General features: G+C 43.5%; 2 protein-coding genes across 3 annotated transcripts; both read left to right on the top strand.

Annotated features, from left to right (window-relative positions):
- The first annotated feature begins 41536 nt into the window (after positions 1–41536).
- LOC146008971 (beta-microseminoprotein-like) lies at positions 41537–91889 on the top strand. 2 transcript variants are annotated; one of them, XM_083148851.1, is made up of 4 exons: positions 41537–41626; positions 69395–69494; positions 75451–75556; positions 91630–91889. In XM_083148851.1, the coding sequence occupies exons 1-4, from the start codon at positions 41594–41596 to the stop codon at positions 91757–91759; spliced, it is 369 nt and encodes a 122-aa protein (XP_083004977.1). In that variant the 5' UTR covers positions 41537–41593; the 3' UTR covers positions 91760–91889. The 2 variants fall into 2 exon arrangements, with proteins under 2 accessions (XP_083004977.1, XP_083004976.1); XM_083148850.1 differs by lacking the exon at positions 41537–41626 and adding an exon at positions 52879–52968.
- A 12641-nt stretch (positions 91890–104530) lies between these two features.
- Positions 104531–142436, top strand: LOC146008972 (beta-microseminoprotein-like). The gene is made up of 4 exons (XM_083148853.1): positions 104531–104667; positions 115700–115799; positions 120794–120899; positions 142177–142436. Exons 1-4 carry the CDS (start codon positions 104635–104637, stop codon positions 142304–142306), a joined length of 369 nt encoding a protein of 122 aa, XP_083004979.1. The 5' UTR covers positions 104531–104634; the 3' UTR covers positions 142307–142436.
- The last annotated feature ends 1743 nt before the right edge of the window (positions 142437–144179 follow it).

Here is a 144179-nt window from a genome sequence, read left to right as displayed (position 1 = left end):
CTGTCCTTATCTCTCTCTCTCTCTGCTGTCCTTATCTCTCTCTCTCTCTGCTGTCCTTATCTCTCTCTCTCTCTCTCTCTCTCTGCTGTCCTTATCTCTCTCTCTCTGCTGTCCTAATATCTCTATCTGCTTTCCTTATCTCTCTCTCTCTGCTGTCCTTATCTCTCTCTCTATCTGCTGTCTTTATCTCTCTCTGCTGTCTTTATCTCTCTCTGCTGTCTATCTCTATCTGCTGTCTTTATCTCTCTCTCTCTGTCTCTGCTGTCCTTATCTCTCTCTCTCTCTCTCTCTGGTGTCCGCTCTGCTGTCCTTATCTCTCTCTGCTGTCCTTATCTCTCTCTCTCTCTGCTATCTTTATCTCTCTCTTCTGTCTTTATCTCTCTCTCTGCTGTCTTTATCTATCTCTGCTGTCCTTATCTTTATCTCTCTCTGCCGTCCTTATCTCTCTCTCTCTGCCATCCTTATCTCTCTCTGCCGTCCTTATCTCTCTCTCTGCCGTCCTTATCTCTCTCTCTGCCATCCTTATCTCTCTCTGCTGTCTTTATCTCTCTCTGCTGTCTTTATCTCTCTCTCTCCTGTCCTTATCTCTCTCTGCTGTCTTTATCTCTCTCTCTGCTTTCTTTATCTATCTCTCTCTGCTGTTTTTTATCTCTCTCTGCTGTCTTTATCTCTCTCTCTGCTGTCCTTATCTCTCTCTGCCGTCCTTATCTCTCTCTCTCTGCTGTCCTTATCTCTCTCTCTCTCTGTTCTCCTTATCTCTCTCGCTCTGCTGTCCTTATATATCTATCTGTCCTTATCTCTCTCTCTCTGCTTTCCTTATCTCTCTCTCTGCTGTCTTTATCTCTCTCTGCTGTCTTTATCTCTCTCTGCTGTCTTTATCTCTCTCTGCTGTCTTTATCTCTCTCTCTGCTGTCCTTATCTCTCTATGCTGTCCTTATCTTTATCTCTCTCTGCCGTCCTTATCTCTCTCTCTGCCGTCCTTATCTCTCTCTCTCTGCCGTCCTTATCTCTCTCTCTCTCTCTGCCGTCCTTATCTCTCTCTCTGCCGTCCTTATCTCTCTCTGCTGTCTTTATCTCTCTCTCCTGTCCTTATCTCTCTCTCTCCTGTCCTTATCTCTCTCTCTGCTGTCTTTATCTCTCTGCTGTTTTTAGCTCTCTCTCTGCTGTTTTTATCTCTCTCCCTCTGCTGTCTTTATCACTCTCTCTGCTGTCCTTATCTCTCTCTCTGCTGTCCTTATTTCTCTCTGCTGTCTTTATCTCTCTCTCTCTGCTGTCTTTATCTCTTTCTCTCTCTTTGCTGTCTTTATCTCTCTCTCTGCTGTCTTTATCTCTCTCGGCTGTCTTTATCTCTCTCTCTCTGCTGTCCTCTCTGCTGTCCTTATCTCTCTCTCTGCTGTCCTTATCTCTCTCTCTCTGCTGTCTTTATCTCTCTGCTGTCTTTATCTCTCTCTGCTGTCTTTATATCTCTCTCTCTGCTGTCTATCTCTCTCTCTGCTGTCTTTATCTCTCTCTCTGCTGTCTTTATCTCTCTCTCTGCTGTCTTTATCTTTCTCTCTGCTGTCCTTATCTCTCTCGGCTGTCCTTATCTCTCTCTCTCTGCTGTCCTTATCTCTCTCTCTGCTGTCCTTATCTCTCTCTCTCTGCTGTCCTTATCTCTCTCTCTGCTGTCCTTATTCTCTCTCTCTCTGCTGTCCTTATCTCTCTCTTTATGCTGTCCTTATCTCTCTCTCTCTTCTCTCTCTGCTGTCCTCTCTGCTGTCTTTAGCTCTCTCTCTGCTGTCCTTATCTCTCTCTCTCTGCTGTCCTTATCTCTCTCTCTGCTGTCTTTATCTCTCTCTCTCTCTGCTGTCCTTATCTCTCTCTCTGCTGTCCTTATCTCTCTCTGCTGTCCTTATCTCTCTCTCTGCTGTCTTTATCTCTCTCTGCTGTCCTTATCTAGCTCTCTCTGCTGTCCTTATATCTCTCTCTGCTGTCCTAATCTCTCTCTGCTGTCTTTATCTCTGTCTCTGCTGTCCTTATCTCTCTCTCTCTGCTGTCCTTAACTCTCTCTCTCTGCTGTCCTTATCTCTCTCTCTATGCTGTCCTTATCTCTCTTTCTGCTGTCCTTATCTCTCTGCTGTCCTCTCTGCTGTCCTTATCTCTCTCTCTCTGCTGTCCTGATCTCTCTCTCTCTGTCTGCTGTCCTTATCTCTCTCTGCTGTCCTTATCTCTCTCTCTCTCTCTCTCTGCTGTCCTTATCTCTCTCTGCTGTCCTTATCTCTCTCTCTGCTGTCTTTATCTCTCTCTCGGCTGTCCTTATCTATCTCTCTCTGCTGTCCTTATCTCTCTCTCTCTGCTGTCTTTATATCTATCTCTCTCTGCTGTCCTTATCTCTCTCTGCTGTCCTTATCTCTCTCTCTGCTGTCTTTATCTCTCTCTCTCTGCTGTCCTTATCTCTCTCTGCTGTCCTTATCTCTCTCTCTCTGCTGTCCTTATCTCTCTCTGCTGTCCTCTCTGCTGTCCTTATCTCTCTCTCTCTCTGCTGTCCTTATCTCTCTCTCTCTCTGCTGTACTTATCTCTCTCTCTCTCTCTCTCTCTGCTGTCCTTATCTCTCTCTCTCTCTGCTGTCCTAATATCTCTCTCTGCTTTCCTTATCTCTCTCTCTCTGCTGTCCTTATCTCTCTCTCTCTGCTGTCTTTATCTCTCTCTGCTGTCTTTATCTCTCTCTCTGCTGTCTATCTCTCTCTGCTGTCTTTATCTCTCTCTCTCTCTCTCTCTCTGCTGTCCTTATCTCTCTCTCTGGTGTCCTCTCTGATGTCCTTATCTCTCTCTGCTGTCCTTATCTCTCTCTCTGCTATCTTTATCTCTCTTCTGTCTTTATCTCTCTCTCTGCTGTCTTTATCTCTCTCTGCTGTCATTATCTTTATCTCTCTCTGCCGTCCTTATCTTTCTATCTGCCGTCCTTATCTCTCTCTCTCTGCCGTCCTTATCTCTCTCTGCCGTCCTTATCTCTCTCTCTCTCTGCTGTCCTTATCTCTCTCTCTCTGCTGTACTTATCTCTCTCTCTCACTCTCTGCTGTCCTTATCTCTCTCTCTCTGCTGTCCTAATATCTCTCTCTGCTTTCCTTATCTCTCTCTCTGCTGTCCTTATCTCTCTCTCTGCTGTCTTTATCTCTCTGCTGTCTTTATATCTCTCTGCTGTCTATCTCTCTCTGCTGTCTTTATCTCTCTCTCTCTCTCTCTCTCTGCTGTCCTTATCTCTCTCTCTGGTGTCCTCTCTGCTGTCCTTATCTCTCTCTGCTGTCCTTATCTCTCTCTCTGCTATCTTTATCTCTCTTCTGTCTTTATCTCTCTCTCTCTGCTGTCTTTATCTCTCTCTGCTGTCCTTATCTTTATCTCTCTCTGCCGTCCTTATCTCTCTCTCTGCCGTCCTTATCTCTCTCTCTCTGCCATCCTTATCTCTCTCTGCCGTCCTTATCTCTCTCTCTGCCGTCCTTATCTCTCTCTCTGCCGTCCTTATCTCTCTCTGCTGTCTTTATCTCTCTCTGCTGTCTTTATCTCTCTCTTCTGTCTTTATATCTCTCTCCTGTCCTTATCTCTCTCTGCTGTCTTTATCTCTCTCTCTCTCTCTGCTGTCCTTATCTCTCTCTCTCTCTCTCTGCTGTCCTTATCTCTCTCTCTCTGCTCTCCTTATCTCTCTCTCTCTGCTGTTTTTATCTCTCTCTCTGCTGTCCTTATATCTCTATCTGCTGTCCTTATCTCTCTCTGCTTTCCTTATCTCTCTCTCTGCTGTCTTTATCTCTCTCTGCTGTCTATCTCTCTCTGCTGTCTTTATCTCTCTCTCTGCTGTCCTTATCTCTCTCTGGTGTCCTCTCTGCTGTCCTTATCTCTCTCTGCTGTCCTTATCTCTCTCTGCTGTCTTTATCTCTCTCTCTGCTGTCTTTATCTCTCTCTGCTGTCCTTATCTCTCTCTCTGCTGTCTTTATCTCTCTCTGCTGTCTTTATCTCTCTCTCTCTGCTGTCTTTATCTCTCTCTGCTGTCTTTATCTCTCTCTCTCTCTCTCTGCTGTCCTTATCTCTCTCTCTCTCTCTCTCTCTCTCTCTCTCTCTCTCTCTCTCTCTGCTGTCCTTATCTCTCTCTCCGCTGTCTTTATCTCTCTCTGCTGTCCTTATCTCTCTCTCTGCTGTCTTTATCTCTCTCTCTCTGCTGTCCTTATCTCTCTCTCTGCTGTCTTTATCTCTCTCTCTCTCTCTCTCTCTGCTGTTCTTATCTCTCTCTGCTGTCCTTATCTCTCTCTCGGCTGTCTTTATCTCTCTCTCTCTCTGCTTTCCTTATCTCTCTCTCTGCTGTCCTTATCTCTCTCTCTGCTGTCCTTATCTCTCTCTGCTGTCTTTATCTCTCTCTCTCTGCTGTCCTTATCTCTCTCTCTGCTGTCCTTATCTCTCTCTCTCTCTGCTGTCCTTATCTCTCTCTATGCTGTCCTTATCTCTCTCTCTGCTGTCCTTATCTCTCTGCTGTCCTCTCTACTGTCCTTATCTCTCTCTCTCTCTCTCTCTCTGCTGTCCTGATCTCTCTCTCTCTCTCTCTCTCTCTGCTGTCCTTATCTCTCTCTGCTGTCTTTATCTCTCTCTCTGCTGTCCTTATCTATCTCTCTCTGCTGTCCTTATCTCTCTCTCTCTCTGCTGTCCTTATCTCTCTCTCTCTTCTGTCCTTATCTCTCACTGCTGTCCTGATCTCTCTCTGATGTCTTTATCTCTCTCTCTCTCTCTCTGCTGTCCTTATCTCTCTCTCTGCTGTCCTTATCTCTCTCTCTCTGCTGTCCTTATCTCTCTCTGCTGTCCTTATCTCTCTCTGCTGTCCTCTCTGCTGTCCTTATCTCTCTCTCTCTCTGCTGTCCTTATCTCTCTCTCTCTCTCTGCTGTCCTTATCTCTCTCTCTCTCTCTCTCTCTCTGCTGTCCTTATCTCTCTCTCTCTGCTGTCCTAATATCTCTATCTGCTTTCCTTATCTCTCTCTCTCTGCTGTCCTTATCTCTCTCTCTATCTGCTGTCTTTATCTCTCTCTGCTGTCTTTATCTCTCTCTGCTGTCTATCTCTATCTGCTGTCTTTATCTCTCTCTCTCTGTCTCTGCTGTCCTTATCTCTCTCTCTCTCTCTCTCTGGTGTCCGCTCTGCTGTCCTTATCTCTCTCTGCTGTCCTTATCTCTCTCTCTCTCTCTGCTATCTTTATCTCTCTCTTCTGTCTTTATCTCTCTCTCTGCTGTCTTTATCTATCTCTGCTGTCCTTATCTTTATCTCTCTCTGCCGTCCTTATCTCTCTCTCTCTGCCATCCTTATCTCTCTCTGCCGTCCTTATCTCTCTCTCTGCCGTCCTTATCTCTCTCTCTGCCATCCTTATCTCTCTCTGCTGTCTTTATCTCTCTCTGCTGTCTTTATCTCTCTCTCTCCTGTCCTTATCTCTCTCTGCTGTCTTTATCTCTCTCTCTGCTTTCTTTATCTATCTCTCTCTGCTGTTTTTTATCTCTCTCTGCTGTCTTTATCTCTCTCTCTGCTGTCCTTATCTCTCTCTGCCGTCCTTATCTCTCTCTCTCTGCTGTCCTTATCTCTCTCTCTCTCTGTTCTCCTTATCTCTCTCGCTCTGCTGTCCTTATATATCTATCTGTCCTTATCTCTCTCTCTCTGCTTTCCTTATCTCTCTCTCTGCTGTCTTTATCTCTCTCTGCTGTCTTTATCTCTCTCTGCTGTCTTTATCTCTCTCTGCTGTCTTTATCTCTCTCTCTGCTGTCCTTATCTCTCTATGCTGTCCTTATCTTTATCTCTCTCTGCCGTCCTTATCTCTCTCTCTGCCGTCCTTATCTCTCTCTCTCTGCCGTCCTTATCTCTCTCTCTCTCTCTGCCGTCCTTATCTCTCTCTCTGCCGTCCTTATCTCTCTCTGCTGTCTTTATCTCTCTCTCCTGTCCTTATCTCTCTCTCTCCTGTCCTTATCTCTCTCTCTGCTGTCTTTATCTCTCTGCTGTTTTTAGCTCTCTCTCTGCTGTTTTTATCTCTCTCCCTCTGCTGTCTTTATCACTCTCTCTGCTGTCCTTATCTCTCTCTCTGCTGTCCTTATTTCTCTCTGCTGTCTTTATCTCTCTCTCTCTGCTGTCTTTATCTCTTTCTCTCTCTTTGCTGTCTTTATCTCTCTCTCTGCTGTCTTTATCTCTCTCGGCTGTCTTTATCTCTCTCTCTCTGCTGTCCTCTCTGCTGTCCTTATCTCTCTCTCTGCTGTCCTTATCTCTCTCTCTCTGCTGTCTTTATCTCTCTGCTGTCTTTATCTCTCTCTGCTGTCTTTATATCTCTCTCTCTGCTGTCTATCTCTCTCTCTGCTGTCTTTATCTCTCTCTCTGCTGTCTTTATCTCTCTCTCTGCTGTCTTTATCTTTCTCTCTGCTGTCCTTATCTCTCTCGGCTGTCCTTATCTCTCTCTCTCTGCTGTCCTTATCTCTCTCTCTGCTGTCCTTATCTCTCTCTCTCTGCTGTCCTTATCTCTCTCTCTGCTGTCCTTATTCTCTCTCTCTCTGCTGTCCTTATCTCTCTCTTTATGCTGTCCTTATCTCTCTCTCTCTTCTCTCTCTGCTGTCCTCTCTGCTGTCTTTAGCTCTCTTTCTGCTGTCCTTATCTCTCTCTTTCTGCTGTCCTTATCTCTCTCTTCTCTCTATGCTGTCCTCTCTGCTGTCTTTATCTCTCTCTCTGCTGTCTTTATCTCTCTCTATGCTGTCTTTATCTCTCTCTCTGCGGTCCTCTCTGCTGTCCTTATCTCTCTCTCTGCTGTCCTCTCTGCTGTCCTTATCTCTCTCTGCTGTCCTTATCTCTCTCTCTGCTGTCCTTATCTCTCTCTCTGCTGTCCTCTCTGCTGTCCTTATCTCTCTCTGCTGTCTTTATCTCTCTCTCTGCTGTCTTTATCTCTCTCTGCTGTCTTTATCTCTCTCTCTCTCTCTCTCTCTCTCTGCTGTCCTTATCTCTCTCTCTCTCTGCTGTCCTTATCTCTCTCTCTGCTGTCCTTATCTCTCTCTCTCTCTGCTGTCCTTATCTCTCTCTCTGCTGTCCTTATCTCTCTTTCTCTCTCTCTGCTGTCCTTATCTCTCTCTGCTGTCCTCTCTGCTGTCTTTATCTCTCTCTGCTGTCTTTATCTCTCTCTCTGCTGTCCTTATCTCTCTGTCTGCTGTCCTCTCTGCTGTCATTATCTCTCTCTGCTGTCCTTATCTCTCTGCTGTCCTCTCTGCTGTCCTTATCTCTCTCTGCTGTCTTTATCTCTCTCTGCTGTCTTTATCTCTCTCATCTGTCTTTATCTCTCTCTGCTGTCTTTATCTCTCTCTGCTGTCTTTATCTCTCTCTCTGCTGTCTTTATCTCTCTCTGCTGTCTTTATCTCTCTGCTGTCTTTATCTCTCTCTCTCTCTCTCTGCTGTCCTTATTTCTCTCTCTCTGCTGTCCTTATCTCTCTCTCTGCTGTCCTTATCTCTCTCTCTCTCTCTCTGCTGTCCTTATCTCTCTCTCTGCTCTCCTTATCTCTCTCTCTGCTGTCCTTATCTCTCTCTCTGCTGTCCTATCTGCTGTCCTCTCTGCTGTCCTTATCTCTCTCTGATGTCCTTATCTCTCTCTCTCTGCTGTCCTTATCTCTCTCTCTGCTGTCTTTATCTCTCTCTGCTGTCTTTATCTCTCTCTCTCTGCTGTCTTTATCTCTCTCTCTGCTGTCCTATCTGCTGTCCTCTCTGCTGTTCTTATCTCTCTCTGCTGTCCTTATCTCTCTCTGCTGTCTTTATCTCTCTCTTCTGTCTTTATCTCTCTCTCTGCTGCCTTTATATCTCTCTCTGCTGTCTTTATCTCTCTCTGCTGTCCTTATCTCTCTCTCTGCTGTCCTTATCTCTCTCTCTGCTGTCCTTATCTCTCTCTCTCTGCTGTCCTCTCTGCTGTCCTCTCTGCTGTCCTTATCTCTCTCTGCTGTCTTTATCTCTCTCTCTGCTGTCTTTATCTCTCTCTCTGCTGTCTTTATCTCTCTCTTCTGTCTTTATCTCTCTCTCTCTGCTGTCTTGACCGCAATGCCCCCACAGTGACTGCAATGCCCCCACAGTGACAGCAATGCTCCCACAGTTACTGCAATGCCCCACAGTGCCCGCAATGCTCCCACAGTGCCCACAATGCCCCCACAGTGCCCGCAATGCCCCACAGTGCCCAAAATTCCCCCACAGTGAGTGCAATGCCCCCACAGTGACCGCAATGCCCCCACAGTGCCCACAATTCCCACACAGTGAGTGCAATGCCCCCACAAGCTCTCTTGTGAAAGGATATGGAGCAAAGCTGCACTGTTCCTACCTCTAGGTTGCTAGACACTGCTCTGCGCGGTGTAGTGCTGGCATTGGGGCAGCTTCATAAAGAATCATACTCGCGGGTCTTCTGCACGTGGTGCCCGGGATGTGATGCTGATTTGCAGGGTGACTAGGGGCCTCTGTTGGTGGTTCAGCAAGTGGTTGGCTTCTGTGGGACTCCAGGCTCCAGGGGATCTACGCTTTTGTGCGCTGAGCGCACTTTTTAAGATAAAAACTTTCTTTGAGAGTGGTGGGTGGGCGGAGGCTCCGGGCGCACAGCAATCCCTGCAATGCCTGCGGTCCTCTGCCCATTCCCACTACACTGAGCTTTCACTAACACTGAGTTGAGTGCAGTGTGCGCGCAGCAGCCAGGAGTCTAGTAATAGCGGCGACCGCGGCACTGTGCAGTGAGCACTCCCGTGCCCTGAGGGAGTGCACCCTTGAGCTGAGCTGGCCCGGCCCTAAGCATTGAATGTACGCCCCCTAGGCATTCCAATAGGCTAGTCCACACGCTGCCGCGCTACCAGTTTACACTGTCAGCGGGAAGAGACTTCTAGCGCGGCAGCGGCTATTAACTATGCAGGGCGGAAATCAGCAGCTATTAAAGGGGCAGGGCGCAGCGCCCCGTGAAATAAGCCTAGCGGGAACTACATGTGTACGCTGCTGTCCCCCCCACAGTGCCCCCGTGCTGTTTGCTGCTGTCCCACCCACAGTGCCCCCATGTGTACACTGCTGTCCCCCCACAGTGCCCCCGTGAGTACGCTGCTGTGCGCCAGTGTGTACGCTGCGCCCCCCCATGTGTACGCTGTAGTGCCCCCGTGTGTACGCTGTGCCCCTCCATTTGTGTATGCTGTCCCCACCCCCCAGTGCCCCCCGTGTGTACGCTGTCCCCCTCCATGCCCCCGTGAGTACGCTGCCCCCCCAGTGCCCTCCATGTGTACGCTGTCCCCCCAGTGCCCCCCGTGTGTACGTTGTCCCCCCCCAGTGCCCCCCGTGTGTACGTTGTCCCCCCAGTGCCCCCCATGTGTACGCTGTGCCCCCCAGTGCCCCTCGTGTGTAAGCTGTGTTCCCCCTATGTGTACCCCGTGTGTACATTGTCCTCCTTCAATGTCCTACAGTAAAGCTTCTACACGCTGGATGTCATGCTCATTTGCCAGGGGTTTTATGGGATGGATGTCATTGCCAGGGATGTGTTATCATTAAACATTTAAAAAATCTAATTTTATTCTTACACTGAAATTTAAAATAAATAAAAATAAATTGAAAAAAGCTATGAAATTCCATTGACAAAAAATCTTATGGTTTCACATGTCCTATTAAGGCTTCTTACACATGATCTGGCATTTCTGAAACCTGTTGTAACTCTTCCACTCAAACGCCAAAAAGCAATGAAATTCCGATCATTAAGGCTGACGCCTTAATGGACGTGTTCCTTGCGCAATACAGATATGGTACGCCATCACAGCCTGTGGGTAAGTGCAGATTCAGCACTCTCACAAAGTGAGATTGCTGTCCCTCACACAATGGTGGAGCAGTCTATGCAACTGAAGGTCTGAGCAGTAAACAAAGCTGAGAGGATGGGGTAAAAGTGGTGTTGATTGGGGGAGGAGGCAGTGTGGTGCGCATGGGGAGGAATAGAAATGCATAGATAGTGGGAAGGCTAAGCAGCACTGATGGGGGACTAACGAAGCAGATGGGTGGAAAACAGTGGCACAGATTGGGGAAGGTACAGATGGGTCTGTTCCCATCCTTGCTGGCGGGTCGCCAGAACGTACGCGCTGGCGACCCGCCAGCAGCCTCGCCAGCGAGGAGACTGAGACGCGCGTGCATCTCACGCGCACGCGCGTCTCAGTCTCCATCGCTAGCACGGCGGAAACCCTGTCCGTCTCCGCCTCAGGGAGACGGACGGGGTTAGGGGGGGGTTAGGGGGGATGCGGGCAGGCGGCGGGGACCCCGGGTTACCGCCGGCAAGCCGGCGGGGACCCGGGGAAACGTATGGAAGCGCCGTCGGAAGGGGACGCGCGCGCCTCTCGTGCGCGCGCGTCCCCTTCTCACGATCGCCATGGCGCTGGCGGGGGATGGCGGCTGGCGACGCCAGCGCCATCCCCTGCCAAGATGGGAACAGACCCATCTGTAAGACAGAGTGATGCGATTGGGTGGGAAACAGAGGAGCAGTTGGAGGAAAGACAGCACTGAAGGAGGAGGGGGTTCAGATCAAAGGGGATAAAGGGAAAACAGAGCAGCACAGAGGAGAGGGGAGACAGCAGTACAGATGGAAGGAAACTGTGTCATGGATGAGGCGGGCAGAGCAGCATGGATGGAGGGGGAGACAGAGTATCACTAATAGAGGGGAAGCCAGTGGCACAGGTAGAAGGAAATGGTGGCATCTGTGTGGAAAAACAGGGCAGCGCAGATGGGGAAAGACACATTGATGCAGATGAGGGAATACACACAGCAGTAGGTATCAGGGAAGACAGAGCAGCATGAAGGCGTATAGGAGAAGAAAGTGTAGATGCATAGTAGTTGGGAGTATTATAGTTTTTGCAATTATGAAAGATGTTTCTGGTAACTGCATGTGAATACCAAATGAAATGGATATATGTAGTGCGTGTGAAAGATGTTGGACCCTCAGTGGGATAGTTCTAGTAATAGTGTTTATTCTAGCACCCGTCATCTTTGAAAACCCATGCAGATCCTCTACCCTGTCTGGGGTTTTGCTGTCTGCTGTAGTGCTTCTAGCATAGGTCTGGTTTGCAGTGTTGATATACAGACCACACTGTGCTAGAAGCACTACAACAGACAGCTACACCCCAGGCAGGGAAGAGGAATTGCATGGGTTTTCAAAGATGGCGGGTGCTAGAATGAACACTATAGCAACTCAGAGGTATAGACCGTTTTAGATGATTGCAGGTACTTATTAGGATGAGTGCGCCACATAACTGCTCAGACCTTCAGTTGCATAGACTGCATGTGTGTATTCCAATGAGCACACAAATCTGTGAATTAGCAGCTCCACCATTGTGTGAGTGACAGCAATCTCACTCTGTGAGAGTGCTGAATCTGCACTTACCCACAGGCTGTGATGGCGTACCATATCTGTATTGCGCAAGGAACACGTCCATTAAGGCGTCAGCCTTAATGATCGGAATTTCATTGCTTTTTGGCGTTTGAGTGGAAGAGTTACAACAGGTTTCAGAAATGCCAGATCATGTGTAAGAAGCCTTAATGGGACATGTGGAACCGTAAGGTTTTTTGTCAATGGAATATATATCTACAACAGATATGTGGGATACCGGACACCCTCTTTGGGTTGAGGACGGAGCAGCCGGTTTTCTAAGGAACTGAGTGCATTCTAACAAACGGACAAAATTGTTTATCAGTATCCGTTTCCCTCTGAAATTTGGAAGTGACCCGGAGTGGAAACTTGTGTGATAAAGCTCTCACTGTCAGAGACTTTTTATAATCTATTGACCATTTGCGCACTGTTATTTGTTTCTATTTCATATATATATATATATATATATATATATATATATATATATATATATATATATATATATAATTTTTATATAGCGCTAGTATTTCGTTTTACACTCACTGTCCATGAGTGAATATCATTACCCGCATCCGGGTTTTTGTTATTAAACTGAAAGCACAATTCCTGTGCAAACTGGGGATATCCAGCCCACAACCTGATGTCAGTGTAGGGGTTAATGTGCGCTGACCGGTGAACACAATTCAAGTTATCCAGCATGTCGGATACAGTAACAATGAGGTATATTACCCGTCCTGAAGGTGCAGCTGATCAACCCGACCAATATCTTTTGGGGAGGTCTTTGGGTGTCCCGTATTCCCCAGAGGGTTGCGCCATTGTAGTGGGAAGCGGTGCGGCTGTGGTGGAAAGCGCACCTGGCGTGGTGCACCTCTCAGGTGTTACCGCTGGAGGAAGCCTGGCCCCAGTTGTTCCCGGCAGCAATTGCCGTTTGTTCACCGGACTCACGTGGCGCAGTCACACTTGGGGAAACTGTGCCACAGTTCCAAGTGTGCTGCAAGATGTTGTGTCCACGGAGTCACTGTGTGCTGTCCATGAACCGGGCGGCCAACTTCCAAAAGAGACTCCTGTGGAAAACGCGTTTCTCCGCTCACAGGGCGGCTTTTTCAATTCCAGAGTGGGAGTCTGATAATCAGCAGGCTTTAAATACCTGCCTTCTCCTTTAGATCAGGTGTTTTAGGTTTCAATTAGCACATCATGGTTTCCTTTTGTCAGAACCAGTGCATAATTCAATTTGTAATCCATTGGTATTGTGCATTATGATTAGAACACTCACCATAAGAGTAAATCAGCCAAATATAAATTTCGAAATAAGCAGTTATGACAAAAACAATAATAATAATAATAATAATAATAATAATAAAAATAAATAAATAAATCAATAAAGATGTACTGATTATAGGAATAGAGTTAGCAGTCACATCAGGGAATAGCGATATAGATCACCTCTATTATGAAGGATCTGGATGTGTACAGTTTATGATCTATCAGCAAGCCATCTTGCCAATCTAATATTTTTTATTTATTTAATTCTAATCCGTTGTTGTGTTCTAATGCAGGGGAGACATGTGTACATGTGTACATACATGTATACACACTTTTTTTATATATTTATTTTATTTATTATAATAATTATTATGTCACATATGAGTAGGGCATATTCAGAATCATTAGCCCAACTGGTGTACTACCGTCCTCTTTAGATATATAGAGAACTATCTTATCATAAAAAAATAAAACTTTTTATGTATCAGGAGCTTATGTTTAATTATGCGCCAAGATTATTCTTTTATTTTCAAACACCGCAAATGACGCTTCAGATTGTTAAATCCATAGTAATATATGTATAATTATAATGCTGCAATACAGTAAATCCATCATAAATATATATACATTTTATACTTTTTATATGCTACTAGACACAAAGTCGTATCTCTCATACACATCTGCAGAGGGGTTCAGCCCAGCAGAACCCTTTTTCAATGGATTCTGCCGGAATAAGTATCCATAATCTAATAACCCGTAATGGGTAAGCTAACAATAAAAGGATTTCATATCCAAAGCAAGCAAATGTTACATATATTCAGATTCTACATACATAAAAAGACTGAAGAAATTAAAGAAAGATTTGTGAGTATATTTACGCAGGAAAGGAGCAGGACTAAACAAGACTAAGTTAGACTAGTGGGTTGGACTAACCCCATAGGGGTTTAAATGGATTCAAGGTCAATGTTTTCATTCAGACCTTGTGGTTTTAAGTATTGCAGCTTCAGGATCCATGCAGCCTCCTGTCTGCATAGCCTCCTGAATCTGTCTCCCCCACGTCTGGTAGCTGGAAAATGTTCTACACCCACCACTGTCATCACCTTGGGGTCACCACTGTGTACCTCCAGATATTGCTTTGGGACACTGTGGTTGGTGCAGTGATTTAAAATGTTTCTTATATGTTCCAGCACCCTACTTTTAAGGGTTCTTGTAGTGCGTCCAACATAGTACTTTTGACACGGGCATATCAGCAGGTATATAACATACTTTGTGTTGCAGTTAATGAAAGATTCTATGCCATATGGTTTACTGGAAGCTGACGCTTCCACTATACGTCTCTTATTGCTCAGATAGGTAGTAGTAGTAGTACGTTTATTTATAAGGCGCCGCAAAGTGTCCGCAGCACCGTACATAGCAAACAAAAAAACTAATTACAAGGTAACGTACAGGGTGTGTTGAAAGATACAGTAAAAATAGGGGTATAGCTGGTAGAACTAAAATCAGCATCAGTTCAGAAGTAGATGTCAAAATTGTCAAGGAGAGTGAAGATGAAGTAGAGGAAGGGAAGAACAGGACAGGAGCACAGGTGAGGTAATGAGGTAGGGTGAGTACGTGAGGAAGGAGGGCCCTGCTCATAAGAGTTAACATACTAAAAAAAGGTGGGTGGACGAACGAAATACAATAGGATAAGTAGGAACGGAGGGGAACGGAGGCAGGATAGGAGGATCAAAAGAGGTTAGGAGGAGGGATAGGCTAGTCAAAAAAAGTGGGTTTTGAGGGAGCGCTTGAAGGAGGTAAGGGAATCAGATAGCCTGATGGGTGGCGGGAGGTTGTTCCAGTGCAGGGGGGCAGCGCGAGAGAAATCTTGGACACGGGAGTGGGAGGAGGTGATTAGGTGAGAGGTCAGTCGGCGGTCAGCGATGGAGCGAAGAGGACGGGAGGGAGTGTGGATAGAGATCAGTGAAGAGAGGTAGGGAGCTGTGGAGGAGGAGAGAGCCTTGTAGGTGGTGGTGAGGAGTTTAAAGAGAACTCGGAAAGGAATGGGGAGCCAGTGAAGAGATAGACAGAGGGGAGAGGCGGAGGTAGAGCGGCGGGAGAGGAAGATGAGCCTAGCAGCAGCGTTAAGAATGGATTGGAGAGGTGCAAGGCGGGTGAGAGGTAGCCCAGAGAGAAGGATGTTGCAGTAGTCAAGGCAGGAGATTACAAGAGAGTGAATGAGAATTTTGGTCGCGTCAGTGGAGAGGAATGGTCTGATGCGTGAGATGTTGCATAGGTGAAAGCGGCAAGACTGTGAGAGAGCACGAATGTGGGGGGTGAAAGAGAGGGAGGAGTCAATGATGACACCGAGGCAGCGTGTTTGGTCGGTGGACGTGATCTCGGTTTCACCAATGCTGATGGAGATAGTGGGAGAAGAGGGGATGTTCGGGGGATGGAAGATTAGAAGTTCAGTTTTAGCCATGTTTAGTTTCAGGAAGCATTGGGTCATCCAGGCTGAGATGGCCGTGAGGCATTCGGAGACCTTGGACAGGAGTGATGGGGATAAGTCGGGGGAGGAGAGATAGATTAGGGTATCATCAGCATAAAGGTGGTAATGAAAACCATAGGAGCTGATGAGGGTGCCCAGAGAGGTGGTGTAGAGGGAGAAGAGGAGAGGGCCAAGGACTGACCCTTGGGGAACACCGACTGGCTGTGGGGTAGTAGGAGAGGAGGAGCTCGGAGTGGAGACGGAGAAGGAGCGATCGGAGAGGTATGAGGTGAACCAGGAGAAGACCATGCCAGTGATGCCAAAGGAGCGGAGGGTGTTGAGCAGGAGAGGGTGGTCAACAGTGTCAAAGGCAGCCGACAGATCAAGCTGGATGAGGATAGAGAAGAGGCCTTTGTATTTAGCCGATAGTAGATCGTTAGTGACTTTGGTCAGGGCAGTTTCAGTGGAATGTAAAGGGCGGAACCCGGATTGGAGGGGGTCTAGAATGGAGTTAGCAGTAAGGTGGCTTAGGAGACGATTATAGGTCACACGTTCTAGGAGTTTGAAGGCAAAAGGGAGGAGGGAGATGGGCCTGTAGTTGGATGGAGAGTTGGGGCCCAGATTTGTTTTTTTGAGAATTGGGGAGACAAGAGCGTGTTTGAAGGAGGAAGGGAAGATCCCAGAGGATAGGGAAAGATTAAAGAGGTGAGCCAGGTGAGAGCAGACTGACGGACTTAGACGACGGATAATATTGGAGGGGATAGGATCGAGCGGGCAGGTGGAGGGAGAAGCGGATTGAAGGATAGAGTGGACTTCAGCAGCAGTGGTGGGGTAAAATGAGGACAGGGGTTGGAAGGAGGGGAGTGGAGATGTGGGAGGGGAGGAGGGAGAGGGTGAGGTCATGGCAGCAGTGATGGCAGTCCTGAGAGAGGAGATTTTGGTTGAAAAGTAGGTAGCAAAATCAGCGGCTACGAAGGAGGACGGAAGAGCTGGAGGAGGGGGGGAGAGTAAGGAGTTGAAGGTGGCGAAGAGCCTGCGGGGATTGGATGATTGGGAAAGGATAAGGGACTTAAAGTAGGATTCCTTGGCCAGAGCAAGGGTAGAGCTGAAGGAGGAAAGAATGAATTTGAAATGGAGATAATCTGCAAGGGAGCGTGATTTCTTCCAGAAGCGCTCAGCAGTGCGAGAGCACTTTTTAAGGAATCGGGTGATAGGCGAGTGCCACGGTTGGGGGTTGGAGCATCGAAGGGGGATAGAGGAGGGAGGGCAGGCAGAGTCCAATGCCGAAGATAGGGTGTCATTATAGAGGGAGGCAGCGAGGTTCGGGCAGGACATGAGGGCGATTGGGGCGAGAAGGGGACACAGTGTGTTTGAGAAGGCAGCAAGATCAAGTGTGTTGACGTTATGCCGTGAGACAATGTGCTTGGGAGGGGGGGTGGGAGAGGGGGAAGAAGTGAGGGAGAAGGAGATGAGGTGATGGTCAGAAAGAGGAAAAGCCGAGATTGTGTAGTCAGTAAGGGAACAAGAGCGAGAGAAGACGAGATCAAGGGAGTGTCCTTGGATGTGGGTGGGAGAGGTAGTCCACTGAGATAGGCCAAGAGAGGAGCAGAGAGAGAGGAGTTTGGAGGTGCCAGGATCAGCGGGGTTATCCAAGGGGATGTTAAAGTCACCAAGAATGACAGATGGCAGGTCAGAGGAGAGGAAGTGTGGAAGCCAGGCGGCGAAGTTGTCAAGAAATTGGGAGATAGGGCCAGGGGGGTGGTAGATTACAGCGACACGAAGGTGGTAGGGGTAGTATAGACGGATAGAGTGAGACTCAAAGGAGGAGAAAAGGAGAGAGGGTTCAGGGTGAATGACACTGTGGGTGCATGAGGCTGAGAGGAGAAAACCCACACCGCCACCTTGGCGACCGTCAGGCCTGGGAGTGTGAGAGAAAGAGAGGCCACCGTGGGAGAGAGCAGCTGGAGAGACAGAATCAGAGGTGGAGAGCCAGGTCTCGGTGATAGCAAGGAGGTGGAATGCTCTAGAGATGAATAGGTCATGGATGGCAGGGAGTTTGTTGCAGATGGATCTGGCGTTCCATAGTGCACAGGAAAGAGGGGGGTGGGTTGTGTATTTATGTGGATAAGGTTTTTGGGAGTGCAGAAGCGAGGGGGGGTCATTGGGAGGGTGGGGGTGCGGGGGCGAGTGGTCAGGATAGGTATGGGATGGGAGGGGGGAGGAGCAGTTGGAGAAAGCAGACAGAGGGATTTGGGAGGACAGACAGCGTCTGCAGTAGATTTGCGAGGATGTGGTAGAAAACAGAGTGAGAGAGAAGGTAACAGGCAAGGAACTACTGTCAGAGAGGAGACAAGTGGGTAAAAACAGGTTGATTGAGTAATCCAATTAAGTATGAAACAACAACAAGTGAGAGGATGAAGGGAACAGTGAAGGTCAGAAGTGAGGCAAGTGTTATACATTTTGAATGATTACATCTAAAGAAACCATGTACTACAGGTCCTATCATGGTTCTTTGTGTTATCTTTGCGTCTTTACCTGACTGATCCCCCTTATAAAAGCTAGGTGCTATCATGCTTTTCAGATTTCTGGCCTTTCTAAAAATGATGGAAGGTTTTGGTTCCAAATTATTCCTAAGGACTGGATCAGTGCTGAGGAGTTTGAGATTTTTCTTTATTATACCTGTTATTTTTCCAGCTGCCACATTAAAGGTTGAAATAAAGAAAGGATTGGTACCTTTGGCCCTTCTACCCTTTTGATTAGATTCTTTATTTGTGTTCATGTGGTTTGTTTCTTTATTTTTACACAGCATCTCTTTCCTATCCAGGCCATTGGAATATTCCTCTGCCTCATCCAGAACATTTTGGGGGTATCCTCGAGTTCTGAACTCATCAAGTAGTTGTCCTGCTTGTGTTTTGAATTGTTCGTTTGAAGTACAGTTTCTTCTAATTCTGTGTAACTGACTTTTTGGTACGTTATTTAGCCATCTTTCCTTTGCCATTCAAATGTGCACTTATCTCACCCATTCTTAAAAAATCCAACCTTGACCCTTCCTCACCCTCTAGCTACCGCCCAATCTCTCTTCTCCCATTCGCCTACAAACTACTTGAGTGTTTTTTATAAAGCTTTGATAAAGCTGCAGGACGCAGTGAAACGCGTTAGTTGATCCACCCCAGCCTCTGGACATCGCTGTGAATTACCTCCATTCCCTGTGGACACTATTTCATCACTATTTCCCACTGTGGATATTTTTCAATGGCGGACACCGTGCTGAGGAACTCCTGGTAAATAAGATCTACACCAGTGAGAGCCACTCCTGGGCATGGAAGCCACACTCCACATCATTGCAGAAAAACATTCTCTCACCTCCAAATAGAGGACTGAACAACACTAAGCGAGCCAATTTCCTCCAGTGGCAATCCATTCAGCCACAGACATCGCGAGGACTCCCAGTTCTGCTACTTCCAAAGGATATCCAAATCCTCAACTGGTAATGTGCACTTACCTGTTCCCCAAAAAGTGACCACCATTATTCACACAGACGTGTCCACTTGAGGCGGGGACTTATTTAATTATTAATATTATTTCTATTCATTCCAATTTACGTTTACTTCCCCACCTGATCCATTATACTGGTTTTATTTGTGTAAATTATGTATTATATTATCTGTATGCATTTTTAACAGTAAAATTTGCTATTTTTCTTACCATCTGGTATTATTCATTGATTTAAGCGCTGCTTGACTCGCCTAGTGCGTGCCTTTTTTTCCCTCTTTTTTATAAAGCTGTCTCATTAGTTTCCTCTCTGATATTTTAATCCTTGATTTTTATTCAGTCTGGCTTTTGCCCACACCACTCCACTTACTACTGCCCTGGTCAAAGTCACCACCGACCAGCTCTCCCCCAAGGTATGGGGTCACCTTGCTCAACTCTTTAACCTTTCACTCTCTACTGGCATCTTTCCTTTGCCATTCAAATGTGCACTTATCTCACCCATTCTTAAAAAATCCAACCTTGACCCTTCCTCACCCTCTAGCTACCGCCCAATCTCTCTTCTCCCATTCGCCTACAAACTACTTGAGTGTTTTTATAAATCTGTCTCATTAGTTTCCTCTCTGATATTTTCATCCTTGATTTTTATTCAGTCTGGCTTTTGCCCACACCACTCCACTTACTACTGCCCTGGTCAAAGTCACCACCGACCGGCTCTCCACCAAGGCCAGGGGTCACTCCTCATTACTTATTCTACTGGATATTTCTGCTGCTTTTGACACTGTGGATCATTCTCTACTGATCCACACCCTCCAGACTATTGGCCTCTCTAGCAATGTTCTGGCCTGGTTCACCTCTGACATCACTAACTGCTCCTTCTCCATGTCTGCTTCTGGCTCCACCTCACCTCCTTGCATCCTCCCCCAGGGTTCTGTCCTATGCCCCCTTTTATTTTTCCCTGTACACCTCTTCTCTGGGTGAGCTCATAAGCTCATTTGGCTTTCAAGACCATATCTATGCCTATGACACTCAAATATACCTCTCCTGACCTTTCCCCTCAGTCCTCTCTCGGGTATCCAGTTGCCTCTCTGTGATTTCCTCCTGGATGTCGGAGTGCTCTCTGAAGCTCAACATGGACAAAAACAAACTTATCATCTTTCCTCCATCCAGATTCTCCACCCCCCCCCCCCAAGTCACCATCACTGAGGACAACGCCAACATCTCCCCCTTTTCCCAACTCTGCTGCCTGATTGTCACTCTTGCTTGCTCCCTCCAGTCTGCTTTCAACTCTGCAGCTAAACTTATATGCACTGGCTCCCATTCCTCTACAGAGTCCTCTTCAAACTCCTCGCCCTCACATACAAGGCCCTCTAGAACTCCACTGCTCCCTACATCTCCAACCGCATTTCCCTACACACTACCTCCCACCCTCTCTGGTCAGCCAATGACCGTTGCCTCTCCTTTACCCTGGTCACTGCATCCAGTGGGGATATTTAAGATTTTGCCCATGCTGCCTCCTTTCACTGGAATGAGCTCCCTCACTTTATTAGACTCCCCCCATCCTTGCAATGCATCAAACGTTCACTGAAAAACCAAACTGTTCTTTAAAGCGTACCATCCCGCATAACCTAGTACCAAGGTCGCTCTCCCAACCTACTGTTTTATGTTCTGGCCATCCCTGAAATGCTCACTTCTTGCCTTGAGGCCTACTTATCTGCACCTCATGTTGCCTGTCTACCCCTCCCTCTAGACTGTAAGCTCCTTGGAGCAGGACCCTTTTCCCCCCTGTTCTCACAGTCCTCTTCTCTCGCACATCAATTACAGCTCTCTTTCCAACCTACCATCTATACCCGCATCTCTTACTCACTTGTGTTCATTCATTTCTATGACTGACAACTTGCCTCAGGTAACATGCAGACTACTCCTCTGCTTCCTCTCATCTCAGCTGTATAGTTTAGAAATGATTGTGCTGTTCAACCACTTATGGCACCTTATTAAATAACATGTAATAATAATAATAATAATAATAATATTGATAATAATAATAATGGTAATAATAATAATGATAATTGCAAAGGGTTTGTGTGGTAGACAGGAGGCCTCCCAGGTGCATTGACAACTTACAGGTGGCCTCCCAGGTTCATTGACCTACCATAAAGTTTCCATGTAAGGTCTATGGTCAATTCGTCCATGACCTTAGTCATAGCTCACTACTAATCTTTTTATACCTGTTTATTTAAAACCCAATCAGATCAGTTAAGATGTCAGAGTTTGATGAGGAGTGGAAACATCTGGTTTCCTGCACACAATGTGGTGTGTAGGATTACATTGCATGCAGTTCTTTATATAACAATTTACTACTTTAATCTACTCATCATAATCAGATCTGATGATAGAATCAGATGATCACTTAGCACAATAGGCTTCTTTATATTAAATAACAGTCTGGCCTATATTTATTCTTATTAACAATTACATTTTACACAGTGTAACCAAACAAACTACATATTCCAAATATAACATATAAATATAACTATACAATAATACAATACAATATTGACCAGCATATAACTAATAACATATTGTCAATTATTGGAGGAATACCCATGAGTAAGACCAGGGCTAGGAAGGTAACTCCATGTGTTTTACAGTTTGCAACATGGGGTGCCGGCTGTGCCGTCACACACATAAAGGACTCACGAGTCAACATTTTCTGATTTTGGAAAGAGCCACCATGTACTGTAGAAGCTTTGCATGAACATTTCCAGGATAAGGAAATTTGTTTCTGGACAAATATAAGTATTAATCATCATCATCATCATCATCCTCTTTCAACTGTCACTTTTTGGACTTTCAACTTAATTACAACATTTACATTTAATAATTTTTGATTGTTCCAGCTTCTCAAGTGCTAGATTGGAGAGTCACATTGGAAGAGAGGCAAATTCTCAATAATAAACTTAATTTAACCCACAAAAGAAAATGCCAGATTTGATTCTGTGAGATGAGACACAAGTGGAACAGTTCCAGGCCTAAAAGTCCGGATAAGAAAGCTATAGAGTATCCTGGCTTTGAAGTTGCCAGGAATAAGACTTCCAGATGTCTAGTACTTGTTTTCCCCCATTTCCATACTAAATGGAAGCATATAACATATATAGAAACTTCAAATACAACAAGATGGGATTTCCAAGTCCTTGGCGCAACACTTGAATACGATAAGTCTGGAGTTCTTTTTTCCAGGAATTTTTCTTATTTTTCAAGGATATTTTCAGTAATACATGAAAGAAGAGGGGAATCACTGATTAGAAAAGTCTATACCCCAAAATTATGGAGACGGCAGTAAAGGGGATATAAGTATAGGCGTACCCCTACTCACAGTAAGTAAGGTGATGTAAAGGCCCGTAGCGGTTTCTTTGTGATTTTCCTCTGTTTTCTTTGTCTTGGTTCTTTTTGTGTTCTCCGTACCAGATGTCGAAGTAAAAAATAAAAAGGAGGGATTAGTGGATAGTTCTTATCGTGTGATAAACACCCCGTGCAGATTCTGATGTGATGAAAATGTGACTATCGTACCTTACTCACCCCAAGATAGAGTAAGATACACATATAAAGGTATCTTTGTGACGCAATACAACAAATGGCTACAATAGAAGACAGGTATGCGTACCGCACTCACGTCAGTAGGTGCGGGATATATACCCGTAGCGTTTTCTTTATTCGAAACTTGTGTTGATCCGTAAGGAGTGGTGTTTTCTCCCAGATGGATAGTTAGGGGTAAATGTGAAAAAGGGAAAGGAATGGTAAAATAAATCAGTACATGAATCTTATCATGTGGTGAACACCCTGTGCAGATCCGGATGTGGGCCAGATGTGACTATCGTACCTTACTCACCCCAAGACAGAGTAAGATACACATATAAAGGTATCTTTGTGAAGGAGATATTAACCAAAAGCTACAATGGAAGGCAAATATGCGTACCGCACTCACATCTGTAGGTGCGGGGTATATACCCGTAGCGTGTTCTTTGTGTGGATTTCTGTTGGTCCGTGAAGGAAGATGTTTTTCTCCCAAATTGGTAATTAGGAAATAAATGTGAAAAATAAAGATGAATAAAATTGCGTTTTGATAAGAGCTGTCTATGCTCCTATATATAAATATAGGTGGGTATAGGGAAAAATTTAGTGTCTTGATTTTTTTATATAAACCAAGGTAGAGGTAACACAAGCGTACCGTGACTCACAGTGGAGTGTGTAGATAAACACCCAAAAAGGTTTCTTTTCATAGAAGGGGATACAGCTTTTCACCACGTGATGTATATAGATATATAGCAGTATGTACCCAAAGATAAATTGATCAGAGATCTGCGTACCCAAACTTACAGTAATGCAAGTTTTTTCACCACCTATAATGGTTTCTTTTATCCTCAGAGTGGAAAGTAATCCGTGAGGATGATTCTTTCTCCCAAATATGGCCGAAAAGATGTTTAAAAATTTGTAAGTTCTTTATTCCATAATAAAAAAGTAAAAAATACAAAAATCCTCCATCCCAACAATGGTCAGATTTATACAAGAATCCAAGAGTTGTCCATAAGTAATCACAATATGTCCAGCATGACAATAGAAAAAATACAAAAATAAAAATAAAAAATGAAAAAAATACCAATAAAAATTTCAAGATGTCTTGAAAAAGGTGCTTGGACACCGAAACGCGTTGACCAGTTCTGTGGAGAGTGAGCAGCCATCATCCTTTTCCATTTCGTATGTATTTTTAACCTTGTATTTTTATTGGTATTTTTTTCATTTTTTATTTTTATTTTTATTTTTGTATTTTTTCTATTGTCATGCTGGACATATTGTGATTACTTATGGACAACTCTTGGATTCTTGTATAAATCTGACCATTGTTGGGATGGAGGATTTTTGTATTTTTTACTTTTTTATTATGGAATAAAGAACTTACAAATTTTTAAACATCTTTTCGGCCATATTTGGGAGAAAGAATCATCCTCACGGATTACTTTCCACTCTGAGGATAAAAGAAACCATTATAGGTGGTGAAAAAACTTGCATTACTGTAAGTTTGGGTACGCAGATCTCTGATCAATTTATCTTTGGGTACATACTGCTATATATCTATATACATCACGTGGTGAAAAGCTGTATCCCCTTCTATGAAAAGAAACCTTTTTGGGTGTTTATCTACACACTCCACTGTGAGTCACGGTACGCTTGTGTTACCTCTACCTTGGTTTATATAAAAAAATCAAGACACTAAATTTTTCCCTATACCCACCTATATTTATATATAGGAGCATAGACAGCTCTTATCAAAACGCAATTTTATTCATCTTTATTTTTCACATTTATTTCCTAATTACCAATTTGGGAGAAAAACATCTTCCTTCACGGACCAACAGAAATCCACACAAAGAACACGCTACGGGTATATACCCCGCACCTACAGATGTGAGTGCGGTACGCATATTTGCCTTCCATTGTAGCTTTTGGTTAATATCTCCTTCACAAAGATACCTTTATATGTGTATCTTACTCTGTCTTGGGGTGAGTAAGGTACGATAGTCACATCTGGCCCACATCCGGATCTGCACAGGGTGTTCACCACATGATAAGATTCATGTACTGATTTATTTTACCATTCCTTTCCCTTTTTCACATTTACCCCTAACTATCCATCTGGGAGAAAACACCGCTCCTTACGGATCAACACAAGTTTCGAATAAAGAAAACGCTACGGGTATATATCCCGCACCTACTGACGTGAGTGCGGTACGCATACCTGTCTTCTATTGTAGCCATTTGTTGTATTGCGTCACAAAGATACCTTTATATGTGTATCTTACTCTATCTTGGGGTGAGTAAGGTACGATAGTCACATTTTCATCACATCAGAATCTGCACGGGGTGTTTATCACACGATAAGAACTATCCACTAATCCCTCCTTTTTATTTTTTACTTCGACATCTGGTACGGAGAACACAAAAAGAACCAAGACAAAGAAAACAGAGGAAAATCACAAAGAAACCGCTACGGGCCTTTACATCACCTTACTTACCGTGAGTAGGGGTACGCCTATACTTATATCCCCTTTACTGCCGTCTCCATAATTTTGGGGTATAGACTTTTCTAATCAGTGATTCCCCTCTTCTTTCATGTATTACTGAAAATATCCTTGAAAAATAAGAAAAATTCCTGGAAAAAAGAACTCCAGACTTATCGTATTCAAGTGTTGCGCCAAGGACTTGGAAATCCCATCTTGTTGTATTTGTGGTAACCTATGGTTATTGGGTGATAACCAGGGAAAGTACATCTCGCAGGCAGCAGCGCGCCACCACAGGTCATATCCTAGAACTCCATTTTTGTATTATATATAGAAACTTAGCAGGCTTATATAAGCCAAATCAAATAGAAAAATAGACCAAAACAAGCCGTGTGTATGGGGCATTACACAGATTTAATGTTACATGAACACAATTAAAATAATAGTGAATATCTAACACGCGTGCTGCCCTGTTACGAGGTCAGGCAAATGAATTAATCAGAATTATATAGAAAGTGAATTGAACACAAAGTGTAAATATGTATTCCTCCAGCAGGAATATAATGCACAGAGTCGGGATGAAGAGGGCACAGCTCCTTATTTACATCAACATGAAATCAGACAATCACTGAATCTGTGTCAGTCTGACAGATACTAAATATAAAGCATTAAATAATCTGTCAGTAACTGCTCTGTTACTGTGTATGGATTATCAATCTGATCAAATAATTTACATTCGATATAAGAGAAGAGTTGACCCAATATCCCCGTTTACCTCTAAATTATAAAGAAAAGCCGCCAGGATTGTAACAGGTAGTAGTAGATCAAAGACAATTATTCATGGTTAGATCAGAAAGGTTTACTTAGACCATGGTACTGTATTTTACCTTTTTTTGTTAAATGGTCAAAACCCGACAGCAGGCACTCCGCTAGAAATGACTTTGCCAAGCCTATAATACAGGAGCTTTACTTACAAACCTTCCAGTTGAAAATGTTAACAGTGAGAGTAAAGCACAGGTGTTATTTTATTTCTTTTCTAATTATATTAAATTATACAGAATGAAACCTACTCAATTCTATCATAATCCACTGCTCATCAAGATACAGAAGTGTCATCTACCAGTGATAGAGTGTCATGTCAAGAACTATGGCCCTTATTCAGATCTGCTTGCAGTACAAATTTGTTTGGAAAATGGGCAAAACCATGTGCACTGCAGGTGGGGCAGATGTAACATGTGCAGAGAGAGTTAAATTTGGGTGGGGTGTGTTGAAACTGAAATCTTAATTGCAGTGTAAAAATAATGCAGCCAGTCTTTACCCTGCACAGAAACAAAATAAAGGTGCATACACACGGGGGAGATATATATAACCAGCAGATGAGCAGCTTTCCCGGCGATGTTGCTGGAGCGTGCAGCAGCGTTCACGGCTCATCGGGGGAGATATATTGCTCAGTGTCCCCTTTTCATCAGCGACCAGAGATGGTCGCTGATGAAAGGGAACCTCTGCCGGCGGTGCCGCTGAGGTAATCAGCTAGTCGCAGGAGCAAGCTCCTGCAACCAGCGATTAGAACGGGGCTGAAAACAGGAGCGCGCACCCGGCGATCGCCGGGGCACACTCCCATCAGCCTCAATCCCAGCGATTTCGGCCCCTATTGCAGCCGTGTGTATAGAGCTTAACTCAAAGAAATCTAACTCTCTCTGCACATGTTACATCTGACCCACTTGCAGTGCACGTGGTTTTGCCCATTTTCAAAACAAATTTGTACTGTGCTCAGATCTGAATAAAGGACTATTTCCAAGGAGAAACTGGATTTGGAAAAACTGAATGATAGCCTTGGGGGGGGGGGGGTTTTCACTTGCGCTAAAAAAATGTGTAAAAGCTGCTCAATAAATATAATCTTTTACAAACTGTATGATAGCCTACTGTACAAATGCTCCTCTTTATGATATATATCCTTTGCAGCTTTGGTAAAAAACAAGTGGTTATGGTGATTAATGACGATGGTCATTTTTCGCAGTATCCAATTAGCATCATGGGCAAACATGTACAAATACATGGGATCATCTATAAGTCCCTGATCCCATGTGTTATCGCAAGTCTCGATGGCAGACTCAGTCATGCGATTCATAATACCTAATAACAACAGATATTGGTCATGTATTGTTATTATTACTATTTCTGTATTTTATTTACATATAGGGGTGTATTCAATGCGGTCAGCGAGGGGGTTAAACTGCTGGGATCGCTGAAAACAAGAGATCCTCACCGTTTAACCCTCCGGGCTGGCCACTCACCCTTTTCAACATTCCGGGGGAATGAGGACAGAGGACAGCGAGGATTTCCCCAAACAGCGAGGCTCGTGGCTAATTTAGGGTGCCTGCTGCATTTAGCTGCGAGTCTCACTGTTTTGGTAGCCGCTCTGTTTCCCCCTCTCTCCAAAAAGCTAGCGAGGGGTACACGGTGTGTGCAGGGGGTCAGTTGAATACTGACCGTGCAAGCTGTCACAGCTCGCACAAATCATTGAATACTGCCCATAGCAGTAAGTAGGGAAGACAATCAAAGAGTTTAAACAAAAGGAAATGGAACACATGCAGGTTGAATCACCACTGCTGCAGGAGGCGACTGCTTGTGATGGATTACTGATGATGTCCAACTTTATTTGAGGATTCACATCATCATTTTGCAGGACGCTATGGAAAGCTGTCCACCCCTTTGCTCATCTGCTGGTTATACCATTGTTGGCATGTACACACTGGGTGGCTTTGGAGCTGAAAGCAGCTCAAACGACTTCAACGGAATGTTTCTCAGAAGTACAAAACAAAACAGTACGTACCTATATCCCATCACCTACATCACGTGCACATCAATCAAGGTTCCAGCTGGAGCCTGCAGCTCGCCTCTCAGCGCTGGGATGTACTGTTTTGCTTGTTTTGTCCTCCTAACAAAATTCTGTTTAATGAATTAAAACATTAAGTTACAACTTGTCCTGTGATCTTTGAAAACTGCTCTTCTTTACAGCCCTCTCTGACTTTCAAATATCTGAATAAACACCCAACACAGGTATGTTCTTTTTTTTTTTTTTTTTTTTTTTTTTAATTTTCAATATTAACAAACATACAAGAACAACATATAAAATACAGATCACATACATGCATACAACAACAATTAAAAGTTGAGAGAGAATAAACCAGTTGCCATAGTGACATATCACCCTAGACATGTTATAGATATAAACAACACTTTCATCATTAGGACTTTCCCTCCTCCTTGTATATCAAATATTTATGTACCCAGGTACTACTATTCCGGAGATATCAACCAACTATTTTCTTCCCAGAGTGTGTCTATACCTTTCTAACTCCCAAACCTTTTTATCTATAGAAAAGGAAGAAGAGAAACTTAAAAGGTAGCGGAGGTATAAAGATTTGGAGTAGGAAAAGGTATAAATTTAGAATTGTGTATAAATTAGATATAGAATCCCATTTACATATTATTACACCCTTCTTACCCCTTCTGAAGCAAACAAATCTTATTCGCCAATATATCCCTTTCCGAAACTACTGTGTTAGAACCAGTGTACACTCAAGGTGTTCCTTATTCATACCATATTCCCAATGTGCATATCTGTGTTTCACAAAAAAAAAAGTTTTAGAAGATAAAAAACTTTACCAATAGAAAAATAGAGGGAGAATAATTCCTCTTCAGTGAATATATAATATTTACGTCGCTTATACTGTTACTAAATCTGGTGTTGGCTACGTGCACCTTTATGGGTGATTTCAAAAACTTTTGTGTCGACATTTAATTACCAGTGCAGTATAATTTAAAAAAAAAAAAAAATATATAATTTAAAAAGAAAAAAAGATTATATAATAATAAGAAAAAAGATTAAGAGTAGTATAACACCCTCATACGTTATTACCCATAGTCAGAATAACCTCGATCGTCAATAATACATCCCTTCTAGATGCAAAGTGATCTGGCAATTCGTTTTTGCATATCATTGGTCCATTTCCTCTCTTAAATTAATTTACATTATTACCACACTCACCAAAAACAAACAATTAAATACGTACTAACAATACTACATAGACTACAAGTGCCTGTTTTTTCTTTTTGTTAACAGAACAATTGCTAATACCCTGGTCAACTGATCAATCGAGATATCACATACGATGTATCTACTAAGTCAAAATGGTGCATTGAAAATGTAACCATTTCCCCCATATCGAATAGTATTTCTCAACTGCCTTGTCTGTAATATATACATATTTCTCATACTCAGCCGTTTTATTAGCTAGGGAATACCATGCCGCTATGTCAGGGCCTTTTTGCGACATCCATGATCTTGCAATTACTACCTTTGCCAACGCACTCAAGTTAATAACTAGTCGTCTGTCGTCTTTGTTCATACCATTTACCGGCCATATCCCCATCACAAGACAGCTAGGTTGCATACATAGGTCTGGGATCCCCATCCTGAGCATAGCCCTCATCACCCCCAACCAGAAGCGCTGTAGTGCTCGACACTCCCACATCAAATGCCAGAAGTTCCCACCTATGATCTTACATTTAGGACACCTATTTCCTGTACCTTCAGAAAATTTACTGATTCTTTCTGGAGTCATATATGTCCGATGCAGAATGTTCAGCTGAATTTGTTGGGTTCTGATTGATTTGGTAGCCAAGGTTATTGTTTTTAAGGCCTCTTCCCAATTATCCTTGTCTACCGCAGGGATATCTCTGGTCCATTTCACCCGTAATTTCTCCAAGTCACCCACTGGAGTCCGCTCCATCAGGGATTTATAGCACCTCGACAGCCGTTTACCCCTAGGGATCTTGGATAACATCTTTTTTACTGGGGATTCTTTTATTTCCCATTCCCTAGAACGAGATTCAGATTGAATGGCACTTCTCATCTGCAAGAATCTAAAAAACATTCCCTGTGGGAGCCCAAATTCCATACGCATCTGGGAGAAGGTTTTCAAATTATTTCCAACAAAAATCTGGTTCAAACTGGTGATCCCATATTGAGCCCATATTCTATTTCCCTGCTGGACTTTCAATTTCTGAAATTGCGGGAGCTGAAAAATACAGTATTCTGGGTCCACTCCCTCATACTGTAAACTTTTCTCCACCCGTTTCCAGATAGTTCTAGCTTGTTTCAGAAGAGGTGGATTATGTTTAGGGGCTATTTTCCCCAGAAGAATCTGTAGGGGAGATAACCCAGGGGCGGCCTTAGCTACAAATGCTAACAGATCTTCCGTGTTTTCATCTTTGTTAACCCACCCAGCCAAGTGATTCATCTGGGCTGCATGGTAATAATATCTAAAATTGGGTAACGCTATACCACCACTGTCTTTTGCATTACATAGCGTATTTAATTTGATTCTGGGGAGCTTATTACGCCAGAGAAACATGGAGATCATAGAATCCAATCGTTTAAAAAACTTATCACCAATATATATAGGGGAATGCACCAAGATATAAAGTATCTTAGGCAAAATTGACATTTTAACCAGGTTGGATCGACCCATCAATGTAAGTGGGAGTCTCAACCAACTTTTAAACTTCTTTTTTATTTCCTCGAACAAGGGGAGAATATTGTCTTCTATGTAATCAGCAGGTCTCCCTGACACAATAATCCCCAGATATTTAATTTTTTGCACGACTGGAATACCCATACTATCTGAGGCCCTGACCGAACCCAATGCCAATAATTGTGATTTACTATAGTTGATTTCCAATCCAGAGTAACAGCCAAATTCAGTTATAATAGACATTATCTCCGGAAATCTATCGGCACCGTCCATCAATCCAACAAGGAGGTCATCAGCATAGAGAGAGATTATATTATAACCTATACCAACCCTCCCAATCCCGTTCCTCAACCTACACGCCAGAGGCTCCATTGCCACCGCAAATAATAGGGGCGACAATGGACACCCCTGACGCGTACCCCGGAATAGTGGGAAGGGCTCAGAAACATAACCATTCGCTAGGATACGGGCCGAGGGATGACTATATAGTAAAAATATCCTATCGATAAATTTATTGCTCAGACCGAAGGCCATTAAGGTCTGTTTCAGATATGGCCATTCCACACAGTCGAAGGCCTTATTAGCATCAAAAGATGCCACCCCAACCTCGTGTTTGACCATATCTGCCATCTGTAAATACATATGAACCCGGCTTAAGTTATTGGCTGTGGACTTCCCCTTCATAAAACCATTTTGATCCGGGTGGACTATACCGCCAATAACACTGTCGAGCCTATTTGCCAAGATTTTAGCATAAATCTTGGCATCCACCGTCATCAGCGATATTGGACGGTATGAGTCCACCCGGAGTGGGTCTTTCCCATTTTTTGGAATCAGAGTTATAATAGCTTCGGACATGGAATTTGGTAGTATACCTCCTTGTTCCATGTCCTGAAAAAGTGTTAATAATTTGGGAGCGAGGTTCACAGCCAATACTTTGTATAGTTCCCCCGGGAGACCATCGATTCCTGACGCCTTATTGGCTGGTATAGATTTAATCGCGTCCAATATCTCCTCTAATGTAAAGGGGGAGTCCAGTACAGACCTTTCTTCATCCGATAAGGTGGGAAGTCTACTTTCCCTTAAATATTCCACTAACGTAGCCTCTTCCACATCGATTCTGGATTGATAGATATGCCGATAGAATTCCCTGAAGGCCTCTGCAATGTCACCAGAGGTGAAACATACTTGACCGTCTTCAGTAATTATCTTAGGGATAATATTAGAGGGCTTGTTAACTCTGGCCAAATGTGCCATATATCGACCGGATCTATCACAATTTTGATAAAAGGAATAAGATTGTTTTATTAAATTCTGATTAACCATTACTTGCAGGTGCTCCACCCATTTTTGTTTAGTAGTTAGCCAATCATGGCGTGCCTCATCTGACTTATCCTGAATATATTTTTTTTCCATTTCTGACATTGATTTTTCAAGGTCTAGAGCTATTTCTTGATTTTTCTTTTTAATCCCAGCTACTTTTTTAATCAGATTGCCCCTCAGATAGGCTTTGAGAGTATCCCACACAACATTAAACTGGGCAGTGTCTACATTAGTTTGGAAAAACTCCTCAATCAACTCACTCGTCTCTGCTAACCCACCAAGATACGGGATCCATGAGGGATGGAATTTCCAGTATGTAAATCCCCTTTTTTGTCTAGTATCCAACTGCATTAAGATCGGTGTATGGTCAGAGATACCCTGCGGTTTATACTCGATTAAGTCTACCGATTTTATCACATTATCAGAAACTAAAATCATATCTATTCTAGAAAAAGTATGGTAGGTGGCAGAGTAGCAAGAGTATTGGTTAATATGCGGGTGCCTTTCCCTCCAAATGTCCCTCCACCCTATTTCTCCAATGAAGTTAGCAACATTACTGTTACTATCAGCATAATCTTGGTTGCGCTTCCACCTATCCATGCTTGGGTTCATAACCGCATTAAAGTCGCCAAGACAGATTACGGAGCTATTTGGTCTTTCGGTGACGAACTCCACCGCATGTCTCAGTACCTCAAAGGAGAAAGGGGGTGGGATATATATAGCAAGAATACAATATCTGACCATATCTATACACCCTTCAATGAACACATACCTTCCTAGCTTATCAATTTTGGAGGAGAGTATTTCAATTTTAACATTTTTTTTAATCAAAACTGAAACTCCTCTAGCATATGGGGAGAAACAAGAGTGAAATGACATTCCTATCCATGTCTTTTCAACTGCAGCCACCTTATCTCCAAATAGATGGGTCTCTTGCATGCAGATTATGTCAGCCTGCATGGATTTACAATGGCTAAGTACCAAGGAGCGCTTTATTCTATCACCCAACCCCCTAACATTCCAAGTCAGTACAGATATCATTGACACTTTAGAGTCAAATTAACCACAGGATCCGCAATTATCCCATAAGTATACAACCTAGCATCAAGGAGAATACTATCAAAACAGGCACTTGTAGCATAACAAACAACATTGAACATTAACCCCGATCCCTCCCCCTCCCTGTATAACCTACCCATCTAGGTATACCTATCCCGGTACAATACCCTAACTTCAATCAAACAACATAAAAACCATCACACGCCCATTCATTAGAGGCTATTCACTGACAGTCACGAAACGCTAGGCGTGCCTACCCTCCAGTAACCCCACAGGAGTACCCCCCAGCCCTCCTCCAAATCAACGCCACCATTTTCACCTAAACAATTTTTATACATATTCCCAATACTGGGAGCAAGAATTTATGCATGCAGCTGGAATAGCAGATATAGAGGGGGAAAACAACACTAGCAGCTTTTTACTATGTATGCAGATCTTATTTCCCAACGGATACCGACAATCTTATTTATTACCACTACTGGGAATACTGCTATTTAACCACTGAGGATTTCCTAGGATTCCTCATTGCTGCTACCCCCTCCAATCTACCATTCCAATCCAATATTATGGCCCCGACAATTCCAAATTACATTTAATATTAGACATTATTAAAAACATTTAAAGTAGAGAATAGAGAACAGAAAATGGAAAACATAAGAAAAGCATACCATAAAGCCATAACATACTCAATTATTTCAGCACATCTTAATATAATTCCCCAACTACCACAAGATAAGGCTGCCCTCAGGCCTTCAGGTCCCCAAACATAATAAAGTCCAGACCATCATAGTCAAATTATAGACTTTAAGGGATAAGCTGCCGATCCGCAGGGTAGTATTTATTTAACCACTCCGCAACAGCTCCAGGACTAGTAAAGAACATTGCCTCGTCATTCACAATGACTTTCAACCTTGTCGGGTAGAGCATCGCATATTTAACGTTGAGCTCTCTCAGCCTTAACTTGATATCTCGAAACCGAGCTCTTTCCCGTTGCACGTCGAGTGGGAGATCCGGGAAGATGGAAACTTTATTCCCATTATGCAACAATTCCCCCTTGCTTCTAGCAGCTCTCAGGATATTGTCCCGGTCACGATAGTGAAGCAACTTGGCGATTATCGTGCGTGGATATGCGCCAGGCACTGGGGGCCTAGAGGGAACGCGATGCGCCCGTTCTACAGTGAAGAAGGGTGATAGAATCTCCAACCCAAGGGTCTGCTTTATCCATTCCTCAACAAATTTCTCAGGCAAGGTCCCCTCAGCTCTTTCCTCCAGACCAACAATTCTTATGTTGCTACGGCGCATCCGCCCCTCCATATCAACATTCTTATATTGCAGGTCTTTTACCACTTTCTCAAGTATCCCAACACGGGCCTGCAGGGGGGATAAAGTGTCCTCAATATTGGAGACCCTGGTCTCCACCTCTGTTACCCTAGATCGAATTTTCTGAGCGTCCTCTCTTAACAGGGTTATATCCGACTGGACCTTACCGAGTTGTACCGATAACCGGCTCTCGCTGGCATTAACGGCGTCCAGGACCTGCTGTAAGGTCACTTCTTTAAGGGCCTCCGCCCCATTACTCTCCTTTGTGGGGGTACTAAGAAGAGTAGTCTCTCTGGAGTTACTGGTATTACGTGGTTGTGTTCGCGCGAACTTTTCCAGTTTAGCTGCCGTAGTGGTCTGGCTTGCTTTCCCCATATTGAGGAGATATTAATATACAAGTATATTCTAAAAAAAGACTAAACTTGTTTTAGCCCTGCGGATCTTCACCACACACACACTGAGACACAAACGGCAATCCTGGCCTTAGACAATGCAACAGGCAACAGGGCAACAGTTACCCCACCAAAACGAATAGCATCCAATTGCAGCGATGATCAAAGATTTGAACAAACTTATGCTGCGGCTTAGTTCGATGTGCGGCAGGACTTAAGTGTCACTCTATACCTGCTAAACGGCTATTCAGGGTTTTTTATTTTCCCCTTTACTGCCCAGTCTCTTAAGCAACCTCAAAACCACATAGACTGCACGGGTTTTTTTTTTTTGTTTTTTTTTTTTTTTTTTTTTTTAAGGCATTAGCTTTGGACCTTGGTTCCGAGTCTAGGCGCCCCTTACGAGGGTAATGATTGCCCGTGCACACCCCACTGATAATGTCTATGTGTGTGGACTTTTATCCCGCTTCTCACGGCTTTTACCTGCTTCAGCCGTAGGGCGACTTAAACTCAGTTCACTGGTATTCGGACATCACCAACAGGCTTTACTGATGACTCGGATAGCAGTTCCCACGCGGCGTCTGGTTTCGTCTAGCAGCCTTTCTCCTTACTGCCTCTCTCCGTCCAGCCTCACACTGTCCTGTAGATACATCTCACGTGGTGGCTGGCGGCGTCTGACGGCATCAAATGGCACCCGCTCCACGGCTGGATCACGACTGCGCCACACCCCCTCCGGAGCTCTCACCCCCGGTGTACTGGGGAGTAGCACTCTCAGACCGTGCGGCTTTGGTAGATATCAGTCAGTCTGCCAGACATCGTAGTCAACTTTTGCTCCAAACAGCGGGGGGACTTTTCTTTGCTAGCCGGCACCTTACTCCCATTCCAGGTAGCGTTTCATCAGGAGGGTCGGACCGAGGATCAGCTCTCCCGCATGGAGTCACCGGAAGGCAAGATCCTCCCTCACGTCACGCACGCCGTCATGACCGCGCCCCCCCGACATCCCAACACAGGTATGTTCAGTTCAATGTTTCAACCCGTAGATTTTTATCAAGGTCATCCATATATATACAGTATATGAAATGCTTAGAGAAAGTGGCTTGTGAGACCCCCAACAACCATGAGGTCACAGACTGAGTGGAGCCTGTGGCCAAGAAGTAGAGGGTACACATTAATTCCCCCACATGCATGCGATTTATAACATGCAAAACTTGGCACATGAAGTGTCTATAATGTGTGAGCCCTCCCGGGGAACTGCCGGGACAATCAGGTCCGACTTGTCCTTAGGACAAGTCTGACTAATGTAGGGGGCCTTTAAACCACTTTGAAGCTGCCAGTAATCAGACTTCCAGATATCTAGTCCCCACACCCTATTTTCATACTATTTTATAATGACAGCATATATCATAAATACAAACTTAGCAGGCACATAATATTGAAGTGTCTCTGATCAGGAACAGTAGTTAACAGTAATCGTAAACCATAGCACTACATGGTCTTCACTGTCTGTTTGTCTGTGATCAGGAAATACATCGACTTTTGTCATGAAAGAGTTACCAGTAACGGTAAATCATAGGACTAAATTGTCTCCTTGCCAAGTGTGATGCAGTGGTCAACATCTACTTTTGAATTTCTAGAGAAACGACCTTGCCTAATATTGACCATCGTGGGTTCCACAGAGCTTAATAACACATTCTAGGGTCATTCTGTTCAGTCCCTGCAGAGAACATTGAATGTACATTGAAATACCTTCCTTGAACCGTTTATCTACTATAAAAAGAGACTTTTAATAAAAATCTTTATTATGGACTTTGGTTGTGAACATTATTACAGACTTCAAATTGAGGTTCATAGAGTACAAATAGAAAGTTCACAAGTATACAAGGTGCTACCCTGCAAATGTGTGTATATTTGCTGTCTACTTCCCTTGCCAACAGGGAGGTTTATGGGTAAGGCAGCCTCATCCAATATCTGATAGATTTCACTTATGTGAACTAAAGCCCCGTACACACGGGGGAGAGATATTGCTCAGCAATATATTGCTAGCAATATATTGCTGAGCAATATACTGTATTGCTCAGTGTCTCCTTTTCATCTGCGACCAGAGATGGTCGCTGATAAAAGGGAACCTCTGCCAGCGGTGCTGCAGAGGTAATCAGTTGGTCGCAGGAGTTTGCTCCAGCGACCAATGATTAGAACGTGGCTAAAAACGGGAGCGCGCACCCGGAGATTTATCACCGGGGCACAATCCCATTACTGGCAATATGGTCGCCAGCGACCATATTTCCGTGATTTCAGCCCCTATCGCCCCCGTGTGTACACAGCTTAAGCGTGACTCAAGGGTTTGTTTTGAAATATATGTATATGTGTGTGTGTGTTAGCAGTAATGAGTGCATAGTGCACCTGCAAATCCCCTTTGTTTTGCATGTAACTATAAAGCCCAGCAAGGTAGCAACTCTCATTACAGGGTGTACTGTCTACCCCCCCCCCCCCTTCTTGTGCTCTAGATAGGCCAAGGCTGTTTTTTTCCCAGGAGGGAGGGAACATTTTCTGTGGGGGGAAGGGGGGTTCAATAGATTGGGTGTGGGGAAGGGGGGTTCAATAGATTGGGGCTAGATTCTGTTATGGCAAGGGGACACCATGCTGTATGTCGGGGGTGCATACATTTTGTTTAAAAATGTATCTATGTTACTGCTGCTACTAACAGCATCTAAATTATCGGCTTTGGAGAAGGGCGTTGGAAGTATATTTTCTACTAAGCTTTTAATTTTGAATAATGAAAAACAAATCTGTAGGGTTCTATTCAGTAGTTTAACAGAATCCTGTCTGTCACTGCTGGACCTCCATGTTTCATAGATGTGCTATATCCTTATAATGCTGCTGCCATGTGTTTGCACCGCTGCTCTGTCATTTATTTTAGCCACCAGCATGCTGCAGTCTTTGGCGATATTGGTTATATTGTTATTGCTGATAATATTATTGTGAGTTCTGCGGTGGTTGTAATTAACTGCAAAGGAATTTTTCTGATAATAATGTAAAATTTACTGTTAATAGTATTATAGAAACAAAAATGATTCAACCTCCATGGATTTAGCTGTTTTTATCAATTCTTTTTTATGAAATCCAGATCCAAACACAAGATGAGGATTTAAGCTGTGCACACACGGTGCGATTTGGTCGCTGATCGATTTTGGCTTAAAATCACTCAGCAATATATTGCTCAGTGTACTTGCAATATCTCTCAGCAATATATTGCTCAGTGTGCTGTTTTCATCAGTGACCAGCAATTTTGGCTGAAAATTGCAAGCTATTCTGTCTCATTAGCCCCGTACACACGGGGGAGATATATTGCTCAGCCATATATTGCTGAGCAATATATGGCTGAGCAATATATTGGTCAGTTTCTCCTTTTCATCAGCGACCAGAGATGGTCGCTGATGAAAAAGAAACTGCCGGGGGAGCCCGGCAGTGGTAATCAGCTGGTCGCAGGAGCATGTTCCTGCGACCAGCGATCACTACAGCAGGGGTAAAAATATATCGCCGGTGCACACTCCCATCGAGGGCAATATGGTCACTTAGCGAACATATTTCCAGCGATATTATAAAAAATCGCCCCAGTGTGTACGCACCTATTCTGTCTCATTTTGACTACAAATCGCTGGTGCACAGTGCATTGTGCAGCAGTGACCAGCAATTTTTAGCCATAATCGGAGGACCTTGCTCCTGCGACCAGCGACCATGAAGGGCTGGTAGCGGGAACACGCTCCTGGCGATTTATCTCCAACAGCACATGAATCACTGGCAATATGGCCATATTGTCAGCGATATTTGCTGAAATCGCCCCCTTGTGTACACAGCTTTAGAACTAAATCCAGACCATTACAAGGCACATGCCTCTATTTTTAATTGACACCTGGGGTGAAATTGAATAGGATGAGAGATTCCGAAAGTGAGAGATTTGGTAAGAAATCCCATTTTTTTAAGGCAACAATCATTAACTTTGCAAAACCAGTTTGATTTTGAAGTGTAAATGATTAATCTCTCACTTTCTGATTCTCTCATCCTATTAAATTTCACCCCTATAGTGAACAAAAGTGTTTAAATGAAGTGTAAATGGTGGAACTGTGCAGGTATGCCTAGTTTGGCGAGTCCCATCCCCAATAATAAACCTAATTTATCCCATGAAAGAAAAAGCAAGATTTGAGTCTGTGAGATGAGGCACCCCCAACAGGTAAAGCAGTTTCCGACTTCAAAGTCAGGATAATTTATGCCTGGTACACACCAGGACGACTAGGGCCCGATCCCCTCAATCTAGATCCAATTCCGACCAATTGGATGTAGATTGTGTGGTGATTGGGCCCTTTTCTGTCCTGGTGTGGACCGATCCGATGCGCGGTCCCGCGGGTCGGTCGTTATTCAGATCCTACCTGCAGCAGGTAGTATCTGAAGAACGAATATACAGCCGGGTGCGGGTCGCCATCGGATCGGACCTGCTCACGGTGCACATCGAGATATCTAGTCCCCAGATGTCTAGTTTTCATAATATTTTGAAATGACAGCATATATCATGAATACATATCTCCCAACTATCCCGTTTACCGCGGGAACGTCCAGTTTTTTGGGGACGTTCCTGCGGCCCGACCAGAGCCAGCAGTGTCCCGCGGCGTGGGTGGCAGTTGGGAGTCTTCGCTACCAGCCGCTGGTCAGCGGGGAATAGATAATCTATTCCCCACAGGCAGAGGGGCTGCAGCGACAAAACAGGGGCGCATTGGTACGCTGTGCACGAATGTCCCGCTGGTCAACCAACCAATGAAAGTTGGGAGGTATTAGCAGGCACATAATATTGAAGTGTCTCTAATCAGGAAATACAGGGTGATATTATTGAGATGCGAAAACAATTTTGGGCGATTTTTCGTCAAAAACGGCCAAAATTGCACATTTTTCCGAAATCGCATATTCGATGATGCGAAAAGCAAAAAAAAACGGTGCATTTTGCCGCAAATTTGCACATTCTGAAGGTAAGATTTTTAGTAATGCCAGAAAACTCACATCCATATGTCCCATTATAAGGTATACATATCGCATATTTAAATCGCCACACATGCAGACCAGATTCTGACATGCGAATTTGCCAGAACCATGCACAGATCATTGAGATCTGTGCATGGTCCAGGATACGGTCATTAGGTCTACAACAACTAGGTCGACAAGCATTTGGTCGACACCACTAGGTCAACATGCAGCATGGTTGACATGGGTTAAGGTCAACAGGGATCTAGGTCGACCTGGGTCTAGGCTGACGTGACATTAGGTTGACACAAGCATTAGGTCGACATGGGCTAGGTCGACAGTCAAAAGGTCCACATTGGGTTATTCACTGTTTTTCGACCTGACATGTGCCGACAGGTGGTATTTCATGCCCTACCATTCACTAGCGCGTGGTGGGAGAATAAAAGAATGTGCCCGAAGCATTGCGAGCAAAGTGAGCAATGCGAGGGGATCCAGTGCACTTCAAATTGTGTCCATGTCGACTGTGTTGATATTCGGGTAAAAAAAGTGAAAAAACCCATGTCAACCTTTTGACTAGCCCATGTCGACCTAATGCTTGTGTTGACTTAACGTCATGTCGACCTAGATCCATGTTGACCTAGACCCCTGTCGACCTTGACCCATGTCGACCTTAACCCATGTCGACCTTGTGGTGTCGACCCAATGCTTGTCGACCTAGTTATGGTCGACCCAACAATCCCAACCCGCATGGTCCTGTCTTAAAAAATGTGTAAAAGTTCAAATTTAAAAAAAATGGCGTGAGGTCCCCCCTCCTGAGCATAACCAGCCCCTGGCTCATTGAGCCAGACCTGGTAAAAAAAATATGGGGGACAAAAAAGCGTTGGGGTCCCCCATATGACTGAAACCAGCCCCGGACTATTTGGACCGGTCCTGGTTCCAAAAATACAGGGGACAAGAAATCTGGGGATCCCCCATATTTTGAAACCAGCTCCGGGCTCCAACAGCCTTCGGTGTCATGCCACAACCAGGGGACACTTTTACATAAGGTCCCCCGGCCGAACCATGAGCACTATGGCTGGTCAGCCTGGGGGAGTAAATAAATAAAGGGGTCCCCCCCCCAGGCTTAACCGTCCAGGGCTGAAGCCCGGGGCTATCACCGGCTTCCCTGGCCATTGGATGCCGGCCTGATAGTGTTAAATCATTCATACATAACATTGCTTTATACAGGTGAACTACAAGGGCCAGAAAGCCTCCCCTGCATGCTGGGACATGGCGAACCACAAGGACCAGCATGCGGGGCATTAATGGGGCCGCTGGGACTTGTAGTCCACCTGTAAAAAGAATGTTAAAATGACAGTTTTAAATAAAACACACACAGAAAAGAAGAATTTTATTACACACACACACCTCAATTTTGCACCAATACACTCACCGAACCAGGGTCCTGCACTGCCCTCCCTCTTTCAGAGCCAGCACACCCAGCACTGACAGCGGGGTGAGCCGGCTTTCTCCGGCGCTGCTAACAGCTTCTATAGCGCTGTCCCAGCACTATAGAGGCTGATAGCGTCTTTGTCTATAGAGGCTACTAGCGTCTTTGGCTCTATGCATCTCCATGGAGACGCATCAAGCCAACCACACTAATATGTAAAAAAGTGTCGCCCGGCTGTGGCATGACACCGCGAGCTGTTGGAGCCCGGTGCTAGTTTCAAAATACAGGGGACCCCCAGATTTTTTTGTCCCCCGTATTTTTGGAACCAGGACCGGTCCAAGAGTCCGGGGCTGGTTTCAAAAATACAGGGGACCCCAACACTTTTTGTGACCTGTATTTTTTGAACCAGGTCCGGATCAATGAGCCCGGGGCTGGTTATGCTCAGGAGGGGGGACCTCACGCCATTTTTTTTTTTTAACACAATATCACACATTTCCTCAAATTCGCACATTTTCATGACTAAAAATAGCATTTTCATGACTAAAAATCGCACATTATTGCACCTTTTTTGCCCAGATTTTGCATTCCATTAAATATACGTATATACGTATTATTTTTGAAAAGTGCGATATGGTGCGATTTTGGAACGTGACTAAAATTTGCATCCTATTAAATGTCACCCACAGTGTCTGTTGTCATGAAGGAGTTAACAACAATAGTAAACCATAGCACTAAATGGTCTATTGCCAAATGTGATGCAGTGGTCAACATTTGCTTTTAAATTTCTAGAGAAATGGCAATCAATAGAGATTGAGAATGATCAATATTGACCAATCGTGGGCTCCACCGAGCTTAAATAGCACATTACAGGGCCATTATGTTCAGTACCTGCAGAGAACATTTCACGATGGTAAGTTCATTCTGCTTGGTAATAGTAATACTATCTAAGACTGAACAGACACATTTCAGTTGACTTTAATGGATGTTTTCAGGGAGTTTATGGCTACAGTATTATAGTATTTAAAAAAAAAATCAACAGTCAATATCACACAAAAGAATTTCATCATTATACATTTTAATGAGTGATGTGATAATATCCTATGTGATAAATCATACAAAAATTGTCGTTTCTAACTATGAAGTACAATAAGCAGGAAAATATAATTACTGTATCATTATTAATATATCTCTATATAGTTTATTTATTATTTCTTTACAGTTTCTTATATAGAGCAGCAGTTACCATTGCGCTTTACAATTGTATACACAGATAAAACAAACTGGGTAATAACAGACAGACTTGGAGGTAGGAGGGCCCTGCTGCAAGCTTACAATCTATAGGGATATAGGAGGGAAACACAAGGACAGGCACCAGTAATAGCATAGCAGTCCCACCAAGTTACAGAAGGGAAGCTATATAATACATAAGTGCCTCAGAGGGTTATGCATATGGAACTTAAATATGGTAGGCTTGCCTGAAGAGGTGTGTTTTCAGGGAATGCTTGAAAGTTTGGAGGCTAGTGGAGAGTCTTATTGTGCGTGGAAGTTTATGTACTGTACTATTGTTATTATTACTACTACTAATGTTATGTAAAGTTATTTATGTAAGTAGTAAGTAGGGAAATCAATCATCAAGGTTTTAACACAAGGAAACAGAAAACACAGGTGGGATGCAGAGAGATGGAGCTGGATGTTGGCATTACGTTACAGTATATTCATTGGCATCAATTCTTGTCCCTACAAATGGTCCACATATTACATTTAAAAACCTACACAGATTTAGACTTACATAAACAAAATTAAAATAATAGTGAATATCTAACACCTGTGCTGCCTGGTTACCAGATCAGGCAAAATAATTCATCAGAGTCCGGATGAAGAGGGCACAGCTACTTATTTACATCAACATGATATCAGACAATCAATAATACCCCTTTTACACCGCCGGAAAAAACTAGGTTATTCCCTTGTGGACCCGCGTCAGTGGCGGTGTAAATGGGGTTAACCCGTCATCCTTTACAAGGGACTTCTACCCAGGTCCTGACCAAGGTAGGACATAGACCTGAGTAGAGGACAGTGTAAACAGGTACGCCGGGTCATCTGAAGCCCAACCTCCGGACCGCAGCGTCCGCAGGTTGAACAGGAGGCAAACAGAGGCTCCGCTGCTGTCTGTTGTACGGTGCCGATAGCAGCGGAGGCAGGGAGTAGGTGAATGGATGCCTGTGTGCAGCATCCATTCACCTCACGGACGGGGGCTGGGGGCAGCCCAGCAGCTTACCTTGGTGTTGGGCTTGCCCCCAGAGTGACAATCGGTGGCCCTAGCGGGGGGATCGCCGGTCCCGGTGCTTGTAGATGATGTCATCTCCAAGCGCCGCCTCCGTTTACACTGCGAGTAGGCACCGCAGTGTAAACAGTGCAAATCCCGGATCCGACCTGGCTTGGATCTGTGTTCCAAATGCCGGGTCGGATCTGGGATTTGGGTATAAAAGGGGTATTAATCTGCGTCAGTCTGACAGATACTAAATATAAGGCATTACATAATTTGTCAGTAACTGCTCTGATACTGTGTATGGATTACATTCAGACAGGGGCGTAGGGAGAGTGGAGCCTGCGGAGCGCAACCTCCGGGCGCCGAAGAGTAGCAGGGTGCCCGCTGATCTGCCCTCTTGATGCCAACCGACCGTCCGCTGTGGCCCTTTCCCCTGCCAGATGCTGACCGCCCATCTGCTGCGGAAGTGCAGTGTCTCTAACAGTATTACAGAGACCCTGCACCCCGTCCGCTGCCACAGAGAAGACAAGCTAGAGGTACTCCCTTAGTTCTAGCATCTGTCATACTGACAGACGCTAGAGGTGCAGGAGGACCTCTAGCGGCTGTCTCCTTTGTGGGGGCGGCCATCTTTGGAGGGGCACAGGGTCTCTAATGCTGTCAGAGACTCTGTGCCTCCGCAGCAGATGGGCGGTCAGCATCTGGCAGGGGGTAAGGCGGGCAATAAACAAATTTATTTCCTCCGGGGCAACTCACATTTAGCTCCCTTTGGGCAATGAGCATGTAATCTCCCCTGGCTACGAGCATGGAACCCCTGGCCACAAGCATGGAACCCCTATGGCAACGAAAATGTAATCCCCCTTAGCAACAAGCATGTAATCCCCCTGGCTATGAACATGGATACCCTTGGCAACAAGCATGTAATCCCTTATGGCAACTACCATATAATCCCCCTTGACAACAAGTATGGAATCACAGGCAACAAGCATGTTACCCCTGGCAACCAGCATGTGTAGGTAAGCCAAAGAGGGCAAATAGGAGCACTGGTTCTATGTAATTAAAATATCTAAATCGCTGCGCACTATTGCTGCCCCTTGTCAGAGGTTGTGTACCTCGAAACAAGACAAGGAAAGGAAAAAGGACATCCAATTTACACTGACATGTACTTTCAAGGGGCGCAGTCGTGCTCAGCACAATAATTAGCAATGTGTTAAAATGATAAAATTTATCAAAAGATAAATATAAGTATCACATATATAAACAATGAGAAGTGCACTTCATAAACAATTAATCACATACCACACAACAAGACATCAACACATAACATAAAGAGGGATATCAATTAGTCTCGCAACATCTGGTATGAGGCTAGAATGGTTTTAAATTAAGGCATCAATTGGTTTTAACTGATCTGCAAGGCATTTTATGTTTACCAGTCCTGCACAGAATTGATGAAAAGTCTCTTTGGTGGTGGTTATATCCAGCTCAAGCAATGTCCAATTTCATATGAACAATTTACCTTCTGATTGAATGGAGGTACTCTCCTGATGTTTGTGGAGAGAGCTATTCGCCAACCAAATACAGATAATGTCCGCTCCTATAGATGTATCAGCGGCAATGAGATTGCGGTCACTGGGACAGGCTGTTTATGATCAGCAACAACAATGCACCTTTCTCCGCCTGTGTATAACTTCAGTGGCTTCCTCACAACTGAGTGGTGCAAATAGATACTGTGTGTGTATATATATAATATATATTGGGTGTCATTTTGCATGGCTTTTTAATACACATGTTTTTTTATATATATATATATATATATATATATATATATATATATATATATATATATATATATAGTAGATTTGCGGTGGGGCACTCGTGGCTATTCTCCATAAACTAGACAAGCCAGCTAGTATGCAGCAACGTTTCAATTTATTTATCAAATTTTCGTCAGGTTACAAAGAATAGAGAAAAAAGACATACCTTTATAGCAGCATAGACCAAGGAAGTGAGGCTGAGACACAGAGAGACAAGGGAGCAGCCCACAGGGCGCAGCATGATGATGTCACATGCTGAACAAGTGTGCAGCATGTGGGGAGCTTGGTTGCCATGGATACCGCAATCCAGCTTTCTCAGACACTGTGAGGAAAATTGCACCAAAAATAATTAAAAAGTGACAAGAAAGAACTGCGACTAGAACCAAGAGGCAACAGTATTAAAAAATAGAAATAGAAAAAATGTATGCACCTGCGTCTCAATCTCACTTCATAGGTGATAAAAACAGCAATTAGCCTGAGACAAATAAATGACTAATCAATTAGAAATAGCATATTAAACAGGACAATACATGATACAATACAAATACACACCAATAAAGCATAATTGCACATAATACAGCGCAATGTGGCAAAAGATATAGTAAAGACACAATCGCAATATTATGAGCTCAGCGGAATACAGCAAAGGAAATTTGCTCGTTTAGACCTTTAGGGGCAATAGTGCCCAAGCGGTGTATCCACCGGGCTTCACATTGTAATAGACGGGTACCACGGTCACCGCCGCGAATATTGGGGGGCACCCAATCAATCATCCGATATCTTAGGCTGTTAAGAGGATGATGATTGTCAACAAAATGCCTGGCGACAGGATGCTCACTACTGCCGGATGCCAATGCCTGACGGATGGTACTCCTGTGCATTGTCATCCTTTCCTTAAATTTCCTAATAGTTTTACCTATGTAGGATAAACTGCATGGACATATAAGTTGGTAAACAACGTATGAAGAGTTACAAGTAAGGTTGTGACGGATTTTAAATGTGTGGCCGGTATGGGGGTGACTAAAAGAATCACCTGGTAAAAGGAATTGACAGGTGGTGCATGCGCACCTAAAACAACCTTTTTTCTTTTGGACACCCAACCATGTCACAGTGGGTGGTTCTGGATTGATGGATGTATTGGTTTTAACCAAAATATCCTTGAGACTACGTCCCTTGGAGTAGCACGGCATAACCCGGTGCTCACCGAGGGGTAAAGTCGTGTCGCTTTTAATTAGAGACCAGTTATTTTTAACCAAAGCAGTGGTTCCATTAGAGACAACATTATATCTGTTAACCCACGGCATAATCTTGGCCATGCTGGTATCTTTACTTTTGTGTCTGAGGAGTGACTCGCGGTCTAATTGTAACACCTTACGTTTGCAGGCGACAAGCTCATGATGTTTAAAGCCACGTTTCAAAAAATTTTTAATGAGTGCATCAAGTTGCTGCTCACAATCAGCTCTATCGCTATTGATGCGGTAGTAGCGTAACATTTGGGAGTAAGGCAAAGATGAAACAAGACTGCGGGGATGACAACTGGATGGGGACAGCAGAGTGTTACGGTCCGTGCTTTTGGTATAAACACTGGTGGTGATGATACCCGCTTTGAGGGAAACTTTGACGTCCAGAAAGTGGACCTCACTACTGGATGTTTCAAATGTAAATTTGATGGCATTATTAGTGTCATTGTGTTTAACAATGACATCATGAAGCAGGTTAACATCACCGTGCCAGATGGCAAACAGGTCATCTATATATCTCTTAAAAATAATAAAATGATCAACAATGCATGGGTCAGAAAGAAAAATGTCAAACTCAACAGAAAACATGAAAATATTAGCATATGAAGGAGCCACAGAACTGCCCATAGCGCAGCCCCGTAGCTGTAAATAAAAAGTATTATTGTAAATAAAAAAATTATTATACAAAATCAAATCCATGAGCTCAATAAGAAAATCAATTTTAATGGAATCAAAATCACTGTGGGTATTGAGGAATCGTCTCAAAGCAGCCAGACCCAGGGCGTGGGGAATCATGGTGTAGAGATTTACCACATCGATGGTGGCCAAATGACAATTGTCTACTAGTCTGGGAAGCTGATGAAGATTTTGTAAAAAAGTGGTGGTGTCCAACAAGAAGGTAGGTTGAGATTTAATAAGCGGTTGTAGTAGATCATCCAAATAAGTTGCAGTAGGTTGCAGCAGCGACCCGCATGCCGACACAATAGGGCGACCCGGAGGAGGGGACAAGCCCTTGTGAATTTTCGGAAGTGTGTATAAACAAGGAGTGATTGGAAAATCTGGAACCAGGACAGCTTGAATATCTTGAGTAATAATTTTAGCATCTACTCCCATTTGTAAGATGTTGGTCAATTTCTGTCGACATTGAGCAGTGGGGTTGACTGTCAACTGGCGATAGGTGTCAACATCAGAAAGTTGTTTCATTATTTCGGCATGATAGTCAGAGAGATCTTGCAGGACTATCGCCCCGCCTTTATCGGCTTGTCGAATAACAAGATTTTTATTTTCACTCAGATTTTTTAAGGCCAAACGCTCCGCTGGCATAAGATTAGGGTGGACAGACGAGGAGTGCTCGACAATGGCAGGAAGTCCTGTATCGAGCATCCTAGCAAAGGATTTAATGCTGGCATTATTTGAATATGGCTCGAAAGAGGAGGCAGGAGCAAACTGTTTCAAAACTGTAGGTAGGGGTGGTTTGACAGTTTTATTGGACGGGGGTTGATTGGCAAAGAACTCTTGTAATTTGATTTTTCTAATGAGTTCATGTTTCTCAATTTGCCACTGTAAATCACTGAAAGGCACAGAGGGCACGAAGGAGAGTCCATGATTCAAGAGTTTCAACTCACTTTTAGATAAGTCATGGGACGACAGATTGAAGATTATATTCTCGTGTTCGTTGGTGGGCGACCCGGACGGCCACCCCCTCTTCCACTGTTGCCCTCTTCGAGTGTAGCGCCTCTTACGTGGGACTTGGGGCCGCCTCGACCCCTCTGGGGGAGTCCACCTAAAGGGCCTGCTTTGGCACCTCTGGGTTTGCGTTGGTCAGCCTCGCTGTTAGAGCTGGTATTATCGGCCGATGTTTCTGTATCGAATTGATCGATAGTTCTTTGTGGGCGCCGTTTATTGCGGCGAAAGAAAGGTTTTTTAGAATCTTCTCCCGAATTGCCTGCCAACCATCTGTAGACAGTGTGTCTGTCGTAGTCAGTTTGCACCTTTAATAATTTTTCTTTTTTAAAGAGGATAAGCTCTCTTTTGTATGATGACAATTGGCTCTTGAGCCGTTCCATCCAATCCGTCTCTTTTTCTGCCACTAAAGTGGCCAAGTGCACGGTTTCAAATTTGGAGATTTTATCTTTGATCACAGCAAGTTCCTTGGATGATTGCTCCACCACAAGGACCATAAGATCAAAGGAGCACTTGTTAAGGGTCCCAATCCAGCGCTTACAGAACTGGGGATCGTAGCGCCCGATGGTCGGGCAGTTCCTGACGCGGAAACCACGGGGGATCATTTTTGACTTATAATAGTCACTTAAAGAGAGGGCATGACGATGGAAATCGATCTCCTTCTTTTTTAAACGTAAGAGGTCTCTGTAGATAATGTCAGTTGCCAGGGATTCCTCTTCATCATTAATGCCACCTTTGAGAATAATAGCTTGAATCTCAACCTCAGAGAGGGAGTGGATGTCACCAATGGGAAAATTAAATTGTCCAATACTATCTTCATCTGCCATATTGGATGGTCTGTATGGTACAATGAGCCAGATTGGTGCAATGTGTGACACAGCACACAGTTGTAAGTTGCAATATAGGTTCTGAGATAGACAGTCCTGGTGAACAAAAGCACCACAAAGGGAAAAGGGCAAAGCACAGGGGGATCCCAAACAAACGGTGTACAGGTACCTCGCTGATCCACAGCAGCAACAGATAAATGAAGGGTGCCTCAACTTGCAGACTCCTTGTGGCTGGGGAGAGATGCAAAGTATATCCAACTCGGGTTTGGCACTCACTATAACCAAATGCAGCAGCGCCGGTGCCAGCACATAGAAAAATATAGTAGATTTGCGGTGGGGCACTCGTGGCTATTCTCCATAAACTAGACAAGCCAGCTAGTATGCAGCAACGTTTCAATTTATTTATCAAATTTTCGTCAGGTTACAAAGAATAGAGAAAAAAGACATACCTTTATAGCAGCATAGACCAAGGAAGTGAGGCTGAGACACAGAGAGACAAGGGAGCAGCCCACAGGGCGCAGCATGATGATGTCACATGCTGAACAAGTGTGCAGCATGTGGGGAGCTTGGTTGCCATGGATACCGCAATCCAGCTTTCTCAGACACTGTGAGGAAAATTGCACCAAAAATAATTAAAAAGTGACAAGAAAGAACTGCGACTAGAACCAAGAGGCAACAGTATTAAAAAATAGAAATAGAAAAAATGTATGCACCTGCGTCTCAATCTCACTTCATAGGTGATAAAAACAGCAATTAGCCTGAGACAAATAAATGACTAATCAATTAGAAATAGCATATTAAACAGGACAATACATGATACAATACAAATACACACCAATAAAGCATAATTGCACATAATACAGCGCAATGTGGCAAAAGATATAGTAAAGACACAATCGCAATATTATGAGCTCAGCGGAATACAGCAAAGGAAATTTGCTCGTTTAGACCTTTAGGGGCAATAGTGCCCAAGCGGTGTATCCACCGGGCTTCACATTGTAATAGACGGGTACCACGGTCACCGCCGCGAATATTGGGGGGCACCCAATCAATCATCCGATATCTTAGGCTGTTAAGAGGATGATGATTGTCAACAAAATGCCTGGCGACAGGATGCTCACTACTGCCGGATGCCAATGCCTGACGGATGGTACTCCTGTGCATTGTCATCCTTTCCTTAAATTTCCTAATAGTTTTACCTATGTAGGATAAACTGCATGGACATATAAGTTGGTAAACAACGTATGAAGAGTTACAAGTAAGGTTGTGACGGATTTTAAATGTGTGGCCGGTATGGGGGTGACTAAAAGAATCACCTGGTAAAAGGAATTGACAGGTGGTGCATGCGCACCTAAAACAACCTTTTTTCTTTTGGACACCCAACCATGTCACAGTGGGTGGTTCTGGATTGATGGATGTATTGGTTTTAACCAAAATATCCTTGAGACTACGTCCCTTGGAGTAGCACGGCATAACCCGGTGCTCACCGAGGGGTAAAGTCGTGTCGCTTTTAATTAGAGACCAGTTATTTTTAACCAAAGCAGTGGTTTCATTAGAGACAACATTATATCTGTTAACCCACGGCATAATCTTGGCCATGCTGGTATCTTTACTTTTGTGTCTGAGGAGTGACTCGCGGTCTAATTGTAACACCTTACGTTTGCAGGCGACAAGCTCATGATGTTTAAAGCCACGTTTCAAAAAATTTTTAATGAGTGCATCAAGTTGCTGCTCACAATCAGCTCTATCGCTATTGATGCGGTAGTAGCGCATCAATTTACAGTGGCAAATTGAGAAACATGAACTCATTAGAAAAATCAAATTACAAGAGTTCTTTGCCAATCAACCCCCGTCCAATAAAACTGTCAAACCACCCCTACCTACAGTTTTGAAACAGTTTGCTCCTGCCTCCTCTTTCGAGCCATATTCAAATAATGCCAGCATTAAATCCTTTGCTAGGATGCTCGATACAGGACTTCCTGCCATTGTCGAGCACTCCTCGTCTGTCCACCCTAATCTTATGCCAGCGGAGCGTTTGGCCTTAAAAAATCTGAGTGAAAATAAAAATCTTGTTATTCGACAAGCCGATAAAGGCGGGGCGATAGTCCTGCAAGATCTCTCTGACTATCATGCCGAAATAATGAAACAACTTTCTGATGTTGACACCTATCGCCAGTTGACAGTCAACCCCACTGCTCAATGTCGACAGAAATTGACCAACATCTTACAAATGGGAGTAGATGCTAAAATTATTACTCAAGATATTCAAGCTGTCCTGGTTCCAGATTTTCCAATCACTCCTTGTTTATACACACTTCCGAAAATTCACAAGGGCTTGTCCCCTCCTCCGGGTCGCCCTATTGTGTCGGCATGCGGGTCGCTGCTGCAACCTACTGCAACTTATTTGGATGATCTACTACAACCGCTTATTAAATCTCAACCTACCTTCTTGTTGGACACCACCACTTTTTTACAAAATCTTCATCAGCTTCCCAGACTAGTAGACAATTGTCATTTGGCCACCATCGATGTGGTAAATCTCTACACCATGATTCCCCACGCCCTGGGTCTGGCTGCTTTGAGACGATTCCTCAATACCCACAGTGATTTTGATTCCATTAAAATTGATTTTCTTATTGAGCTCATGGATTTGATTTTGTATAATAATTTTTTTATTTACAATAATACTTTTTATTTACAGCTACGGGGCTGCGCTATGGGCAGTTCTGTGGCTCCTTCATATGCTAATATTTTCATGTTTTCTGTTGAGTTTGACATTTTTCTTTCTGACCCATGCATTGTTGATCATTTTATTATTTTTAAGAGATATATAGATGACCTGTTTGCCATCTGGCACGGTGATGTTAACCTGCTTCATGATGTCATTGTTAAACACAATGACACTAATAATGCCATCAAATTTACATTTGAAACATCCAGTAGTGAGGTCCACTTTCTGGACGTCAAAGTTTCCCTCAAAGCGGGTATCATCACCACCAGTGTTTATACCAAAAGCACGGACCGTAACACTCTGCTGTCCCCATCCAGTTGTCATCCCCGCAGTCTTGTTTCATCTTTGCCTTACTCCCAAATGTTACGCTACTACCGCATCAATAGCGATAGAGCTGATTGTGAGCAGCAACTTGATGCACTCATTAAAAAAATTTTGAAACGTGGCTTTAAACATCATGAGCTTGTCGCCTGCAAACGTAAGGTGTTACAATTAGACCGCGAGTCACTCCTCAGACACAAAAGTAAAGATACCAGCATGGCCAAGATTATGCCGTGGGTTAACAGATATAATGTTGTCTCTAATGAAACCACTGCTTTGGTTAAAAATAACTGGTCTCTAATTAAAAGCGACACGACTTTACCCCTCGGTGAGCACCGGGTTATGCCGTGCTACTCCAAGGGACGTAGTCTCAAGGATATTTTGGTTAAAACCAATACATCCATCAATCCAGAACCACCCACTGTGACATGGTTGGGTGTCCAAAAGAAAAAAGGTTGTTTTAGGTGCGCATGCACCACCTGTCAATTCCTTTTACCAGGTGATTCTTTTAGTCACCCCCATACCGGCCACACATTTAAAATCCGTCACAACCTTACTTGTAACTCTTCATACGTTGTTTACCAACTTATATGTCCATGCAGTTTATCCTACATAGGTAAAACTATTAGGAAATTTAAGGAAAGGATGACAATGCACAGGAGTACCATCCGTCAGGCATTGGCATCCGGCAGTAGTGAGCATCCTGTCGCCAGGCATTTTGTTGACAATCATCATCCTCTTAACAGCCTAAGATATCGGATGATTGATTGGGTGCCCCCCAATATTCGCGGCGGTGACCGTGGTACCCGTCTATTACAATGTGAAGCCCGGTGGATACACCGCTTGGGCACTATTGCCCCTAAAGGTCTAAACGAGCAAATTTCCTTTGCTGTATTCCGCTGAGCTCATAATATTGCGATTGTGTCTTTACTATATCTTTTGCCACATTGCGCTGTATTATGTGCAATTATGCTTTATTGGTGTGTATTTGTATTGTATCATGTATTGTCCTGTTTAATATGCTATTTCTAATTGATTAGTCATTTATTTGTCTCAGGCTAATTGCTGTTTTTATCACCTATGAAGTGAGATTGAGACGCAGGTGCATACATTTTTTCTATTTCTATTTTTTAATACTGTTGCCTCTTGGTTCTAGTCGCAGTTCTTTCTTGTCACTTTTTAATTATTTTTGGTGCAATTTTCCTCACAGTGTCTGAGAAAGCTGGATTGCGGTATCCATGGCAACCAAGCTCCTCACATGCTGCACACTTGTTCAGCATGTGACATCATCATGCTGCGCCCTGTGGGCTGCTCCCTTGTCTCTCTGTGTCTCAGCCTCACTTCCTTGGTCTATGCTGCTATAAAGGTATGTCTTTTTTCTCTATTCTTTGTAACCTGACGAAAATTTGATAAATAAATTGAAACGTTGCTGCATACTAGCTGGCTTGTCTAGTTTATGGAGAATAGCCACGAGTGCCCCACCGCAAATCTACTATATTTTTCTATGTGCTGGCACCGGCGCTGCTGCATTTGGTTATAGTGAGTGCCAAACCCGAGTTGGATATATATATATATATATATATATATATACACACATATATATATATATATACACATATATATATATATATCCAGGCAATGGACCGGCACTTTCCATGAAAATCACAACCAGCGCTGCGTGCCTTTGTAATATAAATATACAGCAAGGTTCCCAGACATCCAAACAGGTCCCCAGGAACAACACGTCACTGCAGCATCTCCAACATGAAAAATCTTTAATGCATAGCCTCAACGGCTTGTTTCGGGGAATTTACCCCTTTATCAAATTCTCCGAAACGAGCCGTTGAGGCTATGCATTAAAGATTCTTCATGTTGGAGATGCTGCAGTGACGTGTTGTTCCTGGGGACCTGTTTGGATGTCTGGGAACCTTGCTGTGTGTGTATATATATATATATATATACACACACACACACACACACACACACACACACACATATATATATATATATATATATATATAATTATTATTATTATTTATTCTGCCTGCGCTCCCGCTGAGTACCCAGAAATCTCCCCAGGAGTCTAAGGGTCGTAGGCTGAAAGCTGAGGGTCCCCTCTTTCCATGGGTACAAGAATTGTAAAAATCGGCCCTTGGGAACCAGAGATATCTGACTTCAAAGCAGTGGTCCCCATCCAAGCTTGTTAATTGCTCTTCCCAGTCAGATATTTCAGGTTCTGTCTAATTTAGAGTTTTTTCTGACGATATATTCCAAAAGCTGGGACTCTTTCCCTTTGAGGAACACTAGTAGCTTGTCTCTACTGTTCCCAGAACCAGAGATATCAGCCTTCCAGCAGCTGGTTACTGCTCCAGCTCCACACACCTGGTATGTAGTTTTATATACTTGTTTGCAGATTGCTCTGCCTCCTGAACTCCGATCCCCTAGTTTCCAATTCCATTTGGTAGGTGGGATTCTCTAGTTTTTAATTCCATTATAATCTAAGAAATCTATTTCCGGAAACTGGAGATATCTGCAGTCACGCAAGCTGTCCTCCCACCAGAAAATTATGAATAATAAGCCCACTCCACTATACACCCCTCCTCTGCATATTAAACATCCTCTACCATCCTGGAAGTTATGTATCAGGGCCCCTTCATTCAGCCCAATGCCCCCTTCTCCCACCCCATCTCCCACCATCTGTGCAGTAAAGGGGTACTTAGTGGAAATTACTGATCCAGGCCCTACATGCTGAGCGGTTGATATAATACCCCCTACTACCCGCAGGACATCAAAGCTTCCCCCACCCCTACCGCTGGAGGATCGGTAGGGGCCCCAATACATTGCTATGCCCAGGGGTCTACACTGCTGTTGACACCCCTGTATGTATGTATGTATGTATATGTATGTATATATATATATAGCAGAGTCCAATAGACCGGCACCCTCCTCAACACAGCAACTGCCGCGGTGCTTCCAGCAATTATAACTTACAGCAACTCCAGATGCGAGCACCCACGGACTTGAAAAAACGGCAACCACAGACAAGTTATCTGCAAGCTTTCGGGCCTTTATTAGCCCTTCGTCAGGCAACACAGGATAAAACATACAAAACAGTGCTCACCTTAAATACATGTGTAGCTTACACCTGGCGTCTCGTCGCCCGGCCCCCGGCGCGTGTGTCAGGAGGAAGTTCCGGGTGTTACCTCACAGAACCTCCCCTCCACACAGCCACCCGGCGGTAACCATGGAGACAAAGACGCTCACAGTTCTGTGAACCAGTCTCACCTCCATTGCAATGTATGGAGGAGTTCGTGTCGACAGATCTGTGTTGATTACATACAAAAAACAAATATGTACAAATATATACACAAGTGTCGCATAAATGTAGTAATAATATCTACAAACAAGAGCATATATAAAGTGCAGTCGCATATACTTTAAATAAATAAAGGTATAGCAAGCAATACAGCGGGATTTTGTGATAGGGTAATTGTAGCATATAAAGTCTAAAATGACACTGTTAATTGGAAAAAATATTCATATTTAGTTGGTCATTCAGCCCTTTAGGTTTGACGGTCTCCAATAAAAAAATCCATTTAGACTCTAGACGCAGGAGGCTTTTATGCCTATCACCCCGTCTTTTGTCTTCAGGGACATGATCTATAATTACATGCTTGAAACTTGCCAGATTGTGTTTCAACTCAAAGAAATGTCTGGCAAGGGGCTGGTCAGAAGTTTTGCCACCCAAAGCTGCCCTGATTGTAGTGCGGTGCATTGCCATTCGCTCCTTAAAGGGGCGAATGGTTTTGCCTATGTAACATAAGCCACACGGGCATTTCACCCTATATACAACGTAAGCTGTACTACAGGTCACAGGATGTCTGATCGTGTAACGTTTCCCTGAATGGGGATGGTAAAAGTATTTGGTTGCTATCATGTGTTGACATGTCGTACAGCCGACACATTTGAAGCATCCTGGTTCGCGTCTGCGAATCCTCTTGTCAGTCTGTAGATGTTCACTGATGTCACTGTGTACTAACCAATCCCTAATACTTTTACCTTTCTTGTAACAGGGCATGATTCTAGAATGTTTCAATTGTCTGAGCTCAGTGTCATTCTGTACGACTGGCCACAATTTCTTACTCCAATAATTAATATCACTACTGGCTGTTGTAAAGCCTTGTACCCAGTGTATCCGCTCACTACCACCTTGGGCAGCACTATGACTAGGGTTATTAAGGGCTTGTTCCCTAGTTATACCCTCAACCTTTTTGCGGGCTCCCTCTAGAATGTTATCAGGGTACCCACGATCTTTAAATTTATTCGTCATCATTTCTAAGGTTGTGTCTACTGCTGCAGTCTCGCTGGTAATCCGCTTTGCTCTCAGATACTGCGAGTATGGGAGACTACGTATGGTGGCAGGAGGATGGTAGCTGTCTGCCCTCAGTATCATGTTTCTATCAGTTTTTTTTTAAAACAAAGACGTGGAAATCTTGCCTTCAGATACAGTAATCATGACATCAAGAAATGCTATCTGCTCAAGGCTCATCTGATAAGTAAATTTAATTGAACAATCCCTCTGATTGATGTCAAATACCATTTTTTCAAAATCTTCAGGACGCCCCCTCCAAAAGAGGAGTACGTCATCAATATAACGTTTGTAAAAAATTACACTGTCTCTAACTTCACGGGAAAAGAAAAAATCCTTTTCTAAATCAACCATGTACGTATTGGCGTAAGCGGGGGCCACGGGAGATCCCATGGCACACCCGCTTACCTGCAAGTAGTACCGGTTGTTAAACAAAAAATAGTTCTTAGTAAGTACCACTTTAAGAAGAGACAGAAAAAAATCCAAATTCGGACCTTCATAGAGAGGATTGTTCAATAGCAATTTTTCAACAGCCAACAGACCCCCATCATGGGGGATGTTGGTGTAGAGACTGGTGATGTCCAGGGTGCATAACCACGTACCCTCTGGAACATCACCAATCTCACCCAATTTGAGCAGCAAATCTGTAGTGTCTTTTAAATAGGTGTCCCCACTCTGCACACACGGCTGGAGGAACGCATCCAAATATTGGGAAATATTGTTAAATAATCCACCCCGGGCAGATATAATGGGGCGCCCCGGGGGGTTCTCCAAGCGTTTATGAATTTTTGGCAGTGCGTACAGAATGGGGACCCTAGGCTGAGACACTTTGAGAAAATTGCCAACTTGTTCTGAAATCAACATAGTAAAAATTGCACCATCAATAATTTTAAATACTTCAGTTTTATATTGATCAGTTGGGTCATTTCTCAATTCACAATACTACATTTATGCGACACTTGTGTATATATTTGTACATATTTGTTTTTTGTATGTAATCAACACAGATCTGTCGACACGAACTCCTCCATACATTGCAATGGAGGTGAGACTGGTTCACAGAACTGTGAGCGTCTTTGTCTCCATGGTTACCGCCGGGTGGCTGTGTGGAGGGGAGGTTCTGTGAGGTAACACCCGGAACTTCCTCCTGACACACGCGCCGGGGGCCGGGCGACGAGACGCCAGGTGTAAGCTACACATGTATTTAAGGTGAGCACTGTTTTGTATGTTTTATCCTGTGTTGCCTGACGAAGGGCTAATAAAGGCCCGAAAGCTTGCAGATAACTTGTCTGTGGTTGCCGTTTTTTCAAGTCCGTGGGTGCTCGCATCTGGAGTTGCTGTAAGTTATAATTGCTGGAAGCACCGCGGCAGTTGCTGTGTTGAGGAGGGTGCCGGTCTATTGGACTCTGCTATATTGGCATAGCTGATATGTGGACAGTTGTTCACGGCTATGCTTAGACGGATAGCACCTCCACAGAATTGAATACAGTGTACATGTTTGTACTGAAGGAACTGTTATACCATTGAACATTTCCCCTGCTGGAATTTGTGCTTTGGTGTTTTGTGTTCGCATTAAAGCATATATCCTGTGCTGATATGGATGAAGCTGGTGGCTTTGATTGGACGCAGGTGCCGCACTGTGAGACTCTAAGTCTGTCTGAAAGTGATACAGACGCTATATTATTCACTGAGAAATTTGTGGACTCTCTCGGAGATGTCACTCCAGATGATGTATATTTCCAACTATTGCGTTTAAAGAAAAAAGAGGTGGACTATTTGTTGCACGGCATTACTTTGTCTGACTATGTGAGAGAGAGAAAAATTCCCCGGGGATTCCGGGTTAATAATGCACCGACTATTGGCAGACATAACGGTGAATTTTGCCGTAAATGGATTGCGGTGTTAAATAAGTGTTCCCTCGACCTAATGACTATTGTTGTTGAGGAAGCTGGACGAGAATTAAAATTGGTACGTGAGAAAATTAAAGAATATGAGGGTAAAAACAAAAGCATCCTGATACAAGATAAAAGTCAGGATTGGCTGGATAAAATTCAAACTCAGGTGGCTGATTATAAAACTGAACTGGTAGCCTTCAAGAAAAGGAAATTGGACACTGTTAACAGAGATTACTCTGACCATCAAGTGTACAGGTGGCTATCTGGCAAGCCTGATTCCAGAACCAATTATAGGCCCTACAATCAACGGAGGGGCCGTCAGTATCCTAACAACTATTCTAGTGATGCACCCTCATCATCAGGCGACGACACCGCCCGTTATAATCAAGCTGGTGTTAAACTCCCTTTAGGAGTGACAACAAGACGTGGCAGAGGTCGTGCCCAAAGCGTACAAGGCGAGGTGGCAAACGATACCGCCAAATCAAAGAAAAACAAATCTCGCAACAAATAAATCAGGTGTTCAACCTTTCTGACAGGATTCTTACAGAGCCAGAGTTGAGGGTGTTGAATATGGGTTTGAGTTTTGTGCCAACCAACCCCTTCAACAGTCTCAATTGGAAAATTGATTTACACCATCTTAATCGTCAATAAAAACTGAGAGACTTTTTTTCCAAAAGAACTGAGTCTTTACCTGTCAGAACTGTGGACACTGATTCAACCATCTCTAAACGTTTTTGTAACAAATCTAGTTTTGACCCTGTGACACACAATGTATCTATACAGGGCTACATCAAAGCACTGGATGCTCAAGTGATGGAGTCACAATCTCATTCAGTTAAACGTAAAAATAATCTTACAAAAGATGAGTGGCAGGCCCTCAAGGACCTTAATGGCTACAGAGATGTGGTCATTAGGTCTGCGGACAAGGGGGGTGGGGTTGTCGTGCAGAATGTCAATCAGTATTGTAATGAGATCTATCAGCAGCTGGCTGACAAGAATGTTTATTGTGAATTGAGAAATGACCCAACTGATCAATATAAAACTGAAGTATTTAAAATTATTGATGGTGCAATTTTTACTATGTTGATTTCAGAACAAGTTGGCAATTTTCTCAAAGTGTCTCAGCCTAGGGTCCCCATTCTGTACACACTGCCAAAAATTCATAAACGCTTGGAGAACCCCCCGGGGCGCCCCATTATATCTGCCCGGGGTGGATTATTTAACAATATTTCCCAATATTTGGATGCGTTCCTCCAGCCGTGTGTGCAGAGTGGGGACACCTATTTAAAAGACACTACAGATTTGCTGCTCAAATTGGGTGAGATTGGTGATGTTCCAGAGGGTACGTGGTTATGCACCCTGGACATCACCAGTCTCTACACCAACATCCCCCATGATGGGGGTCTGTTGGCTGTTGAAAAATTGCTATTGAACAATCCTCTCTATGAAGGTCCGAATTTGGATTTTTTTCTGTCTCTTCTTAAAGTGGTACTTACTAAGAACTATTTTTTGTTTAACAACCGGTACTACTTGCAGGTAAGCGGGTGTGCCATGGGATCTCCCGTGGCCCCCGCTTACGCCAATACGTACATGGTTGATTTAGAAAAGGATTTTTTCTTTTCCCGTGAAGTTAGAGACAGTGTAATTTTTTACAAACGTTATATTGATGACGTACTCCTCTTTTGGAGGGGGCGTCCTGAAGATTTTGAAAAAATGGTATTTGACATCAATCAGAGGGATTGTTCAATTAAATTTACTTATCAGATGAGCCTTGAGCAGATAGCATTTCTTGATGTCATGATTACTGTATCTGAAGGCAAGATTTCCACGTCTTTGTTTTAAAAAAAAACTGATAGAAACATGATACTGAGGGCAGACAGCTACCATCCTCCTGCCACCATACGTAGTCTCCCATACTCGCAGTATCTGAGAGCAAAGCGGATTACCAGCGAGACTGCAGCAGTAGACACAACCTTAGAAATGATGACGAATAAATTTAAAGATCGTGGGTACCCTGATAACATTCTAGAGGGAGCCCGCAAAAAGGTTGAGGGTATAACTAGGGAACAAGCCCTTAATAACCCTAGTCATAGTGCTGCCCAAGGTGGTAGTGAGCGGATACACTGGGTACAAGGCTTTACAACAGCCAGTAGTGATATTAATTATTGGAGTAAGAAATTGTGGCCAGTCGTACAGAATGACACTGAGCTTAGACAATTGAAACATTCTAGAATCATGCCCTGTTACAAGAAAGGTAAAAGTATTAGGGATTGGTTAGTACACAGTGACATCAGTGAACATCTACAGACTGACAAGAGGATTCGCAGACGCGAACCAGGATGCTACAAATGTGTCGGCTGTACGACATGTCAACACATGATAGCAACCAAATACTTTTACCATCCCCATTCAGGGAAACGTTACACGATCAGACATCCTGTGACCTGTAGTACAGCTTACGTTGTATATAGGGTGAAATGCCCGTGTGGCTTATGTTACATAGGCAAAACCATTCGCCCCTTTAAGGAGCGAATGGCAATGCACCGCACTACAATCAGGGCAGCTTTGGGTGGCAAAACTTCTGACCAGCCCCTTGCCAGACATTTCTTTGAGTTGAAACACAATCTGGCAAGTTTCAAGCATGTAATTATAGATCATGTCCCTGAAGACAAAAGACGGGGTGATAGGCATAAAAGCCTCCTGCGTCTAGAGTCTAAATGGATTTTTTTATTGGAGACCGTCAAACCTAAAGGGCTGAATGACCAACTAAATATGAATATTTTTTCCAATTAACAGTGTCATTTTAGACTTTATATGCTACAATTACCCTATCACAAAATCCCGCTGTATTGCTTGCTATACCTTTATTTATTTAAAGTATATGCGACTGCACTTTATATATGCTCTTGTTTGTAGATATTATTACTACATTTATGTGACACTTGTGTATATATTTGTACATATTTGTTTTTTGTATGTAATCAACACAGATCTGTCGACACGAACTCCTCCATACATTGCAATGGAGGTGAGACTGGTTCACAGAACTGTGAGCGTCTTTGTCTCCATGGTTACCGCCGGGTGGCTGTGTGGAGGGGAGGTTCTGTGAGGTAACACCCGGAACTTCCTCCTGACACACGCGCCGGGGGCCGGGCGACGAGACGCCAGGTGTAAGCTACACATGTATTTAAGGTGAGCACTGTTTTGTATGTTTTATCCTGTGTTGCCTGACGAAGGGCTAATAAAGGCCCGAAAGCTTGCAGATAACTTGTCTGTGGTTGCCGTTTTTTCAAGTCCGTGGGTGCTCGCATCTGGAGTTGCTATATATATATATATATTTTTTTTTTTTATTATTATTATTATTTATATACATTTGGTCTATCTATAATACTTTAACTGACCCGGCATATACTGGGTCACCTAAGTGTCCATCTCCGTGCTTTGCTCCACCCCTCTGGAAACCCCCTTCTGAAAATCCTGCGTTTGCCACTGGGGGTGATGGAGCTGCTTGCGAGCAGGTGAGCTGTGGCAGTGTTCGGAAGGTGGTGGAGGGGGTGGAACAGCAGCAGACGTACAGGCAGGAGGGGGCTGTGGACGTACAGGCAGAAGGAAAGGAGGGAGAGTGGACGGACTGATGGGAGGCTGAGCGGGTGTTCAAGTGTGGCGTGAGTAAGGAGCAGGGGGAGGGAGAAGGGGAGGGAGAAGGGGATGCTTGGGGCGGTCCACGGGCTGAAAGTGTATAATCTTTCAGACCGCGTTGCGTACACACACAGCGATAATGGATGAAAAACCATCCATCATCGCTGGCATGCTGGTAAAACCAGCAGATGGTGGACTTTGCTAGCGATGATGCGGGAGCACGCATCATCGATAGTCTGCCAACGGTGGCTCATACACACTAGGTGATTTTCAGCTGAAAATAGCTCAAAACGGCCAAAATGATCGATTTTCAGCTCAAAATCATCAAGTGTGTATGGGCCTTTTGTGTCACTAAAGTGCCATGGGAGGGGTTGCAAAATGTATAATTACACCATTGCGTGTAAAGAGTTAACCTGAAGCATTATGGTGTGTGGCATAAAAATTAATTAAGGATTATGGTGTGTGGTATGTGCAATGGGCATTATGGTGTGTGGCATAAAGTTACTTAAGCATAACGGTTTGTGGCATAAAGTCTAAAGGCATTACGGTGTGGGTCATAATGTGTAACGGCATTACAGATTGTGTGGCATATTCTGTAATGGCCATTACAATTTGTGTGGCATAGTGTCACCACCTGGAAAAAGATTACTGTATATCCGAATGAGAATCCATGGATGATTAGGGAGGTTCGGCTTCTGCTAAGGGCCCGTAACACTGCCTTTAGGGAAGGGGATGCAGTAGCCTATGGTACAGCTAGGGCGAATCTGAAGAAAGGTATTATCGGGGCTAAACACTGCTATAAGCTAAGGATAGAGGAGCATTTGGCAAGATCTGATCCCCGCCGTTTATGGCAGGGTATCCGGGTTATCAGCAACTATAAGGCAGATAAAACTAGCTCAGCACTTGCTATGGATGTCTCCTCTCTAAATGAGTTGAACCATTTCTATGCACGGTTCGATAGAGACAACAGTGAAAGGGTGACTAGACTGTCTTCCTCTGGCCAATCTCTTGTATTAACATCTGCAGAGGTCCTAGCTGGTCTAAGCCAAATCAATGCAATTAAGTCGGCTGGACCAGATGGTAAACCGGGATGGGTGCTGAGGGCATGTGCTGAGCAGTTGACGGGGGTATTTACGGACATTTTCAATCTGTCCCTATCTGCGTCGATAGTTCCTGCTTGCTGTAAAAGCACTACTATAATATCAGTGCCAAAAAATTCTGGGGCGATAAATTTGAATGATTATCGTCCTGTTGCTCTCACACCGATAGTCATGAAGTATTTTGAACAGTTGGTGTTAATACATCTGAAGGCTGGTCTTTCACCATCTTTGGATCCATTTCAGTTTGCTTATCGCAGCATTGATGATGCAGTCTTTTTGCTGATGCATTCTGTATTATCACATCTGGATAAAAATAACACGTATGTCCGACTGTTGTTTGTCGATTTTAGTTTGGCGTTCAATACGGTGATACCAGCTAGACTAGTCTCTGGACTTGGGGATTGACAGTTCCATGTATAATTGGATAGGGGACTTTTTACGTGATAGGCCACAGGTGGTTAGAGCAGGGACAGACAGTTCAGGCTCAGTTACGCTGTATAATTGGGTACCAAAAGGTTGTGTATTAAGCCCATTCCTTTATTCTATTCTTACATCCGACTGCAAGCCGGTTTACAATTCTAATATTATTGTTAAATTTGCCGATGATACAACATTAATAGGCCTTATTGACAACAACAACTAAACGGCAAATAGAGATGAGATTCAGCATTTGGCTGAGTGGTGTTGTGCCAATAATCTCTTTCTTAACGCCAGTAAAACTAAAGAGATTGCGGTGGATTTTCGCAGGAAAAAATCTAACCCTTTTATGCCGGTACAGATTAGTGGGAGTAATGTTGACCGTGTCTCTAGTTTTAAATCTTTGGGTACTCATATCTCTGAGGACCTAACATGGTCAACTAATATTAAGTGTCTGGTAAAAAAAGGCCCATCAACGCCTTTTTTTTCTTAGGATGCTGAAAAAACAACAATTGCCACTAGGCATATTGGTAAATTTCTATCGCTGTGCAGTGGTAAGTATTCTGACCAGTTGTTTCTCCGTCTGGTATGGAAATTGTACCGCTGCAGAATGGAAGCTAATACAGAGGTCAATTAAACTGGCCCAACGGATAATGGGTACTACTCTCCCTGCTGATGATGATATTCAGAGAAAGCGCTGTCTGTGTAGGGCGCTCAATATCTTAAAAGATAGAACCCACCTGGCTAATGGGTTGTTTGTCTTTTTACCTTCAGGCAGATACTAGTTGTATGAGGAGTAGGACCAGTAGGATGAGGAATAGTTTCTTTCCTAGGGCTATTTTAGAACGAAATGCTAATTTGGGTCATGGGGGGAGGGTTATGGGACTTAAGTTTTATTGTTATTTGTACGTGGATCATTCAGATTTTATTGTACCGTATGTACGTATGCGGATGGATGGTAAACTGAGTTTTGCCGCCCTAATTTAGGGTGATGACAATAAAGCTGTATCTAATCTAATCTAATAATGTGTAAGGAACATTACTATAAGAAGGAAAGATGACTGGGTGGGTTGGGGGTGCCAAAACATACCATTGCTCCAGGCACCATGTCACCTAGCTACTCCTCTGCATTCAGATAATCAAAATATTTAACATTAGAGATGATGGGGGGAATTTACTAAAGGAAATTTGTAAAAAATAGGTGTATTGGTATACAGAAATACACTTATTTTTTACATTTACTATCCCGAAAATACGGCAATTCGTATTCGTATTGATGTGCTATGAATTGCCGTATTTTCGGGATAGTAAATGTCAAAAATAAGTGTATTTCTGGATACAAATACACCTATTTTTTTTACAAATTTCCTTTAGTAAATTTACCCCGATATGTTTGTTAATTAATTTTACAAAAACTGAACCATTGATCTAATATTCACATTTACCCGTTATAAAGAAAAGCTGTCATGATTGTAATATGTTGTAGTAGGTCAAAGACAATTATTCATGGTTGGATCAGAAAGGTTTACTGTATGTAGACCACTACAAAGTAACATTATGCTCTGGAAATTAAACACCCCGGTCATCCCCAATCTTTGCTGGTTGTATGTCTTTTTCTTGTTTAATGATCAAACGACTACAGCAAACACTCAGCTAATAATTACCTTGCCGAGCCAATAGTACAGGAGCTTTTTTTACAAAGAGTTGAAAATATATTTGGTCAGTGTAAAGCACACTGTCAGAAAAAAAGCTACCGGTTTTATTATTTGTCTTTTTTTTTACATAAAATGATACTTTATCACAAATTACTAAATTACAGCTATAAAGAATCTTAAGATAACTGTTAACTATGCATTACAGTGCAATGGATAAACACAATGGCCAGGAATCGGGATGTAGTTGGAGACATTTTTGGTCCAATTTTGTGAAATATACAATTATTCTGCAGTCACCAATTGTAAATAGTGTCCAGCTGCATTCCAAATTACTGTATGTTACACTGCTTGGCTAGGATACACTTTAGCAGAACATGTTTTATGCAGATACAGTCACAATTACATAGATGCTGCTTGTACATCCATATTGCACAGCGATGCGCATAAGATGCATTTGTACAGTACATGACCTATTTTGACAGGTCAAAGTATATTTTGCAATTGAAAGTTACAAATAATTTGAAAAATGTTTGTTTGTTACAAATGTACCTAATTGTGTACTTGTAAGTGAACGTAAACATTGTTGAATAGAATTTATGACATCCCCCCCCCCCAAAAAAAAAAATCCATCTCTATATTTGTCTGACTTTCTAACTCGGCCGCCATTACGTCCCTGTCTGCAACTGTTACATTACAGGTTGAACAGCGATTACTCGGCATAGTCTGTTCCAGCACTGGGCTGGATTACCAAAATTTGACGGATTATCGGTGGTACCTTCAGAAAGCAGAGAGTCCCCATCAGTGTGACCTCCGTAGTACCAATCCGCAGCTTGTCTTGTGCGTGCAGATAATCCAAGCTCCCACAGACTCCCATAGTCCCTTCTACATCTAACAACCTATCAATACTAATTTCCCGCTGGCACCTGATGTGTCCGGATTAAAGGAGATTCCGGACCACCGGTTGCTGGAAAATCAGCGGTGTACCTGCATATGGTGCATTCCGGTTGTCTTAAAAAATTCAGATGCTTCCTACTCTAAAAATACCATCAGAAGTCAGAGCCGATTTGCATTTGGAGTGTTACATTGGCCGAGTTCTGGTAAACAGTTGACATTCTAACGTTGACTTTGAGCAACTTTTACCTGTCGACTAAAATTAGCTTCCATTACATCCCGGACAATATCATAAAACCCATAACATCACAAGTCAAATAAATAAGATAATGAACAATTAAATAAAGTAAAACAAGATGGGGTCAATAAAACTGTGCAAGGCAGTTGCCTACCAGTTCTGATACAATACATTCATAATCAACAATGAATACAAATAAAATAAATAATCCTAAAATCAGTATAATAATATCACCACCCTTAGTAAGGGATTCAGTATTGAATCCCAGCGGTCGGGATCCCGGCGTTCAGAATCCCGACGCCGGAATCCCGACAGCCGAAATGCCGACAAGGGGGGGACGTGGATCGCCCCCCCTTGCGGGCTCGCTGCGCTCGCCACGCAGCGGGCCCGGTGCCTCGCTACGCTCGGCACACTAGTTTATTCTCCCTCCAGGGGTGTCGTGGACACCCCAGGAGGGAGAATGTGTCGGCATTTCGGCGGTCGGGATTCCGGCGTCGGGATTCTGAACGCCGGGATCCCGACTGCTGGGATTTTAACTGCATCCCTCAGTAAGCCCAGCAGATAACTTACTTGGTTTCACAGACCCTTCAGGACAGTGCCGATCTGTTTCTCCCAGCTGCTGTTGCTCACAACCTGTGGCGCAGCTTTCTCTAGAGATCACAAATGGGGATGGGTGTGTCTGCTTAAATCAGTGTCAATATCCCAGCTCTTAGGTGCTTCTAAATAGGTCTTTAATGCATTTCCCCTCCTGCAGTAAGCGTCAGCGGCTTCTTCAGAGAGAGTGTCTATACACACTCTCTCTAAAGAAGCAGTCAGTCCTCACTCTACCTTCCCAAAGTCTCCCTGCAATGGGAGGGAGGGGTGTAGCGGGACCCAGGCCCACTCCGGGACCCAACATGCCCGGGCCTGGGTAAAGAGGACCCATGCCCCCTCTCGGCGCCACTTTAGATATTTTGACCTTATTCACAGACATACAGTACTGGGTGTACACATACAGTGACGAGCTCATGATATTTTGGCCATTTGAGCAAAATGCCAATATATGTATTACTTAGCATGTACCAGACTGATACCACTTTCACTTCGCTAAGCCGGGTTTTGACAATTAACCTGGGCCACCCATTATACACAAGGTAACCCTGGTTTAACCCTTCTTATAACCCGGGTTGAGATGCTGGGTTGGTTGACCCAGGATATTCAGTTTGGTCCTTTCACACCGCACAACAACAAAGGTCGACCCCGACCCGGATTATAGGTGCAGTGTGAAAGAGGTAAAGCAATAAGATGTTTATTGCCCTACCTCTTTACTTTCACAGTCACACCTCCCAGCACCCATGTACTGCATACAGTACATGGATGAATTACAGCCAATAAATGATACACACACACACGCTGCTCAAAGATTGACGGTATACAGCGATTAATCGGCAAACTTCATTATGCCGGTATACCTGTTCAAGCACTGCACTTATTTCTTTTTTTATGTAGCTGCGGCTCTGAATCCCAATCACTGTGGCCAGCAGTGATCGTACGACCCACAGCATCCACACTCCCCACCTGGTGGCTGCTTGCTGGACAAAATTTTCCATCATGTGATCTCTGTAGCAATGCTGCTGGACTGGCAGGTGGCTCTGTGGTATATGTACAATGATACACCATTCTTAAACAGTCATTACTGTATTAAGGGATCAATAGCACCCAGTAAATTTTGGGCATGTACTATATGTTTACCAGTCCCTTGGTCTGGCTGTTTCATAACGGTTATGTGTCTGTCTATTTTCAACTAAGTATATCCTGCTGTTTCCACTACACCTCTAACCTAAAGGTTACTCAGATGTCTGATGATCAAACAGTCGATTGGTTGAAGCAGCAGCTCAAAGAAGCCTGCAATGGGTATTTTTTGTTACTCACGGGAGTCCTGTGGCATTTGCATATTTTCACACTGCCGCTACTTACAAAGATGAAGAGTTGGATTGGAGTGCTCAATAGATCTAAGATCTGCTTTGTAATGATAGCAGGGCCACCAAGAGCGGGAAGCAGCGACAGCCTAGCACACCCTGCTGTATGCGGTCTGGTGGGGAGGGTAGCAAGTGAACACCCCTGGTTGAGCGTTTACGTGCCCCCAATTCTAAACACAGCACTGCAAATACTTTTTTGTATTTTTTTCGAAGGGAGTTTGGTGAAATAGTCACTAGAATGCCCCCTTGTTTCAATGGAAAAGGGGATGATTCAACACCGTTCGGTAAGCAGCGATCATTCGCTGCTTACCGAGCGGTTTAATGCCGCCGAGCCAAACACCCACCACTGAATCCCCTCGGTACCATGCGAGAGGATGTGTTGGCAAATATGCGTCCGCTAGCAGGAGAAATCATTCGATGGTCGCCGACCATCAAATGCTTTCTCCTGCCTTCAGAGGAATAAAAGTCAGTAGAAATGGACGTTTATTTCCTCTGCAAATCCAGGAAGGCGGGCTCGGAGCTGACATCCAATGGGAATGCATTTTCATGGGGATGCCCTTAAATGCTGGACGTTCCCGAGGTCCAGCGCCATCACCGGTCTCTTCCCTCTCCCATTCTGTGTCGCAGGATCTGTTTGCACATGATAATCTGTACTTTGTGGCACAGGGTGCAGCTCCAACCACATCTGAATTAGGCCTGATGCTTTTAAATTTCAAGTTTAAAGAAAATATACCCTAAGGGGGTGATTCATGTTGGCTCAGTAAACAGAGAAAATCGCTGCTTATTGAGTGTTGAGACCATCGCCAAATCCCCTTGGTACCATGCGAGGGGATGTATTCACTAACATATCCCCTCATATGTGGTCGCTAGCAGGAGAAATAATTCAATGGGCGTCCACATAAGAACGCTGGGCGTTCCCATGGGAATACAGTCGAGCCGATGTCTGCCCCGTCTTATGCGATTTGCGAAGGAAATAAAAGTCAGTTCAGAATGACTTCACTTTCCAAACGCTGGGGAAATCATTCGATGGTCGCCTAATTCTCCTGCCTTTGGAAATAGAAGCCAAAAAACACTGGGTCCTGTGGTCCAGCCCCATTTCTGCCTTTGTCCGCCTCCTGCCCTCCCTCCCCGCAACGAACGGCCTGGCGAGTGTGTAAATCGCCACAGCAGTTTGGTGCTGGGGTTTGCGCATGCGCAGAAATGCACCATCATAATGGGCTAAATTTGGCCTCTTCTGATCGTTCAGGAATAAGTGTGAAAGCAGGAACAATTGCTTTATCTAGCAGCATGAGAACATTAACTAGAATCATTGGTCCTGAGCAGAGGAGGCTCCTACCTCGCCATAGGAGGGAGTCACTGGGAGTCAAAGTGAAGCCAGGTCAGACTCACATCCAGCATCTAGCTTCACTAAGACTGAGCAATGTTGCGGATTATCCTTGGGGGGGTAGCTACAGTCCTACAGACCATGGGTAAACAAAAAGGCACTGGTACTGTGTATTATTACATTTGTATCGGATTCCCTACACAGTGATTGTACAAAACATTTTTTTCTAAAACTCCAGTCTGACAATGTGAAGTCATTAAAATTACTTTTGTTTTTATTAGTATTTTTCTTTCATTTGAATTCTAGAAATATATTGCGGGTCTTGTGTTGAGTGCCGGAGTCCTTTTCACTGTGTGCAATGCCGCTTGCAAGACAGAACTTCCTAAAGAGGGTCAGGAAACAGAGGGTAAGTTTATACTGACAAATGAATGAGAATAATATTAAAGTGTACATAAATTACAGTACAATGCAATTTCAGACAAGTGCATGGTAGGGCCAGGGCCGGATTATAATGGAGGCACAAGGGGTCAGTGCCCCTGGGCCCCCCACTAGCTAGGGGCCCCCTGTGGTTGGCATGTATTTTTCAAAAAAATATATTTTTTTTTTCATTTATTTTTTAGCTTAAGGTTTTGTGCATGGGAGTGGGGTAGTGCTGCAGCTTCACCTACAGATGGGGCAGGTCCTATCTTGGCTGGGGATGGCGATGGTGATGCCAGCCGCCATCCCCCGCCAGCGCCATCTACATATCGAGAAGGGGATGCGCGCGCACGAGAGGCGCGCGCGTCCCCTTCCGACGGCGCTTCCAGACGCTCCCCCGGGTCACCGCCTGCTTGTCGGCGGTAACCTGGGGTCCCCGCACCCCCCCCCCTAACCCTGTCCGTCTCCCTGAGGCGGAGACATACAGGGTTCCCCACCGACGGAGATTGAGACGCGCACACGCGTCTCAGTCAGATGGTGAGGCAGGCCGCTGGCGGATCGCCAGCGTTGACGTTCTGGTGATTCGCCAGCAAGGAAGAGGCCTGCCCCATCTGTATCTGCCAATGTGACAATGATTAATGGTGCTGAGCATCGGGAGCCAAGGCACACTGATTGCACAAGTGTGCAGTGCATTACTGGGAGTTGACTAAGTCCCATGACACTTTAAACCAGAGGGCAGAGGCTGAGAGGTTTGTGCTAAGCTCTAATTGGTGGAGCTCATTACATGCCCATGGAGAACAGCAGCAGCAGCTTAGTCATGGGAGGGTTTTTAATCAAAGGCAGCACTAGGACTGTGAGGTCTCCTACAGAGTAAGGTGCAGAGGGACAAACTCAGGCTTTTCATATGGTATGTATTTATGTGTGTGTGTATGTATGTGTATATATATATATATATATATATATATATATATGTATATATGTATGTGCAGTTACCCATTGACCAAGTTTATACTGTACTGCCTTTACTCTGTGTTTTGACAGTATAATATTCTCCCATGCAGTGTGCGGCCAGTAATGACAAGTGCAAGGGGGCCCCCTGGCTAAAGTACCCCGGGCCCCCCGAAGGCTTAATCTGGCACTGGGTAGGGCAGTGGGCAGGGCTGAGCACTGGGCTGTAAAAGCCCATTAAAAAAAGCTATATAAGTGGCACCTATAGAAGTGCCTCAGTGACTGGGACATGCTTTTTGCCTATATCAAAGCATGCCCCTGTCACTGAAGCAGATGTGATTGGGCAATCACATCTGCCTCAGTGACAGGGGTGTGCTTTCATATAGGCAGAGAGCATGTCTCAGTCACTGAGGAATTTCCAGTGCCATTTCTACAAACAGATGTCCACTGACTTCTCCAGTGCTCCTGCCGCTGGGCCGCCAGTTCTGCTGCAACCTGCTGGCTCCTCTCCGCCTGCTTTCTCATCGATGATGACTGTTGCTGTTGCCTTCTGCTGTCACAGTATATAATAGGCAGTGGCGCCGGCAGCTGGGGTCAACGGCCTTAACACTCCCACAGTTTACTCCTTCTGGCAGTAAAGCAGATCTCAGTGCAGTATGGGACATGGGAAGCAGCATGTAAACTGCTCTTGCCTCAGCTCTGCCTCCAAGGAGATCTGGAGCACCACCAAACCCCACTCTGAGGCATAGCCCAACGCTCCTCCTGGAGAAAGAGTCCATGTTTGCCTCTTGCATCCAGGGCACGGTGTACACACTGTCCAACTCACCGGACACCCTGAAAGACAGCTGCCCAGGATCGACAACCTGCATGGCTCAATGGAGTGTATGAGCTTCATAGCCAGCAAGGCCCAGGTCCTGGTCATCAATATTGGGGGCACCATCGGATTGCCTGAATGAAGGTGAAGTTGCAATGTGTGCTTGGGTAGGTAAGTTATTGCCTGTCCTGTGCATCTACCTTGACCCATACACTGTATTCTATGGAGTGGGGCTGTCCGGTGCCCACTGATTTTTTTTTTTTGTAAGGGGGGAGGGGGGGGGTCACTGTCACCCAATTCTAATACTATTGTATTAATAACTGTTGATGAAATTATGTAATGTTTTTTTCATATGATGCCAGCATATGTAATTTTGGTCTGTAATGGTCATTTATTTATTTATTAACAGTTTCTTATATAGCACACACATATTCCGCAGCGCTGTACAGAGAATATTCAAACATTCACATCAGTCCCTGCCCCAGTGGAGCTTACAATCTATATTCCCTACCAAATGTACATGCAAAACACAGACATTCTATGGTTCATTTGTTGGAAGCCAATTACCCTACCAGTATATTTTTGGATTGTGGGAGGAAACTGGAGTACCCGAAGTAAACCCACACAAACACGGGGAGAATATACAAACTCCGCACAGTAAGGGCTAATGTGGGAATAGAACCCATGACCTCAGCGCTGTGAGGCAGTAATGCTAACCATTACACCGTCTGTAATGCCCATTTAGGGCAACATTTTAAACAAAATAAAATTCAGTATAGTTAAAATTAACTTGCCACCTCACATTTCTCATATGCAGATACCAGAAAAAGCCAATATGGGCAGAAGGCAATTATATAATGAAAATTCACTACTGTTATTAATAAATGTACTGTTACTTCCACATTTGATTGTTCAGCACATCATACCTACCATCATTGCAAGTGACGCTGAGCGATATGTTGGTCTGATCCATCTAACCAGACAGCATAATGCCCAGTGTGTACCTCATTTTAGAATGGGAAACTTTTAACTGCTCACCTCCTGCACAAATGTTTAATTAATGTATTTATGTTTTTTTTTTTTTTTAATAACTGAACATTTGAGATAGTTTTACTAAGATGTGAAATACACTTCACAGGTCATGTTGCTATGGGCAACCAATCACATCCTGTCTACCTTCTATCTATCTTCTAGAGGGTGGTAAATAAATAAGTAGTTTCTGATTGGTTGCCCATAGCAACATGACCCGTGAAGTGTATTTCACATCTTAGCAAATTTAACCCATTGTATTTGTTGATTGACATGGGTAGACTTTGTTAAGGAATTGTGTGTCTGTGCCCACTATTGTGGCATTTTGTACAAGGGGTACTAATGTATGATGTAACATGTATAAGGGGAACTACAATATGGTGCAATATGAATTATAGTGGTGTAATCTGAATAAGCTTCTGCTACTGTGCAGCATACTTTGAATTGGAGGCAATATTCTGTGTCCACACACTTTCCTTGTAAGAGCACATCCCTTTTTGCGGCTGTTACGTGTATTTATGAATTATTGGTGGGTGCCGAACACCCTAGCACCTTGATGTGTACATAGTTACTGAGGACTTCTGCAATGGAAATTTGGTAGCTTAAAAATAATAGGTACCGTATATGTGTACAGACATGAGTTAGACCCGTAGTGCAGAACTGGCATTTTACTGTGTCATTCTGTCTGTTTCATAAAACCGTAGGGAGCAACATTTAAAAATTTAGGAGTGCCAGAATGAGAGATTATTTTGCCCCCCAACCTATAAAAATGTTCCGACGTCCATGATAGTAACCAATGTGCTGTCCCTGTTGCAGCTGCTGAGGTGAGTGCCTCCACTCATATATATATCATACCCCTGGTGCAGCGACGGAGCCCGCACAACAGCCTGCAGAGACCACATCATGCCTGTTGAGTACAGTGGCACTGACAGCCCAAGCTGTCAGCCACCACCAGTGTAGCGCTGCTGATTGTGCATGTAATAATGGCCTGTGTACAGGAGAGGATTCCTCTCTTTAACAGATGTTTCAGGCACTGCAGGGAGTCAGGCACAGTCTATTTAGTGTTCACAACCCGGCGCTGGCTCCACCAAGCCAGAGCCTCACCAACCACTACATGTCACTGGCTCTAATAGAGCTTCTGCTTTAGTCCTGTTTGATAAAACTTGCCCTGTCTGTACCTGCTCATAGTAAGCTTCTGTTTGTCTTGTGTATAAACTGCTGTATTATTGTGTCCTTTATGTAACTGCTCTTATTGAGCTTCTATGTGGAATCGGATATACCTGTGCTTACGTGTCAATAAATCTGCTACTCTGCTACTGGCACTCTTCCCCAGTCTGGTCCATGTACCTATATGTTTGTGTCGCTATTAGCGGCTATTCCACTTCCAGAGCCTGTCTGTCTGCCGCAGTGGTCCTGTACCAGTCGCACATGGTAGTGTGCTAAAGTTATTGTGTGTCTGGTCCTTCCTACTGTGTCCCAGTCTAACTCCAGTCCTTTATTTGCCTTGCCCAGCCTCCTGTAGCAGCTTTGTCCAACTTAAGACCTGGTGTTACCCCAACACCTGGTGGTTACGTTATGTTGTACCATGGAGCAGAACAATTAACACAAATCAATAGTTACATTGCTTTAATCACTTTGGGAAATGATAAGTAAGTAATTTTAATTTATATAGCGCACTTTCTCCAACAGGACTCAAGGCACTTTACAGACATTAAACAACAATGCACATAATACAGAGGATGTTGGTGGTACAGTAACAGACAAATCACAGACAAACGAAAGCCTTGAGCACACAGTAAGCATAATGCAGGATTGGTGCAGCATTTTGGATAATCATTTCCATGGGTTGTGTACTCCACCCTGACAAGGTACCAAGTGCGGCAGCCATTTTAGGCACTCTGCGTAGGATTACCCTGGGTGGAATAGATTACCCATAAAAGAAATTACCCAAAATGGGTGATTTCAATGTATACTCAGGTCCATGTATTTTTCATCCCATCCACAAGTGCACTACATGAGGCAGCCATGGTGGGCACACTACGAAGGTTACAATGTAAGATGGCCAAGCCATACAAGGAAGACAATGGAAAAAGGGGATTGGTGGTATCTGTGTGCACAATTTTAGCTGTAATGTTATTAGCAGCCCTCTGTTGACCGGAAAAAGAGCAAAAACTCCCAATGTTTGGTGTAGCAAATCTAAGAAGAAATGGTCAGCAGAGATGGCGCATATAACAGTGCAGTGGATATGCTATAAATGATCTGGACCCAGTTCAGGGCACTATGATCTCCAGAATAACAATTTTATTTCACATAACAATAAAAACAAGAAAAACGTTTTCATACAAAAGTGCAAATGCAGTTTTATAATGCAATTGAATGCATACAAACATCTGAACGGGGGCAATCAATGTCTTTATCTCACCGTTCTGAGGTGGTGCGGTGGGCTGTGGTGCTATATGATGGTAAGTCCCGGGATAGCAAAGGGTGCGCACCACCGCACAGGCTTGAATAGAGACAAAGGTAGATGGTCACAAAGTCCTCCCGTCAGCGTGATGGCATCCTGATAACATGTTTCGGAAAATATTCCTTCTTCAGATGTGTGAGTTGAGGCCACATGATGTTCCTGAGTTTTGTGGTTTTAATGCATTCCTTCAGAAGTAATATTGGTTTGTTGTTTACCTTCTGGTTTCCTTTGGTAGAACGCCGGTATAACGCTGCTAATAATTTAAAGCTGACCCTTTATAACTAGACCCTTCTTATACTAGATCCCTAGCGTCCTGAAGGACTGGCGTCCCAAGCTATACTGAATATATCAGCCAAAAGAAACATATGTGCATCCTGATTTAACTGCCCTTCCCAATACACCTCCCCCACCAGCAAAAGGTGCTGATCAGACATAAGAGATGTAAGATCAGTGACACTATCCCACTATTTCTAAGTTCTCGACATAGCACAGATATAAAATCACAATAGCAGCTTTATACAGTTTTAAATCAATAGTCTGCAGTAGATTTCTGACATTTGATTAATTACCCAATATGTCAGCAACAAAGGTAATATAAGATTATATTAACTTTCCCACACATTTTACAATGATCATGATTTTGTATACATGAATGGTTTCTAAAGTTTTGTTAATATATTTTGTTTCCAGGATGTTTCAAGGGTGGTGAATACCATGTAGTTGGCAGCTCATGGAGGACAGAAAGTTGTCTGGATTGTAGCTGCTCTCTAGGTGGAGAAATAAGATGTTGCACAGCGTAAGATGAATCTTTTCAAATATATATATATTTTTTTATATTGATATTGATTCAAATGCCCCAATTACAACCATGGCTTAAGAATGACCGAATGCAGCATCCAAAAAAAACCCAACAAAATAGAAAAATAATTGTAACACATTGACTCAGATCAAATACAGGATATAAATCTGGGGTAGAGAAAAGGGGGCATGGCGGGTGGTGAGAGATGATCAACATGTTTGAGTGGAACAGCCTAGGTATTAGGTACTGTAGATCACAAATATAAAAGGAGGTTGGTTTATTGGTCAGTAGGCGAAAGGTCAGTGTTTTTCCTTCTCCCTAACTCCTTCTCGCTAACTTAAACTAAAGACACCAAATTTTCTACCATCCTGATAATTTTTCCAGTGTTATCTGCAGCTTTGAGTAATTTTTATCCATGTTGCTATTAAAAAAAATAGGAAAACAAGTACAAAGTCAGTAAAGCGCTCCCCAAACACACCATGTGAAGAATACAATAAAAAATACTGTCCCTTTTTAGGAGATTTTCAGCTCTCAAAGCGGCGTATAAATACTGTAAAAAAAGCCTTGGCTTTATGCAGACCATCCAGCAAGCATATTGCCAAGGGGAGATACACCACAATTTAGTGCAGATGGTTATGGCAATTGGAGTATTATATAGATTTCAGGAACACTCACAAGCTAGCTGTGTATATAATAGCATTCAGAGATATCCCACTGGCAAAACAGCAATTTCCTCAATGCAGGATGTCATCACATGTAAAAATTAAGAGAGAGTGATGGTGCAGATCAGTTAGACAAAACACCTTTTAATTTCACAATTACACTCACATATAGAAGACAAGATAAAAAGCGTATGTGGTATCCCAAAGGCAAACACTGGAACTGGGTGTCACCGATCCGTCCCTGGAGAGAAAAGATGTTGATTTCACTGACCCTCCGGAAAGGTCAGACTCCGGAAACAGGGGGAACGTCCAGTCAGTCAGGCTTAGGGTCCACAAAGTCCTGGTAAGCGCCAAACGCGTTTTGGATAAACCTTTCTCAATGGCGTATCCCAGGAAGTCCAGAGGCCGCTATTTATGTGCCTGTTGATTGCTGTCCATAAGCGGCACCTGCCGCTGTATAATTGTGCACCTTACGTTTCCAAGATGGCGGTGCGTTCCAAATACCCGGAAGCCCCGGGTTTTTGCGTTCCACCGCTTTGCATGTGCTTTATTGTAACGCACATAACAATCTAGGTAGGAAATACAATATGTAAGTATCCATTCTCTGTAAATACATACATAATAAGGTGCTAGGTGCAGGTTATGATTCTTTTAGCAGCAATTAAGGATCGATTGGTATAAAATATATATCATCTTAAAATATATATTAACCCCTTACCGACGCAGCCTGTTTTTGCCTTACTGACAGAGCCCTTTTTTTCAAATCTGACATGTATCACTTAAGTGGGGATAACTTTTTTTTGCTTTTACTTATCCCAGTGATTTTGAGATTGTTTTCTCGTGACACATTGTACTTCAAGTTAGTGGTAAATTTTGGTCGATACAGTCTGTGTTTTTTTGTGAAAAATACCAAAATGTCGTAAAAAAATAGAAAATTTAGCAATTTTCAAAATGTTAAATTTTCTGCTTGTGAGACAAATAATCATAGCACTCAAAATAGTTAATAACTAACATAGACCATATGTCTACTTTATGTTTCCATCATTATTTCAACCTCCTTTTAATTTTTTTGGACACTAGGAGGCTTAAAATATGAATAGCAAATTCTCAAATTTTCAAGAAAATTTCAAACACTGATTTTTTTAGGGACCAGTTCAGTTCTGATGTGACTTTGAGGGACTTGTATGTGAGACACCCCCATAAATGATGTCATTTCAAAAACTGCACCCCTCACAGTATTCAAAACAGCATTTTGGAAGTTTGTTAACCCTTTAGGTGTTTCCCAGGAATTAAAACAAAGTGTAGGTGAAATTTCAAAATTTAATTTTTTTTGCAGATTTTCAATTTTAATACATTTTTCTAAGGAACACAGTAGATTTTACTAGAGAAATGTGACTAAAAATTGATTCCCCCAATTCTTTTGTTTTCATAAATATCCTATATGTGGCCCTAGTGTGCACGTTGACCAAACCACAGGCTTCATAATAGAAGGAGCACCTACTTGATTTTGGAGCCTCCTTTTTATGAGATTATTTTTTAGGCACCATGTAGGTTTCTAGGCACCATAAGATGCTAAAAGTTAGGAACCCCCCCACAAGTGACCCCATTTTGCAAACTACACCCCTCATGGAATTCATCTAGGGGTATAGTGTACATTTCAAACCCCCAGGGGTTTCACCAATTGTGGTACAACTGGGCTGTGAAAATGAAAAATTACATTTTTTACACAAAAATGCAGTTCTGGCTCAAAATTTTTCATTTTCAGAAGGTATGAAGGAGAAAAAGCACCCCAAAATCTGTGCCCCAATTTCTCCCGAGTACGGCAATGCCTCACATGTGACCAAAAAATACCATTTGGGTGCATGGCAGGACTCAGAAGGGAAGGAGTGATTTTTGGATTTTGCAGCACAGATTCTGGTGGAATGAATGGTGGGTGCTATGTTGCATTAGCAAGACCCCCGAAGCACCAATACAGTGGAACCCCCCCACAAGTGACCCCATTTTGCAAACTAAACCCCTCAGGGAATTCATCTAGGGGTATAGTGTACATTTCAAACCCCCAGGGGTTTCACCAATTGTGGTACAACTGGGCTGTGAAAATGAAAAATTACATTTTTTTACACAAAAATGCAGTTCTGGCTCAAAATTTTTCATTTTCACAAGGAATGAAGGAGACAAAGCACCCCAAAATCTGTGCCCCAATTTCTCCCGAGTACGGCAATGCCTCATATGTGACCAAAAAATACCATTTGGGTGCATGGCAGGACTCAGAAGGGAAGGAGTGATTTTTGGATTTTGCAGCACAGATTCTGGTGGAATGAATGGTGGGTGCTATGTCGCATTAGCAAGACCCCCGAAGCACCAATACAGTGGAACCCCCCCCCACAAGTGACCCCATTTTGCAAACTACACCCCTCAGGGAATTCATCTAGGGGTATAGTGTACATTTCAAACCCCCAGGGGTTTCACCAATTGTGGTACAACTGGGCTGTGAAAATGAAAAATTACATTTTTTTACACAAAAATGCAGTTCTGGCTCAAAATTTTTTATTTTCACAAGGAATGAAGGAGACAAAGCACCCCAAAATCTGTGCCCCAATTTCTCCCGAGTACGGCAATGCCTCATATGTGACCAAAAAATACCATTTGTGTGCATGGCAGGACTCAGAAGGGAAGGAGTGATTTTTGGATTTTGCAGCACAGATTCTGGTGGAATGAATGGTGGGTGCTATGTCGCATTAGCAAGACCCCCGAAGCACCAATACAGTGGAACCCCCCCACAAGTGACCCCATTTTGCAAACTACACCCCTCAGGGAATTCATCTAGGGGTATAGTGTACATTTCAAACCCCCAGGGGTTTCACCAATTGTGGTACAACTGGGCTGTGAAAATGAAAAATTACATTTTTTACACAAAAATGCAGTTCTGGCTCAAAATTTTTCATTTTCACAAGGAATGAAGGAGACAAAGCACCCCAAAATCTGTGCCCCAATTTCTCCCGAGTACGGCAATGCCTCATATGTGACCAAAAAATACCATTTGGGTGCATGGCAGGACTCAGAAGGGAAGGAGTGATTTTTGGATTTTGCAGCACAGATTCTGGTGGAATGAATGGTGGGTGCTATGTCGCATTAGCAAGACCCCCGAAGCACCAATACAGTGGAACCCCCCCACAAGTGACCCCATTTTGCAAACTACACCCCTCAGGGAATTCATCTAGGGGTATAGTGTACATTTCAAACCCCCAGGGGTTTCACCAATTGAGGTACAACTGGGCTGTGAAAATGAAAAATTACATTTTTTTTTACACAAAAATGCAGTTCTGGCTCAAAATTTTTCATTTTCACAAGGAATGAAGGAGACAAAGCACCCCAATATCTGTGCCCCAATTTCTCCCGAGTATGGCAATGCCTCATATGTGACCAAAAATGGCAGGACTCAGAAGGGAAGGAGTGATATTTGGATTTTGCAGCACACATTCTGGTGGAATGAATGGTGGGTGCTATGTTGCATTAGCAAGACCCCCGAAGCACCAATACAGTGGAACCCCCCCACAAGTGACCCCATTTTGCAAACTAAACCCCTCAGGGAATTCATCTAGGGGTATAGTGTACATTTCAAACCCCCAGGGGTTTCACCAATTGTGGTACAACTGGGCTGTGAAAATGAAAAATTACATTTTTTTACACAAAAATGCAGTTCTGGCTCAAAATTTTTCATTTTCACAAGGAATGAAGGAGACAAAGCACCCCAAAATCTGTGCCCCAATTTCTCCCGAGTACAGCAATGCCTCATATGTGACCAAAAATGGCAGGACTCAGAAGGGAAGGAGTGATATTTGGATTTTGCAGCACACATTCTGGTGGAATGAATGGTGGGTGCTATGTTGCATTAGCAAGACCCCCGAAGCACCAATACAGTGGAACCCCCCCACAAGTGACCCCATTTTGCAAACTACACCCCTCAGGGAATTCATCTAGGGGTATAGTGTACATTTCAAACCCCCAGGGGTTTCACCAATTGTGGTACAACTGGGCTGTGAAAATGAAAAATTACATTTTTTTACACAAAAATGCAGTTCTGGCTCAAAATTTTTCATTTTCACAAGGAATGAAGGAGACAAAGCACCCCAAAATCTGTGCCCCAATTTCTCCCGAGTATGGCAATGCCTCATATGTGACCAAAAATGGCAAGACTCAGAAGGGAAGGAGTGATATTTGGATTTTGCAGCACACATTCTGGTGGAATGAATGGTGGGTGCTATGTTGCATTAGCAAGACCCCCGAAGCACCAATACAGTGGAACCCCCCCACAAGTGACCCCATTTTGCAAACTACACCCCTCAGGGAATTCATCTAGGGGTATAGTGTACATTTCAAACCCCCAGGGGTTTCACCAATTGTGGTACAACTGGGCTGTGAAAATGAAAAATTACATTTTTTTACACAAAAATGCAGTTCTGGCTCAAAATTTTTCATTTTCACAAGGAATGAAGGAGACAAAGCACCCCAAAATCTGTGCCCCAATTTCTCCCGAGTACAGCAATGCCTCATATGTGACCAAAAATGGCAGGACTCAGAAGGGAAGGAGTGATATTTGGATTTTGCAGCACACATTCTGGTGGAATGAATGGTGGGTGCTATGTTGCATTAGCAAGACCCCCGAAGCACCAATACAGTGGAAACCCCCCACAAGTGACCCCATTTTGCAAACTACACCCCTCAGGGAATTCATCTAGGGGTATAGTGTACATTTCAAACCCCCAGGGGTTTCACCAATTGTGGTACAACTGGGCTGTGAAAATGAAAAATTACATTTTTTTACACAAAAATGCAGTTCTGGCTCAACATTTTTCATTTTCACAAGGAATGAAGGAGACAAAGCACCCCAAAATCTGTGCCCCAATTTCTCCCGAGTACGGCAATGCCTCATATGTGACCAAAAAATACCATTTGGGTGCATGGCAGGACTCAGAAGGGAAGGAGTGATATTTGGATTTTGCAGCACAGATTCTGGTGGAATGAATGGTGGGTGCTATGTCGCATTAGCAAGACCCCCGAAGCACGGTGAAATGATGAACCTAATAATCCATATATGTGTGGTATATTTTAAAGCACTCCTTCATACATAGGCCGGGTTTGTCGGGGCAAGTTTCACAGTGGAAAATAGTTTGCTTTCGTATTCCCTTTTTATAGCAAACTTTGCACCTTTTTTGTGTCCTGCCCTTTTTTCCAGTGGAGGGGATTTCGTTTGGAAAATGCTGCCCTGATACAATACGGGGGCCAGTACTAGAAGTACTGGGGCCCTCTGCCTGCTGGTTCCCAAATATTAGGCCCTTTATGACTTCCTCTTGAAAGTGCATAAATGTCCCCGTCTGGCTGGTAGAACGGAATAGTACGTAAGCGTTATACAGTGCCATCTGGATGATATACACGGCCAGCTTCTTGTACCATATTTTTGTTTTCCGCAGGGCACTGTACTGCTTCAGTACCTGATCTGAAAGATCCACTCCGCCCATGTACTTATTGTAATCTAGGATACAAATAGGTTTTGAGGTGTGGGTACTGGTACCTCGTACAGGGACGGAGGTGGTACTGTCTCCGTGAATTGTTGTCAGTATAAGGACATCCCTCTTGTCCTTATATTTGACCAACAACATATTTTCGGTGCATATTCCCCTGCTTTCACCCTTTCTCAGTAATTGGGCAACGTGCGTTTTTGGGAGGCCTCTTTGGTTCTTGCGCACAGTACCGCAAGCTGCTGTACCTCTTGAACCAAGGGCCTTAAACAGGGGGATGCTGGTGTAAAAGTTATCCACATAGAGGTGATAACCTTTATCCAGGAAGGGGTGCACTAAATCCCAGACAATCTTTCCACTAACACCTACGAGGGAGGGGGGGCATTCTGGCGGTTCAATTCTTGTGTCCTTCCCTTCATATACCCTAAACCTGTGGGTGTACCCTGAGGTACTTTCGCACAGCTTATACATTTTTATGCCATACCTTGCCCTCTTATTGGGAAGGTACTGGCGGAATTTAACCCTTCCTTTAAAATGTATAAGTGACTCGTCCACACAAATGAATTTTTGGGGGATGTACATCTCAGCAAATTTGGCGCTGAAATGATCAATGACCGGCCTGACTTTGAATAGCCGGTCAAAGGTGGGATCATCTCTGGGTGGGCACTGTGCATTATCGTTGTAATGCAAAAATTTAAGGATTGTCTCAAAACGAGTCCGGGTCATGGCCATACGATGAAGTGGCGTGCTGTACAGAACATCTGTACTCCAATATTGCCTAATTTCTGGCTTTTTAACTATGCCCATATGTAACACCAGACCCCAAAACGTCATCATCTCTACTGCATCTACAGGGGTCCACCTAGCAAATGATGACGTGGGGTTTTGGGCAATAAACTGCTGGGCATATAAATTACTTTGGTCCACCATTAAATGTATAAAATCATCAGAGAAAAAGACTTTGAAAAAGTCAATTTCTTTGAGGCCTGTACTATCAAATTGGATTCCTGGGTTGGCCAAAAACTCAGGAACCTGGGGCTCAAAATTGTCTGGTGGTGGGGTCCATACGAGATCAATCATTGGGGGGGGGGTCTCAGCTGCTCTACGGGGGCGTCTTTGAGGGGGTCCCTCATCACTAGAGGAGGAAGAGGAGCTTAAGACAAATGCCAATCCATCGCTTACTTCACTGGCTGTGTCAGTGTCAGAGGCAAGAAGGGCATATGCCTCCTCCGCTGAAAACAGTCTTTGCGATGATTGGGACATTTTTATTATTTTTAAGTGTAGTGTATAGTGTAGGGGGGGTACAAACTTTATTTCAACACGGGGGGTATGTAGTGTGTATGTAGTGCTTTAACACGTGTAAGTTTAAAAGAAAAAAAAAAAAAAGCTCCTGCGCCAAAAATTGAGCACAGATGTTGGTCAGTAACGTCCGTCACTGATCAGCGCTCAGCGGGCACAGGACACCCACAAAAGCACCGTGGGTGTAAAAACAATAAAATAAAAAAAAAACCACAGCACTCTCCAAAAAAAAAACAATTTAAAAAAACTGCTGAAAAAAAATTATATCAACCCTGTGCCAAAAATGCTGTTCAGTGATGTACGTCACTGATCAGCGCTCAGCGGCCACAGGACGCTGTGGGTGTAAAAGCACCGTGGGTGTAAAAACAATAAAAAAAAAAACCCACAGCACTCTCCAAAAAAAAAACAATTAAAAAAAACTGCAGAAAAAAAATTATATCAACCCTGTGCCAAAAATGCTGTTCAGTGATGTACGTCACTGATCAGCGCTCAGCGGCCACAGAACACCCACAAAAGCAACGTGGGTGTAAAAACAATTTAAAAAAAATAAACCACAGCACTCTCCAAAAAAAAACAATTTAAAAAAACTGCAGAAAAAAAATTATATCAACCCTGTGCCAAAAATGCTGTTCAGTGATGTATGTCACTGATCAGCGCTCAGCGGCCACAGGACACCCACAAAAGCAACGTGGGTGTAAAAACAAAACCCCACTGCACTTTTCAAAAAAAAAAAACCTGCAGATCAGTGATGCAGTGATGCAACACTGATTAGCAGTGAGGGGCAGCAGGCACACAACTGTGGGTGCAACCTGACAGGGTATATATAAAAAAAAAACCCTGCACCCCCAAAAAGTTGCTGATCAGTTAATTTATACTGATCAGCACAAAAGGGGGGGCAGCAGGGGGGGCAGCAGTCAGTTGCACAGGCAGCACAACCTTTGGTGCAACTGACAGGTATATATATATAAAAAAAAAAAACCTGCACCCCCAAAAAGTTGCTGATCAGCACAGATATACTGATCAGCACAAAAGGGGGGGGCAGCAGACACAAAATATAGCACTCTCTATCACTCTCTGTCACTATCTCTCACTATCTCTCACTATCTCTCACTATCTCTCACTATCTGTCACTCTATGACACTGCAGCAGCAGCACACAGGAAGTCACAAGATCCAGGAAGCATCCAGCTGCTGGCAGCACGCTACCAGCGGTGATCAGGTAAGTATCAGGCAAGGATCAGGTCAGTATATCACGACAGATTGGCACGGTGACCGCTCTGCACGCAATTCCAGACCGGAATGGCGTCTGCAGCGCAGTCACCGTTAGTTTAAATCACGCGCCATGGCTGTGATTGGTCCGTCGGTCCGACGGACCAATCACAGCCTTGGGGGCAGGTGGGGTGAGGTGTGGTCATCACCGGTGACCCCCTCACGCCCCCTCACACCCGGCGGTGATTGATCTCTGTGTTACCGAGCATCTGATTCGCCGGTAACACAGGAAAACGCTGCGATTGGCTGTTCACATTGAACAGCCAATCGCAGCGATCGCCGACGGGGGGGAGGCATCGCCGCCCCCCCTGGGCATGCTGGGACATGTCTGCTGTCAGGGCAGACGCGGGGACAGTTTAAAGTCATGACGTACATGTACACCATGTGTCGGGAAGTACATCCCGGCCATGACGTACATGTACGTCAAATGTCGGGAAGGGGTTAAAAATATGTATAAAAAATGGAGTTTTAAAAAAATATTATAAATAAGAATTTATCCGAAATAAGGTTTATCCGAAACGCATTTGGCGCTTACCAGGACTTTGTGGACCCTAAGCCTGACTGACTGGACGTTCCCCCTGTTTCCGGAGTCTGACCTTTCCGGAGGGTCAGTGAAATCAACATCTTTTCTCTCCAGGGACGGATCGGTGACACCCAGTTCCAGTGTTTGCCTTTGGGATACCACATACGCTTTTTATCTTGTCTTCTATATGTGAGTGTAATTGTGAAATTAAAAGGTGTTTTGTCTAACTGATCTGCACCATCACTCTCTCTTAATTTTTACATGTGATGACATCCTGCATTGAGGAAATTGCTGTTTTGCCAGTGGGATATCTCTGAATGCTATTATATACACAGCTAGCTTGTGAGTGTTCCTGAAATCTATATAATACTCCAATTGCCATAACCATCTGCACTAAATTGTGGTGTATCTCCCCTTGGCAATATGCTTGCTGGATGGTCTGCATAAAGCCAAGGCTTTTTTTACAGTATTTACACGCCGCTTTGAGAGCTGAAAATCTCCTAAAAAGGGACAGTATTTTTTATTGTATTCTTCACATGGTGTGTTTGGGGAGAGCTTTACTGACTTTGTACTTGTTTTCCTTGACTCTATGTATTTTTGAAGTGGTTGGATGTCACTTTATGTACTGAGTCTTAAGCTGCACTCCAATCACTTGTGCGCACTCAATACTATTCTCTTTAATTCTACCATTATTACAAAAAATAGACAACATTTCAATTTCGCCTGGAAGGTGTCAAAAACACATGGATCACCGATTCACATGTTTCTTGCCATTTCATCCTAAAAAAAATGAAGAAAAGTGCTGATTTTTCATCTAGGCAATAGTGATTACTAATTGAATCCTATGGAACATGTAAGGAAATAAGGAACCTAACTTTGGGGGTTATTCTGGTTTAGTCCTTCTGTCAAATTCCTTCGTAGATGGACAAAACCATGTGCACTGCAGGTGGGTAGATGCTACTTTTGCAGAGAGAGTTAGATTTGGGTGGGGTTTTAATTCAAAGTGAGATCTATATTGCAGTGTAAATATAAAGCAGTAAGTATTTTCTCTGCACAGAAAATGACTCACCCAAATCTAATTCTCTCTGCACATTTTACATCTGCCCCCCTGCAGTGCACATGGTTTTGTCCATCTAAGAAGGAATTTGCCAGAAGGAATAAACCAGAATAACCCCCTTTATCCTGGAAAAAGTAGATTTTTGGTCACGTCTACCAGATGTGTAAAAACTTAATTTCTATAGCATAAGGGGAATCAGAAGTATACATTTTGGTCTCTGTCATTTTGAGGTACCATTGATAGTAAAAAAAAAGAGATGCAAAAGAGAGCAGCGCCTTTTCACTACAATGATTGACACAATTTATATTGAAAGTGAAAAATATTTATGTAAAAACAAATAATACAATAATACATACAATATATTAAAAACTGATTGGGAATTGGGTTGCAAATATTGTGACTGGTATGGTAAATGGTAGAAAAATATATCTGATCTCCACAGCGCAAACAAACAACTCTGCCCAGGGTGACACCAAGAAAGCTTCCACCAAAAAAAGCTTTAAAGCATATACAGAAATAACAAAGTTTTTGGTGAAACACCCACTGGGAGATGAAAATGAACTTACACAAAGTAGGTATTGTATAAGTCCAGGCGGATGGATAAATAATCTAAAGACTCAAAAGACAAGAGCAACAAAAAAAGACCATAGTGTGGTAATGTCATACAATTTCTGGATGATTTTGAATTAAGTAGCACACATTCACAAAAGTGGGTCATATATGTGCATATCACCAGTCTTTGGGCCACATCTGAATTGTGTTCTCCTCCTCAGGTTTTTTACCTATAGGACTAACGGAAGAACTCGATAGTGCAATACTGTTTGTTATGAAAGAATAACAAAGTTTAATGGTGCATTCACATAAGATAAAACAAATAAAAACATATCACCCAATCCTGGGTAGAACGGTGTCCGGCCGGTCCAGCCACAAATGTACAAATGGTTCCCCACAGAGATGATGCGTCTCCCACAGGTCCGGTCCGTTAGGTGATGACAATAAGCTTGAGCGCGCTTTCGGGCTAATGGAGCACTTCCTCAGAAGCGTGTTGTCATCATCGACCGGGGCGGCTCTTTTATCCCCGTACATGATTTAGAAATCCCCAACAGCTGTTCTTTCCGGCTACGTCTTCCGGATATGACGTATCGCAATGTCCGTGAAGGCCGGAAGTGGTCATATTCATTCTGCCGCTTGTGCGTTTCACATCTACTTCCTTATTTGCGTTTCAAAACTCCGTGCATACTTTTTCCTGTATCTTGAGCCGCACGGCCATGTTTGGGAGAATGTCCATAATTTCAAATGTTCATAATACCCAAAAAAAGCGATAAGGAATAGAAAAACAGCGTATCAGGTTTATAAATATAGAAAATTCTTTATATAAAAAATTAATTAATTAATTATACAGAAATTCATATAAATTTTAAGAGATTAAAAGGTTACACCAGACCACACTTGCATTCGATAGCATACACTACATTTCTCGTATTGCATGTTAGGATGTCTTTTATAGGATATTTAATTCCTTTTACTTGGAATTCCTTAATTTTGCTTGTGCCTTTAGTTGACCTGCACATTTGGCATAAGCCACAACGGTGAAAGCCTCGGCTACGAATGCTACTCCTTTTAGGAACATCCAGGGCACTTCTGACCACAGTATCTGTGATGGTTCTTGAACGTCTATATATGAAACGAGGGGCAGGGGAGTTGTGGACCTATAATAGGGTCCTTTAACAGAATTTTCCAATTTTTTCTAAAAACATTTTCCACCTCCCTGTATTGACAATGGTATTGGCTAATGAACGACCATTGTGTTCCCTCATCAGTGGTCCTGGATTTTTTGTCCTGATATATCAGGGATTCTCTAGTTGTGTTATCAACCCTTTCTTTTGCTTTTTCAATTAGGTTTTGTGGATAACCCTTTTCCAGGAATCATGTTCCCATTTCAAGGGATTGTTCCTGATAAACGTTTTGTTCCGTACAGTTCCTCCTGACCCTGAGGAACTGTCCATATGGGATTCCATCGAGCCAGTTCCCATGGTGTTGGCTTGTTTTTTCAATGAAGCTATTTGAATCAGTAGCTTTTCGAAAAACTTTAGTATTTAGAGTCCCCTCTTTGATGTATAGACATAAATCAAGAAAATGGAGTTCCTCTTCACTTTTTGAAAAAGTTGTAAGCCCGCACAATAGTATCAAAGGCGGAAATAGAGGTGGAACTCATTTGCGTTCCACCGGAGTTGATAGCACACATCGAGTGGAACTTCCCACGCAAGCATCCACAATTACTACTGGTAAAAATACCTTCTTTCTAATATACTTATATATGAATTGGTCAGCCTATTCCTTCTGCCATATATGTTGTATATCTTATACAGATGGGGCCGGGCTCTTCTTTGCTGGCGAATCGCCAGAATGTCACCGCTGGCGATCCGCCAGCAGCCTGGCTCACCATCTGACTGAGACGCGCGTGCGTCTCATGCGCACGCGCGTCTCAGTGTCCATGCGCTGGGGGGGACGGAAACCTGTCCGTCTCCGCTTCAGGGAGACGGACAGGTTTAGGGGGGTGCGGGGAGGCGGTGGGGACCCCGGGTAACCCCGAGTGACCGCCAACATGCCGGCGGTCACCTGGGGGAAGCCGTCAGAAGGGGACGTGCGCGCATCTCGTGCGCGCGTGCCCCCTTTCGCAAAAACAGATGGCGCGTGGCGGGGGATTGCGTCGCCATTGCTATCCCCTGCAAAGAAAAGCCCGGATCCATCTGTGCATTAGTATAAAACCTCCGGCAGATCATGTGACTGTGATTGATCATTTGATCCTAACCTGGAAGTAAATAGATTGCTTATACAACTTTTGTACTATATTTTTCTCTTTTTCCTTCCTATAAACTGCAAATTAATTTTATGCTAATTATAGTTATCATATGTTTGTCTCCTAACCGTTTTAATTATGCTGTTTTTTACAAATACAGTATTGCTTGTTTGGGTACTTGTTTCCTAGCACGGCACCCTCGATTTTGATTGCATTGATCGCGGCAGAAAAAATTGCGTCGATCACATCGCATGCAACCAAATCACATGCGATGCGATCTACGTAATCGACACGATTTTTACATTGGAATCAATGTAAAATGGTCCCTGAGACCCAATTTTACATTGACTCCAATGTAAAAAGCCCCAAAACCCCCAATTTTAATTGCACCCCCCCTCATGGTTGAAATGCCCCCCATTGTTAACGCCACCCCACTATTGACGCCAACCCGAAGCGTGGCAAGTGCAGCGAGCCCGCGAGGGGCGGCGGTACGCGTCGTCTGACCTTTTCATACCCCCACTATCCAAGTCGGCGTGGAGTTGACTTTATAAAGTGTGGCGAGCGCAGCGAGCCACCGAGCCCGAAGCGTGGCGAGCGGACGCGCATAACTTTACAGGTATACGCGTCCGCTCGCCATGAAACGCGTCAGTTGTTTCTCACTCCTGGACAGGATTACTTGCTTCATTTAGACTACCCTACCGTTTGGGTACTTTTACCATTGCCTCCAGTGTGGGTTTATACTGCGACCTTGTGGTGCTTCCTGATTTACCCCCCACCAATTGGATACCCCCTGATTATTTCCCATCCACACCATTGGGATACCCCCACCTGGTCACCCACCTTCATTGCATGTCCCATTGTGCATCCTCCAGCGGCCTGAGGGGGGCACCGTACCACCCTGGTAATATTTCCATCCATTTACCATACCAGTCACAATATTTGCAACCCAATCCCCAGGAGTGAGCAATTCAATCAGTTTTTAATATATTGTATTTATTCTTGTATTATTTGTTTTTACATAAATATTTTTCACTTTCAATATAAATTGTGTCAATCGTTGTAGTGAAAAGGCGCTGCTCTCTTTTGCATCTCTTTTTTTCCTATGGTAGAACTATTAGGGATGGACTACCCCTAAACAGAGCAGCTGCCTTTCTTTGAAGATCAGCTCATACTCCCAGGCGCCCTTGTCTTTGTCTCTAACGGGACTAGACCTTGTGTTACCATTGATAGTAAACCTTATAAGAATTTTCTTTAATCAATGTGTAGATTTAGCTACAGTAGACCCAACTGCATTTCTGACAACTTTTAGTACTCTTCATCTAGTTGAAGACCCAAGTGCTTCTTTCGCTGACTCTCATGTCTGTTCCCAGATTTGAGAGTGCTACTTAGGAGAATAGAGTGTTTTCATTACTTTATGGATGTTTTCATTCATTTTTGGACTCTGTATAGTACATGCTATGAACAAGGTAGCCCTTATAAAGAAATAAATAACTATTTAACCCTTTGAATGCCAAGTGAATTTGTCAAAATAGGTGTAAAAAATTGGCAAGCAAACCTTTTTATTCATCATAATGACCTGTAATGTTTACCTTATATTGGAAATATAATCGCTTTTTCACAACATTTTTTATTTGAATTTATATAACAAATGTGAGTGATGCTGGCATTTTTAGCAGATATTCTGAAAATCTCTCACAGACATGTTGGCACTCAAGGGGTTAATAGGCTTTAACCTTTTGTATCTAAAGGTCCAGTATAATGCAATAGCATCAAGCATGAATGAACATTCTAAAGATTTAATACAAATATCATAACTTCCAATATTCATACTGAAAACACATTATACAGTAGATCACACTCCTGCTCTATACATGCCCCAACCATTACTCAATAAAGCACACTGCCAATTCCACTTGTGAACCCACATGTAAATAACCTCTTCCCCTATTCGCAAAGGAAATTTAAAATAAGAACATCCAGTATTAGAGATATGCATGTTGAATACTGAAAAGCTGAGATGGGCATGTTGGTGTAAATGTAATAGGGTCTGGGATTTCATCAGAGAATGTCCATCTTTTTAAAGTGGCAATACCTGTCTGGTTTTTGGTTTTGCCTTGTAATTGATTGCCACTATACGCCCATTCTTGGATGAAATCCTGGACCTCCGGCAATTTAGAGGCGGACATTCCACAATGCAACCTATTAGCCTACATAGGGCCCAGCAGGTCCCAAGGGATAAAGAGATACTGGCCATTCAAAAGGTTCCCAGAAGAGCATTGCGTGACTACCACATGATGTCATGACATCACATGGATCTGTCCACACTCCCAAAGTCCCTTTGATGTAATTTGATAAGATAAAAAAACTTTTGGACACACAAAATGGTTTCATCCATTGTATGTGGGGAGTCAGTTTACTTTAAATGTGACACAGGTATTAAGCCTACTTCCAAAAGACCTAGAGCCTTATTCAGATTTGTACCCAATGCCGATGTTCTTGTTAGACTGTGCACATGCCAATGGGCTTTATTAATGCTGCCTGCAATCAGAAAAAAAAACTATAGATTTTTTGAGGAAGGTCCCAAACCGGTATCTTGCCTAGGGCCTCATGTCAGACACTATTACATTTACCCCTCTGAATTTAGTAATTGTATTTTTTCCTCTTTTAACAGAGGTTTCTTGGAACATACACGTACTACTTTTGCCCTATATGCCTACATACTGTATGTCCACACTTATTTGGATGTTTATGCTATTGGTGTACTGACAAGCACCTGATCACATAACACATTTAATTGTGGAGGTAAAATGGTACAGTATTTCACCTTTGTGACATTTGCAGTAATGGAACAGAGGAAGAATGTATGTACTGTATACTTAAAGTCCCTACAGGAATAACATTTTATGTTTCTCTAATTTTATTGGTTTATTTATTTTATTTAGTTATCTTACACCAAAAAACTATGACAAGATGAAGTGTAAGTTCGCCTTTAACAAAACGACCTGTCAATATGATCTGATACCCAGTAAGGATCGAAGAAAGAAGTGTGAACATTTTGAAATGGTGGGATAAACATATTGTCTACAAAAGACACCTCCAGACTAATCTAACTTGTGAAGACACCAGATGTGGTTTATCTTGTACCAAATTGTCTACAATATAAACAATATAAATAAAAAACAGTATTTGCAAGCATTAAAAACTGTCATAAAGTCTCATTCTTATAAATAGCTCCATTAACTGTAAGAAGTTACATGTGATTATTTAACTGCTGAACAGTTTCTACTAGGGATGAGGAAATAGACACCCCTAATTGTCCTCTTAATATGGATCTCTGTTCCTATATTGGACTTATATCATGGAACAGACGATTAATTGAAATGGGCTAAGACGGTTTCGTATACCACTCATGATTCATGGGATAAGTCCTGCATCCTTGATATTGCAGAATGATGATATCCTATGGAGTGGTGACAGTTGCTAGTAGTCCTTTGCTGGTAATTGCTGACCCACGGTATATTCTGCACAAGTCCTGGTTCTGGTTCAGGTTTGTAATCCACAATGGGTGGTGAAAGAGGATGGGGTGTCTGGTGCCTGATGTGTTTCGCTGAGGGGTCCCCAGACACCTTTTTCAAAGGTGTCTTTCGCTTAGTCAGATCACTGTATTTATACTTACAGCCAAATATGTCCGCTGATTGCTACAGCTGTTCATTATTAGCATCATATTTGTGTGAATATACATGACTTTCCTTTTAAAAACAAAGCAGTTGATAAAACGTTTTATACTCATAATTGGATTCGTTCCTGGTATTGTTTTTGTCCTGTCTACATGCTGACTTGGTGCAATTCACCTTTCGACATTTAAAAAATCCAGATATTGGTGTCAACCGTGTATTGTTTTTGTTTAGAAACTGGTTTAAAAAAAAATTGGAGACAAGATATTTGCTTATCTTTGATTTACAACGTTACATCCAAGAAGTTCATCAGTGTGCAGTGATAGGAAGAAGTAAATTTGAAACTAAACGTATTATTATTAAGTGATGTGACAAATGTGGTGGCAGATAATTCATCCCCATCCCAAAAAAAAAAAATTGTCGATGTAACGGCCATAGAGGACCAGGCACACCCCGAGTCCACTTCCCAGCACATGTTGGTCATCAAATTGATGCATGTATTGGTTAGCGTAACTTGGGGCAAACCTGGTCCCCATCCACTGCAAATGAGCTGTTGTTAATAAATGCTTATATTTTTAATTACAAGTTGTGTGAAAATGTATCTTTACTCAAAAACGCAGTTCTTTTCTTTGTACTGTACCTATAAGGGACTGACTATCCCTGTAACCAAAACTGCTGATGTTTGAAGGGAAGCCCTAAGCAACGCCGGAGATCTACACATAAATCATCCACTTTCCAGAGGTGTAGCTAAGTTGCCATATCAGTACTGGGGTGCTGCTAAGTGTGCTGTATCAGTCCAGGGGTGCTGCTAAGTGTACAGAATTAGTCCAGGTGGGCTGCAAAATGTGTAGTATCAGTCCAGTGTTTGTGTCGCACACTTCTGTCACTTAGCTTAGTCATCCAACTACCTTGTAAACAATATTGTGAGGTGTTCAGAATAGACTGGAAGTGAGTTGAAATTAATGATATTGAGATTAATAATACTGTAGGAGCCTCCAAATTATGTGTTTTACAGTAGAAGTTGGCATGTCGCTGTCATCTTATGCTTGTTAACAATTTCAGTGTCAATAAGCGAGCTGTATTCCATTTATAATATATTGGTTCTGAATCTGAGACAGATGTACCCATGGTCATAGCCACCCCCTACTAACTCATGCTAATGTAAGAACCCACTTTTCTGATTACATCCATAGTCATGGCTGTGCTGGAGATATGGCACTTTTGACAATTGATGGGCTGTTGGGCCAGTTCAGATACCAATCTGTGGTTGGCATATAGATAGATTGGGAGGAAAGGCCAGCTCCCGCTGACACGCCCACACTTCTGTGCATTAGCATGGTCGCTACCCAGTGGCCACCTAGAAATGTCCATTTCCCAGAAAGGGTGGCCCAATCAATCCATTTCATACATATGCAAATGACCTACAGTATTCTTCACATGTGCCTTCACTGATTTCTTTTGATGGCTTTGGTACAGTTTGCTCAAATCCACGAGATGCATCCATAAACCCTTTTGCTTCTGGCTCTGCATCAGGCACAATACATCAAAGACCAACTTATATGGTTACAAAAGCTAAAAAGACTGAAAACAAAGTTGTTTTATTCCAGTTTATACTATATGAACATTGGGGATAAGAAAGGGGATAAGGAGAGGAGGAGGGGGATTAATGGAAAAAGAAGGGGGTGAACCCTAGTCACACTGGGTGATTCGGGATCAGGTGCGCCTGACTGAGTTGTCTTACTAAGCAGCTGCCCTGAGACAGGGTAGTTAATCCTGTACGAAATGGTAGACAAAAAGACAAAAAGGGGGGAGTGGGCAGCGCTGATTACAATGCTATTAATGTGCAATGTTGGGCAAAAAAAAAAAAAAATGAAAATGGAAGATTGGTTAGATCTATAACAGTTTAATACAATTTCTTAAGGTGTGGAGCCAGAAAATACAGGCTAAAAACAATGAACAATGATAAATATGAACAATAAAATTGTATCTAACCAAACCGAACCACATGAGGGTATGGCCCAGGAAGTCCCAAGTGTCCAGAGGATGTACACTGGTGTCACCCACTTGGTGGCGTGGATAATCCGGAATGTCCAAATGGTGGTACTAGTACGGTCCCCAAGCTGCAATATGGAGGGAGGGCACAAAGATGTAGATGCCAGGAGTGGCCCAAGATGGCACGAATCACCAACTTCTGTCGCCAGATGTTAAGGGCGTAGTGTCCTCAACCTCTACTATTGCAGAGATATTTGTAATCCAATGGATGGAATAAACGGGGGGCCAGTGAAGCTGGTAGTGGATTTCCGGACCAATATTGGGATAATTTCCTCGGAGTGGGGAGCCAGTGAAGCTGGTGGTGGACCTTCCGGGCAATCGATAGGATAATTTCCTCAGAGTGGTTCACCCATAAAGTGGTGGGGTAGGTGAGGCAGAAATCCTGACCGGTTTCGTTGCTCCAGGCAGCTTTATCAAAGGATAACTGACACATGGTGAATTCTGGCTTAAATACCCTATCACATGGGTCATGTGACCAAACACATTAGATCAACCAATCTATAAAAAACATATAAAACAACGCTTGAGTAAGAGGCAAATGATGTAGGAGGCATATACATTTGAATTTGCACAATGGCTATTTATTACAAAGAGTAGTAAAGAGAATTAAATTATTAGAAAAAAACGTGCAAACTGTGTATTTAACTGACACTTCCTGTGTCTTATGTGGTCGTCATAGTAACCCAATCTTATACGTTGATAATTGGATAAAGCCAGAGTAATATCCGGGTTAGTCCCTCAGTAATAGAGGGCTAGCTGAGTGCAGGGGGTTTAATGCGTCCCCGCAAATATAGTGTTTCCGGGTCGCGGATCGTCTCTTGTTGCAGCCTGGGAAGGATTTAGAGATGGAACCCGGATAACTTTCGGGTTCGTGACTGCGTACACTGTGCATGATGGGACCCGGCTGACTTCCGGGTTCGTAGCTGCGTGCGCTGTGCGTGACCGCATCAGCCGCACTTCCGGGTTACACATATGGCCCGCATATGCACCGCATAATTACCACACTGGGCGTATCTAATGGGAGAGTATGCAGTGCTTCCATTTGACCGTCCTAACGGTCGCTATGGAAACACTCCAGGGTCCTGTACGTAGATTGTGTAGCCAGGATATAACCCTGGTCAGTCTAGCATGTCTATTTTCGTATTATTAGGTAAAAAACAATTAATACTTTTGCAAATACATTAAAATTTAAACATATTCTTAACAAATACAAATTTAGGTTCATGTGGCTAATGCCAATAGTGGGAGGTTATAGTATGACGTGTTGGTTGCTTAGCAACCGTATTGTAGCCTAAAAACCTATAGTAGGGAAGGCTGACCCCTAGTGGTGAAAAGGAGTCCAGAGAGAAAAAGGTTTTATATAGGAGATAAAAGAAGAGAAAAAAAAATGATAAGGTAATGCTCTAAATATATATACCCAAATTGGATGGTGCAGCATCCTAAATAGGGAGAAGATGACCCATTTGTATGGGGTCATTTCCCCCTATTAAATGTGTACAAATGTACCCAAATTTTGGTATTACAATATAATGAAAGGACATTGAAGAAACAGTACTGGATATTATATACTCTCATACAGAGAAAGGCAGTGGTATCAGCCCGACCTTTTTGATGTGTTATATGGAGAAATCCAGACTGGGGGGTGGGTTTGGTCTTTTCCTACATATGGGTGGATCCCAAAAAACCCAAATCGGAGGTAGTTGTTAACTGGTAGGGGGAGTGGTCCCAACTAATGGGTGAATGTGCGGGCATCTTTGAGGATGGATTAGTCCCAGAAGAACTGGATGGGATGCCCCACGGTGTCAGCCTTGAATACCGACACCGTGTGGTGGTCGGGAGCAGCAGCACGGAAGAGGGTTTTTTTTTTTTTTTTTGTGACTGGTGAGAGGAGTGGTTCCGGCTGATACATGCCTTTTAAATAACTGAATTCAATTCCACCATTTCATTAAGACCCTCTGGGTGGATCGAGTTCAGTAGGTGCATCCAAAAAACTTCCTGTCTGCACAGTTTACTGAACCTGTCGCCACCTCTACTTGTATTCTTGATGTGTTCTAAACCAATTATTTCTAAGTGTTGTGGGTCTGCATGATGTTTCTCCACGAAGTGTCGGGGTACACTGTGGGCTATTAAACGATTTTTTATATTACGCCGATGTTCCATAAATCTGACCCGTAACTTTCTGGTTGTGCGGCCCACGTACTTCAATCCACATTCACATATTAATACATAGATAACATGAGTGGTGTTACGATTAATAAAATTTCTTATAGGATGTACTCTGTTTTCTGTCGTTATTTGGGTTGTTTTAGTTTTCTTTATGTGTGTACATGTGATACATCTTGTGCCATTACAGCGGTAAAATCCCACTGGCTCAGAAGGTAGCCAAGATGTCGAAGGTGAGGGGGTGATGTTGGTGGCTAGAAAGCTGGGAGCCAAGATGCTTTTCAGGGAGCGGTTCTTTTTGAATATAAAATCTGGTTTACTGGGTAGACTGCCTGCCAATAGGGGATCCTGGTGAAGTATATTGTAATTTTTTCGGATAATGTTTTTGACCTCCGAATATCGACTGTTAAATGTACTGATGTAGGATATTCTCCTATTCCCAGTGAGTCCCTCTAAGGCAGTATCTTTATTTCTCCCTTTAGAACAGAGAAGGGAGTCTCGGTCTAGGCTGACCACTTCTTCATATGCTTTTTTAACCAGGGCCTCTGGGTAGCCCCTGTTTTTGAAGGAGGTCATCATTTGGTCGGCTTGGAACTCGAAATCGGATAGTAAGGAACAATTCCTTCTAATACGAATCAGCTGGCCCTTGGGAATACTTTGTTTCCAAGGGAGGTGATGCCCGCTTTGGAAATGCAGATAAGCTTGGCCACCCACCTTTTTTATAAAGTTTTTTGTAATGATTTTGTTATCTTTTATATGGAGGGCCACATCCAGGAAGGAGACTTCGGTGGGGTGAAAGGTATGTGTGAACTGTAAATTATAAATATTATTGTTGAGTGACTGAACAAAATTAAGTGCCGACTGTGCATCCCCATCCCAAATGATAAAAAGATCATCTATGTACATCCTTCCTATCTACATCCTTCCTAAAACTTCTACAGGGGATTGTGTGGAAAGACACATACAGTTTCCTTACACTCGACGTCACAGGCCTGTATTCCAACATCCCACACGGCCTGGGACGTCGAGCCATAGAGAGTCGATTGGACAAGGATGGCGACCTGGGGGTGGAACTCAAATTATTTCTTCTTAACTGCATCACCTTTATCCTTGGACACAATTATTTTTTATTTCAAAATACACACTATTTACAGGTGATGGGTACCGCCATGGGGACTAGATTCGCGCCCAGCTACGCCAACCTCTATATGGGAGAGGTAGAAGATCACCACATTTGGGGTGGCGGCTGGGGCGCGAGTCTGGTCCTCTATGATTACTCTGTACAGGGATGATGTTATTTCCGTCAACTGGTTTGGTATATGTTTTAGTAGTGACGGAAATAACATCATCCCTGTACAGAGTAATCATCACAGGAACTGGGTCAAGAATATTCCTTTGGGTCAGTATAGAAGAGTCAGAAGAAATTGCACAAACATCAATACCTTCCTAGAACAAAGTGAGACTCTCACTAAGAACTTTCTACAAAAAGGCTATAAAGAACCCTTCCTACGAGCTCAGTTAAAGACTGTCACAGATCTTGACCGTTCAGAAACCATCCAATATAAAAATAAAGATCATCCAACCCAGCAGGAAATCAAATTCATAACCCAATTCAAAGTAATCATCAGATATTTGAAACCATCCTAAGAAAAAATTGGCCACTTTTACTACTGGATGAAGATTTGAAACCTCTTCTAACCGAAAGACCGAAATTAGTTTATAAAAAAGCTAGAAATCTTCGACAAGAACTAGTGTCTAGCTTCACAAAATCCTGTACAGTTAATACTGTTAAACAATCCAATGGCTTTCATTATTGTTTAAACTGCAAAGCTTGCAAAAATGAACATAAAACCTCTACAAAATCAATCAAAATCTTTACATCCTACGTGACAAAGAAAGAATATACAATCAAAGATCATATTTCCTGCGAATCAGAAGGAATTATATATCTTCTGAGTTGTCCCTGCGGACAACAATATATAGGACAAACAAAAAGACAGCTGAAAGTCAGAATCAGTGAGCACATTTATAATATTAAAAGGGGACTCACTACCCACAGCGTATCTAGCCATTTTTTACAGGCTCATAATAAAAATCCCACAGGTCTAAAATTCACTGGAATTAAAATAGTAAGCCCACATTGGAGAGGTGGTGATTTTATTAAACAACTGAAGAAAACTGAAACAAAGTGGATCTATGAACTGCAAACCTTATTTCCAAAAGGCATGAACATAGATTTCGAGCTTAATGCTTTTTTTATAATTATTTAATTGATTTTCCCTAAGATTTTACTATACACTTCATATTTTCTTTTTCTCTCTTTTCTTATCTCAACCTGAAAAGCACCTTTAATAATTTTTAATTTTTTACTATTTTTAGTAAATATTTGACATATATTTATTTTTTGACACAAATATTTTCTGTGTGATGCCTTATTCAAATGTCTTTTCCCATGAGGTTGCCGCCAATTTGGACTGTCAACTTCCTTTTTAATAAAGTTTTTTCAAATAAAAAATAAAAAAAATAAAAAAAACTTTTTTTGAATAAAAAGACCAACAAGCACAGCCTATGGATATTCTTGAAAAAGTGCTGCATAGCACGAAACGCGTTGAAGAGGCTGTTCTCCGTGGGCACGCTATCCTGCACGCTCCCTTACCCAAGTCCATCCAGCACAGAAGCCGGAGCAACGATCGCTGTTTGCCGGGTGACGTCACCACACAGTCCCGGACAGCGCAGAAGACGAGCGGCTAATTTCTGCAAGCAGCTCCCACAATCTTCATTCTCGGCTGGACTCTGGCAGTCTGTGTTAGAGGTAGGGAAAGTGCAGCCCCAACGGACTTCTCACTATTAGCCTAAAAGAGCTGTTTACATTATATTAACCATAACATTATTGTGAGTTCTGCGGTGGTTGTAATTGACTGCAAAGGAATTTTTCTGATAATAATGTAAAATTTACTGTTAATAGTATTATAGAAACAAAAGTGATTCAACCTCCATGGATTTAGCTGTTTTTATCAATTCTTTTTTTATGAAATCCAGATCCAAACACAAGAAGAGGATTTAAGCTGTGTACACACGGTGCGATTTGGTCGCTGATCGATTTTGGCTTAAAATCACTCAGCAATATATTGCTCAGTGTACTTGCAATATCTCTTAGCAATATATTGCTCAGTGTGCTGTTTTCATCAGTGACCAGCACTTTTGGCTGAAAATTGCAAGCTATTCTGTCTCATTAGCCCCGTACACACGGGGGAGATATATTGCTCAGCCATATATTGCTGAGCAATATATGGCTGAGCAATATATTGGTCAGTTTCTCGTTTTCATCAGCGACCAGAGATGGTCGCTGCTGAAAAAGAAACTGCCGGGGGAGCCCGGCAGTGATAATCAGCTGGTCGCAGGAGCATGTTCCTGCAACCAGCGATCACTACAGGGGTAAAAACGGGAGCACACTCCCATCGTTGGCAATATGGCAATAGCTAGGCGCCATGGTGCCCGGAGCAATGGCATATTTCGCGCCCCCCCCCGATAATGAATTGGGGGCGTGGCTAACATGTGTTGGCATGTCACATTTAAAAAGAAATAACTTAAGAAACACAGTAACGTAATCTGCTGCGCTATATAAGACGCTGTAACGTAATCTGCTGCGCTATATAAGACGCTGTAACGTAATCTGCTGCGCTATATAAGACACTGTAACGGAATCTGCTAAGCTATATAAGACGCTGTAACGGAATCTGCTGCGCTATATAAGACACTGTAACGGAATCTGCTGCGCTATATAAGACGCTGTAACGTAATCTGCTGCGCTATATAAGACACTGTAACGGAATCTGCTGCGCTATATAAGACACTGTAACGGAATCTGCTGCGCTATATAAGACACTGTAACGGAATCTGCTGCGCTATATAAGACGCTGTAACGGAATCTGCTGCGCTATATAAGACACTGTAACGGAATCTGTTGCGCTATATAAGACACTGTAACGGAATCTGCTGCGCTATATAAGACGCTGTAACGGAATCTGCTGCGCTATATAACAACCTGTAACGGAATCTGCTGCGCTATATAAGACGCTGTAATGGAATCTGCTGCGCTATATAAGACACTGTAACGGAATCTGCTGCGCTATATAATAAGCTGTAACGGAAGCTGCTGCGCTATATGAGACACTGTAACGGAATCTGCTGCGCTATATAAGACACTGTAACGGAATCTGCTGCGCTATATAACATGCTGACAGCTGTAAATAAAGAAAAATAAATAAAGATAGATACATACAGCACAGCAGGCCAGGGCAGCAGCAGAAGCCAGAGATTTACTCTCCCCCTCCCCTCCCCCCTTTTTAGCTGTAAAATAAATAAATACCTTGAATAACAGCCAGGATAAGGCACGGGCAGCTGCCAGCAAGACACCTTCTCCTCCTCCAGGCTACAGCCAGCGCTTGGGAAGGCTGATGAGTGACGCTGCTGTAGCCAGGGAGGAGGTCAGAGAACCCAAACTAGGGATTTTTCTAAGTTGACCCATTTTCCATTGAAAATAGAAACCTGGGCAGGGGAGTCTGCCGTTGTGCAGGCGTAGCCTGCTACCTGCCCATCCGCCGTTGACAGCACATCAATCCCACGGTTCCCGCTCACCCTTCGCACACCAGCCTGTCCCCCCTCGCCTGTCGCGCACCAGCATGACACCCCACCGTTGGCCTCCTGCCAGTGCAGCACCCCTTGCTGCCCTGCTCGCATGTCAGTGCGTGGCTGCCGCTGGGACTGGGACAGTGTGTCACTGTCAGTGCTGCTACGCTGCCTGCGCTGCCCGGAAGCCAGACCGAGCAGCAGCAGCAGCAGCAATTCAGAAATAGGAGGAGCCAGAGGACATAGCCTAGGTCCGACTCTGTGTCAGCCCGCCGCCCGGCCTCACCGCCCGTGACGCTTGGCGGCAGGGACCGGGCGAGCAGGGCAGGAGGCAGGCGCCGGGCAGGGCAGCCGCCGGCGCTGCGCACGGTGCCCGGGCACTTCACTTGCAGGGATCATTTGCGGAGGGGGGGCGGGCCGGCGGCGCCAGTCAACCAATCGCCGCCCGGAGCATGAGCTCCGGTGGCTCCGCCCTCCCTACACGGTGCCCGGGCACTTCACTTGCAGGGATCATTTGCGGAGGGGGGGGCGGGCCGGCGGCGCCAGTCAACCAATCGCCGCCCGGAGCATGAGCTCCGGTGGCTCCGCCCTCCCTACGCCTCTGCCTATTCTGTCTCATTTTGACTACAAATCGCTGGTGCACAGTGCATTGTGCACCAGTGACCAGCAATTTTTAGCCATAATCGGAGGACCTTGCTCCTGCGACCAGCGACCATGAAGGGCTGGTAGCGGGAACACGCTCCTGGTGATTTATCTCCAACAGCACATGAAATCACTGGCAATATGGCCATATTGTCAGCCATATGTGCTGAAATCACCCCCTTGTGTACACAGCTTTAGAACTAAATCCAGACCATTAAAAGGCACATGCCTCTATTTTTAATTGACACCTGTGGTGAAATTTAATAGGATGAGAGGAAGAAAGTGAGAGATTTGGTAAGAAATCCCCATTTTTTAAGGCAACAATCATTAACTTTGCAAAACCAGTTTGATTTTGAAGTGTAAATGATTAATCTCTCACTTTCTGATTCTCTCATCCTATTAGATTTCACCCCTATAGTGAACAAAAGTGTGACGACTAGGGCCCGATCCCCTCAATCTAGAATCAATTCCGACCAATTGGATGTAGATTGTGAGGTGATTGGGCCCTTTTCTGTCCTTGTGTGGACCGATCCGATGCGCGGTCCCGCGGGTCGGTCGTTATTCAGATCCTACCTGCAGCAGGTAGGATCTGAAGAACGACCATACAGCCGGGTGCGGGTTGCCATCGGATCGGACCTGCTCACGGTGCACATCGTGAGCGGGTCGTGCCCCCCGCATTATCGTGAGCGGGTCTGAAGAAACACTGACGACCCGCTCACAATGTGCATCGTGAGAGGGTCATCGTGGTGTGTACCCCACATTAGCTACAAATTAGCCTCACTCTTAAGCCACTTTGAAGCTGCTGTTTTTTCGACCTGACATGTGCCGACAGGTGGTATTTCATGCCCTACCATTCACTAGGGCGTGGTGGGAGAATAAAAGAATGTGCCCGAAGCATTGCGAGCAAAGTGAGCAATGCGAGGGGATCCAGTGCACTTCAAATTGTGTCCATGTCGACTGTGTTGATATTCGGGTAAAAAAAGTGAAAAACCCCATGTCAACCTTTTGATTAGCCCATGTCGATCTAATGCTTGTGTTGACTTAACGTCATGTCGACCTAGATCCATGTTGACCTAGACCACTGTCGACCTTGACCCATGTCGGCATTGACCCATGTCGACCTTAACCCATGTCGACCTTGTGGTGTCGACCCAATGCTTGTCGACCTAGTTATGGTCGACCCAACAATCCCAACCTGCATGGTCCTGTCTTAAAAAATGTGTAAAAGTTAAAATTTAAAAAAAAATGGCTTGAGGTCCCCCCTCCTGAGCATAACCAGCCCCAGGCTCATTGAGCCGGACCTGGTTACAAAAATATGGGGGACAAAAAAGCGTTGGGGTCCCCCATATGACTGAAACCAGCCCCGGACTATTTGGACCGGTCCTGGTTCCAAAAATACAGGGGACAAAAAATCTGGGGATCCCCCATATTTTGAAACCAGCTCCGGGCTCCAACAGCCTTCGGTGTCAGCGCCACAGCCAGGGGACACTTTTATATAAGGTCCCCCGGGCCGAACCACGAGCACTATAGCTGGTCAGCCTGGGGGAGTAAATAAATAAAGGGGTCCCCCCCCCCAGGCTTTACCCGTCCAGGGCTGAAGCCCAGGGCTATCACCGGCTTCCCTGGCCATTGGACGCCGGCCTGATAGTGTTAAATCATTCATAAATAACATTGCTTTATACAGGTGAACTACAAGTGCCAGAAAGCCTCCCCTGCATGCTGGGACATGGCGAACCACAAGTCCCAGCATGCAGGGCATTAATGGGGCTGCTGGGACTTGTAGTCCACCTGTAAAAAGAATGTTAAAATGACATTTTTAAATAAAACACACACAGAAAAGAAGAACTTTATTACACACACACACACACACACACACACCTCAATTTTGCACCAATACACTTACCGAACCAGGGTCCTGCACTGCCCTCCCTCCTCCAGAGCCAGCACACCCAGCACTGACAGCGGGGTGAGCCGGCTTTCTCCGGCGCTGCTAACAGCTTCTATAGCGCTGTCCCAGCACTATAGAGGCTGATAGCGTCTTTGTCTATAGAGGCTACTAGCGTCTTTGGCTCTATGCATCTCCATGGAGACACATTAAGCCAACCACACTAATATGTAAAAAAGTGTCGCCCGGCTGTGGCATGACACCGCGAGCTGTTGGAGCCCGGTGCTAGTTTCAAAATACGGGGGACCCCAGATTTTTTTGTCCCCCGTATTTTTGGAACCAGGACCGGTCCAAGAGTCCGGGGCTGGTTTCAGAAATACAGGGGACCCCAACACTTTTTGTGACCCGTATTTTTTTAACCAGGTCCGGATCAATGAGCCCGGGGCTGGTTATGCTCAGGAGGGGGGACCTCACGCCATTTTTTTTAAACACGATATCACACATTTCCTCAAATTCGCACATTTTCATGACTAAAAATAGCATTTTCATGACTAAAAATCGCACATTATCGCACCTTTTTTGCCCAGATTTTGCTTTTCATTAAATATGCATATTCCAGCAAAAAAAAAAAAAATCGATTTTGAAAAGTGCGATATGGTGCGATTTTGGAAAGTGACTAAAATTTGCATCCTATTAAATGTCACCCACAGTGTCTGTTGTCATGAAGGAGTTAACAACAATAGTAAACCATAGCACTAAATGGTCTCCTTGCCAAATCTGATGCAGTGGTCAACATTTGCTTTTAAATTTCTAGAGAAATGGCAATCAATAGAGATTGAGAATGATCAATATTGACCAATCGTGGGCTCCACCGAGCTTAAATAGCACATTACAGGGCCATTATGTTCAGTCGCTGCAGAGAACATTTCACGATGGTAAGTTTATTCTGCTTGGTAATAGTAATACTATCTTAGACTGAACAGACACCTTTTAGTTGACTTTAATGGATGTTTTCAGGGAGTTTATGGCTACAGTATTATAGTATTTTAAAAAAAAAATCAACAGTCAATATCACACAAAAGAATTTCATTATTATACATTTTAATGAGTGATGTGATAATATCCTATGTGATAAATCATACAAAAATTGTCGTTTCTAACTATGAAGTACAATAAGCAGGAAAATATAATTACTGTATCATTATTAATATATCTCTATATAGTTTATTTATTATTTATTTACAGTTTCTTATATAGAGCAGCAGTTACCATTGCGCTTTACAATTGTATACACAGATAAAACAAACTGGGTAATAACAGACAGACTTGGAGGTAGGAGGGCCCTGCTGCAAGCTTACAATCTATAGGGATATAGGAGGGAAACACAAGGACAGGCACCAGTAATAGCATAGCAGTCCCACCAAGTTACAGAAGGGAAGCTATATAATACATAAGTGCCTCAGAGGGTTATGCATATGGGACTTAAATATGGTAGGCTTGCCTGAAGAGGTGAGTTTTCAGGGAACGCCTGAAAGTTTGGAGGCTAGTGGAGAGTCTTATTGTGCGTGGAAGTTTATGTACTGTACTATTGTTATTATTACTACTACTAATGTTATGTTATTTATGTAAGTAGTAAGTAGGGAAATCAATCATCAAGGTTTGAACACAAGGAAACAGAAAACACAGGTGGGATGCAGAGAGATGGAGCTGGATGTTGGCATTACGTTACAGTATATTCATTGGCATCAATTCTTGTCCCTACAAATGGTCCACATATTACATTTAAAAACCTACACAGATTTAGACTTACATAAACAAAATTAAAATAATAGTGAATATCTAACACCTGTGCTGCCTGGTTACCAGATCAGGCAAATTAATTCATCAAAGTCCGGATGAAGAGGGCACAGCTACTTATTTACATCAAACATGATATCAGACAATCACTAATACCCCTTTTACACCGCCGCAGAAACCTAGGTTATTCCCTTGTGGACCCGCGTCAGTGGCGGTGTAAATGGGGTTAACCCGTGTCCCTTTACATGGGACTTCTACCCAGGTCCTGACCAAGGTAACACATAGACCTGGGTAGAGGACAGTGTAAACAGGTACGCCGGGTCATCTGACCCGGCTTCTGTTTACATCAATGGGGGAAGCCCAACCTCCGGACCGCAGCGTCCGCAGGTTGTACGGGAGGCAAACAGAGGCTCCGCTGCTGTCTGCTGTACGGTGCCGAAAGCAGCGGAGGCAGGGAGTAGGTGAATGGATGCCTGTGTGCAGCATCCATTCACCTCACGGACGGGGGCTGGGGGCAGCCCAGCAGCTTACCTTGGTGTTGGGCTTGCACCCAGCGTGACTATCGGTGGCCCTAGCGGGGGGATCGCCGGTCCTAGTGCTTGTAGATGATGTCATCTCCAAGCGCCGCCTCCGTTTACACTGCGAGTAGGCACCGCAGTGTAAACGGTGCAAATCCCGGATGCGACCTGGCTTGGATCTGTGTTCCAAATGCCGGGTCGGATCTGGGATTTGGGTATAAAAGGGGTATTAATCTGTGTCAGTCTGACAGATACTAAATATAAGGCATTAAATAATTTGTCAGTAACTGCTCTGATACTGTGTATGGATTACATTCAGACAGGGGCGTAGGGAGAGTGGAGCCGGCGGAGTGCAAGCTCCGGGCACCGAAGAGTAGCAGGGTGCCCAGGAACCACACTTGTTGCCCGCTGATCTGCCCTCTTGATGCCGACCGCCCGTCCGCTTCGGCCCTTTCCCCTGCCAGATGCTGACCGCCCATCTGCTGCGGAAGTGCAGTGTCTCTGACAGTATTACAGAGACCCTGCACCCCGTCCGCTGCCACAGAGAAGACAAGCTAGAGGTACTCCCTTAGTTCTAGCATCTGTCATACTGACAGACGCTAGAGGTGCAGGAGGACCTCTAGCGGCTGTCTCCATTGTGGGGGCGGCCATCTTTGGAGGGGCACAGGGTCTCTAATGCTGTCAGAGACTCTGTGCCTCCGCAGCAGATGGGCGGTCAGCATCTGGCAGGGGGTAAGGCGGGCAATAAACAAATTTATTTCCTCCGGGGCAACTCTCATTTAGCTCCCTTTGGGCAACGAGCATGTAATCTCCCCTGGCTACGAGCATGGAACCCCTGGCCACAAGCATGGAACCCCTATGGCAACGAAAATGTAATCCACCTTAGCAACAAGCATGTAATCCCCCTGGCTATGAACATGGATACCCTTGGCAACAAGCATGTAATCCCTTATGGCAACTACCATATAATCCCCCTTGACAACAAGTATGGAATCACAGGCAACAAGCATGTTACCCCTGGCAACCAGCATGTGTAGGTAAGCCAAAGAGGGCAAATAGGAGCACTGGTTCTATGTAATTAAAATATCTAAATCGCTGCGCACTATTGCTGCCCCTTGTCAGAGGTTGTGTACCTCGAAACAAGACAAGGAAAGGAAAAAGGACATGCAATTTACACTGACATGTACTTTCAAGGGGCGCAGTCGTGCTCAGCACAATAATTAGCAATGTGTTTAAATGATAACATTTATCAAAAGATAAATATAAGTATCACATATATAAACAATGAGAAGTGCACTTCATAAACAATTACATTATTATTATCACATACAACACAACAAGACGTACAACACATAACATAAAGAGGCATATCAATTAGTCTCGCAACATCTGGTATGAGGCTAGAATGGTTTTAAATTAAGGCACCAATTGGTTTTAACTGATCTGCAAGGCATTTTATGTTTACCAGTCCTGCACAGAATTGATGAAAAGTCTCTTTGGTGGTGGTTATATCCAGCTCAAGCAATGTCCAATTTCATATGAACAATTTACCTTCTGATTGAATGGAGGTACTCTCCTGATGTTTGTGGAGAGAGCTATTCGCCAACCAAATACAGATAATGTCCGCTCCTATAGATGTATCAGCGGCAATGAGATTGCGGTCACTGGGACAGGCTGTTTATGATCAGCAACAACAATGCACCTTTCTCCGCCTGTGTATAACTTCAGTGGCTTAATCACAACTGAGTGGTGCAAATAGATACTGTGTGTGTATATATATAATATATATTGGGTGTCATTTTGCATGGCTTTTTAATACACATATATATATATATATATATATATATATATATATATATATATATATATTCTGTGCTGGCTCCGGCACTCTGCTGTCCCCCTGGACTCACTTGCTCTGGTGCCTTCAGGTGTAGCCGCTTGGGTCCACTAGCATACAACAAAGATATTGCGAGCGGCACTCAGAAACTGGATACACGAAGTAACACTGCAAATATGTGTTTAATGCAAACTTCAACGTTTCGGGGCGCTGGTCCCCTTCGTCAGGATAAACACAAGGTGTCACACACAAGATATTTATAGAAAAGACTTACCCCCCTTCTAATCAGGAGGGGCAGCAGTGATTAGAAGGGGGGTAAGTCTTTTCTATAAATATCTTGTGTGTGACACCTTGGGTGAGATTTAATAGGATGAGATATTCAGAAAGTGAGAGATTTTGTGAGAATTCTCTAGTTTTTTTAAAGCGGCAATCATTTACACTGCAAAACCAGTTTGATTTTGAAGTGCAAATGATTGCCGCTTTAAAAAAAACTGGAGACTTCTCACAAAATCTCTCACTTTCTGAATCTCTCATCCTATTAAATCTCACCCTTTGTGTTTATCCTGACGAAGGGGACCAGCGCCCCGAAACGTTGAAGTTTGCATTAAACACATATTTGCAGTGTTACTTCGTGTATCCAGTCTCTGAGTGCCGCTCGCAATATCTTTGTTGTATATATATATATATATATAAAAGAAACTGTAAATAAATAAATAAATATATATATATATATATATATCCAGGCAATGGACCGGCACTTTCCATGAAAATCACAACCAGCGCTGCGTGCCTTTGTAGTATAAATATACAGCAAGGTTCCCAGACATCCAAACAGGTCCCCAGGAACAACACGTCACTGCAGCATCTCCAACATGAAAAATCTTTAATGCATAGCCTCAACGGCTCGTTTCGGGGAATTTACCCCTTTATCAAATTCCCCGAAATGAGCCGTTGAGGCTATGCATTAAAGATTCTTCATGTTGGAGATGCTGCAGTGACGTGTTGTTCCTGGGGACCTGTTTGGATGTCTGGGAACCTTGCTGTGTACACACACATATATATTATTATTATTTATTCTGCCTGCGCTCCCGCTGGTGTGATGGAGCTGCTTGCGAGCAGGTGAGCTGTGGCAGTGTTCGGAAGGTGGTGGAGGGGGTGGAACAGCAGCAGACGTACAGGCAGGAGGGGGCTGCGGGCGTACAGGCAGAAGGAAAGGAGGGAGAGTGGATGGACTGATGGAAGGCTGGGCGGGTGTTCAAGTGCGGCGTGAGTAAGGAGCAGGGTGAGGGAGAAGGGGAGGGAGAAGGGGAGGCTTGGGGCGGTCCACGGGCTGAAAGTGTATAATCTTTCAGACCGCGTTGCGTACACACACAGCGATAATGGATGAAAAACCATCCATCATCGCTGGCATGCTGGTAAAACCAGCAGATGGTGGACTTTGCTAGCGATGATGCGGGAGAACGCATCATCGCTAGTCTGCCAACGGTGGCTCATACACACTAGGTGATTTTCAGCTGAAAATAGCTCAAAACGATCGATTTTCAGCTCAAAATCATCAAGTGCGTATGGGCCTTTTGTGTCACTAAAGTGCCATGGGAGGGGTTGCAAAATTTATAATTACACCATTGCGTGTAAAGAGCATTATGGTGTGTGGCATAAAAATTAATTAAGGATTATGGTGTGTGGTATGTGCAATGGGCATTATGGTGTGTGGCATAAAGTTACTTAAGCATAACGGTTTGTGGCATAAAGTCTAAAGGAATTACGGTGTGGGTCATAATGTGTAACGGGCATTACAGATTGTGTGGCATATTCTGTAATGGCCATTACAATTTGTGTGGCATAGTGTCACCACCTGGAAAAAGATTACTGTATATCCGAATGAGAAGCCATGGATGAATAAGAAGGTTCTGCTTCTGCTAAGGGCCCGTAACACTGCCTTTAGGGAAGTAGCCTATGGTACAGCTAGGGCGAATCTGAAGAAAGGTATTATCGGGGCTAAACACTGCTATAAGCTAAGGATAGAGGAGCATTTGGCAAGATCTGATCCCCGCCGTTTATGGCAGGGTATCCGGGTTATCAGCAACTATAAGGCAGATAAAACTAGCTCAGCACTTGCTATGGATGTCTCCTCTCTAAATGAGTTGAACCATTTCTATGCACGGTTCGATAGAGACAACAGTGAAAGGGTGACTAGACTACCTTCCTCTGGCCAATCTCTTGTATTAACATCTGCAGAGGTCCTAGCTGGTCTAAGCCAAATCAATGCAATTAAGTCGGCTGGACCAGATGGTAAACCGGGATGGGTGCTGAGGGCATGTGCTGAGCAGTTGACGGGGGTATTTACGGACATTTTTAATCTGTCCCTATCTGCGTCGATTGTTCCTGCTTGCTGTAAAAGCACTACTATAATATCGGTGCCAAAAAATTCTGGGTCGATAAATTTGAATGATTATCGTCCTGTTGCTCTCACACCGATAGTCATGAAGTACTGTATTTTGAACGGTTGGTGTTAATACATCTGAAGGCTGGTCTATCACCATCTTTGGATCCATTTCAGTTTGCTTATCGCAGCATTGATGATGCAGTCTCTTTGCTGATGCAATCTGTATTATCACATCTGGATAAAAATAACACGTATGTCCGACTGTTGTTTGTCGATTTCAGTTTGGCGTTCAATACGGTGATACCAGCTAGACTAGTCTCTGGACTTGGGGATTGACAGTTCCATGTGTAATTGGATAGGGGACTTTTTAAGTGATAGGCCACAGGTGGTTAGAGCAGGGACAGACAGTTCAGGCTCAGTTACGCTGTATAATTTGGTACCAAAAGGTTGTGTATTAAGCCTGTTCCTTTATTCTATTTTTACGTCCCACTGCAAGCCGGTTTACAATTCCAATATCATTATTAAATTTGCCGATGATACAACATTAATAGGCCTTATTGACAACAACAACTAAACGGCAAATAGAGATGAGATTCAGCATTTGGCTGAGTGGTGTTGTGCCAATAATCTCTTTCTTAACGCCAGTAAAACTAAAGAGATTGCGGTGGATTTTCGCAGGAAAAAATCTAACCCGGTTATGCCGGTACAGATTAGTGGGAGTAATGTTGACCGTGTCTCTAGTTTTACATTTTTGGGTACTCATTTCTCTGAGGACCTAACATGGTCAACTAATATTAAGTGTCTGGATAAAAAAGGCCCATCAACGCCTTTTTTTCCTTAGGATGCTGAAAAAACAACAATTGCCACTACGCATATTGGTAAATTTCTATCGCTGTGCAGTGGTAAGTATTCTGACCAGTTGTATCTCCGTCTGGTATGGAAATTGTACCGATGCAGAATGGAAGCTAATACAGAGGTCAATTATACTGGCCCAACGGATAATGGGTACTACTCTCCCTGCTGATGATGATATTCAGAGAAGGTGCTGTCTGTGTAGGGCGCTCAATATCTTAAAAGATAGAACCCACCCGGCTAATGGGTTGTTTGTGTTTTTACCTTCAGGCAGATACTTTAGTTGTATGAGGAGTAGGACCAGTAGGATGCGCGTGCAGATAATCCAAGCTCCCACAGACTCCCATAGTCCCTTCTACATCTAACAACCTATCAATACTAATTTCCTCCTGGCACCTGATGTGTCCGGATTAAAGGAGATTCCGGACCACCGGTTGCTGGAAAATCAGCGGTGAACCTGTATATGGTGCATTCCGGTTGTCTTAAAAAATTCAGATGCTTCCTACTCTAAAAATACCATCAGAAGTCAGAGCCGATTTGCATTCGGAGTGTTACATTGGCCGAGTTCTGGTAAACAGTTGACATTCTAACGTTGACTTTGAGCAACTTTTACCTGTCGACTAAAATTAGCTTCCATTACATCCCGGCCAATATCATAAAACCCATAACATCACAAGTCAAATAAATAAGATAATGAACATTTAAATAAAGTAAAACAAGATGGGGTCAATAAAACTGCGCAAGGCAGTTGCCTACCAGTTCTGATACAATACATTCATAATCAACAATGAATACAAATAAAATACATAATCCTAAAATCAGTATAATAATATCACCACCCTTAGTAAGCCCAGCAGATACCTTACTTGGTTTCACAGACCCTTCAGGACAGTGCCGATCTGTGTCTCCCAGCTGCTGTTGCTCACAACCTGTGGTGCAGCTTTCTCTAGAGACCACAAATGGGGATGGGTGTGTCTGCTTAAATCAGTGTCAATATCCCAGCTCTTAGGTGCTTCTAAATAGGTCTTTAATGCATTTCCCCTCCTGCAGTAAGCGTCAGCGGCTTCTTCAGAGAGAGTGTCTATACATACTCTCTCTAAAGAAGCAGTCAGTCCTCACTCTACCTTCCCAAAGTCTCCCTGCAATGGGAGGGAGGGGTGTAGCGGGACCCAGGCCCACACCGGGACCCAACATGCCCGGGCCTGGGTAAAAAGGACCCATGCCCCCTCTCTGCGCCACTTTAGATATTTTGACCTTATTCACAGACATACAGTACTGGGTGTACACATACAGTGATGGGCTCATGATATATCGGCCACTTGAGCAAAATGCCAATATATGTATTACTTAGCATGTACCAGACTGATACCACTTTCACTTCGCTAAGCCGGGTCGGACCTGGGATTTTGACAATTAACCTGGGCCACCCATTATACACAGGGCAACCTGCCTTCTGAAGAAACCGCTGCCCTGCTATAGCGGAGAAACGCGTAAAGGATTGCTATACACCTCCTACAGCTACTACTGAGTGATAGATACAACCACCTGCCTCCACAATCTTCAAGCCGCTTTTCCTTCTGCCTTCCTGCGGTGATCTCCCCAGTGTTTCCAGCATATACCAACAGCCGGCGTCCGACTGGTAATTCCACCAACCTGGGTGAGTCCCGCACCGTGTCACTAATTGTGATTCCCGGCATACAGCTAATCTGTACAGCTTGCTGGAGACGGACGGCTCGCCCCCTGTACAAACATCACATCAGCGGATCGTCAACAGGCGGCGACCGCTGACAGGGGAGCTTGAGCTGTCTGTTAATCACACAGAATAGAGATTGCCATCAATTCATTCCATCGGCTATAGAAAAAGAAATTGAGGTCTGTTCTATCACCCTTAATGAAACTATCATTGTCTAAAAAGCTCTAAGTCCCTATCAAGGGATAATCAAAGGACATACTACTGTTTAAACACAGTCCTTAAATTGACTTTATCAGGAGTGTATGCAAATCTATTGTTATTCCATTGTGTTTTTATATATTTTTTTGTGAGTACTTATTAAATTGTACATTTTATTGAGAGATTTATAATAATTTTAAAAGTAATAAATCTATATTGATTACATCCATTGGTGTGGCGCTCTCTAGATATATGTGAGTGATCACATATATCTGATTCTATTATACTTAACCCTGGTTTAACCCTTCTTATAACCCGGGTTGAAATGCTGGGTTCGTTTACCCAGAATATTCAGTTTGGTCCTTTCACACCGCACCACGGCCCAGGTTGACCCGGGTTATAGGTGCAGTGTGAAAGAGGTAAAGCAATAAGATGTTTATTGCCCTACCACTTTACTTTCACTGTCACACCTCCCAGCACCCATGTACTGCATACAGTACATGGATGAATTACAGCCAATAAATGACACACACACACACGCTGCTCAAAGATTGACAGTATACAGCGATATATCAGCAAACTTCATTATGCCGGTATACCGGTTCAAGCACTGCACTTATTTCTTTTTTTATGTAGCTGCGGCTCTGAATCCCAATCACTGTGGCCAGCAGTGATCGTACGACCCACAGCATCCACACTCCCCACCTGGTGGCTGCTTGCTGGACAAAATTTTCCATCATGTGATCTCTGTAGCAGTGCTGCTGGACTGGCAGGTGGCTCTGTGGTATATGTACAATGATACACCATTCTTAAACAGTCATTACTGTATTAAGGGATCAATAGCACCCAGTAAATTTTGGGCATGTACTATATGTTTACCAGTCCCTTGATCTGGCTGTTTCATAACGGTTATGTGTCTGTCTATTTCCAACTAAGTATATCCTGCTGTTTCCACTACACCTAAAGGTTACTCAGATGTCTGATGATCAAACAGTCGATTGGTTGAAGCAGCAGCTCAAAGAAGCCTGCAATGGGTATTTTTTGTTACTCACGGGAGTCCTGTGGCATTTGCATATTTTCGCACTGCCGCTACTTACAAAGATGAAGAGTTGGATTGGAGTGCTCAATAGATCTAAGATCTGCTTTGTAATGATAGCAGGGCCACCAAGAGCGGGAAGCAGCGACAGCCTAGCACACCCTGCTGTATGCTGGTCTGGTGGGGAGGGTAGCAAGTGAACACCCCTGGTTGAGCGTTTACGTGCCCCCAATTCTAAACACAGCACTGCAAATACTTTTTTGTATTTTTTTCTACGGGAGTTTGGTGAAATAGTCACTAGAATGCTCCCTTGTTTCAATGGATTAAGGGGGTGATTCAACACCGCTCGGTAAGCAGCGGTCATTCGCTGCTTACCGAGCGGCTTAATGCCGCCCCGCCAAACACCCACCACTGAATCCCCTCAGTACCATGCGAGAGGATGTGTTGGCAAACATGCGTCCGCTAGCAGGAGAAATCATTCGATGGTCGCCGACCATCAAATGCTTTCTCCTGCCTTCAGAGGAATAAAAGTCAGTAGAAATGGACGTTTATTTCCTCTGCAAATCCAGGAAGGCGGGCTCGGAGCTGACATCCAATGGGAATGCATTTTCATGGAGATGCCCTTAAATGCTGGGTGTTCCCGAGGTCCAGCGCCATCACCGGTCTCTTCCCTCTCCCATTCTGTGTCGCAGGATCTGTTTGCACATGATAATCTGTACTTTGTGGCACAGGGTGCAGCTCCAACCACATCTGAAATCTGAATTAGGACTGATGCTTTTGAATTTCAGGTTTAAAGAAAATATACCCTAAGGGGGTGATTCATGTTGGCTCGGTAAACAGAGAAAATCGCTGCTTATTGGGTGTTGAGACCATCGCCAAATCCCCTTGGTACCATGCGAGGGGATGTATTCACTAACATATGCCCTCATATGTGGTCGCTAGCAGGAGAAATCATTCAATGGGCGTCCCCATAAGAACGCTGGGCGTTCCCATGGGAATACAGTCGAGCCGATGTCTTCCCCGTCTAATGCGATTTGCGGAGGAAATAAAAGTCAGTTCAGAATGACTTAAATTTCCAAAGGCTGGGGAAATCATTTGATGGCCGCCAAATTCTCCTGCCCCATTTCTGCCTTTGTCCGCCCCCTGCCCTCCCTCCCCGCAACGAAGGACCTGGCGAGTGTGTAAATCGCCACAGCAGTTTGGTGCTGGGGTTGGCACATGCGCAGAAATGCACCATCATAATGGGCTAAATTTGGCCTCTTCCGATCGTTCAGGAATAAGTGTGAAAGCAGGAACAATTGCTTTATCTAGCAGCATGAGAACATCAACTAGAATCATTGGTCCTGAGCAGAGGAGGCTCCTACCTCGCCATAGGAGGGAGTCACTGGGAGTCAAAGTGAAGCCAGTTCAGACTCACATACAGCATCTAGCTTCACTAAGACTGAGCAATGTTGCGGATTATCCTTGGGGGGGGAGCTACAGACCATGGGTAAGAAAAAAGGCACTGGTACTGTGTATTATTACATTTGTATCGGATTCCCTACACAGTGATTGTACAAAACATTTTTTTCTAAAACTCCAGTCTGACAATGTGAAGTCATTAAAATGACTTTTGTTTTTATGAGTATTTTTCTTTCATTTGAATTCCAGAAATATATTGCGGGTCTTGTGTTGAGTGCCGGTGTCCTTTTCACTGTGTGCAATGCCGCTTGCCTGACAGAACCTCCTCAAGAGGAAGAGGATCCAGAGGGTAAGTTTATACTGACAAATGAATGAGAATAATATTAAAGTGTACATAAATTACAGTACAATGCAATTTCCGACAAGTGCATGGTAGGGCAGTGGGCATGGCTGAGCACTGGGCTTTAAAAGCCCATTCAAAAAAGCTATATAAGCGGCACCTATAGAAGTGCCTCAGTGACTGGGACATGCTTTTTGCCTATATGAAAGCATGCCCCTGTCACTGAGGAATTTCCAGTGCCATTTCTACAAACAGATGTCCACTGACTTCTCCAGTGCTCCTGCCGCTGGGCCGCCAGTTCTGCTGCAACCTGCCGGCTCCTCTCCGCCTGCATTCTCATAGGTGATGACTGTTGCTGTTGCCTTCTGCTGTCACAGTATATAATAGGCAGTGGTGCTGGCAGCTGGGGTCAACGGCCTTAACACTCCCACAGTTTACTCCTGCTGGCAGTAGAGCAGATCTCAGTGCAGTATGGGACATGGGAAGCAGCATGTAAACTGCTCTTGCCTCAGCTCTGCCTCCAAGGAGATCTGGAGCACCACCAAACCCCACTCTGAGGCATAGCCCAATGCTCCTCCTGGAGAAAGAGTCCATGTTTGCCTCTTGCATCCAGGGCACGGTGTACACACTGTCCAACCCACCGGACACCCTGAAAGACAGCTGCCCAGGATCCACAACCTGCATGGCTCAATGGAGTGTATGAGCTTCATAGCCAGCAAGGCCCAGGTCCTGGTCATCAATATTGGGGGCACCATCGGATTGCCTGAATGAAGGTGAAGTTGCAATGTGTGCTTGGGTAGGTAAGTTATTGCCTGTCCTGTGCCTCTACCTTGACCCATACACTGTATTCTATGGAGTGGGGCTTTCCTGTGCCCACTGATTTTTTTTTTGTGAGGGGGGAGGGGGGAGGGGGGGTCACTGTCACCCAATTCTAATACTATTGTATTAATAACTGTTGATGAAATTATGTAATGTTTTCTCATATGATGCCAGCATATTTAATTTTGGTCTGTAATGGTCATTTATTTATTTATTAACAGTTTCTTATATAGCACACACATATTCCGCAGCGCTGTACAGATAATAGTCAAACATTCACATCAGTCCCTGCCCCAGTGGAGCTTACAATCTATATTCCCTACCAAATGTACATGCAAACACAGACATTCTATGGTTCATTTGTTGGAAGCCAATTACCCTACCAGTATATTTTTGGATTGTGGGAGGAAACCGGAGTACCCGAAGTAAACCCACACAAACACGGGGAGAATATACAAACTCCGCACAGTAAGGGCTATGGTGGGAATAGAACCCATGACCTCAGCGCTGTGAGGCTGTAATGCTAACCATTACACCGTCTGTAATGCCCATTTAGGGCAACATTTAAAAAAAAAAAAATTCAGTACAGTTAAAATTAACTTGCCACCTCACATTTCTCATATGCAGATACCAGAAAAAGCCAATATGGGCAGAAGGCAATTATATAATGAAAATTCACTACTGTTATTAATAAATGTACTGTTACTTCCACATTTGATTGTTCAGCACATCAAACCTACCATCATTGCAAGTGAAGCTGAGCGATATGTTGGTCTGATCCATCTAACCAGACAGCATAACGCCCAGTGTGTACCTAATTTTAGAATGGGAAACTTTTAACTGTTCACCTCCTGCACAAATGTTTAATTAATGTATTTATGTTTATTTTATTTTTTTTAATAACTGAACATTTGAGATATTTTTACTGAGATGTGAAATACACTTCACAGGTCATGTTGCTATGGCCACCCAATCACATCCTGTCTACCTTCTATCTATCTTCTAGAGGGTGGTAAATAAATAAGAAGTAGTTTCTGATTGGTTGCCCATAGCAACATGACCTGTGAAGTGTATTTCACATCTTAGCAAATTTAACCCATTATATTTGTTGATTGACATGGGTAGACTTTGTTAAGGAATTGTGGGGCAGATGTATTAAGCCTTAACAAGAGATAAATGCAAGGGTGATAAGGAGAGATAAATGCCCAGCCAATCAGCTCCTTACTGCCATGTTACAGGCTGTGTTTGAAAAAAGTCAGTAAGGAGCTGATTGGCTGGACGTTTATCTCTCCTTATCACCCTTGCATTTATCTCTTGTTAAGGCTTAATACATCTGCCCCTGTGTGTCTGTGCCCACTATTGTGGCATTTTGTAAAAGGGGTACTAATGTATGATGTAACATGTATAAGGGGAACTACAATATGGTGCAATATGAATTATAGTGGTGTAATCTGAATAAGCTTCTGCTACTGTGCAGCATACTTTGAATTAGAGGCAATATTGTGTGTCCACACACTTTCCTTGTAAGAGCACATCCCTTTTTGCGGCTGTTACGTGTATTTATGAATTATTGGTGGGTGCCGAACACCCTAGCACCTTGATGTGTACATAGTTACTGAGGACTTCTGCAATGGAAATTTGGTAGCTTAAAAATAATAGGTACCGTATATGTGTACAGACATGACTTAGACCCGTAGTGCAGATCTGGCATTTTACTGTGTCATTCTGTCTGTTTCATAAAACCGTAGGGAGCAACATTTAAAATTTTAGGAGTGCCAGAATGAGAGAATATTTTGCCCTCCAACCTATAAAAATGTTCTGACGTCCATGATAGTAACCAATGTGCTGTCCCTGTTGCAGCTGCTGAGGTGAGTGCCTCCACTCATATATATATCATACCCCTGGTGCAGCGACGGAGCCCGCACAACAGCCTGCAGAGACCACATCATGCCTGTTGAGTACAGTGGCACTGACAGCCCAAGCTGTCAGCCACCACCAGTGTAGCGCTGCTGATTGTGCATGTAATAATGGCCTGTGTACAGGAGAGGATTCCTTTCTTTAACAGATGTTTCAGGCACTGCAGGGAGTCAGGCACAGTCTATTTAGTGTTCACAACCCGGCGCTGGCTCCATCAAGCCAGAGCCTCACCAACCACTACATGTCACTGGCTCTAATAGAGCTTCTGCTTTAGTCCTGTTTGATAAAACTTGCCCTGTCTGTACCTTCTCATAGTAAGCTTCTGTTTGTCTTGTGTATAAACTGCTGTATTATTGTGTCCTTTATGTAACTGCTCTTATTGAGCTTCCGGATATACCTGTGCTTATGTGTCAATAAATCTGCTACTCTGCTACTGGCACTCTTCCCCAGTCTGGTCCATGTACCTATATGTTTGTGTCGCTATTAGCGGCTATTCCACTTCCAGAGCCTGTCTGCCGCAGTGGTCCTGTACCAGTCGCACATGGAAGTGTGCTAAAGTTATTGTGTGTCTGGTCCTTCCAACTGTGTCCCAGTCTAACTCCAGTCCTTTATTTGCCTTGCCCAGCCTCCTGTAGCAGCTTTGTCCAACTTAAGACCTGGCGTTACCCCAACACCTGGTGGTTACGTTATGTTGTACCATGGAGCAGAACAATTAACACAAATCAATAGTTACATTGCTTTAATCACTTTGGGAAATGATAAGTAAGTAATTTTAATTTATATAGCGCACTTTCTCCAACAGGACTCAAGGCACTTTACAGACATTAAAAAACAATGCACATAATACAGAGGATGTTGGTTGTACAGTAACAGACAAATCACAGACAAACGAAAGCCTTGAGCACACAGTAAGCATAATGCAGGATTGGTGCAGCATTTTGGATAATCATTTTCATGGGTTGTGTACTCCACCCTGACAAGGTATCAAGTGCGGCAGCCATTTTAGGCACTCTGCGTAGGATTACCCTGGGTGGAATAGATTACCCATAAAAGAAATTACCCAAAATGGGTGATTTCAATGTATACTCAGGTCCATGTATTTTTCATCCCATCCACAAGTGCACTACATGAGGCAGCCATGGTGGGCACACTACGAAGGTTACACTGTAAGATGGCCAAGCCATACAAGGAAGACAATGGAAAAAGGGGATTGGTGGTATCTGTGTGCACAATTTTAGCTGTAATGTTATTAGCAGCCCTCTGTTGACCGGAAAAAGAGCAAAAACACCCAATGTTTGGTGTAGCAAATCTAAGAAGAAATGGTCAGCAGAGATGGCGCATATAACAGTGCAGTGGATATGCTATAAATGATCTGGACCCAGTTCAGGGCACTATGATCTCCAGAATAACAATTTTATTTCACATAACAATAAAAACAAGAAAAACGTTTTCATCCAAAAGTGCAAATGCAGTTTTATAATGCAATTGAATGCATACAAACATCTGAACAGGGGCAATCAATGTCTTTATCTCACCGTTCTGAGGTGGTGCGGTGGGCTGTGGTGCTATATGATGGTAAGTCCTGGGATAGCAAAGGGGGCGCACCACCGCACAGGCTTGAATAGAGACAAAGGTAGATGGTCACAAAGTCCTCCCATCAGCGTGATGGCATCCTGATAACATGTTTCGGAAAATATTCCTTCTTCAGATGTGTGAGTTGAGGCCACATGATGTTCCTGAGTTTTGTGGTTTTAATGCAGTCCTTCAGAAGTAATATTGGTTTGTTGTTTACCTTCTGGTTTCCTTTGGTAGAACGCCGGTATAACGCTGCTAATAATTTAAAGCTGACCCTTTATAACTAGACCCTTCTTATACTAGATCCCTAGCGTCCTGAAGGACTGGCGTCCCAAGCTATACTGAATATATCAGCCAAAAGAAACATATGTGCATCCTGATTTAACTGCCCCTCCCAATACACCTCCCCCACCAGCAAAAGGTGCTGATCAGACATAGGAGATGTAAGATCAGTGACACTATCCCACTATTTCTAAGTTCTCGACATAGCACAGATATAAAATCACAATAGCAGCTTTATACAGTTTTAAATCAATAGTCTGCAGTAGATTTCTGACATTTGATTAATTACCCAATATGTCAGCAACAAAGGTAATATAAGATTATATTAACTTTCCCACACATTTTACAATGATCATGATGTTGTATACATGAATGGTTTCTAAAGTTTTGTTAATATATTTTGTTTCCAGGATGTTTCAAGGATGGTGAATACCATGAAGTTGGCAGCTCATGGAGGACAGAGAGTTGTATGGATTGTAGCTGCTCTCTAGGTGGAGAAATAAGATGTTGCTCAGCGTAAGATGAATCTTTCCAAATATATATATTTTTTTTTATATTGATATTGATTCAAATGCCCCAATTACAACCATGGCTTAAAAATGACCGAATGCAGCATCCAAAAAAACCCCAACAAAATAGAAAAATAATTGTAACACATTGACTCAGATCAAATACAGGATATAAATCTGGGGTAGAGAAAAGGGGGCATGGCGGGTGGTGAGAGATGATCAACATGTTTGAGTGGAACAGCCTAGGTATTAGGTACTGTAGATCACAAATATAAAAGGAGGTTGGTTTATTGGTCAGTAGGCGAAAGGTCAGTGTTTTTCCTTCTCCCTAACTCCTTCTCCCTAACTTAAACTAAAGACACCAAATTTTCTACCATCCTGATAATTTTTCCAGTGTTATCTGCAGCTTTGAGTAATTTTTTTCCATGTTGCTATTAAAAAAAATAGGAAAACAAGTACAAAGTCAGTAAAGCGCTCCCCAAACACACCATGTGAAGAATACAATAAAAAATACTGTCCCTTTTTAGGAGATTTTCAGCTCTCAAAGCGGCGTATAAATACTGTAAAAAAAGCCTTGGCTTTATGCAGACCATCCAGCAAGCATATTGCCAAGGGGAGATACACCACAATTTAGTGCAGATGGTTATGGCAATTGGAGTATTGTATAGATTTCAGGAACACTCACAAGCTAGCTGTGTATATAATAGCATTCAGAGATATCCCACTGGCAAAACAGCAATTTCCTCAATGCAGGATGTCATCACCAGTAAAAATCAAAAGAGAGTGATGGTGCAGATCAGTTAGACAAAACACCTTTTAATTTCACAATTACACTCACATATAGAAGACAAGATAAAAAGTGTATGTGGTATCCCAAAGGCAAACACTGGAACTGGGTGTCACCGATCCGTCCCTGGAGAGAAAAGATGTTGTTTTCACTGACCCTCCGGAAAGGTCAGATTCCAGAAACAGGGGGAACGTCCAGTCAGTCAGGCTTAGGGTCCACAAAGTCCTGGTTAGCGCCAAACGCATTTCGGATAAACCTTTCTCAATGGCGTATCCCAGGAAGTCCAGAGGCCGCTATTTATGTGCCTGTTGATTGCTGTCCATAAGCGGCACCTGCCGCTGTTTCATAAGCGGCACCTGCCGCTGTTTCATTGTGTACCTTACGTTTCCAAGATGGCGGTGCGTTCCAAATACCCGGAAGTTCCGGGTTTTTGCGTTCCACCGCTTTGAATGTGCTTTATTGTAACGCACATAACAATCTAGGTAGGAAATACAATGTGTAAGTATCCATTCTCTGTAAATACATACATAATAAGGTGCTAGGTGCAGGTTATGATTCTTTTAGCAGCAATTAAGGATCGATTGGTATAAAATATATATTATCTTAAAATATATATTAAAAATATGTATAAAAAATGGAGTTTAAAAAAAATATTATAAATAGGAATTTATCCGAAATAAGGTTTATCCGAAACGCATTTGGCGCTTACCAGGACTTTGTGGACCCTAAGCCTGACTGACTGGACGTTCCCCCTGTTTCCGGAGTCTGACCTTTCCGGAGGGTCAGTGAAAACAACATCTTTTCTCTCCAGGGACGGATCGGTGACACCCAGTTCCAGTGTTTGCCTTTGGGATACCACATACGCTTTTTATCTTGTCTTCTATATGTGAGTGTAATTGTGAAATTAAAAGGTGTTTTGTCTAACTGATCTGCACCATCACTCTCTCTTAATTTTTACATGTGATGACATCCTGCATTGAGGAAATTGCTGTTTTGCCAGTGGGATATCTCTGAATGCTATTATATACACAGCTAGCTTGTGAGTGTTCCTGAAATCTATACAATACTCCAATTGCCATAACCATCTGCACTAAATTGTGGTGTATCTCCCCTTGGCAATATGCTTGCTGGATGGTCTGCATCAGGGGCGGATTGGGGAACAAAAGTGGCCCTGGAAAATCTCAGGAAGCGGCCTCATGTGGGCGGCACCAAAACAAAATGGGTGGAGCCAGCATAGCAGTAGGCGGGGTTACTACATCAGTATAGCTGCCAAACTTGAAGCTGAAAGATGCATGCTTTTCCACCTAGGCTTCATGGGGAAGGGGCGTGGCAACATAACAGTACCAATAACACCGTAATGCCCATTACACATTATGACACACACGGTAATGCCACACAGTACTGCCTATTTCACATTATGACACACATTGTGATGCGCTTACACATTATGCCACACACCGTAATTCCCCTTACACAATATGTTGCACACTTTAATGCCCATATGACATTATGCGATGCGTAATGCCCCAAGTACTCCTGCTTATACACACAATGCCCAGAGAAGTGCCTTTTGCAGTATGCCTTCAGTACTGCTCACTGTGTAATCCAGTCCTGTCCAGTCCTGAGCCCAGCAGAGGCACTGAATTGATTTTCAAATAGGGCACCAGCTTTTGAGCCAATCAGAGCTCTCGGTCCGACAGCCAATCAATAACTGCAGCTGCTGAAGCACATGATGTACCCACAGTGCAAATAAGCAAGGCACTACTGGTACACACCTAGTTGTTGCCCTGCACAGCAACTAGTGCCCCTTATTCACAATACTCTTCACAGTAGTGCCAATTAAACAAAATGTCCATAGTAGTAGCTTTGCTTATATATAGGGTGTACACCGGCCACTTTTCATGTTTTGGGTTCTGATTACCTTCAGTTTTTTTTTTTTTTTTTTTTTTAAAAAGCATAAAAACTGCTACAATCGCAGAATTCATTTCCACTCATTTCCAGTCTATTCTGAACACCTCACAATGGGGCAGATGTACTAACCAACGTAAAGTGCTTATGTAGCACTTAACGCTAGTAAAAGGTCTGTTTAACCTTTTGTGCACATGTATGAATGGTGCTGTTTACGTTGTTCTGAGGCAGCCCTGAACTTAACGTTCAGGCGCTGTCCTCCGGCTTTTAGTTATTGCTTTTTACGTCTCTATTATTGCCTTCCCAGACGTAAAGCCCACTCTGTCCTTTTCGCCAGCCCCGGGCTGGCGTTGCAGTGATTTAGAATTTTTTTTAAAATGTATTTTCTTTTTAATTAAAGAGCTAACTGGGGTGGGGGCAGCTGCCGTGGGCAGGGGAATGGGGGTGGCGGCAGGGGGACGGGGGGCAGCTGCTGTGGACAGGGGAACGGGAAGGCTGCTGTGAGCAGGGGGACGGCCGGCTGCCGTGTTAGCTACCGTGTCGGGGGGGAAAGACAGTAGGACAAGATTCTATAGATGGTGGTGTTACTTGCCTTGCTGCGGGCAAGGGGGGGAGGAGATGCAGCAGCAGCGGCCAGGGAGCTCCGGAAGCTGATAGCAGAGAGACGTCCCTGCGGTGATGTGTATTAACTCGGCGGGGTCCCTGCACTGCATTGGAAATAACTTCCCGCAAGATGATTGGCTGAATCTCAAGCCAATCATCGTGCAGCAAGTGGTTTCAAACCCAGCTGCGCTTCCCGCACCGCCGCCCAGGGGATAGCACTAGTTATTTCCAATGCAGTGCAGGGACCCCGCCGAGTTAATACACATTACTGCAGGGACCCCTCTCTGACCGCGGCTTCCACACAATAGCTGGTGGGGTGATTTTTAACTTTAAGGTTTTTTTCTTTTTAATTAAAGATTAAAATGCCGCCTACCAGGGGGACGGGGGCAGCTGCTGCGTGCAGGGGAAGATGCGTCCAGAGGGCACATGTCCAGAGAGAGGCGTTATGGAGTTGCAAAAAATTACAGAAAAGTGGTGAGTTAACGATTATCGTTACTCACTAACTTAAACATAATACATTAGGGTGAAAACTGTCCCTGCTTCTGAGCGTTATGCCAGGAGAAGTGGGAAACATTATATTACAAACGTTAAAGGCAGATTGATACATCTGCCCCAATATTGTTTTTAGGCCAAAAGGTTGCACCAAAGTAGCTGGATGACTATGATAAGCGACACAAGTGGGCGGCACAAACACTAGACTGATATGGCACACTTAGCATCACCCCTGGACTGATACAGCACACTTAGCATCACCCCTGGACTGATACGGCACACAGCATCACCTCTGGACTAATACGGCACACAGCATCACCCCTGGACTGATACAGCACACTTAGCATCACCCCTGGACTGATACGGCACACAGCATCACCTCTGGACTAATACGGCACACAGCATCACCCCTGGACTGATACAGCACACTTAGCATCACCCCTGGACTGATACGGCACACAGCATCACCTCTGGACTAATATGGCACACAGCATCACCCCTGGACTGATACAGCACACTTAGCATCACCCCTGGACTGATACGGCACACAGCATCACCCCTGGACTGATACAGCACACTTGGCAGCAGTAGCACCCCAGGAATTATTTGGCAGACTTGGTTTACCCTAGGAATTATACAGCACAGATGGTGGCACCCCTGACCTGATACAGCACACATGGAATTATACGCCACAGATGGTGGCACCCCTGACCTGATACGGCAAACATGGAATTATACGGTGCACATGGTGACACTCCTGCAGTAAAAAAAAAAAAAAAAATTTTTTTTATTATTTTAATAAAAAAAATGGCAGCACCTCTGGATTGATATGGCAGATTTAGCAGCACCCAATGAATTATACAGCAGACTTGGTTCACCCCTGGAATTATACGGCACGCATGCAGGCACACCTGAACTGATACGACACACATAGCATCATCCCTGGACTGATACGGCACACTTAGCACCACCCCTGGACTGATATCGCACACTTAGCATCACCCCTGGACTAATACAGCACACTTGGCAGCACCCCATGAATTATTCGGCAGACTTGCCTTATCCCAGGAATAATACGGCACAGATGGTGGCACCCCTGGACTAATACAGCACACATGGTATTATACAGCACAGATGGTGGAACCCGTGAACTGATACAGCACACATGGAATTATACGGCACACATGGTGACACTCCTGCAGTAAAAAGAAAAAAATGGTTTTATTATTTTAATGAAAAATGGCAGCACCCCTAGATTGAAATGGCAGACTTAGCAGCATCCCATGAATTATACAGCACACTTGGCAGCACCCCATGAATTATACGTCAGACTTGGCTCACCCCTGGAATTATACGACACACATGCAGGCACCTCTGGACTGATACGACACACTTAGCAGCACCCCATGAATTATACAACTGACTTGGCAGCAACCCATGAATTATATGACACTTTGCTCACCCCAGGAATTATGCGTCACACATGCGAGCACCCCTGATCTGATAGAGCACACTTGGAATTTTGCGGCACAGATGGCAGCACCCCTGGATTGATAAGGCACACATAGCGGCAGACATGGAATTATACGGCACACATGCGGGCACCCCTGGACTGATACGGGACACATGGGGGCACCCATGGAATTATACGGCACACATGCGGGCACCCCTGGACTGATACGGGACACATGGGGGCACCCATGGAATTATACGGCACACATGCGGGCACCCCTGGACTGATACGGGACACATGGGGGCACCCATGGAATTATACGGCACACATGCGGGCACCCCTGGACTCATACGGGAGACATGGGGGAACCCATGGAATTATACGGCACACATGCGGGCACCCCTGGACTGATACAGGACACTGGGCAGCACAGCTGGACTGATATGGGACACTTAACACCCCTTGCAGGTGAAAAAAACACCTTTTTTATTTAAATTAAAAAAAATGGGGACACTGGGCAGCACCCCTGGACTGATACGGGACACTGGGTAGCACAGCTGGACTGATATGGTAAACTAGACAGCACAGCTGGACTAATATGGGACACTTAACACCCCTTGCAGGTGAAAAAAAACAACACCTTTTTTATTTAAATTAAAAAAAATGGGGACACTGGGCAGCACCCCTGGACTGATACGGGACACTGGGTAGCACAGCTGGACTGATATGGGACACTGGGCAAGACAGCTGTTTGTTCCCCATTACAGTTACTTTGTCCCCCATAGTTTTACCCTCCTTGCAGACAGCCATGGACACATCCATGTTGTCTGACTTTCATATGCCGAATGAAGAATGGCACTGGTGCCGGGACTTATATAGAGATCCGGATCTAGCGAGAATCCTGACCCAGGGTGATGAAGTTTTGCCCATGTGCCTGGATACGAGGCAGGCGGTAAACTCCGAACGCCTAATGCCCACACCAGTTGCTGACAGTAGTAGTGCTGCCTATACGTAATGCCAACAGTAGTAGCGCTGCCTATATGTTATTCCCACACCAGTTGCTGACAGTAGTAGCGCTGCCTATATGTTATGCCCACACCAGTTGCCGATAGAAGTAGTGATGCGTAACAACCACACCAGATGCAGACAGTAGTAGCGCTTCTTATACCTAACTCCCACACCAGCTGCTGACAGTAGTAGTGCTGCCTATATGTAGTGCCCACACCAGTTGCTGACAGTAGTAGTGCTGCCTATACAGATGGAGCGGGTCTCTTCTTTGCAGGGGATGGCGATGGCGACGCCAGCCGCCATCCCCTGCCACCCGCCATCTGTATATGCGAAAGGGGACACGCGCGCATGAGATGCGCGTGTGTCCCTTTCCGACGGCTTCCCCCTGGTCCCCGACGGCTTGTCGGCGGTCACCCGGGGTCCCCACCGCCTCCCCGCACCCCCCCTAACCCTGTCCGTCTCCCTGAAGCGGAGACGGACAGGGTTCCCGTCGCCCCGCCGCCCGGAAACTGCACGCGCGTCTCAGTCAGATGGACGCCGGCTCCATCTGTATGTAGTGCCCACACCAGTTGCCGACAGTACTACGCCGTTTTTACAGATGGAGCCAGCCTCAATGTTGCTTCTGGCACGCCAGATGCTCCAAAAAAGCAGGTGGCCCACCAGCATACATGGACACGCCAGTGTCTCGGACACTCGCATGTCCATTGCCGGGAATGGGGCGGGCATTGGAGACGTACACATGTCAGAATCCTCAGCGCACCGCGGCGATTGGCACGCTGGGGACAGGTACAATGAGAATGGCTTCTTCTGGACATAATGCCCACACTATTATGACAGTACACTCTCACAAACTTTTTTTACCTTGCAATCTGTGTGGCAGGCTCCAGGCAGCTCAACCTCTCCTTTCATCAGAACTGCTGGTGTTCTCCCCTGTAGCTCCGCCCCCTCGTCCATGTAGCCCCGCCCACTCGCGCCCCTCGTAGCTCCGCCCCCTGTCCCGTCTTTGCTGACTGACTGTGACACTGTAGGTGTGGGGGGTTGGAAGTTGAACTTGGGAGCTGGGAATTAGCTCTCAGCTCAGCCTCTGCTGTCTGCTCTGCTTGATGCTGCTGGCGTCGCTGCCTGTACTGTGACAGACAGCGGCAGCCACAGAGTGCAGCAGCAGCAGGGGGCAAGGCAAGGGGGTCTTGTGTGTCATGGGGGGAGAGGGGAGGGGGGGCTCCTTTGAAACTTTGCTCAATCCCCTGTGGCATCCCCGCTGTATTCCCAGCAGCAGCTCCACTACCTGATGAGCTGCTGCTGGTGTTCGATCCGGCTGGCCGCCTCCTGCTCACGCTGTGCATATGCTTGAAGCAGGAAGAGGGGCATGACGTCACCTGCAGTACAGCTTTCGGCCTCAGGGGCGGCCGGCCTCCCGGGAAACCTCCCGGTGACTTTAATGGCCAATCCGCCCCTGGTCTGCATAAAGCCAAGGCTTTTTTTACAGTATTTACACGCCGCTTTGAGAGCTGAAAATCTCCTAAAAAGGGACAGTATTTTTTATTGTATTCTTCACATGGTGTGTTTGGGGAGCGCTTTACTGACTTTGTACTTGTTTTCCTTGACTCTATGTATTTTTGAAGTGGTTGGATGTCACTTTGGGGGTTATTCTAGTTCACTCTTTCTGACACAATCCTTCTTAGATGGACAAAACCATATGCACTGCAGGGGGGCAGATGTAAAATGTGCAGAGAGAATTAGATTTGGGTGAGTTATTTTGTTTATGTGCAGGGTAAATACTGGCTGCTTTATTTTTACACTGCAATATAGATCTCACTTTGGAGTAAAACCCAGTGGTGCAAGTAGAATTTTTTTCTTGGTGGTACTGATAGCCTCCACCAAAAATGGGCATGGTCATGTGTCATCAGGGGGCGTGGTCACACAAAGCTAGAGGAGTGACTAAATGACAATAGAGGCGTGGACACAGGAGACCGGGAATGAGAAACTGGGAATGACTGGGGGTGGGTTGGCTCTTGCTTGGGGGAGAGCCAGGCAGCTTGTGCTTACAATAGTGGAGCCTGCTCTTCATGCTGTCTGCGCTGCTGATGCCTGTCAGTGTGACAGGCTAAATCAGCAGTAGCCGGTAGCTGCATACAGCACCAATCATAACGCTGGGTGGGCGGGCTGCGGATGCATTATATTTAGACTTAAAATGAAAATAGAAATGACAGTGGATCAGGGGTAAGTGGTACTGCGTACCTGCAACATATTTCTTACAGGTACTCCGTACCACACCGTACCCCCTTACTTGCAACACTGGTAAAACCCCACCCAAATCTAACTCTCTCTGCACATGTTAAATCTGCCCCACCTGCAGTGCACATGGTTTTGTCCATCTAAGAAGGATTTTGTCAGAAAGAGTGAACTAGAATAACCCCCTTTATGTACTGAGTCTAAGGGGGATATTCAATCTCCGTCGAGCATCTCCCTTGGGGGAGATGCTCGACGGGCCCTATTCAATGCTGTCTTCCCCGACAGCATTGAACAGGGTTTCCTGGCAGAACGAGCCCGACATCTCTAGCTGTCGGGCTCGTTCTGCCGAGAACAGCCGGGAAGTGACGAGCTGCCGGCTGCAGCTCGTCACTTCCCGGCTGCAACTCGCGGCCACGCCCCCTTCTCGTCCCGCTGCAGGCAGGACATTGAATCCCGCCTGCATGTTCTCGGTCGAGCTGACCGAGAACAGGACTGGGTCACGGCGGGCGAGCAAGCTCGTCTGCCGTGACCCGAAGATTGAATACCCCCCTTAAGCTGCACTCCAATCACTTGTGCGCACTCAATACTATTCTCTTTAATTCTACCATTAATACAAAAAATAGACAACATTTCAATTTCGCCTGGAAGGTGTCAAAAACACATGGAACACCGATTCACATGTTTCTTGCCATTTCATACTAAAAAAAATGAAGAAAAGTGCTGATTTTTCATCTAGGCAATAGTCATTACTAATTGAATCCTATGGAACATGTAAGGAAATAAGGAACCTAACTTTGGGGGTTATTCTGGTTTAGTCCTTCTGTCAAATTCCTTCGTAGATGGACAAAACCATGTGCACTGCAGGTGGGTAGATGCTACTTTTGCAGAGAGTTAGATTTGGGTGGGGTTTTAATTCAAAGTGAGATCTATATTGCAGTGTAAATATAAAGCAGTAAGTATTTTCACAGAAAATGACTCACCCAAATCTAATTCTCTCTGCACATTTTACATCTGCCCCCCTGCAGTGCACATGGTTTTGTCCATCTAAGAAGGAATTTGCCAGAAGGAATAAACCCGAATAACCCCCTTTATCCTGGAAAAAGAAGATTTTTGGTCACGTCTACCAGATGTGTAAAAACTTAATTTCTATAGCATAAGGGGGAATCAGAAGTATACATTTTGGTCTCTGTCATTTTGAGGTACAATTGATAGTAAAAAAAAAAGAGATGCAAAAGAGAGCAGCGCCTTTTCACTACAATGATTGACACAATTTATATTGAAAGTGAAAAATATATATGTAAAAACAAATAATACAATAATACATACAATATATTAAAAATTGATTGGGAATTGGGTTGCAAATATTGTGACTGGTATGGTAAATGGTAGAAAAATATATCTGATCTCCACAGCGCAAACAACTCTGCCCAGGGTGACACCAAGAAAGCTTCCACCACAAAAAGCTTTAAAGCATATACAGAAATAACAAAGTTTTTGGTGAAACACCCACTGGCGAGATGAAAATTAACTTACACAAAGTAGGTATTGTATAAGTCCAGGCGGATGGATAAATAATCTAAAGACTCAAAAGACAAGAGCAACAAAAAAAGACCATAGTGTGGTAATGTCATACAATTTCTGGATGATTTTGAATTAAGTAGCACACTCACAAAAGTGGGTCATATATGCGCATATCACCAGTCTTTGGGCCACATCTGAATTGTGTTCTCCTCCTCAGGTTTTTTACCTATAGGACTAACGGAAGAACTCGATAGTGCAATACTGTTTGTTATGAAAGAATAACAAAGTTTAATGGTGCACTCACATAAGATAAAACAAATAAAAACATATCACCCAATCCTGGGTAGAACGGTGTCCGGCCGGTCCAGCCACAAATGTACAAATGGTTCCCCACAGAGATGATGCGGCTCCCACAGGTCCGGTCCGTTCGGTGATAACTATAAGCTTGAGCGCGCTTTCGGGCTAATGGAGCCCTTCCTCAGAAGCGTGTTGTCATTATCGACCGGGGCGGCTCTTTTATCCCCGTACATGATTTAGAAATCCCCAACAGGTGTTCTTTCCGGCTACGTCTTCCGGATATGACGTATCGCAATGTCCGTGAAGGCCGGAAGTGGTCTTATTCATTCTGCCGCTTGTGCGTTTCACATCTACTTCCTTATTTGCGTTCCAAAACTCCATGCATACTTTTTCCTGTATCTTGAGCCGCACGGCCATGTTTGGGAGAATGTCCATAATTTCAAATGTTCATAATACCCAAAAAAAGCGATAAGGAATAGAAAAACAGCGTATCAGGTTTATAAATATAGAAAATTCTTTATATAAAAAATTAATTAATTAATTATACAGAAATTCATATACATTTTAAGTGATTAAAAGGTTAAAAAGCACTATCCATTTAAAATTTAAAGTGACAATGTGCAGTATAAGGAAAAATCAAAGAAACCATTTAAGTTCGAAGTCACAATTCAGGCCTGTTGGGACCAAAGTCTTAAGTTTGTATATCCATTGCATTTCTGCCTTAGCAAGGTGAACTTCAACATCATTGCAACGCCAATTGGGGTTTATCTGTTGGATACCCAAAATGTTCTAATTTGACAAGGGTCCGAATGGTGACTTTTCTTAAAATGGGCTGGTAGTGTATGACTGTCTAAACCTTTTTTTATATTATAGACATGTTCGGCTAATCTGGTCTTTAGACTTCTAGTGGTTTTTCCTACATACACCAGACCACACTTGCATTCGATAGCATACACTACATTTCTCGTATTGCATGTTAGGAAGTCTTTTATAGGATATTTAAATCCTTTTACTTGGAATTCCTTAATTTTGCTTGTGCCTTTAGTTGACCTGCACATTTGGCATAAGCCACAATGGTGAAAGCCTTGGCTACGAATGCTACTCCTTTTAGGAACATCCAGGGCACTTCTGACCACAGTATCTTTGATGGTTCTTGAACGTCTATATATGAAACGAAGGGCAGGGGGGAGTTGTGGACCTATAATGGGGTCCTTTAACAGAATTTTCCAATTTTTTCTAAAAACATTTTCCACCTCCCTGTATTGACAATGGTATTGGCTAATGAACGACCATTGTGTTCCCTCATCAGTGGTCCTGGATTTTTTGTCCTGATATATCAGGGATTCTCTAGTTGTGTTATCAACCCTTTCTTTTGCTTTTTCAATTAGGTTTTGTGGATAACCCTTTTCCAGGAATCGTGTTCCCATTTCAAGGGATTGTTCCTGATAAACGTTTTGTTCCGTACAGTTCCTCCTGACCCTGAGGAACTGTCCATATGGGATTCCATCGAGCCAGTTCCCATGGTGTTGGCTTGTTTTATCAATGAAGCTATTTGAATCCGTAGCTTTTCGAAAAACTTTAGTATTTAGAGTCCCCTCTTTGATGTATAGACATAAATCAAGAAAATGGAGTTCCTCTTTACTTTTTGAAAAAGTTAATTTTATATTCCTGTCATTTAAATTTAGTGAATTACAGAAAGACTACAACTTTTCAGGGCCCTTGTTCCAAATAAACAACACGTCGTCAATGTAACGATGCCAGAGCACCAGGCCCGCCCCCAGCTCCCCCCCATGCCATATGGTTTGTGACTCCCAATATGACATGAAGAGGTTGGCATAGCTGAGTGCGAACCTGGTGCCCATAGCTGTACCGACCTTCTGTACGTAATAGTGGCCGTTAAAAAAGAAATAATTATTCCGAAGAATAAACCTAATTCCCCCTATAATAAATTCCTTTAGGTCCTCTGAATAGTCAGACCAAATATGCGTTCCACCTCTATTTCCGCCTTTGATACTATTGTGCAGGCTTTCAACAGTGTCTTCAGTTAGTGGTCTGCCGGAAGTAAATGGGCGGAAGTGACATGACAGAAAGGGAGAGTATCAAAATCTCCTCCACTGGCGCCGAACAATACGTCCCTAAAAGTCAAGGGGCGATCCTCTTCTCCAAAACTAGTGAAGGCTGTTTCATAAAATACCGTATGCCCCTTATGGGGTGAGGGGGTTCCTCTTCTCCGAATCTAGAAAGCTCAAAAACAGGTCCCAAGGGTAGCTGTCACACTGATGAAAGTAGTTGTAAATCCCTGCGTCCCTTAAAGCCTCAGTAGGTGATCGTGGTGACCCAAAATGAGAAATGATTGGGGGTATAGTGTAAAACCTTTTATTGAACATACAGATATAAACAAATAAAAAGGCAAGTGGAACCACTTGGCATAGTACCGTTTATGGTGGAGAACCGAGATATTATCAAAGTTCTCAAACAGACTTGAAGCTGAGCGGGATTGATCCCGGGAAAAACCAAAAGTCCACGCTCCCAAAAGTATTCCCCCTCAGATTGCGCACGTACGTCCGGTTCCACAGATATTGTGGGAACCCTTTGAGCCGGCGGGGATGACATTTGTGGGGGACAGATCATCAGTTAAAGATTCCCATACTATAAGGGAACAGCGGTGTACAATATAGGTTCCTACTTAGGCTAATGAACATAAGATTATGCAAGGACATGTATATCAGATCTATTAATGGCTGCACTTAATCTAAATATACATTCAATATTATTTCATTTATTATAGAGAACATACAAACAGGTATAGAGGAGAATATAATAATTTTCCTATTCAGTATATGGAATAAGTGTCTATCTAAAACGGCGCCCTCTGATGGTCAAAAATTATTATAATTATCAGTAAGTTGTAATGTGTACTGATCTGTGTCGCTCTGTATTTGTACTGTATTTTTGTTATTTATTCAATGTTATGCCAAGTTTTGTCTCCCTGTATTGTTCCTTTGTACGGCGCTGCGAAACACTTGTAGCGCCTTATAAATAAAATTATAATAATAATAATAATAGCAGAGAAATAAGTATAATACATGTGATACATGTTAACATGATAGATATTGGGACTGAATAAATAAATAAAAATACACACTAGGAAAAAATAATAATCATAATAATTAGGTATTGATATTAAATTAAATGAGTCCTACAGTATGTAGAATTATCATATTCTCCCATATATAACACTAAGGAATAATTCATAGGATCTTCTCGAGGGACTATTGAGGCTAAACAGGATGTATATGTTTCAAAGTACTATATTAAGTTCCATAGCCTCATTAAGACCTTTGGGGAATAAACAATCAAATTTAAAGGTCCAATATATTTCCTGTTTGCACAGGGTCTGGAATCTATCTCCACCTCGTTTTGTGGGAGGTATTGATTCTAGACCAGTCAGTTGTAAGTGTTTGGGATCGCTATTATGGTTCTCCGCGAAGTGTCTTGAAGCTCTGTGCAGTTGGAAGCCTTTTAGAACATTTCTTCTGTGTTCTAAGAACCGTGTTCTTAGTGGTCTGGTTGTTCTACCCACGTATCTAAGATTGCAACTGCAAGAGAGCATATATATTACATATGTGGTATCACAATTTATGAACCCACGAACCTTGACAGATTCATTCTCCATTTGGATAGTAGTAAGTCTGTTAGAGATATAACTACAGGTAAGACATTTATTTTTACCACATTTGAAACAGCCCTCTGGTTTCTTAGAGAGCCATCCCACTGTGGTTTCAGAGGTAGATCCGACATTGGGACCAGCTTTCAAAAAGCTGGGGGCCAACAAATTCTTTAACTATTTATTTTTGCGGAAGATGAACGGTGGTTCCGTAGGTAATAAGTCTTTGAGTACTTTATCCTGTTGTAAAATACAATAATTTTTTCTAATAATTTTTTGTATATCCCGTTATTGGCTGTTGAATGTGGAAATAAAAGCTAGCTGTGGTGTTTCAATATTGTGTCCTTTATTACTATTAGTATTTCTGTTTTTATTTGTAGTATTAGTGCACAAGAGAGTTTCTCTGTCCAATTCACGTGTGATGTTAAAAGCTTCGTTAATGAGTCCCTCTGGGTATCCACAGCTTTGAAAGGCCCCTATCATTTCTTCAGCCTGTGAGTCAAATAAGTCCTGGCTGGAGCAGTGCCGCCTAAGACGGAGAAGTTGACCCTTCGGGATATTTTTGATCCACGTAGGGTGATGGGCACTGTCAAAGTTGAGGTATGAATTGGTATTAACCAATATTCGATAGTTAGAGGTTTGAATCTTACCATCAATAACTTCCACTGTGATATCTAGAAAATTAATAGTGTGCGTGTGAGATGTGGAAGTGAAGGTTAAATGATAAGAATTAGAATTAAGGTGAGAAACAAAAGAGTGTATAGAAGTGATGTCCCCATCCCAAATAATAAACAAATCATCAATGTAACGGCCATAGAGGACCAGATTCACGCCGTATGGGGATCCCCAAATTAATTGGTCTTCTACCTCACCCATATAAAGGTTGGCATAACTCGGCTCGAATCTGGTCCCCATGGCCGTACCCATCACCTGTAAATAAAAAGTGTCCAAAAATAGAAAGTAATTGTGCTTTAAAATGAAAGTGATAGAATCCTTGAGGAATTGACGCATTTCCACAGGATGATCACCATCAGATATTAATCTTTTTTGGATACTCTGGATGCCCAAATCATGCGGAATATTTGAGTATAAGCTTTACACGTCCAGAGTAAGAAATGAATAAGACTCCGTCCATTCAATATTCTTTAGTAAATTGAGGAAGTGCGTAGTGTCTTTAATGTGGGAACTTAAAGTGGAAACACGTGGTTGTAAATAAAAATCAACAAATTGTGAAAGATTAGAAGTGAGGGAGTGGACACCAGAAATAATAGGACGACCCAGCAGGGAAGTGAGATCCTTGTGAATTTTAGAGAGGTGATAATAAATAGGTGCCGTGGGGTGAGGGTTAAACAAAAATGTTAATTCTTCCTTAGTGATGACAAGATTATTAACGGCTTGGTCCAAAAGCAATCTGAGTTCAGCAGTATACTTCTGAGTGGGATTAGAAGCTAAAACAGTATAAAACTTGTTATTAGACAGTTGGCGAAGGGCTTAATTTACATAATCAGTTCTGTCCTGAATAACGAGACCCCTGCCATTATCTGCCTCTTTAAAGATGATTGTTTCATCTTTTATAAGTTTTTTCAAAACAATTTGTTCCCACTTATTCAAATTGCTGTTGGACTTTGTCTTGGAAAGTTTGTTAGAAGAACACAGATTTTTGAAATCGTCCAGAGTTGTCTTGTAGAACGACTCTACAGTAGTTCCCTTTGCTTTAATTGGATCAAATCGGATCACAATTTGAGCTTAGTTTTATCAATGTCAAAGATCTTTTTAGGACTACTGTTATTTTCTTCCCATAACTCTGCCAGAATATCTAGGGAAGTCTGGTCCCCTGTATCTAGAAGGATGGGGGTGGCTGATTCGGTGGGATTTAGTAATTTCTGGTTAGCAAAATATTTCTGTCTACACAATGTTCGAATATAACGATTATAAATGTTGGCTTCAGAGGAGGGTGAAAATTTAAGTTCCTTTTTGAGCAATCGGAGTTCAACGTTATTCAATTTTTTGGAGGAAATATTAAAAATATTGGTTGGTGGAATAAGGTTGCGGCCCTGAGTTAATCTCTTGCGTTGAATCTTTTTACCCCCCCTGTTTCCTCGGCGCTTAAATGGCGACCTCTTTTTGGGGTTCCCTCCCTCGGATATCTGTCTAGGTCCCTCGATATGCGAGGTCCTAAAAAAGAATCGGTATTGAGGTCTTTCCTAGATCTTTGTTCCTTGGGTCTTGCCCCTGAATGGTGGTAAGTTGCGTCGCCCTGACTATAAGGTTTGGTATTTGAGGTTCTTGTATACCTATTCGGTATAATCTCATCTGATCTAAGGTCAACTGTTTTTTCCGTCTGTTTTCTATTGTCAAATGTTCTATTTTTATAGCTATGATTCTTATTTCTATTTTTAAGACGATAGGATCGTACACTGTCAGTTTGGTAATCGGTCAAATCCCTATGGAATTTTTTACATTTGTTATCTATGATCACTTGTTCAAATTTCATTAATCTGTCCATGACCTTGCTATCTCTTTCTTTGTACTCCTTCAGTTGGTTATGGGGTTCCAGTTTTAATTTAAGGGTCTCTATTTCTCTCTCTAATTCCTTTGCTCTTTTAATCCTATATTCAATAACTAATTCCATCAGCGTAAAATAACATTTATGAAGGATATTATCCCACTTCTCTTGATAGTCTGCATCGTTTTGGAAGATGGAGGGCTTATGGAGTCAGAGACCGCATGGTAGCATTTTTTTATCGATGTATTTTTGCAAATTTGTACTGTCCAACCACTGTTTGGTCTCTTCCTTCAATAAGTCCTCCAGTTCCTCAAAATTCTCTTTTAATACATCATCATTCTTATCTATTTTTCCTTCAGGGTGCTGGTCCCATCTGGAAATATATGTTTGTCTACTGTTTAACCGTTCATTGTAGTTAGAAAAACAGCTCATCTCGGCCGACCAGTGGACTTAAAGAAACAAAAAAAACACAAGGTCCAGTCCCGTTAGAGACAAAGATCCTATGAATTATTCCTTAGTGTTACATATGGGAGAATATGATAATTAGTTCTACATAGGACTCATTTAATTTAATATCAATACCAAATTATTATGATTATTATTTTTTCCTAGTGTGTATTTTTATTTATTTATTCAGTCCCAATATCTATCATGTTAACATGTATCACATGTATTATACTTATTTCTCTGCCATAATAACTTTACAGAGCGACACAGATCAGTACACATTACAACTTACTGATAATTATAATAATTTTTGACCATCAGAGGGTGCCGTTTTAGATAGACACTTATTCCATATACTGAATAAAAAAATTATTATATTCTCCTCTATACCTGTTTGTATGTTCTCTATAATAAATGAAATAATATTGAATGTATATTTAGATTTAGTGCAGCCATTTATAGATCTGATATACATGTCTTTGCATAATCTTATGTTCATTAGCCCAAGTAGGAACCTATATTGTACACCGCTGTTCCCTTATGGGAATCTTTAACTGATGACCTGTCCCCCACAAATGTCATCCCTGCCGGCTCAAAGGGTTCCCACAATATCTGTGGAACTGGACCTAAGTGCGCAATCTGAGGGGGTATACCTTCCTTTGCACACATAGGTCCGTAACGTCACTTCCGCTAAATCATGTCCAGCGGGAGAACTACTCAAACAGTCGAGTGTCAAAGATAACGCTATCCCCGGTGGTTATGAAGCCGTCACGTCACTTCCGCCCATTTACTTCCGGCGGACCACTAACTGAAGACACTGTTGTAAGCCCGCACAATAGTATCAAAGGCGGAAATAGAGGTGGAACGCATTTGCGTTCCACCGGAGTTGATAGCACACATCGAGTGGAACTTCCCACGCAAGCATCCACAATTACTACTGGTAAAAATACCTTCTTTCTAATATACTTATATATAAATTGGTCAGCCTATTCCTTCTGCCATATATGTTGTATATCTTATACAGATGGGGCCGGGCTCTTCTTTGCTGGCGAATCGCCAGAATGTCACCGCTGGCGATCCGCCAGCAGCCTGGCTCACCATCTGACTGAGACGCGCGTGTCTCAGTGTCCATGCGCTGGGGGGGACGGAAACCTGTCCGTCTCCGCTTCAGGGAGACGGACAGGTTTAGGGGGGTGCGGGGAGGCGGTGGGGACCCCGGGTGACCGCCAACATGCCGGCGGTCACCTGGGGAAACCCGTCAGAAGGGGACGTGCGCGCATCTCGTGCGCGCGTGCCCCCTTTCGCAAAAACAGATGGCGCGTGGTGGGGGATTGCGTCGCCATTGCTATCCCCTGCAAAGAAGAGCACGGATCCATCTGTGCATTAGTATAAAACCTCCGGCCGATCATGTGACTGTGATTGATCATTTTATCCTAACCTGGAAGTAAATAGATTGCTTATACAACTTTTGTACTATATTTTTCTCTTTTTCCTTCCTATAAACTGCAAATTAATTTTATGCTAATTATAGTTATCATATGTTTGTCTCCTAACCGTTTTAATTTTTACAAATACAGTATTGCTTGTTTGGGTACTTGTTTCCTAGCACGGCGCCCGCGATTTTGATTGCATTGATCGCGGCAGAAAAAGTCGCGTCGATCGCATCGCATGCAACCAAATCACATGCGATGCGATCTACGCAATCGACACGATTTTTACATTGGAATCAATGTAAAATGGTCCCTGAGACCCAATTTTACATTGACTCCAATGTAAAAAGCCCCAAAACACCCCCAATTTTAATTGCACCCCCCCCTCATGGTTGAAATGCCCCCCATTGTTAACGCCACCCCACTCTTGACGCCAACCCGAAGCATGGCAAGTGCAGCGAGCCCGCGAGGGGCGGCGGTACGCGTCCTCTGACCTTTTCATACCCCCACTATCCACGTCGGCGTGGAGTTGATTTTATAAAGTGTGGCAAGCGCAGCGAGCCACCGAGCCCAAAGCGTGGCGAGCAGACGCGCATAACTTTACAGGTATACGCGTCCGCTCGCCATGAAACGCGTCAGTTGTTTCTAACTCCTGGACAGGATTACTTGCTTCATTTAGCCTACCCTACCGTTTGGGTACTTTTACCATTGCCTCCAGTGTGGGTATATACTGCGACCTTGTGGTGCTTCCTGATTTACCCCCCACCAATTGGATACCCCCTGATTATTTCCCATCCACACCATTGGGATACCCCCACCTGGATCACCCACCTTCATTGCATGTCCCATTGTGCATCCTCCAGCGGCCTGAGGGGGGCACCGTACCACCCTGGTAATATTTCCATCCATTTACCATACCAGTCACAATATTTGCAACCCAATCCCCAGGAGTGAGCAATTCAATCAGTTTTTAATATATTGTATTTATTATTGTATTATTTGATTTTACATAAATATTTTTCACTTTCAATATAAATTGTGTCAATCATTGTAGTGAAAAGGCGCTGCTCTCTTTTGCATCTCTTTTTTTTCTATGGTAGAACTATTAGGGATGGACTACCCCTAAACAGAGCAGCTGCCTTTCTTTGAAGATCAGCTCATACTCCCAGGCGCCCTTGTCTTTGTCTCTAACGGGACTAGACCTTGTGTTACCATTGATAGTAAACCTTATAAGAATTTTCTTTAATCAATGTGTAGATTTAGCTACAGTAGACCCAACTGCATTTCTGACAACTTTTAGTACTCTTCATCTAGTTGAAGACCCAAGTGCTTCTTTCGCTGACTCTCATGTCTGTTCCCAGATTTGAGAGTGCTACTTAGGAGAATAGAGTGTTTTCATTACTTTATGGATGTTTTCATTCATTTTTGGACTCTGTGTAGTACATGCTATGAACAAGGTAACCCTTATAAAGAAATAAATAACTATTTAACCCTTTGAATGCCAAGTGAATTTGTCAAAATAGGTGTAAAAAATTGGCAAGCAAACCTTTTTATTCATCATAATGACCTGTAATGTTTACCTTATATTGGAAATATAATCGCTTTTTCACAACATTTTTATTTGAATTTATATAAGAAATGTGAGTGATGCTGGCATTTTTAGCAGATATTCTGAAAATCTCTCACAGACATGTTGGCACTCAAGGGGTTAATAGGCTTTAACCTTTTGTATCTAAAGGTCCAGTATAATGCAATAGCATCAAGCATGAATGAACATTCTAAAGATTTAATACAAATATCATAACTTCCAATATTCATACCTGAAAACACATTATACTGTAGATCACACTCCTGCTCTATACATGCCCCAACCATTACTCAATAAAGCACACTGCCAATTCCACTTGTGAACCCACATGTAAATAACCTCTTCCCCTATTCGCAAAGGAAATTTAAAATAAGAACATCCAGTATTAGAGATATGCATGTTGAATACTGAAAAGCTGAGATGGGCATGTTGGTGTAAATGTAATAGGGTCTGGGATTTCATCAGAGAATGTCCATCTTTTTAAAGTGGCAATACCTGTTTGGTTTTTGGTTTTGCCTTGTAATTGATTGCCATTATACGCCCATTCTTAGATGAAATCCTGGACCTCCGGCAATTTAGAGGCGGACATTCCACAATGCAACATATTAGCCTACCTAGGGCCCAGCAGGTCCCAAGGGATAAAGAGATACTGGCCATTTAAAAGGTTCCCAGAAGAGCATTGCGTGACTACCACATGATGTCATGACATCACATGGATCTGTCCACACTCCCAAAGTCCCTTTGATGTAATTTGATAAGATAAAAAAACTTTTGGTCACACAAAATGGTTTCATCCATTGTATGTGGGGAGTCAGTTTACTTTAAATGTGACACAGGTATTAAGCCTACTTCCAAAAGACCTAGAGCCTTATTCAGATTTGTACCCAATGCCGATGTTCTTGTTAGACTGTGCACATGCCAATGGGCTTTATTAATGCTGCCTGCAATCAGAAAAAAAAACTATAGATTTTTTGAGGAAGGTCCCAAACCGGTATCTTGCCTAGGGCCTCATGTCAGACACTATTACATTTACCCCTCTGAATTTAGTAATTGTATTTTTTCCTCTTTTAACAGAGGTTTCTTGGAACATACACGTACTACTTTTGCCCTATATGCCTACATACTGTATGTCCACACTTATTTGGATGTTTATGCTATTGGTGTACTGACAAGCACCTGATCACATAACACATTTAATTGTGGAGGTAAAATGGTACAGTATTTCACCTTTGTGACATTTGCAGTAATGGAACAGAGAAGGAATGTATGTACTGTATACTTAAAGTCCCTACAGGAATAACATTTTATGTTTCTCTAATTTTATTGGTTTATTTATTTTATTTAGTTATCTTACACCAAAAAACTATGACAAGATGAAGTGTAAGTTCGCCTTTAACAAAACGACCTGTCAATATGATCTGATACCCAGTAAGGATCCAAGAAAGAAGTGTGAACATTTTGAAATGGCGGGATAAACATATTGTCTACAAAAGACACCTCCAGACTAATCTAACTTGTGAAGACACCAGATGTGGTTTATCTTGTACCAAATTGTCTACAATATAAACAATATAAATAAAAAACAGTATTTGCAAGCATTAAAAACTGTCATAAAGTCTCATTCTTATAAATAGCTCCATTAACTGTAAGAAGTTACATGTGATTATTTAACCGCTGAACAGTTTCTACTAGGGATGAGGGAATAGACATCCCTAATTGTCCTCTTAATATGGATCTCTGTTCCTATATTGGACTTATATCATGGAACAGACTATTAATTGAAATGGGCTAAGACGGTTTCGTATACCACTCATGATTCATGGGATAAGTCCTGCATCCTTGATATTGCAGAATGATGATATCCTATGGAGTGGTGACAGTTGCTAGTAGTCCTTTGCTGGTAATTGCTGACCCACGGTATATTCTGCACAAGTCCTGGTTCTGGTTCAGGTTTGTAATCCACAATGGGTGGTGAAAGAGGATGGGGTGTCTGGTGCCTGATGTGTTTCGCTGAGGGGTCCCCAGAGACCTTTTTCAAAGGTGTCTTTCGCTTAGTCAGATCACTGTATTTATACTTACAGCCAAATATGTCCGCTGATTGCTACAGCTGTTCATTATTAGCATCATATTAGTGTGAATATACATGACTTTCCTTTTAAAAACAAAGCAGTTGATAAAACGTTTTATACTCATAATTGGATTCGTTCCTGATATTGTTTTTGTCCTGTCTACATGCTGACTTGGTGCAATTCACCTTTCGACATTTAAAAAATCCAGATATTGGTGTCAACCGTGTATTGTTGTTTTTGTTTAGAAACTGGTTTAAAAAAAACTTGGAGACAAGATATTTGCTTATCTTTGATTTACAACGTTACATCCAGGAAGTTCATCAGTGTGCAGTGATAGGAAGAAGTAAATTTGAAACTAAACGTATTATTATTAAGTGATGTGACAAATGTGGTGGCAGATAATTCATCCCCATCCCCAAAAAAAAAAATCGTCGATGTAACGGCCATAGAGGACCAGGCACACCCCGAGTCCACTTCCCAGCACATGTTGGTCATCCAATTGATGCATGTATTGGTGAGCGTAACTTGGGACAAACCTGGTCCCCATCCACTGCAAATGAGCTGTTGTTAATAAATGCTTATATTTTTAATTACAAGTTGTGTGAAAATGTATCTTTACTCAAAAACGCAGTTTTTTTCTTTGTACTGTACCTATAAGGGACTGACTATCCCTGTAACCAAAACTGCTGCTGTTTGATGGGAAGCCCTAAGCAGCGCCGGAGATCTACACATAAATCATCCACTTTCCAGAGGTGTAGCTAAGTTGCCATATCAGTACTGGGGTGCTGCTAAGTGTGCTGTATTAGTCCAGGGGTGCTGCTAAGTGTACAGAATTAGTCCAGGTGGGTTGCAAAATGTGTAGTATCAGTCCAGTGTTTGTGTCGCACACTTCTGTCACTTAGCTTAGTCATCCAACTACCTTGTAAACAATATTGTGAGGTGTTCAGAATAGACTGGAAGTGAGTTGAAATTAATGATATTGAGATTAATAATACTGTAGGAGCCTCCAAATTATGTGATTTACAGTAGAAGTTGGCATGTCGCTGTCATCTTATGCTTGTTAACAATTTCAGTGTCAATAAGCGAGCTGTATTCCATTTATAATATATTGGTTCTGAATCTGAGACAGATGTACCCATGGTCATAGCCACCCCCCTACTAACTCATGCTAATGTAAGAACCCACTTTTCTGATTACAGCCATAGTCATGGCTGTGCTGGAGATATGGCACTTTTGACAATTGATGGGCTGTTGGGCCAGTTCAGATACCAATCTGTGG

Source organism: Crinia signifera, chromosome 6 (assembly GCF_055691185.1).
Source record: "Crinia signifera chromosome 6, ASM5569118v1, whole genome shotgun sequence".
In the NCBI taxonomy this organism is placed as follows: domain Eukaryota; kingdom Metazoa; phylum Chordata; class Amphibia; order Anura; family Myobatrachidae; genus Crinia; species Crinia signifera.
The sequence above is the reverse complement of the archived record's forward strand: the minus strand, read 5'-3'. Positions and strand labels throughout refer to the sequence as shown.

Bases quoted from the DNA above. Each gene is read 5' to 3' on its own strand.
- LOC146008972 (XM_083148853.1), top strand. From the start codon at position 104,635: ATGTTCAGTCGCTGCAGAGAACATTTCACGATG. The intron at 115,800-120,793 runs GTAAGTTTATAC...TTTTGTTTCCAG, and splicing joins AGAGGAAGAGGATCCAGAGG to GATGTTTCAAGGATGGTGAA. The intron at 120,900-142,176 runs GTAAGATGAATC...TATTTTATTTAG, and splicing joins GAAATAAGATGTTGCTCAGC to TTATCTTACACCAAAAAACT.
- LOC146008971 (XM_083148850.1), top strand. From the start codon at position 52,894: ATGCTGCGCCCTGTGGGCTGCTCCCTTGTCTCTCTGTGTCTCAGCCTC. The intron at 69,495-75,450 runs GTAAGTTTATAC...TTTTGTTTCCAG, and splicing joins AGAGGGTCAGGAAACAGAGG to GATGTTTCAAGGGTGGTGAA. The intron at 75,557-91,629 runs GTAAGATGAATC...TATTTTATTTAG, and splicing joins GAAATAAGATGTTGCACAGC to TTATCTTACACCAAAAAACT.